Source organism: Rhinoraja longicauda, chromosome 1 (genome assembly GCF_053455715.1).
Source record: "Rhinoraja longicauda isolate Sanriku21f chromosome 1, sRhiLon1.1, whole genome shotgun sequence".
NCBI classification, from domain to species: Eukaryota; Metazoa; Chordata; class Chondrichthyes; order Rajiformes; family Arhynchobatidae; genus Rhinoraja; species Rhinoraja longicauda.
This window is the reverse complement of record NC_135953.1, coordinates 18,427,845-18,530,474: the sequence shown is the minus strand read 5'-3', so window position 1 is coordinate 18,530,474 and position 102,630 is coordinate 18,427,845. Positions and strand designations below refer to the sequence as shown.

General features: G+C 43.9%; 1 protein-coding gene and 1 pseudogene across 2 annotated transcripts; both read right to left on the bottom strand.

The window, feature by feature from the left end:
* Window positions 1-491: 491 nt before the first annotated feature.
* Window positions 492-82,472, bottom strand: maea (macrophage erythroblast attacher, E3 ubiquitin ligase). Of its 2 annotated transcripts, none has more exons than XM_078409117.1 (9): window positions 82,101-82,472; window positions 80,489-80,671; window positions 50,547-50,750; window positions 30,007-30,129; window positions 27,837-27,913; window positions 9,185-9,293; window positions 7,800-7,960; window positions 6,059-6,254; window positions 492-1,237 (listed from the first exon to the last, which is right to left on the bottom strand). In XM_078409117.1, the coding sequence occupies exons 1-9, from the start codon at window positions 82,167-82,169 to the stop codon at window positions 1,142-1,144; spliced, it is 1,218 nt and encodes a 405-aa protein (XP_078265243.1). In that variant the 5' UTR covers window positions 82,170-82,472; the 3' UTR covers window positions 492-1,141. The 2 variants fall into 2 exon arrangements, with proteins under 2 accessions (XP_078265243.1, XP_078265252.1); XM_078409126.1 differs by having other exon boundaries at window positions 7,800-7,933; window positions 82,101-82,470.
* On the bottom strand, window positions 62,613-71,962 carry LOC144598094 (ubiquitin carboxyl-terminal hydrolase 47-like; annotated as a pseudogene).
* Window positions 82,473-102,630: the final 20,158 nt, after the last annotated feature.

The window sequence follows — 102,630 nt, the reverse complement described above, 5'->3', positions numbered from 1 at the left end:
GGGGCCTGTAGTACTCTCCCAACAAGGTTTTAGTCTAAACCACATCCCTTTCTTATTTCTCAGCCCCACCCAGAAACTGGATGAACATCTCTGACGATTGCTGTGATATTCTCTATCAATAAAGCCACACTCCCTCCTCTTTTACCCCCAGCTCAATGTCTCCAGAAGCATCTGAACCCTGAAACATTAAGCTGCCTGGCCCTCTTAATCAAGAATTCTTAAAACAAACATCAAACAGACAAGGCATCGACATGGTCACAAATTCAAAGCTTCAGGGTTAAGGCAAAAGTGCTAAGGAGAAAGAAAGCCACCAGCTCAAATTCACTTAAGAATGCTCGTACATATATAGGAACAGAGAGGACACACTATTCAAATTTAAATCACAATTTCAGGAAGGAAAGTAATTGTGAAAAACACAAGTGTCATTCTAAATTTTTTTTTTTTTTAATTCAGATCAAATAAAACAAACTAAACCCAGTTTTATTTGATTCTTTTAATTTGCAGTTTCTTCCAACCTTATAATTTTAAGTCTACAATCTAGCAGTGTCTGCATGCATAAATAGAGCTAAAATTTAAGCTTTCTGGAATTTTCAACTTTGAATTGTGGAACGTAATCACAATTACTCAAAATACGTTAAGTTTTTGTTTTACAGCTGATCCGGTTAAACTCAAGTATACTACTCTAAAACACTATGGCCTGAAAACACTAACTGCAGTTGTGCAATTTATGCAAGTTCTGAAGGCCTGAAATAAGGCAGCCAAACAAGTTAATATTGTACCCTCACCCCCATCCCCCCCAAGCACAACACTAATGAGTTACCAAATTTAAATTTACGAATGAAGTACATTTTAAAACTGTCAAAATTCTTCAGATAACGTAAACCACTACAAAACCCATATAAGAGCCTCAATTGTTTTATTTCACCTTTTTAAGTACAAACTCTTCTTGCTTTCAAAGCCCTCCTGTCATCATACAACACTGTGTATTTCTTGTTCCATTTGGATTTCTGATCACAAGAGACAGACATCCACCAAAAAATAGGTGCATTGCCACAGGTAATCAAGCAGTATCCAGCAGTCAACAGGCCAAGCCAAATGATGGCCTGTGGTTCAGATTCTGGTCTTGCTCTTTCCCACACTTCTACATGATGTAAACTTTTTCAGCTTGAGAGAAGTTGTAGACTTCTTTGGTTCTTGGGCAGATAATTTTGTCATCTTGACGAATAGAAAGTAGTGACTGAAAGAAAAACAAACAGTAAATCTAAGCAGGACAATTTTCTATAGGTTAATTTATTAGTGTCGTTTAGAGAAATAGCATGGAAATAGTCCCTTTTGCCCAACAGGTCCATGCCGACCATCACCCATTCACACTAGTTCTATGTTATCCCACTTTCACATCCACTCCCTACACATACTGGGGCAAATTACAGAGGCAAATTATCTCATATACCTGCAAGACTTTGGGATTTGGGAAAAACAGTGCACCCGGAGGAAACCCACACGGTCATAGGAAGAACACGGAAACTCAACACACAGTAGCCGAGGTAAGGATCAAACCTGCGACAGACTCTGAGGCAGCAGCTCTATCAGCTGTGCCACCATTGTCTACAGTATTTGATACAATAGCAAAGCAGATATGTTTTTGGACCCATCATCAAGATGACAGGGCTATTGATCTACAACTGGAATTCAAATGGTCTTGTTGGTAAAGTGAAAGCAACCTAATGAACCCGGTATTACAACAATCACGTAAATAATAGTGACCATGAAATTATTTTGTCATTGTGGGACACAGGGAGGAAATTGTGGGAGTCCTGGTTTAAATTTATGAGTCATCTTTAAATACAAGAGAGGTGCCAGAAGACTGGAGGACGGCAAATGTTGTGCCTCTATTTAAGAAGGGCTTCAGGAAAAATGCTGGGAACTGTAGGCCAGTGAAGTTAACATCTGCAGTAGGAATGTTACTAGAGAGTATTCAGAGGGATAGGTTATACAGGCATCTGGATGGGCAAGGGCTGAGCAGTAGATGTTGTATATATGGACTTCAGCAAAGCATTTGACAAGGGTCCACATGGTAGGCTACTCTGGAAGGTTAGATTGCATGGGTTCCAAGAATAGTTGAATGGATAGAAAATTGGCTTAATGGAAGGAAGCACAGGGTGATGGTGGAAAGTTGCTTCTCGGACTGGAGGTCTATGACCAGTGGTGTGCTTCAGGGTTTGATGCTGGGCCCGTTACTGATTGTCATATATATCAATGATTTGGATGAGAACGTACACGGCGAGATTAGCAAGTTTGTAGATGATGAAAAAAGTGGGTACTTTTGCAGATAACGAAGATGGTTGTGAAAAATTGCAGCAGGATCTTGATCGATTGGCCAGGTGCACTGAGGAATGGTTGATGGAATTTAATACAGAGAAATGTGAGGTGTTGCATTTTGGGAAGTCTAAGATGGACAGGACCTACACAGTGAATGGTAGGGCTCTGGGGACTGTTGTAGAGCAGAGGGAGTTCTAGGAGTGTAGGTGCATGGTTTCTTGAAGTGATCGCAGGTCAAAAAGGCATTTGGCACATTGGCCTTCATCCATCAGACTATTGAGTGTAAAAGATGGGAGGTCATGTTGCAGTTGTATAAGATGTTGGTGAGGCTGCATTTAGAGTATTGCGTTCAGTTCTGGGCACCATGTTATTGAAAAGATGTTGTCAAGCTGGAAAGGGTACGGAGAAGATTTACAATGATGTTGCCAGGGTGAGAAGATCTGAGCTATAGGGAGAGGTTGAGTAGGCTATGACTCTATTCCTTGGAGCACAGGAGGATGAGGGGTGATCTTATTGAGGTGTATAATATCCTGAGAGGAATAGATTGGGTAGATGCACAGTCTCCTGCCCAGAGCAGATGAATCGAGGACCAGAGGACATAGGTTTACGGTGAAGGGGAAAAGATTTAATAGGAATCAGAGGGGTAACTTTTTCACAAAAAGGGTGGTGGGTATATGTAACAAGCTGCCAGAGGTGGAGATGAGGCAGGGACTATCCTAACATTTAAGAAACAGTTACAGCGCTGCCGTCGCAGCTGCGGCTTGCCTGCAGTCCGTCTGTCTTTTGTGTTTATTGTTGTTTTTGTCTGAATTGTAGTTTTAATATGGTGTAGGGTTTGTATGTTATGTTTGGGGGGGGGGGGGGGGGGGGGGAGGGAACGGGAACTGTAAAATTCTCTCTCCCGAACGGAGACGCGAACTTTGTTTCTGTGTCGTGTCTCCGTTCCCGTTGCGGCCTACCATCGGCCATGCACTTGGGACCACCTGGGGCTCTGGTTCGCAGAGCCCGCGGCCCGGACTCACCACCTGCGGCGCTGGCTGCCTGCGGATGCTGCGGGAGCGGCTGCGACTCGTCTCCGGAGGCTTCGGCGCGGGCCGCGTGGACGTCGGAAGCCCGCAGGCCCCTGGATGGGGGCCGACATCAGGACCTCCGGCAGCGGCAGCGACTTCGCCCGCCCCGAATCGCGGGGCTTGGGTCGGCCCGCCGCGGACCTTTCACCGTCCGGCGCGGCCTGGAATAGGCCGCGGGATTTTCACCGCCCAGCGGGGGCTTCAATGTCAGGAGTCCCGACCGCCCCGACGTGGCAACTCCAACAGCCTGACCGCGGGTCAAGACGGCAGGGGAAGAGAAAAGACATTGTGGCCTTCCATCACAGTGAGGAGGGACTGGAGGAGACTCACTGTGATGGATGTTTCTTTTTGTTTGGTGTTAGTTTGTGATTGTATGTGTTATTGCATTTGTATTGATTATTCTTATTGGTCTTATTGTTCAACTGCGGGTAATGTTTCATTTCACTACACATTTATGTGTATGTGACAAATAAACGACTATTGACTATTGACTGAGAAAGGTACATGGATAGGACAGGTTTGACAGAATATGGACCAAACACAGGTAGGTGGGACTAGTGTAGCTGGGACATGTTGGCCGATGTGGGTAAGTTCCACACTATATAACTCTATGACTCTATAAAAATCTACCTGCATCACAAATGTGCTTTCAAGAAAATGAGAGCACATTCGTGATGCAGATAGGTTTTTATCATAAAGTAGCATCCGTTTCATTCTGGCCGAATGCAACTCCAGGTTCAAGTAATGCTGTTCGGCAAACTATTCAGTTCACGTGCAATTAAAATACAGACTTGCCAGTAACTTCAACATCCTATGAATGAAGAAATAAAATAAAAAAATAGATTATACAAATTAACCAATGCATCAGCAGTCGGCCAATTCTGCACTCTAGTGAGGCGGCACGGTAGCGCAGCGGTAGAGTTGCTGCTTTACAGCGAATGCAGCGCCGGAGACTCAGGTTCGATCCTGACTACGGGTGCTGCACTGTAAGGAGTTTGTACGTTCTCCCCGTGACCTGCGTGGGTTTTCTCCGAGATCTTCGGTTTCCTCCCACACTCCAAAGACGTACAGGTATGTAGGTTAATTGGCTGGGTAAATGTAAAAATTGTCCCTAGTGGGTGTAGGATAGTGTTAATGTGCGGGGATCACTGGGCGGCACGGACTTGGAGGGCCGAAAAGGCCTGTTTCCGGCTGTATATATATGATGATATGATATGATATGATATGATATGAAAGTTTATAACAACTTTATCCGGAATTATTCTACTGTGTGCATAAGTTGTCTGAAGCATGAAAGACTGCATTTCACATGTTCTGATGAAGAGTCTCCAACTCAAAACATTAACTGGGTTTCTCTTTCCACTGATTGAACGACTGAGTTTTACAGCCATTCCTATTTTTAATTAATGGCTTCCAATGCTTTCATAAAAAGGGATGGAGTTGAAAACACAGTTTATTTATTTTTTAATCATTTGCATGTCAATTTTTATTTTGAGGGGAAAGTGGTAAATAGATTATTATAATGTTGTTTGTCAAGATTAGTTTTGGCATTTACTAAATAAGAGAAGCAAATCCTTTGCGATTTTCAGCAGTTCCAGCAAGATTCCACCAAATTCACTCCCTTCTTGATTCTTTGGTCTGCTCTTCCAACCCGCCTGCCCATCTTCATCTTTTATATAGAATTTTCCCATGCAACCATAGGTGGTGTTTCCAGCATTCACCTCTTCCCTTACCACCATCTAGGGACCGAAACAATCTCTCCACATGAAGCAGTGATTCATTTACAATCCTTCCAATCTAATTCTAGTGCCATCACTAATTTGGGGAAACCAACCACAAATCGAGGTCTGAAGGGTCTCAGCCTGAAACATCACCTATTCCTTTTCTCCAGAGATGCTGTCTGACCCACTGAGCTGCTCCAGCTTCTGGTGTCTATCTTCGGTTTAAACCGGCAACTGCAGTTCTTTCCCACACAAATCGAGTGATCACTCTTGCAGACCAGAGGAGGGATCCTGAGCTTCTGTCTGCCTTTCACTTTCATCAAACCAACTCAATCCCACTCTGACCTGTCTGTACTCTTTTGCTATGTTACAAAGGTGCTTGAGGAACAATACCCTAACTTTCATTTGGGCACGTGGTAACCTGCAGGACTCAATATCAAATTAGCCATCTTTACATTTTGGCATTATGTTTATTTCAGAACTGGCCATTTTTGCCTTGTCTTTTTTTCCCACCACCCTTTTTTGCAGTTAGGTCTGCTGAACAAATTCTAGTGAGCCAATGATACAACATTGCACAAGACAGACAAAAGAGGTTAATAGCCCCATTAATTTACCCTTGGAGAAATTCCCTGTGTTTCACCATTGTTCTCTCCCACCTTTCTGAAGATGGGTGTAATATTTGCCATTTTATTGTTCTCCAGGACCTCCCTTTGAAGGACCCTTTTCTACTGAAAAGAGAGTTTAGAGAATGTGACCAGAGTGAAACAACTAGCTCAGTGATGCCAGTTCAACTCCCTGCAGGAGCCACAGTGGTCGTTGACCCCAAGATGAAAAGAGTATGGCTCGAACTTCTGCAATTCCCATCTCACCTGTTCCTCTGCAATCCATGACACATTCTAACTTGAATAGTTGACTTCTCTACCATAAGGAAAAAAATGACAAACTTACGTTGTATCCATATACGTATCCATTAGGCAGCATCATGGGTGGATTGTTTTCATTCATAACTTCACCAGAGATCTTGCAGACCAGTCGGGAGTTAGCACAATGTGCCATAGGCAGAGGCTGTGCTAGCTTGTTCAGAGATTTGCTACAGACAGGGCAGTCTGGGTTTTTAGAGGTGCCGTCTTCTTTATAGCATTGTCTGTGGACCATGCAGTTCAGGCATATTTTGTGAGAAATCAAACTGCTACACCCAATTCCCATTTTACGGTGCCCTTAACATTGTAAAACAATTCTCTATCTAGTCTGCTTACTCTCTTCAAATCCCACGCAATAATAATACACTAATAATGATAAAACAAAAAAATAAAATAAACGATGCCATCCGACCTTCCAGAGCAGCCAACCAGGCCTTAAAGGTCTTAAAGTCCATTTAGACAATGTCTACAGCCTTGCGCTTGCTAACCTTTTTAGTTACTTCAAAAAAACTTCAACTGTTGTGCTTCCGAGAAGGGCTGCAAAATAAACCCTTAATCCACCTTCTATGCTAGGAAAGTTACCGGGAAAGGATTCTGAGGAATACATTTGAAAAGATAGGGGTTGAAAAGGGATTGTCAGCATAATTTTGTGCATGGAAGATGGTGTCTCACAAATGATTTTTTTTCAAGTAACCAAGGTTGACAATGTCATGGTCAAATCTAGTGCTTACTCAGAACATATCTTTTATTTTCTTTTACACGTAGTTCTGCTATAATGCAATAGTCGTGTTCCTAAAATACCTCATGTTATTGAACATCTTGTTATAAAAACCATCATCAATGGGGGAAAAGGGGATTAGCGACCAGAGATTTACAAAGTCACAATCACAAAGTTATTTTCTCACCTGATTTTCAAAAATAAAAATATTTTTATAGAAATAAGTTTATTTTTGTTACTGCAAGCTAAAAATACTGAAGGCTATATACTACATTGCTTAGGAGAGCACCATTGTACAATAGAAGTGATCACTTCTCCATTTTAATAGCCTCCCATGGTGAAAGTAATAGCTGTGTTCTAGAGGGACAATGTGTCTGATTACTGCAGAAGGCGACATGGAAATAAACTTGTTTTACCCCCTATTCTGTTTAAATCCACAGCAGCATTTTTTTACTGCTTTCAAATTTCCAATGTAACTCAAGTTTTCTCTTGTTTTTGATTGAAATCAAATTACAACAAATTAGGCCAGCATTATACAAATATTGTTCTCTAATTCACCAATTGCATTATATCTAATTTGTGTTGTGTAAACATTATAGCAGAACTATCTGTACCTCTAATACTATTTATATAGCATCATTTAACCGTTTAGTTATTTGAACACTACAAGAATCCTTTTTCCACTAATGTCGAAAATGAAATAGATTACTTCCAGGTCTATTCTCCTCACAGATGCTGCCCACTCTTCTGAGTGATCCCACTAATCTGTTCTGATCTAAAGAATGTTAAACAAATTCTCATGTTCACTAAATAACTGATAAAATTTCCAGCTTGCCTAAAATATCATACATCATTGGCTTTCATAGAATCCTCAAGTATTCTTGACATGGTCAGTATTCTTTGAATTCCAGGCAACACCCCAAGATGATGCCTGCAGTTTTGCATACTTCTAACAATCCAAAATCTGTGAAATCAAATGGTTTCTTCGCAACTAAACATTTTTAGGCATCGATAAAAAGATATAAAAGGATCCAAAACTCCAAAAGGATACGGTGTCTTTATGGCTGACAGTCCTGCTTGCAGCGTTATAGTGAAAACAGAGCTATTTCCAAGTTGATGAAGTCTGTAGTTATCATATCTGAACTGTTGAATGAGCATCTTCCATCGAGCTGGATCCAAAAGATCCTGCAATGATGACACATCTATTTGACACTGGTATTAAAATAAAACCTTAGATCAGAGAGCACTCAAGGTTTAAAAACTTCCTCCTTTTGTTCCATTCCTCTCCACAAAAAAATCTACAAGCTCCACAGAAGAGAAAAAGAGTCGACAGTTTGAGGCAGATAGAGTAAAAGAAGGAGGAAACAACAGGCACGTAAGAGCGAAGATTTATTTGTTGCTTTCAAAATTAAAGATAGAAGATGGAAGGGTAGAATTCACTTGGGAGCACAACAAAGCACAACTTTGTTAGAATTTCCTTCCACATGAATGCAAAACAGAATAGTAGCTGGATCAATTTAGATAGGGATCACAACATGTAATTTCTTAGGAACATCAGAGCTCTATAATGTACTCTGGTTGCCAGTGGACCTTTCCAAACTTCAATTTCTCACCACAGTAAGATGGTTGGTGCTGTTTCAAAGGGTCAAATGGCCTCCTCCTGCACCTATTTTCTATGTTTTCTATGATCGCAGGTTTTCCCTCCCTCTACTTCATATACATTCTGACAGCGGAGTTGTATCAATAAATACAACTCAAGGGACTTATGGCAGATATTGGTGTAGATTAATTCCAATTGACCCAGTTTTAATACATATACATCAGCTATAAGGAGAGGTTAGACAGACTTGGATTGTTTTCTCTGAAGCATAGGCTGAGGGGAGACCAAATATATATTTATAAAATCAGGCTGAAAATACTGGGAGGCAGAGCTTTATGGTGAAAGTGAGCAAGTTTAAAGGACATGTCCAGGGCAAGTATTTTACAGAGTTGTGGGTGCCTAGAATGCGTTGCCAAATGGAGTGCTGGAAGCAGATACAATAGTGACATTTAAGCAGCATTTGGATAAGAACATGAACCATTCAGGGAATGGAGGGATATGGTATAAGAAAATAACTGCAGATGCTGGTACAAATCGATTTATTCACAAAATGCTGGAGTAACTCAGCAGGTCAGGCAGCATCTCGGGAGAGAAGGAATGGGTGACGTTTCAGGTCAAGACCCTTCTTCAGACTGAAGAAAGGTCTCCAGCATTTTGTGAATAAATGGAGGGATATGGGTCATGTCCAGGAAGTTTAATTTGGCATTGTCATTGGCAATCATGGGCCAAAGAGCATGTTCCACAGTCTAGACATCTTGCATATTTCAGACAGAGAAATGTAAGATACTTTAATCTTCTTTTCTATATTTCTAAAATATAATTAAATGACTATTTACCTTATAAGGTGAGATGTGAGTATCTGAGGGAAAAGCCAGCATACCCATCACTTGTCGCACCTCATCCAGCTGTCCCCCTTCTGCTTGACTGAAGTGTCTCCGTGCATGTCTGGATGGAAAGAGTAAAGAAAAGTAGAAATTTAAAATCATTAATACAATCTATAAAAAATGTTCAGAAACCACTTCTGATGAATTATTGAATAGTTGATAACGTACAGAAAACATAGTTGTTCAAGTGAAAAAAAACTGGTTCAGCCTTGAGTAACTCTTTACTAATCTGAAAGCAGTGAGAGGCTTTGCCTGCATACAAGCTGGTTTCTCTTTCTACTGAAATAGGACTACACCAAAGTAATTTCACACGCAATTCAAATGTGTAAAGTGCAATCAGTGTAAATAGAAAAACTAAATCAAATTTCCTAACACCAGGGCGCAGCAGAAGAGTTGCTGCCTTACAGCACCAGACACCCGGGTTTGATCCCGATTACGGGTGCAGTCGGCACGGAATTTGTAAGTTCTCCCTGTGACCTGCATTGGGTTTTCTCCATATGCTTCGTTTTCCTGCCACACTCCAAAGACATGCAGGTTTGTTGGTTAATTGGCTTTGGTAAAATTGTAAATTGTCCCCAGTGTGTAGGATAGTGTTGGTGTGCAGGGATCACTGGTCAGCGGGGACTCAGTGGGCCGAAGGGCCCGTTTCAGAGCTCTATCACTAAACTAAACCTGGAATTGCTGAAGGTGGAATTTGTCACTGTCAAATAATTAGTGTTCCAGTTAGTATCTGAACCTGCCAGTCTGATGAATGGACATAAAACTGTAATGTTAATGAAGCTTTTCTCCCCACAGATGCTGCTCGACTTGCCAGGTATTTTTTTACTTCAGGTTTCTAGCAACTGCAGGGTTTCATGTTTCAAACCATTTCGCTTCTCCCCTCTCTTTCATGTTTGTCCTTATTTACCTCCTACTAATAATGTTCCATAATGTTGGGGCCAAAGGCCCATCAATTATTTATTAGCCTCTGTACTCCACAATTTGAGATTTGTAATAGAAAAACATCACATGTGGTTAAAGTGCACATTGTCAGATTTTAATAAAGGCCATTTTTATACATTTTGTTTTCACCATATAGAAATTACAGCAGTGTTTATACATAGTCCCCCCCATTTCAGGGCACCATAATGTTTGGGACACAGCAATGTCATGTAAATGAAAGTAGTCATGTTTAGTATTTTGTTGCATATCCTTCGCATGCAATGACTGCTTTAAGTCTGCGATTCATGGACATCACCAGTTGTTGGGTGTCTTCCCTGGTGATGCTCTGCCAGGCCTGTATTGCAGCCATCTTTAGCTTATGCTTGTTTTTGAGACTCGTCCCCTACAGTTTTCTCTTCAGCATATAAAAGGCATGCTCAATTGGGTTCAGATCAGGTGATTGACTTGACCACTCAGAATTTACCATTTTTTAGCTTTGAAAAACTCCTTTGATGCTTCAGCAGTATGTTTGGGATCATTGTTGAGTAATAGGAGCAAAGAGGTCCTTCTGCAGTTGTACAGGGCCCTAGTGAGACCGCACCGGGAGTACTGTGTGCAGTTTTGGTCTCCAAATTTGAGGAAGGATATTCTTGCTATTGAGGTTTACTAGGTTAATTCCAGGAATGGCAGAACTGTCCTATGTTGAAAGACTGGAGCGGCTCAGCTTGTATACACTGGAATTTAGAAGGATGAGAGGGGATCTTATCGAAACATAAAAGATTATTAAGGGGTTGGACATGTTAGAGGCAGGAAACATGTTCCCAATGTTGGGGGAGTCCAGAACCAGAGGCCACAGTTTATGAGCAAGGGGTAGGCCATTTAGAACAGAGATGAGGAAAAACCTTTTCAGTCAGAGAGTTGAAAATCTGTGGAATTTTCTGCTCAGAAGGCAGTAGAGGCCAATTCTCTGAATGCATTCAAGAGAGAGCTTGATAGAGCTCTTAAGGATAGCGGAGTCAGGGGGTATGGGGAGAAGGCAGGTACAGGGTACTGATTGAGAATGATCAGCCATGATCACATTGAATGGTGGTGCTGGCTCGAAGGGCCGAATGGCCTTCACCTGCACCTATTATCTATTGTCTTGCTGAAGAATGAACCGCCGGCCAATGAGTTTTGAGGCATTTGTTTGAACTTGAGCAGATAGGATGTGTCTATACACTTCAGAATTCATTATGCTACTACCATCAGCAGTTGTATCATCAATGAAGATAAGTGAGCCAGTACCTTCAGGAGTCATACAAGCCCAGGCCATAACACCCCCACCACCATGTTTGACAGATGAGGTGATATGCTTTGGATCTTGGGAAGTTCCTTCTCTTTTCCATTCTTTGCTCTTGCCATCACTCTGATATGTTAATCTTTGTCTCATCTGTCCACAAGACCTTTTTCCAGAACTATGGTTGCTCATTTAAGTATTTCTTGTCAAACTGTAACATGGCCATCCTATCTTGCAGTGTAGCCTTTGTATTTCTCGTCATTAAGTCTTCTGCGGACAGTGGTAATTGACAAATCCACACCTGGCTCCTGAAGTGTTTCTGACTTGTCGGACAGATGTTTGGGGATTTTTCTTTATTCTAGAGTGAAGTCTTCTGTCATCAGCTGTGGATGTCTTCCTTGGCCTGCCAGTCCCTTTGCGATTAGTAAGCTCACCAGTGTTCTCTTTCTTCTTAATGTTGTTCCAAACAGTTGATTTTGGTAAGCCTAAGGTTTGGCTGATATCTCTATCATATCATATCATATCATATATATACAGCCGGAAACAGGCCTTTTCGGCCCTCCAAGTCCGTGCCGCCCAGTGATCCCCGTACATTAACACTATCCTACACCCACTAGGGACAATTTTTACATTTACCCAGCCAATTAACCTACATACCTGTACTCTAATAGTTTTATTCTTGTTTCTCAGTTTCATAATAACTTCCTTGACTTTCATTGACACAACTTTGTCCTCACGTTGATAAACAGCAATAAAAGTTTTCAAAGGTGATGGAAAGGCTGGAGGAAAGACTAGGTGCTTAGAGCTCTTATATCTGCATGAAGGAGGCATTTAAACACACCTGATCAATTACAAACACCTGTGAAGCCATGTGTCCCAAACATTTTGGTGCCCTGAAATGGGGGGACTATGGGATTATGTATAAACACAGCTGTAATTTCTACATGGTGAAACCAAAATGGATAAAAAATACTCTTTAATAAAATCTGACAATATGCACTTTAACCACATGTAATTTTTTCTATTACAAATCTCAAATTGTGGTGTACAGAGGCAAATAAATAAATGATGGGTCTTTGTCCCAAACATTAAGGAGGGCACTGCATAATCTGCAAGTACATCGAACTGAGTCGGAACATTCACATCAGTCTTATTTTGCATCCTAACACAGACATTTCCATCATTCCCTCCACTATTCTCCCTTTTCTGCAATTTAGTTTAGTTTATTGTCATGTGAACCAAGGTACAGTGAAAAGCTTTTTGTTGCTTGCACTGATGAGAGGTCATCAACCCAAAACATTACACCCATTTCTCTCTGTAAGCATTGCCTGACATATAAAGCATCTCACCATTGTGCTTTTATTTAAACTTCCCCTGTGCCAAATCCAAAGGCCAGACATCCACAATATTCTATGCAAATGCAAATTCATATGCAAATTAAGATTGACCAGGCAACTTCCCCAGCGATATGCTGGGAAATATCAGAAAAATCTGGGCCTGCCACAGTGTTCCATACAGTTCAGCAATGATAAAACTGACAGTTGCCATTTTCCACGATGCATATTCTGGATTTGTGTTTCACTGTACACTAAAGCCTGGGTCTTTACTGGTTTAGTTCAGAGATTCAGCATGGAAACAAGCTCATTGGCCCACTGAGTCCACATATTAGTTCTCTGTTATCCAACTTTTGAATGTTTAATAATAATAATAATACTCATTTATTGTCATTGCAACGAGTACAACGAAATTAAAAAATAGCCAATCCTGACGGTGCGTACAAACATATATGCAATAAATGCAAAAACAAATAAATACAATTATATTAAGTACAAAGATTTTTTAACAGTGTTGCCTAGTGCAGAAGGTCGTGTTCAGTTCTCGTATGGCCCTGGGGTAAAAACTGTTCTTAAGTCTGTTTGTTCGGGATTTGATCGACCTGAAACGTCGACCAGAGGGCAGATGAACAAACAGACGGTGGCCAGGGTGGGATGGATCTTTTATTATTTTGCCTGCTCTACTGAGGCAGCGTAGGCTGAACAGGTGCTCCAGGGAGGGCAGTGAGCAGCCGATGATCTTCTGGGCCGTTGTGATGACACGGTATGCAACTTACAGAAGCCAATTAACCAGCAAACCTGCATGTCTTTGAAATGTGAGAAGAAACTGGAGCATCCGGAGAAAACCCAGTCACAAACTGCACACAGACGACACCCGGCGTCAAGATTGAACCTTGATCTCTGACACTGAAGTAGCAACTCTCTCGCTGCGCCTCTGTGTTGGTTAACCAGCTAACATTAACCAAAGACGGCAGCAAGTAAAGATTTGTCAAGCAGGGAAATCCGAGTGTGGCTCAATGTCAAAATGTGGATAAGATCAATTGACAAAGTGTTATTGTATGCACAGAAATGAAAGCCGCCTCCTCATACCATTGAGAGCAAGTCAAGCAGCTGTTGCCAAAAGCACTGGAAAATCAAAAGACTGCACACCTAAGAACGGCATTGTGAATGTGCAATTGGATTATCAAGTCACTGTAGCAGTCTCCAAAATTCCTCCAAATTCACTGGAAAAATATATTAACCAACTGCATCCTCTCACAGGAGAAATTCCAAGGACTGTGGCTCCATTTCCATTCAGTTAGCTATGCTGGGCAGTGTGGTGTTAGTGCAATGTGCCTTTAAGACTACACAGGTCTATTGGTAGATGGGGTCATCAGAGGGCGACAGGAGACAGAGGAGGGAGTGGGAGAAGCCCGGCGGGAGCAGATGTGCGGTTGAATAAACACTCACGTAAAAACACAGTCGGACTCACTGTATCTTTTTAAAGAACACAACATGGTGTCAGAAGTCCTGTAGGGTGCGTGAAGTGTACTTTGAGTCGAACAACTATCGTTTGCAGCTCGTTGACGGCAAAAGAGAAAGAAGAGTGCGACATGCAAGACGACAACGCACAGAGAGCCCCGGTAGGCCCAAATGCTACATTTAGCATCCAGCCTCCGGAGTCCTTCGACTTTTCAAAGACGCAAGAGTGGGCCAAATGGATACGGAGGTTCGAAAGGTTCCGTCTGGTAAGTAACATGAATGCCAGCTCCGAAGATAATCAAGTTAACACGCTGATTTATTGCATGGGAGACGAGGCGGACGATGTTCTGCGCGGGTTTAACCTGACAGTAGCACAAAGTAGAACGTACATAGGGGTGCGCGATGGCTTCCAACGATTTTTCATAGTAAAGAAAAATATAATCTATGAGCGTGCCAAGTTCAACATGCGCAGGCAGGGAGAACATGAAACAGTGGATGCCTTTGTCACTGCGTTATATGCGCTGGCAGAGCACTGTAACTACGGGGTGCTACACGACGAGCTGATACGCGACAGGCTTGTTGTCGGACTGATGGATAAGCGGCTGTCCGAACGTATGCAGCTTGACGCAGAATTGACGCTCGAAAAGGCCGTCAATATGGCGAGGCAGAGTGAGGAGGTGAAACGGCAACAATCTTCTCTGCGAGGTGACACCAGGACAGAGACAAGTGATGCTAAATCTGTGGACAGAGTGTATAAGAGCAGTAGTAAAGGTGCCAAAAACAAACCTCACCAGGCTTATGGCCACCAACTCAAAACATACAGCGCCCAACACAGCAGGCCGAAAAGTGTACAGTGCCATAAATGTGGCAGCTCTCCGTCCCATCCAAGGCAGGATTGCCCGGCAAAGGATGCAAAATGCCATTTATGTGGAAAAAAGGGACACTACAAGCATGTATGTAGATCACCCAAAACCGTGCAGGAAGTTGAAGAGGACGAGGATGTTATGTTCCTAGGCAGCGTCACAGCCGATGGAGAGCCATGGATGGTAAACATCGACATAAATAATAAAAACGTGTCATTCAAAATTGACACCGGCGCCGATGTTACAGTCCTACCCCACACCGTGTTTAAAGAGATCTATAGAGACAGCAATCCACCTACCCTACGTAAAGCAACCAAGCCACTGCTGGGACCCGGGAGGAGTCCACTAGAAGTTGTGGGCGTTGCTGGGCTGTTCCTGGTGAAAGGAGAGAAAAGGGTGATGGAGGATGTGTACGTCACACGACACCTGCACACTGCATTGCTGGGGAGGCCTGCTATCGGCAAGCTGGAGCTTGTGGTTCGGCTAGACAGCATCACCATAGACACTTAAGACTAGCTACCCGAAGCTATGCAGCGGTCTCGGGGAGGTACGACAGCAGTATGCCATCAAGCTGAAACCAGGGGCCCAACCGTTCTCATTGAAGACACCCAGAAGGATTCCGTTGCCGCTGATGGGTAAAGTCGAGCGAGAACTGTCCCGCATGGAAGGCCTGGGGGTGATCACCAGGGTTGAAGAGCCTACTGACTGGTGTTCAGGCATGGTGGTGGTGCCGAAAAAGACAGGAGCTGTACGTATATGCGTCGATCTCACTAACCTCAACGAGTCGGTGTGTCGAGAAAAGTACATCCTGCCATCGGTGGAGGAAACACTGGGGATGCTGGCTGGAGCCAGAATATTCAGCAAGTTGGATGCCAACATGGGGTTTTGGCAAATACCCCTGACCGAAGACTCAGCAAAATATACAACATTCATCACACCCTTCGGTCGTTACTACTTCAAGCGGCTGCCCTTCGGCATTGCCTCTGCCCCCGAACACTTTCAAAATAGGATGGTGTCAGAGGTCACGGAGGGACTCAAGGGAATCGTCTGCCACATGGATGATGTACTGGTCTGGGGCCAAACACGAGAGGAGCACGACGCTCGTCTGCATACTGTGCTGGCGAGGATCCAAAAGGCGGGCATTACACTTAACATTGACAAATGTGACCTGTCGAAGGAAGAGGTGACCTTTCTTGGTCATGTCCTCTCCTCCAGTGGCATTAGTCCTGACCCGAGCAAGACTGAGGCTGTAAGGAAGATGGAGGAGCCGATCAATGTGAGTGAGCTGAGGAGCTTTCTCGGAATGGTTAACCAGCTGGGGAAGTTCATCCCGCAACTAGCAGAGAGAGACAAGGCTCTGCGAAACCTCCTGTCAAAGAGGAACTGCTGGCTGTGGGGCGTCGACCAGGCAAGAGCGTTTCAAGATTTGAAAAATGCACTGGTATCCCCACCTGTACTAGCCATGTACGACACGAACCGTGAATGCAAAGTCTCAGCAGACGCGTCATCTTACGGTCTGGGAAGTGTACTTCTCCAAAAATGGGATGAGGAGTGGAGACCGGTAGCCTACGTGTCGCGATCTCTCACACAGACGGAGCAGAGATACGCGCAGGTGGAGAAAGAGGCCTTGGGCCTGACCTGGGCTTGTGAAAGGTTCCGCAACCTTCTCATCGGTAAACACTTCCAGATGGAGACGGATCATAAGCCTCTCCTGAGTCTGCTGGGGTCACAGGCACTGGATGCTCTCCCTCCACGGATTCAGCGTTTCCGGATGCGCCTCATGCGCTATTCTTACTCCATTTCTCATGTGCCAGGAAAGTGTCTGTGGACAGCTGATACGCTGTCGCGTGCTCCTGTGAAAATGGGGGAAACGCCTGACGAAAAGGAGTTGTTTGAGAATACAAACATCTATGTGGACATGATAATACAGAACCTGCCGGCAAGCACTGCCTACCTGGATGAGTTGAGAGCGGAGCTAAAAAGGGACAGTGTGTGCGCACGGGTAATGCAGCTGTGTCAGGAAGGATGGCCAACGAATAGCAACAGTGAACCAGCACTCAGGCTGTACTGGGCTGAACAAGCATTGCTCACGGTAAATGACGGACTGTTACTCAAAGGGGACAGATTAGTCGTACCCTCAACTATGAGGAACGACGTGCTGACCAGACTACATGAAGGTCACCAGGGAGTGGTGAAGTGTAGAGAGCGTGCACGACGGTCAGTGTGGTGGCCTGGACTAAGTCAGCAGCTGAACGAATTGGTCCTCAACTGCCGGACATGCAGCAAAGAGAGACAGAACCACACAGAGCCACTGATGCCATCACAATACCCAGGCCGACCATGGCAAAAGCTGGGAGCTGACTTGTTCATGCTGGGAAGCAAGAACTACCTGCTGGTAGTGGATTATGCATCGAGATACGTGGAAATCGCTCCACTCAGCCCCACCAAGTCGACAGATGTAATCCACCACCTCAAATCAATGTTTGCACGTCACGGCATTCCGGAGACATTGGTCACAGACAATGGGCCTCAGTTTACCGGAACCGCCTTTGCTGCGTTTGCAAAGTCGTATGATTTCCGCCATGTCACAAGCAGCCCGAGATATCCTCAGAGTAACGGGGAGGCCGAACGTGCAGTCAAGACAGTGAAGGGTCTCCTGAAGAAAGCGGCGGATCCCTACCTCGCTTTACTTGCATATAGAGCGACCCCACTGCAAAACGGGTACAGCCCAGCCCAACTCCTTATGGGGAGAAGGCGTTTGCACTACGGTACCAACACTTCCAGCCCTGCTGAATCCTGCTCTTCCCGACAATGAAGTGGTTGCGTGGAAGGAAAAGGAGAAGAGAATCAGAGATGCACAACAGTACAACCTGCGGCATCGTGCACGGAGTCTCGACAGTCTCTTTCCCGGACAAGAAGTGTGGGTCACGGATCAAGGCGAAGCTGGAGCTGTGATCGGCAGCCACACCGCCCCCCGCTCTTACATCGTGGAGGGACCTCACGGGACGGTCAGGCGAAACCGTCGCCATGTAATTCCCATGAAACCCTTGCCGGACCAGAGTGGGGGTGGTATGAAAGAGCAACTCCCGGGTTGCATTCCAGAGCAGAGCTCAGCAGAACCACCAAAGGAGAACATTCCAGAGCAGAGCTCAGCAGAGCCACCAAAGGAGAACATTCCAGAACTGCCATCCACTCCCAGAACCAGGTTTGGGAGAAGAGTGGTGAGACCAGATAGGTTGAACTATAAGTGAAACAAAAAGAGAGTTTCACTAAGACAATGTGTTTACATGTACTTATGTTGAATTAATTTAGTTCAGATAGGAACAGACCTTCCAGCTAAAGAGGCAGAATAATCCTCTAAGGTCTGGTGAATCAACCGCAGTCTACCGATTGATTCTAGAAAGGGGAGATGTGGTGTTAGTGCAATGTGCCTTTAAGACTACACAGGTCTATTGGTAGATGGGGTCATCAGAGGGCGACAGGAGACAGAGGAGAGAGTGGGAGAAGCCCGGCGGGAGCAGATGTGCGGTTGAATAAACACTCGCGTAAAAACACAGTCGGACTCACTGTATCTTTTTAAAGAACACAACAGGCAGGACATGTCATTCACTTGCCTGACTCCCGAACATTGAAACAAACAATTACTCCAAGCTCTAATGAGAGTACCAGGCAGACAAACAAAAAAGTAATTCAAGGGAAAAGGTTCCTACAAGAAATATAGCATTCAAGTGTTTTATTGTCATATGTCCCAGATAGAACAATGAAATTCTTACTTGCTGCAGCACAACAGAGTCCTGGGAATCTCTGGCCAGGGACCACTCAAAATGGAGCAGTAGCATTTGAGATGGCATAGAGACTATGAATATCATGCACTGACGGACACCGCAGATACCTCCAAGCTCACCTATAGAAGACCGCAGTATCCATGTGAGAGTAAGCTAGCTATGAAACAGACTGTCGAAGAATGTCCGTATTACTTTGTGAATGTTTCTTGGTCCTCATAAACAAATGGTGACATAACTTGTGAAAAGATCTTTAAAAACATTAAATTTGCAAAATTTTGAGTAAATGTTAGAGTAACATTTCTCAGCAGCTTGGAATATTAATTAAATAAATGGTGGTAGCACAAGGAGGCCATTTGGCTCATCAGGTTCTCGCCAGCTCTCTATGAGAGTAACTCACCAATTAACTGCCCAGCCATTCCTCTGTGGTCTTGCAATTTTTTCTGCACCATATATTTAATTTTCTTTCGATGGTTACATGCTCGGGCAGTGCATTCCTGATTTCAATCAGGAGCTGTGTTTTTTTTTTGCCTAACACTTAATTCTGATAACTCCTTTACACAACACTTGTGATCCTTTGGTCCTTGACCTTGCCACCCAAGGGCACAGTCTCTCACGATCCCTTAAGCAGGCCAGTTATTATTTTACATCCATCAGGTCTCCCCTCGGCCTTAAATTCTCCACCAAACAGTCCCAGACTTTCATTTTTTTTTTTTAAATGTAGTTGCCTCATCCTGGGAACGATCTTTGAAATCTTTTCTGGAACCTTTCCAATACCCTCAACATCTGATAATGAAGTAGCGCAGCGGTAGAGTTGCTGCTTTACAGCAAATGCAGCGCCGGAGACTCAGGTTCGAGCAGCGGTAGAGTTGCTGCTTTACAGCGAATGCAGCGCCGGAGACTCAGGTTCGATCCTGACTACGGGTGCTGCACTGTAAGGAGTTTGTACGTTCTCCCCATGACCTGCGTGGGTTTTCTCCGAGATCTTCGGTTTCCTCCCACACTCCAAAGACGTACAGGTATGTAGGTTAATTGGCTGGGTAAATGTTAAAAATAAATAAAAATTGTCCCTAGTGGGTGTAGGATAGTGTTAATGTACGGGGATCGCTGGGCGGCACGGACTTGGTGGGCCGAAAAGGCCTGTTTCCGGCTGTATATATATGATATGATATGATAAGTCATAAAAACAGAGCACAAAACTCTAAAGGAGGCCTAACTGGTGTATTGTAAAGCTTAGTATGACTTTCCAGCTTCCATACTTTGTGCCGCCATTGATCAAAGGCCAAATTTCGCATGGGTTTATTATCCGTTTCCTAAACCGACTGTGCAACTCTCAATAAAAAGACAGTGCTGGAGTAACTCAGCGGGTCAGGCAGCATCTCTGGAGAAGATAGACAGATGATATTTCGGGTTGGAAACCTTCTTCAGACAGATAATAGTGGGTGGTGGGGTGGGGGGCGAGGAGAAAGCGGGAAGAGGTGGGAGTCAGTTCCAAACCAGGCAAGGGGGATGTTAATTGGCAAATTGGTGGACAAAAGCCAGAGAAATGAAGATAACAAGAGGCTGTGAGATAAGGAGAAAAGAGGCACAAAATCTAAAGTCTTAAGAAGGAATATAGGTGGAAGGGACAATGGCAGGGGGAAAATGAGAGGGTGGGATAGCGTTGGTTAGTTATCTAAAATTGAAGAATTCAACATTCCTACGGACAGACGGTAAACAATCCAAGTGAAATATGAGGAATATGCAGAATACGACAACACAAACTGGAGGAACAGCATTTCATATTCTGCTTGGATTGCTCACAACCCAACAGAATTAATATTAAATTCTCCAAAGTTTAGTTAACTAACCTACTAACAACCTCTATCCCCCCCCCCCTCCCCGTGCCCCACCTGAATTCATGCCCAATTCTCCCCTTTCCCCTCCCATACTCCCTTCCCTCCATATTCCTTCCTCTGGCTTCATCCTATCATTATCCCACACTGTCTTCATCTTTGGCTTTGATTATCTCTTTATCCTTGGTCTTTGTCCAACCATCCACCTATCAACCCCCCCTCACCTGCATCCATCCATCACTTGCAAGGCTTTGACCTGCCCTCACCTTTCTTCCCCTCCCCCACCACAATCAGTCCGAAGGGTTCAGACCTGAAATGTCAAACAAAATTAAACACTCACCCAACCCCCCTTCCCTACATCCCACCTGGATATTGAACCCATTTTTATTTACCCCTTCCTCTGTCCCCTTCCATTTACATTCCTTACTGGCTTCTCATTTCATGCCTCATCGCTCACTACCTCCTTATCATCTGTCTTTTCATCTTTGGCCTTTGTCCATCCATTTGCCTGGCTTTGCCCAGCCCACCTCTCTTCCAGCTGTCTCCTCTCCACTAGTGTGAAGAGTCCCAACCTGAAACATCGTCTATCCATGTTCTTCAGAGATGCTGCATGACCTGATGAGTTACTCCAGCACTTTTTTGTAAACCAGCATCTGCAGTTTCTTGTGTCCACATTTCTGTACAACGTTCAATGATTTGCACCCAAATATCCCTTTTAGGATAGCTTGTTTCATTGCCTTTCATTTTTCCTACTAAAATGCATCACCTTAAATTTCTCTGCATTAGAATTTGTCAACAAGTGCCTGTTCATTTTAGCCTACTGATATCCTGCTGCAATTTACCACCATCTTCTTAACAGTGTAAACTTAAAGATTGCAACTTGTATCCCAATGGACAAGTCATTAATATCGATAATGGCCTCAATATCAATCATAGGGAAACAGCTGTTCACCTTCCTGCAGTTCAACAAACAATCATTCACCATGAAGATTTGTACTCTCTCACTTACATCTCTGCCTCTTTTATGCTGTGTGCTTCAGCTTTGCTGGTAAGCCTGTCATATGGCAAGTTATAAAATTGCTTCTGAAAGTCCATACACCACACTGACAGCATCATCAAGTCAAGCCGGCAACTCAAAAATTTCTATCAAATTGGTTAAACTTGATTTGCCCTGAATTCCCTGCTGACTAGTTTTAATCTATTTTCCTCCAGGTGATTAATCCTCTCCCAGAACACTACCTCTCCCAGAACACTACTCTAGATTTTAGCAGCTGCAATTTCTTGTCTCCATGACACCATAATTGCTTTTGTTGAAAAGCCAAGGAAACAATCGTGCCACTGATTGCAATTTGTTTTCATGGAAAAAGTCATAAATCCATCCTCCATTGTTAGCACTGGTGAGGAGGAGTAAGTAAGGTGTTTCAGCATTCTGTTCTCAACCTTTCTGCTGAAATAAACTATTTATTGTCATCTTGATCATCTTGCAATAAAAATTTAAGATAAGCTTTCAATATACAATTTGGTTCCATCTCAATGTCGCAGAAACAGTGGTATTAATAAACTGTGGGGGAAGAAAAGCAATACAAAAAGGGTAGGGGACAATATAACATTGAGACAAAAAGCTCTTCACTCAAAATGACAGCTGAAACTTTGAGCACCAATGTGCGGAAAACAAGCAGTCTGGACATCATGCCAAAGACTTACAAAACAATTACAGCGAAAAGGAAGAGCTGGGAGCCATGGGTGTCTACAATTTTAGCTCACTGGACAGCGAAGAAAACAAATCAATGAAATGACTCAATGAATGAATGAATAAGTTTCTTGGCCAAGTATGCATATACAAGGAATGTGTCTTGGTGTTCCGCTCACAAATGACAACACAAACATACAGTTAACAATTAAGAATAAAGCATAAACACATCACAACAATAAGGATACACCATTACGGTCTAAACATGTGGGTGAAAATAAAGCAGAGCAAAAAAGAGACTACAGACTTTGGTTATTGAGTAGAACTATCACTCGTGGAAAAAAAGCTGTTTTTATGTCTGGCTGTGGCTGCTTTGAATGTTTGTAGTGTAGTAGCTCTGGCACAATGGTGTTAAAAGCAGAGCTAAAGTCCACAAACAGAATCCTGGCATAGGTCCCCTTGTGGTCTCGGTGCTGGAGGATGAGGTGCAGGCCTAGATTCACTGCGTCGTCCATCGATCTATTGGCCCTATATGCAAACTGCAGGAGGTTTGTGATGTTTTTCAGCTGGGCCAGCACAAGTCTTTCAAAGGTCTTCATGACTACAGAGGTAAGTGCGACAGGCCTGTAGTCATTAGGCAGGCCTGTACACTATTGGGTACAGGGACAATAGTGGAGACCTTGAAGCAGGTAGGGACAGTGCAGGTTTGCAGGGACTGGTTGAAAATGTCTGCGTAGATTGGTGTCAGTTGTTCGGCACAGAGCTTGAGGGTAGAGGGGGAAATCCTGGAGATTTCCGGCTTTTCTGTTTTCTGAATAGCTTCTCCACCTCCGCAATATCTATTGTTAAACTGAAGTCATTCTGTGAGGATGTGCAAATTGGTGATTGCAGAGGGGTGAGGGGAGGGCCAGTCTTTGCAAACTCCAGCCAGTCTCTGAGTAGGTGTGAATTGAAGAGGAAAAAAATAGTCAAGGCAAATGTGGGTCCCTTGAAGACAGTAGCAGGGGCATTTATTAGAGGGAACAAGGAAATGGCAGACAAGTTGAACCGGTACTTTGGATCTATTTTCACTAAGGAGGATACAAACAATCTCCCAGATGTTCTAGTGGCCAGAGATCCTAGGGTGACAGAGGAACTGGAGGATATCCACATTAGGCAGAAAAAAGTTTTGGGTAAACTGATGGGACTCAAGGCTGATAAATCCCCAGGGCCTGATGGTCTGCATCCCAGGGTGCTTAAGGAGGTGGCTCTAGAAATTGTGGACGCATTAGTGATTATTTTCGAATGTTCTATAGATTCCGGGTCAGTTCCTGTGGATAGGAGGGTAGCTAATGTTATCCCACTTTTCAAGAAAAGAGGGAGAGAGAAAACGGGAAATTATAGACCAGTTAGTCTGACATCAGTGGTGGGGAAGATGCTGGAGTCAATTATAAAAGACGAAATTGCGGAGCATTTGGATCGCAGTAACAGGATCGTTCCGAGTCAGCATGGATTTACGAAGGGGAAATCGTGCTTGACTAATCTGGAATTTTTTGAGGATGTAACTAGGAAAATGGACAGGGGCGAGCCGGTGGATGTGGTGTACCTCGACTTTCAGAAAGCCTTCGACAAGGTCCCACATAGGAGATTGGTGGGCAAAATTAGAGCACATGGTATTGGAGGTAGGGTACTGACATGGATAGAAAGTTGGTTGACAGACAGAAAGCAAAGAGTGGGGATAAATGGGTCCCTTTCAGAATGGCAGGCAGCGACTAGTGGGGTACCACAAGGCTCGGTGTTGGAACCGCAGCTATTTACAATATACATCAATGACTTGGATGAAGGGATTAAAAGTACCATTAGCAAATTTGCCGATGATACAAAGCTAGGTGGCAGTGTGAACTGTGAGGAAGATGCTATGAGGTTGCAAGGTGACTTGGACAGGTTGTGTGAGTGGGCGGATGCATGGCAGATGCAGTTTAATGTAGATAAGTGTGAGGTTATCCACTTTGGTGGTAAGAATAGGAAGGCAGATTATTATCTGAATGGTGTCAAGTTAGGAAAAGGGGACGTACAGCGTGATCTGGGTGTCTTAGTGCATCAGTCACTGAAAGGAAGCATGCAGGTACAGCAGGCAGTGAAGAAAGCCAATGGAATGTTGGCCTTCATAACAAGAGGAGTTGAGTATAGGAGCAAAGAGGTCCTTCTGCAGTTGTACAGGGCCCTAGTGAGACCGCACCTGGAGTACTGTGTGCAGTTTTGGTCTCCAAATTTGAGGAAGGATATTCTTGCTATTGAGGGCGTGCAGCGTAGGTTTACTAGGTTAATTCCTGGAATGGCGGGACTGTCATATGTTGAAAGACTGGAGCGACTAGGTTTGTATACACTAGTATTTAGAAGGATGAGAGGGGATCTTATCGAAACGTATAAAATTATTAAGGGGTTGGACACGTTAGAGGCAGGAAACATGTTCCCAATGTTGGGGGAGTCCAGAACCAGGGGCCACAGTTTAAGAATAAGGGGTAGGCTATTTAGAACAGAGATGAGGAAAAACTTTTTTAGTCAGAGAGTTGTGAATCTGTGGAATTCTCTGCCTCAGAGGGCAGTGGGGGCCAATTCTCTGAATACATTCAAGAGAGAGCTAGATAGAGCTCTTAAGGATAGCGGAGTCAGGGGGTATGGGGAGAAGGCAGGAACGGGTACTGATTGAGAATGATCAGCCATGATCACATTGAATGGCGGTGCTGGCTCGAAGGGCCGAATGGCCTTCTCCTGCACCTATTGTCTATTGTCTAATTGCTGCTTGGGGAGGAGTGGGTGCGGACGGATCCAGTCCTTGCAAACTGGAATCAGTCTTTGAGTACGTGTGAAGTGGTGATTGGGGGTGGAGGGTCCCAGGGTTCTGTTTCTGTTTCTCAAACCTGCAGTAAAACTCGTTCAGGTCGTTGGTTAGCTGACAATTGTCCAAGGGGCGTGGGGTTTTCCTCTTGTACCTGGTAATTTCTTGCAAGCCCTTCCAAACTGAAGAGGGGTCATTAGCTGAGAACTTGCTCCTCAGCTTCTCAGAGTACCTCTCCTTGGCAGCTCTGATACCGCTTCTCAGCTTGTACTTGGCCTGCCTCTAGAGGTCTGTATCCCCACTTGTAAGTCAATTATAAAAGTCGAAATTGCGGAGCATGTGGATAGCAGTAACAGGATCGTTCCGAGTCGGCATGGATTTACGAAGGGGAAATCATGCTTAACTAATCTTCTGGAATTCTTTGAGGATGTAACTAGGAAAATTGACAGGGGAGAGCCGGTGGATGTGGTGTACTTCGACTTTCAGAAAGCCTTCGACAAGGTTCCACATAGGAGATTAGTGGGCAAAATTAGAGCACATGGTATTGGAGGTAGGGTACTGACATGGATAGAAAATTGGTTGACAGACGGAAAGCAAAGAGTGGGGATAAATGGGTCCCTTTCAGAATGGCAGGCAGTAACTAGTGGGGTACCGCAAGGCTCGGTGCTGGGACCGCAGCTATTTACAATATACATTAATGACTTGGATGAAGGGATTAAAAGTACCATTAGCAAATTTGCAGATGATACAAAGCTGGGTGGTAGTGTGAACTGTGAGGAAGATGCCTTGAGGTTGCAGGGTGACTTGGACAGGTTGCGTGAGTGGGCGGATGCATGGTAGATGCAGTTTAATGTGGATAAGTGTGAGGTTATCCAATTTGGTGGTAAGAATAGGAAGGCAGAGTATTATCTGAATAGTGCCATGTTCGGAAAAGGGGACATACAACGAGATTTGGTTGTCCTAGTGCATCCGTCACTGAAAGGAAGCATGCAGGTACAGCAGGCAGTGAAGAAAGCCAATGGAATGTTGGCCTTCACAACAAGAGGAGTTGAGTATAGGAGCAAAGAGGTCCTTCTGCAGTTGTACAGGGCCCTAGTGAGACCGCACCTGGTGTACTGTGTGCAGCTTTAGTCTCCAAATTTGAGGAAGGATATTCTTGCTATTGAGGGCGTGCAGCGTAGGTTTACTATGTTAATTCCCGGAATGGTGGGACTGTCACATGTTGAAAGACTGGAGCGACTAGGCTTGTATACACTGGAATTTAGAAGGATGAGAGGGGATCTTATCGAAACGTATAAGATTATTAAGGGGTTGGACACATTAGAGGCAGGAAACATGCTCCCAATGTTGTGGGAGTCCAGATCAAGGGGCCACAGTTTAAGAATAAGGGGTAGTCATTTAGAACGGAGATGAGGAAAAAAAATTCAGTCAGAGAGTTGTGAATCTGTGGAATTCTCTGCCTCAGAAGGCAGTGGAGGCCAATTCTCTGAATGCATTCAAGAGAGAGCTAGATAGAGCTCTTAAGGATAGCGGAGTCAGGGGGTATGGGGAGAAGGCGGGAACGGGGTACTGATTGAGAATGATCAGCCATGATCACATTGAATGGCGGTGCTGGCTCAAAGGGCCGAATGGCCTACTCCTGCAGCTATTGTCTATTGTCCTGTAGGCCGAATGGCCTACTCCTGCAGCTATTGTCTATTGTCCTGTAGGCCTCATCTTTTGACTGGCGGAGCTGCCCGAGTTCTGCTGTTAACCGGGGTTTGTTATTGTTGAACCAGATCCGGGTCTTAGTGGGACTGCAACTGTCCTCGCAAAAGCTGACATAGGATGTCACAGTGTCTGTGTACTCATCGAGGCTTGTGGTTGCTTCCCTGAACACATTCCAATCAGTGCAGTCAAAGCAGGACTGTAGTTTTTCAATGCCCTCGCTTGTCCACCTTTTCGTTGTTCTGACCACAGGTTTAGCAGATTTTAGTTTCTGCCTATAGGTCGGAATAAGGTGAACTAAACAATGATCGGAGAGACCCAGAGCCGCCCGAGGAACAGAGCGATATGCGTTCTTGATCAAAGTGTAGCAGTGATCAAGTGTCCTCTCCCCTCTGGTGGGGAATGTTACATGAAGTCTGTACTTTGGGAGCTCACGACTGAGGTTGGCCTTGTTAAGTACCAAGAATGAATTTAGAAACAATTAATAGCATCAAGTGGAAAGAACATTTTCAAGATTTCAAAACATTATCCGTTGTTCAGTCACACATAAGCTAATAATTGAGTAAGCAGCAGTATTAATCTGAAATCAAATCAGCACGTAGAAACAAAGAACTGCAGCCGCTGGTTTATACCAAAGATAGACACAAAGTGCTGGGGTAACTCGGTGGGTCAAGCAGCATCTTTGGAGGAAAAGGATAGGTGACGTTTCAAGTCGGGACCCTTTTCAGATATCCTTTTCCTTCAGAGATGCTGCCTGACCCGCTAAGTTACTCCAGCACTTTGTGCCCACCAATTCAGCACATATAGAAATGTTAAAGCTGAAATTTACCAATGGAATTAAAAGCAAGAGAAATTTAATTAAGAGATAATTCACTGAATTTTGCATTAAACAACTCAAGGGCAAGTGGTAACCTTACCTTACAGCTTCCAGCCTCTTATTTTGTCGGACGAGTTCAATGAACTCTTGAATTCGCAGACTGAACTCCAAGCAGCTCTGTTAAAACAAAAGAACTGGCTCAGCTCAAAAGAACATGATTGTTTCCTGCATAAAAATTATCCACTTGTACAGAAACAGTGACAGGAAATAGCAGGCCAACAGCACACAAAGCTGTTTATAAAAAAGACTGGAAAGCAAAACCTGCCAAAAGTTTGTGGTGAGTTAAATACTAAATGAAAGTTGCTATTTCCCACTGAAAAATAATTTTAGTTCATGGCCTGCCGTACCTGTTGAAATGAAAGGAACAGGGTGAAATTCACAAGATGGGTGTCAAGTACAGACTAAGCTCATCAAAGAAAGCAACTGTTCATTTTGATAAAAGTGCCTTTTTAATGCCACAGTGATCCATAAATTACTGAGAACAGCCTCTCTGGCAACAAGAAAGTAACCTGCAAATATGGAGTGTCATAAGCTCTGAAAGGTTTTTCTCAGTTCTCATTCTGCACTTAAATGGCACAATTCACTCTCAGAATCGCTTCCAATCAGATTGAGAAATCTTTGAATTAAGGCCATATCTAAAGGATGTTTGGACAGTTCACCAAAAGGCAGTTACCACACATAAAACATAATAATAATAATAATAATAAATTTTATTTGTCATATGTAGGTTGGCACAGGGTCAACGGTACAATGAAATGCATTTGACAAGACAACAGGTCACCTCAGCAGTAATATTCTAAGGATAAATAAGATTTAAAAATTACATTAGTCAGGTAAAAAGACAATATTAAAAATAATCAACATATATGATTTGAAATGTGTTTATGAGTTCAGAAGCCTGATGGCCTGATGGTAGAAACTGTTCTTGTCTGGTGGTACGCGCAGCCATACACCTGTATCGTCTGCCTGACGGTAACAAGGAGAACAGCCGGTGTGCTTGGTGGCTGTGGTCCTTGATGATGCTGCATTCCTTCCGCAGGCATGCCCTCTGTGTCCACTGCCCTCTGTGCCAGTAGAAAATGTCCTGAATGGCCGGGAGACAGTTGCCAGTGATGTGCTGTGCCGTCTTCACCACTCTCTGTAGTGATTTGTGGCTGTGGGCAGAACAGTCCCCGTACCAAACTGTAATGCAGCCCGTCAGCAGGCTCTCGATGGTGCATCTGTAGAAGTTTGTGAGGATGCTGGCGTTCTTGCCAAACCTCCTTAGTCTTCTCAGGAAAAAGAGCCGCTGGTGGGCCTTCTTTGTTATTGTGTCCGTGCAGTGTCCAGGAAAGGTCCTCAGTGATGTGCACACCGAGGAACTTAAAGCTGCTGACCCTTTCAACCTCAGCATCACCGATAGGTGTAACTTTGTGAGAGGACAGACACAAAAAGCTGGAGTAACTCAGGCAGCATTTCTGGAGAGAAGGAATGGGTGACGTTTCGGGTCAAGACCCTTCTTCAGACCAGTGACATTTTTTCCACCAGTCCTGCAATTTAAAACCTGAATATACTGTAACTCATTTCTGATAATATTAGTTGTTCATTTGAATCCATTACTTAGAAACATAGAAAATAGGTGCAGGAGGAGGCCATTTGGCCCATCGAGCCAGCACCGCCAATCATTGTGACCATGGCTGATCATCCACAATCAGTAACCTGTGCCCAACTTCTCCCCATATCCCTTGATTCCACTAGTCCCCAGAGCTCTAACCCTCTCTTAAATTCATCCAGTGATTTGGCCTCCACTGCCCTCTGTGCCATTTCTCCATACCCCACTGTTCTACTTACCAAGGATTTATTTGCCTCCACTTTAAATACTTCTAATGATCTAGCTTCAAGTGCCAAGAATAAATTCCAAAGATCCCCCACCTCTGCCAGAAGAACTTTCCAGGTACAGATAGTTCTTAACAGATTTACAACAAAAAGAGTACAAGCATGACAGAACAGTATTTTAAAGTAAAAAAAACTTGATTAATCTAATAGGCAAATTCCAAAGACATTTTATGCAACAGTTAGAGGTTTTTTAATATTTCCACTCAGGGAGGGAAACATTTGGACTGCATGTTTAGCTGATCTATAAATACACCAATCATAAATGGTGGATAGTCAGCGAAAGCCACTCAAAACTATTTGCCAAGTAAGATCCACAACTCAGTTTGAGAACTTACTTTCATCTTCCTCAGCCTTGATTTATTGTCATGGCACCAGGCCAGACAAGTGGCTGTTTCTTGCCTTTCAAGCGACTCTTCAACCTCTTTGGCTGTAAGAAACATGTCAATATTCACCAAGTCCTACAAGAAAAAATAACCAGAAACATTATGTCATAATAGGGAAAACAATGCAGCAACATACTACAAACTTATCAATTGTAGGTTAGAAATATTTCATCAATACGAAGTGTAATCACAGCCGAAATGCAAGAGTCGGCCTGTTGTTCAATGGCTACAGCTTGGGATTAACACATTCGTCCCCGTCAAACTTAAACTCAGAACTGGGTTGCTGCTCAGCCTATGTTAAGGGCCTGTCCCACTTAGGCGATTTTTTTAGGCGACTGCCAAAGTCGCAGCAGATCGCCAACATTTTCTTTTACCCGACGACAATGTCCACGACAATGCCGAGTCAGGTCGAGATTACACCGTCTTCGGAAACATCGCAAAATTCCCACGCTGTGAATACTTCTCCAGTATCCCAATTTTCACTGAAATCACTGACAACTCGGTAATTACTTGAGAGTTTTGAAATAAAACATCTTGCCCGGGTTACTTGAAAACCAAGCTTCACGGTAACAAGGCATAAACTGGATTGACTTCCAGTTTACCAATAGAAGTATTAAGAAATTTAATTTTAAATGTGGTTATGTGAATTTTTGTGAAAAGTGTGTGAAATGTGTGAAAAGGGCATTCTTTGAAAATGTGTGAGATGCATATCTGGTTTAATGCATATCTGGCCTAATTTAAATGTAATCGCTGATGGCCATAAACATTGCAAAAATTCCCACGCTTACCTGACCGTCAAACTGTCACCTCCAATCTACCTGTCAAATGTCCTGACGGTAAATAAATTGGTTAAACACATGTTTTTTATGGTATTTTCAAATGACTTTACTTAATTTAATATTATGTGCTTCTAAATGCATCTAAGACAACCTAGCAAACCTGGGGACAGCATGCGACAGCGCCCGCAATAAGCAACGATCCCTGGCGACAAGCCAGCTGTCGCCGAGAAATTTTACTCCGGTTGATTTCTCAGCGACGCGCTGAGATCCACTACGATTCTTGGAAGACTCCTCATGATCATGCCCGCGACACCCCGGCAAACTGTCGGTGACAGCCTAGTCGCCTTAAAATCGCGTAAGTGGGACAGGCCCTTAATTTTATCCACTGTCCTCATGAGCAGATCACAATCAGTACGAACTGGCAACACTTCATCTTCGATAACCAACACAGGAGCACCTCAAAGCTGCACGCCCAGTCCCGTGCTCTATTCTCTACGTCCATGACTGTGCAGCCAAAACCATCTTTAAATTCGCTGATGCCACAGTTGTTGGACAAATAACAAATATTGAGGAGTCTCATTTCACCACAACCATCCGGAAGGTACAGGAGCCTGAAAACCATGACCTCTTCTTAGTAACAATCAGGCTCTTGAAGGTTGCTAACACGAACCAATACCTAAGCAACTATTACTGTGGCTCATTGTGGTTACTAAGTATTTGCGGTTTCGGCTCATTGTGGTTACCAAGTATTAGTATATTAATTTATTGTATTAATTATTATACTTGTATTGTTATTGCATTTGTGTTATTGTATTTACGGGCCAGTAAAACTGCAGTTGAGAAAGAATTTCATTATTCCATTGCCAGTACGTTTGACAATTAAATACTCTAAGTTTAGGAATTCAAGAGATTGTCACTTTGTCTCGATGTTTTGGTCACAGTTTATACTCTGAAAACTTCACTTTATCCTCAACTTAATAAAAGATTGAATTTTCAAGTCAGGACGTGACCTTATCCAATTTCATCAATTTATATTGTTTATTCACCCAAAAACACAAAACTTCAGCAATCAAGGCAAAAATTGCGACGAGTTGCAACCTGACACATAGTCTGTCACTGAGTATTCCTCCAGCAGTTGAGTTTTACTCAAGTTTTCAGCATCTGCAGATTCTTGTATAATTCTCCAAATATACAAGCTGACCAATTTATCTGCAGGATAACCACGGAACTTGTTAAACTACGAAATATAATATTGGTAAATAATAGATTTTGTGTCATGGGCAGAGGGAGAATTACCCATTTAAAATACTGAAAAGGCGATGAAATATTAATACTATTTACTTATAATTTTAATTGAAAATATTTTCGCAGGCACTAAGTAGTCTACAGCCTGCATCTTGAATCCAGCACGAAATAAATCATGATACTTGCAGAAGGAAAAATGTCAACCGAAAAAGAGCAAAGTGACGAAACATAAATAGATAACAAACATTTGCAAAACAAGAACGTGCACCTTTCACATCTTTCATGTCAGTGTACAAAAGCATACTACAGCTCTTTCAAGTGCAGTCTCCGTTACAATGTAGGAAATAAAGAGCTCCCAGCTGAAGTTACAGATCGGAGTATTCAATTTCATTTGAAGTGTTAGAGAAATCATTTCAACACAAAATTATGACAAATGGAGAAAAGACCCAAGACAGAAATGGCATGGACTCTGATGTTCAATTGTATAGCTGAAACGTTGGTAGAGGAAGACCAAGCTGACCAAGCTAACATGCTTGCCAAACAGCTGGCAGATGACTGTGTTTCTAACATGTTGCAATACAAGTCAGAATGTCACGTTGCAACTTTATAGGACATTGTTTCGGCTGTATTTGGAGTATTTGTGTGCAGTCCCATTCACCCCATTGCAGGAAGGAAGTGGAGTATTTGGAGAGGGTGCAGAAGAGGTTTACTATAATGAAGCATGGATTAGAGGGTATCAGCTATAAGGAGAGGTTGGACAGACATGGTCCTGTTCTTGTGCTATGTTTTATATTCATTATTATAGCATTGCCATGTATAGCTTATGTAAGTAAATGAGCAAACAAGGCAGGAGGTTATGAAACTGTGTTGAGGGAGGGCTGAAGCAGTGAATAGTGGTAAGATAAACGACTTGTATTATGGTTTTCCAATAATGCTCCTGTCCCATTCAGCCAAAGATGAATGAGGCCCAATCCTTCGGAAGAAAATTTCTTGGCAAACAATGTAGAATCCCAATGTAATAAAATAAAATATTGAAGAATCCTACATGGCCAGCCCAACCCTTACTCTGCTCATTGTCACTTTTCTGATCCAAGTCCCAATGCAAGGCTCAGGATCCTCATTTACATGCCAAGGACCCAACATCTGTTTAAGGTAGCTGGCATTAACATTCCAAAATTAACTAGACTTAACTGTCTATGTTTTGAGTATTTTTTTTTAGTGTACTCCAGGGCCCCAAATAGTCAATGGGTATTGGAAGAACAAATGTGCCAGGAAATTGCAGGCAGCTACAGGAATAATAAAGTTGTTCTGGTAGGGGATTTTAACTTTCCAAATGTAGACTGGAACGGTCATAGTGCGAAGTGCTATGATGGGATGGAATTTGTGAAATGTGTTCAGGAATGTTTTCTCAGGCAATATGTAGAGGGCCTTACACGGGATAGAGCAAAACCTGATCTACTCTTCAGAAATTGGGAAGAGCAAGGTGTTTGTGGGTAAGCCTTTGGGACAAGTGAGCGTTCTGAGGTACCCACCTGCTTCAGGAAGACCACCATCATCCTGCTGCTAAAGAAAAGCAAGATCTCATGCCTTAACGATTACCGTCCAGTGGACTTGACATCCACCATCATGAAGTGCTTTGAGAGGTTCGTTATGAAACGCATTAAGTCTAGTCTACCAAGCCACCTGGACCCACTGCAGCTCATCTTCTGCCCCAACAGGTTCATGACTGATGCCACCTCCCTGACCCTACTCATCCCCGAAACACCTGAATAAGAGAGACACCTACGTCAGACTTCTTCTCATACACTAGAGCTCTGTTTTTAATACCATTATCCCATCCAAGTCATCAACATTTATCTCTATAACTGAATCCTCGACTTCCTGACCAACAGATCACAATTTATGCGGATAGAGGACAAATCATCCTCTGCGATAACCCTCAACACTGGTGCTCTGCAAGGATGAGTTCTCAGCCCCCTTCTTTACTCCTTATACACCCACGACTGCGCCGCCGAGTACAAATCCAACTCAATTTGCAAACTGGCGGACAATACCACGGTAGTGGGCCGAATATCAAATAATGACAAAACGGAGTACAGGTAGGAGATTGAATAACTTGTAACTTGGTCTCAAGGCAGCAACCTTTCCCTCAATGTCAGCAAAACGAAGGAGATAGCAATTTCTGGAAGTGAAGCTGTACACATACCCCAGTATACATTGACATGGCCGAAGTAGAGATGATTGAAAGTTTTGTTCCTAGAAATAAAATCGCCAGCAACTTGTCCTGGACCAGCCATATCGAAGCAATGGCCATGAAAGCACGAGTCCATGCCAACCAACCATTGATTACCTGTTCACACGATATCTTTGTTATTCCACTTTCCATCCACTCCAAACACAATATCAACAATTTTAAAGAGGACAATTAACCTACAAACCCACACGTTTTTGGGACATGGGACAAAGTCAGTACAACCATGCAGTCACAAGAAGAATGTGCAAACTGCACAGACAGCACCCAAAGTCAGGATCGGACATGGGTCTCTAGTGCTGTGAGGCAGCAGCTCTACCAGCTGCACCAATGTGTTGTCCCTTTGAAGAGGGGAGTTAATGTTTTGGACTGATGATAATTTACGCCAAATGTTATCCAAAACTAAATATTTCCAGCATATTATTTAATTTTATCAATGCACATATAAATTTCAACAAAACGCCTTGTCCCCTTGGCACCAAGTCCTTCCTTCTCCCTGCTCGAGGTTGAACCAAAAGTTTCACGACTTCAGCACTATATCTAACTTACTAACTTACACTGGTACAGAACTAGAATACAACAATTTTAACATTTTCATGCTTATGCTCAACCTCTGATATTCCAAATCTCAACCTTGCTGAAAAGTCTCTGGTACTCCAATTCAGATCTTTAGCATGTTACCGATTTTCAAAGTTATCAGATTCAACTGAGCATTCATGGTCACTAAGTTTTGCATTCTCTCCCTCTATCCATCTTGCCCACACCGATCTCTTTAAGGCACATTAAAATGGATTGCTTTGTCTAAGCTTTTGGTCACTCCTCTCCACATCTTGTGACTTAGCCACGTCAATTTATTCTTGATATTGCTTTTGTGGAGCATCTTGAAGTTGCTTACCACACTTGGTTCCATATTAATGTAAAATTAAACAAAAAAGCTGTTACATTCTTCCAATTTATCATACTACATTCATTGCCTCTACATTGGACAGATCTAACAGTAGTGAAATCTTCATGGAAGAACTTTGTTCACTCTGCAATGTGATCTCCAAGGTTCTAGTTGCCTGCCTCTTGAATTCTCCATCCTCTGATCTCCTATGCTGCTCCAAAGTCTAATGCAAACTTGGAAACGTTGTACTGTTTGTACAATGGCAATCAAGGCATATTGTTATTATTATTATTATTATTAAAAAAGTTTGACAAGTCCAACCCAAACCATTATTTGTCCATTGCCACCACAGATGCTGCCTGACACCAAATTCCTCCAGCCAATTGTTTTTTTGTTTAAGAAATCATCCTATTATTCACCTAGCAATTACAGCTTTAGAACGGAATAGATAGTTCACCAATTTCAGACAACCAACTCTGTTCGCATCAGAGCTGATTTTTTTCTGATCCGTGACCACAAATATTTATTCAAATTGGTCTCTTGTTGCCACCTAATCTGCTGAGAATTTCGAGTATTATTTTTAATTTAGAGATACAATGAGGAAACGGGCCCTTTGGCCCAAATAGTCCGCGCCGACCAATGATCAGACACTAGTTCTATCTTAAACACGAGGGACAATTTACAGAAGCCAATGGCAAACTTGCACATCTTTGGAATTTGGGAGGAAACAGACCACAATCAGTGATGATAGGGGACAAATTATCCTCTACGATAATTCTCGACACTGGTACTCCGCAAGGAGACCCTCAAGCCCCTTCTTTACTCCTTGTACACCCACGACTGTGCAGCCATGTATAAATTTAATCCAATTTACAAATTCGCAGACGACACCACCATTGTGGGCCAGATACCGGGTCTCCAGCACTGCAAGGCAGCACCTCTACCATTGTGCTTGCGTACTGCCCCAAATGTACAGAGATCCAGAAATCGGCATTTCATTTTCAGCATTGTTTTTTTTTGGTCTCCTGCCCTCAATCATTTCTATCTGCATCGCTTCCAGACAAGTCAGCCATTTTTAAACAAGCATTCACCACCCTCTTACAATCAAAACAGCATGCGTCATGTGTCCTTAGTCTCCAACCAATAACTTATGTCCTCTTTCGTCACTGGTTGTCCACTGCTCAGCACCAGCCTCAACCTTCAACTGTAGGTTTAACTGGCAATTAGTACACATCATCAGAATCCGGACCAAGAATAGGTGAACCTGTGTCACCCCATCCCCCATGAACATGTTCCACTATTCAGTAATATCATGGCTGAGCCAATCTTGGCCTCAGTAAAACTTTCCTGATCTCTCCTCATATACTTCAGCTCACTTGTAGTTCCCATGCCTTTCAGTCATCATGAAGATGCTCAATGGCTGTGGGGTAGAGAGTTCTAATCAGTCACCTCTCAGAATAACTTTATCATCTCATCAAATAGGCAACCCCTTAATCTAAAAGTTATGCCCCCTAATTCCAGATATCCACACCAGGGCAAAATATCCTGAGCATCTATGCTGTCAAATGCAGTAATATTTTTCGGTCATTAGAAAAAAGGTGGTGAGCTACTATTTTCTTGACGGTAATGGCAGAATAATAAGAATCATCCAGTAACTTGTGATGACTGTGATTTGCATGTGATGAAGCAGCTCTCCCACACTGCAATTGCTGGATGTATTCCAACAAAAGCATGCAAGTGAAAACCCACTCTTTTGAAAAGAGTGCCTAAGGCTTCAATGACATTCAATTAAGCTCATAAATGCACACAGAAAAGCAAAGATCAATATTTTAGCAATTCTAAAATAAGAAGTGATACCAGAGTTTCAATTAAACTCAAATGCATGTTAACTCCCGCAACAAGTAAAGTAATATTTGTGTAAGTGTAATATGGAATATAATTTGCCTCAAGCTGTTTACATTTGATGTGCAGCACTACACTTCAAGGAGAGCTGTGCATTTAGAGACAACTCATTTCAATACACATGTGTAATTCAGCAATGTCAAACAGAATATGATATACTGTTAGACAAATAATGATGCAGGCTGAAAGTTGAAAATACCATTTAATAAAAAAAACATGAAGTGGATTTGCATCAAGAAACCTGTACGTGGCATTGAACAATGTACAATCTGTCTCACTGTGATGGTTTAGTACTACAAAGAGCTCAGCAGGGAAATCTATTGTTCATACTGCCCTAAACAGATAATTACTTTTGATTTCAAAATAGCCAAATTAACATAAAATGGCTTTGTGAATATTGCTTAGTGAAGTCCCATTACAAAACTAACAAATAAAATGAATATTAAAGCATAAACATTTACCCTCGGTCAAATCATAGTCAAAACACTACATAATCTCTTAATGTCATTCCAAGATTTTACTTTGGGGTGGGGGGAGAAAACTGAACAATGTTTTCTTCCAAACGAGTTTCTGGTTAACAGTTTAGTGCAGCAATGTCATCATCTTCCACAGTTTTGATTTGACATCTGCATTCCTTTATTCCACAATATAATAATTCACACTCAATCCAACAAGATCAAGTCAAACAATCAACCAGGCAATCCATACATTCAATTTAATCCAGCATCTGCAGTTCTTTCCTGCACAAGGATCTGCCTATGCTGGTTTAAAAGACACAAAAAGCTGGAGTAACTCAGCGGGTCAGAGAGCATCTCTGGAGAAAGGGAATAAGTGAAGTTTTGGGTCAAGATCCTTCTTCAGACTGAGAGTCGGTGGAAAGGGAAACGAGAGATAGACGATTATATAGAGAGATATAGATCAAATGAATCACCGTCTATATCTCTTGTTTCCCTTCCTCCTGACTCTGTTACTCTAGTTTTTCGTGTTTATCCTGGCAGTGGAAGGTGAATACAGGTGAAGGGGATTTTTGATAGGTAGATCGTTGGCCAAAGGCCAAAGATGAAGAGACATAAGGTGTGAGATAGGATAGAAGAAGTGTGAATTGTGAAGCCAGAAAAAGGAATGTAGGTGGAAGGGTGAAGAGGAAAAATGGGTGTGCATCCTGATGGAACACCGGGGGGGGGGGAATATTAGTTTAGTTTATTGTCACGTGTACCGATATACAATAAAAAGCTTTATTTGTTATGTGCTCTCCAGTCAGCGAAAGACTATACATGATTACAATTGAGCCGTCTATAGTGCACAGATATCGGATATGTAGGTTATTATATATGTAGGTTAATTGGCTATGTAGGTTAATTGGCTGGGTAAATGTAAAAATTGTCCCTAGTGTGTGTAGGATAGTGTTAATAGTGTTAGTGTGCGGGGATCGCTGGGCGGCGCGGACTTGGTGGGCCGAAAAGGCCTGTTTCCGCGCTGTATATATATGATATGATATGATATGATATGATATGAGTGTGCAAGCTGGATAGCCAGACAATGTTCAGCTGCAATGAATAATTTCAAGCTCTCAAAAATGAGAAAATCCAAAATACAGGTTTGGTCCCTTTCATCTCACTGATACAGAGGAAAGAATGATAGAACACCAGAACCCAAGTAGATACAGAAGAGACGGTGAGCCAGATTGCACATTGTTGAATGCCACATACAGGTTCTGTTGATGTAAATCCACCATGTATTTTAATATTAAAATGTATTTTCAACTTTCGGCCTACATTATTATTTGTATGACAGTTTTTTTGGGAGGCACAGATAGGGTAGATGGTCAGATCATTTTCCCCAGGGTGGAAATGCCCAACACTAGAGGCCATAGCTGTAAAGTGAGAGGGGGAAAAGTTTAATGGAGATGTGCAGGCCAAGGTTTTTTTTTTAAAAGTCTGGTGGGTGCCTGGAACGCTTTGCCTGGGATGGTGGTGGAGGCAGATACGTGGCATTTAAGAGGATTTTAGATGGACACATGAATGTGCAATGAATGGAGGGATATGGATCATGTTCAGCAGATGACATCAATTTAGCTTAACATCTTGTTTGGCACAAACATTATGGACAGAATGGCCCATTCCAGTGCTGTACAAATTATTTAGGATCTTGAAAATATTATGCAGTTGGGTATAGGTGAAAAGCAACATCTAGTAATAATTACTTTAAAGAAATAAGGCACAAGATAAGAGATTCAAGCCTATCAGGAAGTTCTAGTCTGGAAGGCAAATTAATACACAAATGCAAAGTCAGTTTTAGAATCTCTTCGGGAACCTGAAAGGGAGACCTGATAGATATTAATAAAATGGTGACAGGTGTAGATAGAAACCTTTTCCCAGGGTGGAAATGTCACAAAGACTAGAGGGTATCGTTTTAAGGTGAGGGGGCAAAGTTTAAAGAGGATGTGCAATCCAAGTTTTGTTTGTTTTTACAGAGTAGCAAGTGCTTGGAACGCTCTGTCAAGGGTGGTGGCTGAAGCAGGCAAGATAGCGTTTAAGAGGTCCAATTCCTCCCTATCTATGTCCAAGACACCTCACGCTCTCTTCGTCTCTTCAATGACTTCCGTATTCCAGGCCCCCACTCCCTCATCCATTCAGCAGGGAGACAATACATGATTACAGTCGAGACATTTACAATGTGTAGACAATAGAAATTTAAGAGTGTGGAGCGATTGTAATACGAGTTTCAGACTTTCATTTGAAAGTAATATATAATGCAAAGAACTTTGCGGCAAGGTGGCATAGCAGTAGAGTTGCTGCTTTACAGCACCAGAGACCCGGGTTTGAACCTGACAATTGTGGCTTGTCAGGACGGAGTTTGTACATTCTCCCCGTGACCTGTGTGGGTTTTCTCAGAGATCTTCAATTTCTTCCCACACTCCAAAGGCATACAGGTTTGTAGGCTAATTGGCTTGGTATAAATGTAAATGATCCCTCGTGTGTCTAGGATAGTGTTAATGTGCAGGGATTGTTCAGTCAGAGAGTTATAAATCTGTGGAATTCACTGCCTCAGAAGGCAGTGGAGGCCAAGTCTCTGAATGCATTCAAGAGAGAACTAGATAGAGCTCTGAAGGATAGCGGAGTCAGGGGGGTATGGGGAGAAGGCAGGAACGGGGTACTGATTGAGAATGAGCAGCCATGATCACATTGAATGATGGTGCTGGCTCGAAGGGCCGAATGGCCTACTCCTGTACCTATTGTCTATCGCTGGTCGGTGCAGACTCGGTGGTCCGAAGGGTCTGTTTCCGCGCTATATCTCTAAACTAAACTGGATTTTCTACGGGGGGCTGCTGCCTGCACTCACTGCTTGTAATTTCCAATGCTCCAAAATGTTTACCCCAACTTGCATTTGAGTACACCTCATTTGCAACACAGTGCCCTGGAGCCAAGTGGCGAGGCCCAAGTGACAACAAAGCCAGCAATATAATCAAGGACAGATAGCCCATAACAAGCCCCGTCTCTGCTTTGCCATTGAGACAAAGCACCAAATTAAAATGTTGTTAATTCTTGTCTTTCTTCCCTGTCGTGCTTAAATTCCCACTTCAATCAATTGTCTCGCAGATCCCACCCCAGTTGCTATCACAACAAGATGATGCAGTGTAATGATCCTCTGTCACTGGGTTTCACAACCAGGCTTGTGGTACACAGCAACCATTAAATAGGAACTTGGCAAGCAAGATCATGACTTCAACATGCTAAAAGAAGTCCAAAATTTGCCAAGACCTGCAGAGATAAAGTCCCACAATTCCATGTTGTATTTAACAGCAAAATATAGCAACAAACGAGAAACAAAATCATCAAAAATGCTGGAAACAAGTTTTATAACCTTGCTGTCAATTATTTCTCCAGGGTTTCCTTCAATAAAAATGGATTGGTGTTGTTTTGAATCAAAAATTAAATATTCACAAAAGAAGATTTTTTTCTATTCTCCGAAATCCTTACGTTATATGAGTATGGCAATCTTATCAGTTAGCACTGTTCCCACATATAAACATCAGACTGGAATCTTTGCTGTTCTTTTCAGACATCGCAAATATCACAAGATACTCGCATGATTTAGCGTGTGTGCGTATATTTACACCCCTCATATTCACCCCCACAAATATATTTGGGGGAGCGGGGAGGGGGAAGAGTAGAGACAGGCAGCATCTCTGTAGAAGGGTCTTGATCCGAAACTGTGATGTATACATGCAACAATATGGTAAAGTTGCTATGTGATGTATACATGCAATATGGTAAAGCTGCCCTGTGCATTGCAAAAATACGCAGAAAGTTCAAATGGTGATCTTGTGTCCAGACGTGTCTTGTTTGGTCTCCCACTCAATACGTGCTTTTGAGAATGATACTGAGAAGAACGTATCATTAATTGGCGACAAGGATAAACTTGTTTTGAAGTTTCGCCTGGTGACTTGCTGTTGTGGCTACCATGGCTACTTTTGGCTCAATAGGGGAATTTGATGTTGCACATGGCGACTGGCTGCAGTACGCCGAGCGCATTCAACATTACTTCCTAGTCAACGACATTACAGATCCGATACCTCGGATTGATGAGTTGTTTATGAAGCTGGTGAAGGGGAAGCAGTTCACCAAACTTGACCTGTTGCACGCTTACCAGCAGTTGGTTTTGTCGTCCAGATCCCGTGAACTGGTGACGATAAATACCCATCGCGGTTTGTTCCAATACACCAGAATGCCGTTTGGCATTTCAACAGCACCGGCTGTATTTCACCGTACGATGGACAATCTTCTGGCGGGGATTTCTGAAGTTGCTGTGTATCTGGACGATCTGCTCGTCACAGGTAGTACCGAGGAAGAACACCTCGATAACGTCAAACAAGTCCTCCGCAGGCTCCAAGATGCAGGCCTAAGATTGAAACGGGAAAAATGCGCCTTTCTTGTCAATGAAGTCCAATACCCGGGCCATAAGGTGAGCGCTGAAGGGCTGCAGCCAGTGGATGAATGAGTCAAAGCCATCAATAAGCTGGCTGAACCGAAGAACGTCAGAGAACTGAAGGCGTTCCTTGGGATGCTGAACTATTACGGCAAATTTCTGCCTAATCTCTCAACCATGCTCGAACCGCTTCATCAATTGCTGCGCAAAACGGTTCGATGGCACTGGGGACCAGCTCAGCGGAATGCGTTCGCACAAGCTAAGCAAAGCCTGAAATCGTCCAAAGTTCTGACGCACTACGACAGCAACAAGCCGCTCGTTTTCTCCTGCGACGCCAGCCCTTACGGAGTAGGGGCAGTGCTGTTACACGTCATGGAAGATGGCACAGAAAAGCCAATAGGCTACGCTTCACACAGTATGAATAACGACGAACGCAACTACTCGCAGCTGGATAAGGAGGGTCTAGCCATAGTCTTCGGCGTCAAGAAGTTCCACACATACTTGTATGGACGACGATTCGTAATCAACACCGACCACAAGTCGCTTCTTGGGTTGTTCAGTGACAACAAGGCCATTCCGCTAATGGCTTCGCCGCGAGTGATTCACTGGTCGCTAACACTGGCAGCGTACGATTACGACATCGCGTACAAACCGGGCTCAGCCAACGCCAACGCAGACACGCTTAGCCGACTCCCACGACGAGCGACGGTATCGCAAGCCCCAATACCAGGAGAAAACGTCTTTCTGATGAGCGAGTTGGAGACATCGCCCATCACTCCGTCGCGGGTTCGCACCATGACGCAGAGGGATCCGATTCTGTCTCATGTTCGCGAATACATCATGAGCGGGTGGCCAGACAAACCACCAAATGATGATTTCAAGCCCTACTTCAGTTGCAAAGTGGAGCTGAGCGTTTACGAGGGTTGTCTGCTTTGGGGTAGTCGTGTTGTACTACCACCCCAATGTCGCTCGCAAATGATCGAGGAAGTGCATAATACCCATCCGGGTATTGTGAAGATGAAAGCGATCGCTAAAAGTTGTGTGTGGTGGCCTGGAATCGATAAGGACTTAGAGCACAAAGTCCGAGTGTGTTCAGAATGCCAAATGCATCAGCGGGATCCGCCCAAAGCACCATTGCATTCATGGGAGCATCCTAGTCAACCTTGGTCGCGAGTTCATGTCGATTATGCCGGCCCAGTACAGGGAAAGATGTTGCTTGTTCGCATCGACGCATTTTCAGTGGATTGAAGTGCATATCACTAGTGAATCACCCAGTGACGTCACTATCGACAAGCTTCGCTTCATGTTCGCGACATATGGCCTTCCGCATATACTGGTTTCTGACATTGGCCCATGTTTCCCTCGCAAAAGGTTCGCAAAGTTCATGAAAGCGAATGGCATTCGTCATGTCAAAAGTGCACCATACCATCCAGCAACCAATGGTCTCGCAGAGCGCACCGCGCAGACGGTGAAGGCAGCACGCCGCAAGATGTCGGGACCGTTGCAAATGCGTGTCGCTCGATTCCTCATCTCGTATCGTTCAACGCCACAAACCTCTACAACGCAAACGCTGGCTGAAATGTTGATGACAAGGAAAATTCGCACACGTTTCAACATCACAGTGCCAGTTGAAAGAGCAACCATTGGTGACAAACAATTCTCGCAAAAGTTGCACCACAATTCGCGCCCAACTCGAGAATTTGAGGAGGGAGAGAACGTGCTAGTGCGCAACTACGCGAGAGGGGAGAAATGGGTACCAGGACGCATCACAAAGAAGTTAGGTCCTGTCTCGTACCAGGTCGAGGTTCACGTCGACGGTGTAGAAATCTGGAAACGTCACGAAGACCAGATTCTGAAACGAGAAATCGACTCTCCCACAACCAACAAAACGAGAGATTCGATAGATTTCGACATGGGTACGCCCACAGTGCGCGATGAAGACGTCAACGAAAGAAGCGTTGCACATGAAAACTTCGACGAAAGCACCCATGATGACACCGTCGAGGACACGACATCAGAGCGCAACGAAGAAAGCAATTCAGGGCGTAAGCAGTACACAAAGCAAAATAGAAAGCCACCGGATTACTACGGATTCTGAAAACGGACGATTTTGACAACGGACGACTGTAGGGACTCGGTTATATGGACAATGTAAACGCCACGAAAATTTGGTTATCATTAATGGAAACGATTGTAGCATGAATACTCTTTCGGCATTACATTGAAGACGATACTCACATTCAAAATAGGAATTGGGTATGTAAACTTTGATTTGGATTTAATTGGATACAAAATGATGCATATTTTTGGATTTACTTAAATTGGGTTTTGTTACAGAAAAATACTTTGGAAACATAATGGATATAAAGATCATTATGATATTGGATTGTTTTATACGTATTAGTATGCTTTAGATGGAAAAAAAGTATCACAATTCTAAGGGGGGGGCGATATGTGAAGCACGGACTTGGAGGGCCGAAAAGGCCTGTTTCCGGCTGTAGATATAATATGAATAATAATAATAAAATATACATGCAACAATATGGTAAAGCTGCCCTGTGCATTGCAAAAATACACAGAGAGTTAAAATGGCGATCTTGTGTCCAGACGTGTCCTGTTTTGGTCTCCCACTCAATGCGTGCTTTTGAGAATGATACTGAGAAGAACGTATCAGAAACGTCACCCATTTCTTCTCTCCAGAGATGCTGCCTGTCCCGCTGAGTTACTTCAGCTTTTTGTGTATATCTTCGATTTAAACTAGAATCTGCAGTTTCTTCCTATACATAATCAAAGATTTGTCCCACCATCGTCATTCCTTCACCCTGCTCCCGTCCAGCAGAAAATACAGAAACTTGAAAGCGCATAGCACCAGATTCAGAATCTTCCCCTCTTATTGGGCTTCTGAACAGTCCTTCCCATAAGTTTGGGTACTATCTGATTCACCTCCACCCTATTGCGGACTTTGTCTATGGAGTTGATATGCTACAATGCTGAAAATTATATTCTGCCATCTATTTTTTTCTTTTGTTCTAACTATTATACACTAATTTGGTTTTATTATAATTATGCAGTGTTACGGGAGATGATTGGATAGCATGCAAAAACAAAGCTTTTGACTTTATCTCAGTACACGTGACAATAATAAACCCAAACCTAAAAGCAATTTATCTCGTACCTCAGTGTTTCACCGATTGTTTGTATTTCCACCATTCTCACAAGCAAACTCTAGTTCCAAACTACGCACCTCCCAAAAAAGTAGCATAACATAGAATTTTAAATTTGTTCCTTTGTCTTTGAAATTTTGAAACCAGCAGGAATAATCTTTACCATATGTACACCAGGCATGCACCTTTTGCATTTCTCTTCTCAACCTTCTTTCCTCCAAGGGAAATGAAATCATGCTGCCTGCCCTGCTGAGTTACTCCTAGTTTTTATGTCTATCTTTCATTTAAACCAGCATCAACAGTTCTTTCCTAAACCAATTTTGTGCGTTCCAATCTTACAGTTGAAATACCACATCCATGGAAACATTTGATTAAATATTTTCTGTTACCGCCAGGACCTTCACATCTTTCCTGAAACATAGTAACGATTATATTGACATCCAAAAAATCTGAAAAATATTTATGAGCTCCAACCCTTACATTCAGTGACACATTTAATGAACAATCTGTGAACAAATACAGCTCTTATAGCAAGGAAACAATAGACAATAGACAATAGGTGCAGGAGTAGGCCATTCAGCCCTTCGAGCCAGCACCGCCATTCAATGCGATCATGGCTGATCACTCTCAATCAGTACCCCGTTCCTGCCTTCTCCCCATACCCCCTCACTCCGCTATCCTTAAGAGCTCTATCCAGCTCTCTCTTGAAAGCATCCAACGAACTGGCCTCCACTGCCTTCTGAGGCAGAGAATTCCACACCTTCACCACTCTCTGACTGAAAAAGTTCTTCCTCATCTCCGTTCTAAATGGCCTACCCCTTATTCTTAGACTGTGGCCCCTTGTTCTGGACTCTCCCAACATTGGGAACATGTTATCTGCCTCTAATGTGTCCAATCCCCTAATTATCTTATATGTTTCAATAAGATCCCCCCTCATCCTTCTAAATTCCAGTGTATACGAGGGTTAGATGACAACTGTACTGTGAACAGTGAAATGTTATAAAACATCCATCTAGTTTTCACTGTACCTCAATACACGTGACAAAAAACAAACAATAGTTCTGGACATACACAGTCAATACAAATCTCACATCTTGCTAGCCAATTTGTACAAGTACAAGAGTTATTTTTAGGGGGAGATTTAGTCAAATAACTGTTCATATAGTTCAGAAATGGTGTCAAACCTTGAGAGTGCAAAAGCTCATCACAAGACTGGCAATAGGGCTGTAGATTAGCAGATGGCAAAGTGCTTATCCAATGGCAAAGCGACTGATAAACAAAGGATAAATTAAAATAAATTGCCAAAGGCAAGACTTTTTTTTAATATGCACTAGGTATTATGAGTTTCTCAGGTGCACAACTTGAATATATGCTCCACGCAGATATAATATTAACTTTCAAAATTCATTTCAATACTTGGGGAAAAAAATCAAACTGATAGAGAAAGGCAAGGTGACTAAATTTATTTTGCGAGTACAGGCAATCACAATTCTTTAAGCCCACTGCTGAATTTCCGAATTGTGCGCTAGAGCCATTAGGTGATGACCCAGCAGGTTTAGAGGTGGGACGGATGGGTTTTGCAATGATTAGGGGGTTTACTAAATGTGAGAAACAAGTTTAGTAACAGGAAGATTGCGAGGGCTTCCCGTCTGCTTCATAGATATGAAAGTGACACCTAAGCTTGCTGCTCTTCCATTTTCAGTGCGACATTGGGAAGGCAAGTGAGAAGGAGGGAGGCAGTGACAAACGACTCCAAGTCAACTCTGTGCGGCTGAAAAGCACAAGGTGGAAAATGTTGCAGATTCAGAGGAAAGAGGCGGCGGAGGGGGGAGCGACAGAGTGGACAAGGCACCAGTCGACAGAAAGTAGCAACAGGTTTTCCAGCACTGCAAGAGTGGTACACATACCCCCGGTATACATTTACGGCACTGAAGTAGAGTTGGTTGAAAGCTTCAAGTTCCTAGAAATAAATATCACTAGCAACTTGTCCTGGACTCGCCACTTCGAAGCAATGGCCAAGAAAGCACACCAATGCCTCTACTTCCTTCGAAGGCTCAGGAGGTTCAGCATGTCCCCAACAACTCTCATCAACTTCCAAAGATGCACCGTAGAAAGCCTTTTATCGGGATGCATCACAGCATTGTTTGGGACCAACTTCATCCAACAATGTAAGAAATTGCAGAGAAATGTGGACGCAGTCCAGAGCAACCTCCCTTCCATTGACACTTAATGTAGCCTTGGCAAGGCCATCAGCACAATCATGGATGAGTCTCACCCCGATCTTTCAAGTGAATCAGTGGTTAATGATTTGCACCAACATCAGAACAATTAATTTCTTATTTGTGGCAGCATAACAGGCCTTTAAACATATCATGCATTGAAAGTGTATAAACAAAATTCAATGAATTAACGACAATACTGGTGCAAAAAACAACCACGAAGTCCTGTGCAAACAAAGACAGACAAAAGTCCAGGTCAGTATTGTGTTCTTTTCTAGAGCCTGGTGGTTGTTGGGAAGAAGCTATTCTTGAACCTGGTGGTCTTGGTTTTCAGTCTCCAATTCCTTCTTCCCAATGGTAGGAGTAAAATGATAGGGGGCTGTCAGGTTGGTGTGCATATTTGATGATATTCCTGCTTTTATGAGGCAACACCTCCTCGAGATCACTTTGATGGTGGATAGGTCAGTACCCGTGATGGACCAGACAGCGTCGACCACTCTCTGCAATCTCCTTTGTTCCGGAGCATTCTGAGTTGGTAAACCAAGCAGTGATGCAAACCAGTCAGTATGCTCTCTACCATACACTTGCAAAAGTTTAGGGAAGTATTAATTAACATACTGAATCTCCTCAATCTTGCATTGAAGGGTTTTGTGTTCCGTCACTGTGCTGGGCCCAGGACACATCTTCAAAGATGTGCACACCCGATCTTGACTCTCTCCACTGCCAACCGATCGATGAAGACAGGTTCATTGATCCTCGGCTTTCCCCTTCTAAAGTCAACAATCAGTTCCTTAATCTTACTGATGTTGAGAGCGAGATTATTCTGGCACCGTTCAAATTCTCAAACTCCCTCCTTCACTCTGACTAATCGTTACTTGTAATTCATCCATGGTTAGCTGCACAGTCATTGGTAAAAAGAGAGTAGAGAGAGAACTGAGCACACAGCCTTGAGGTGCTCCTGTGTTGGGTATTACAGGAAGTGTTGCTGCTAATTCGTATTGATTGTGGCCTTCTGATGAGGAAGTACAGTGCATTCAGAAAATATTCGGACCCCTTCACTTTTTGCACATTTTGTTACGTTACAGCCTTATTTTAAATTGGAGTAAATTATTATTTTTTATCATCATCTACATAATAAAAATGCGAAGACAGGTGTTTAGACATTTTTGCAAAGTAATTAAAAAGAAATAATTGAAATATCACATTTACATAAGTATTCAGACCCTTTTTTCAGTATTTTGTTGAGGCACCTTTGGCAGCGATTACAGCCTCAAGTCTTCTTGGGTATGACGCTACAAGCTTGGCACACCTGTATTTGGGTAATTTCTCCCATTCTTCTCTGCAGATCCTCTCAAGCTCTGCCACGTTGGATGGGGAGCGCCAATGCACAGCTATTTTCAGGTCCCTCCAGAGATGTTTGATTGGGTTCAAGTTCCTGCCGTTGAAAAACATCTCCACAGCATGATGCTGCCACCACCATGCTTCACCGTAGGTATGGTATTGACCAGGTGATGAGCAGTGCCTGGTTTCCTCCAGACGTGACGCTTGGCATTCAGGCCGAAGAGTTTAATCTTGGTTTCATCAGACCAGAGAATCTTGTTTCTCATGGTCAGAGTCCTTTAGGTGCCTTTTGAAAAATCCAAGCGGGCTGTCATGTGCCTTTTACTGAGTGGCTTGCGTCTGGCCGCTCTACCATAAAGGCACGATTGGTGGAGTGCTGCAGATATAGTTGTCCTTCTGAAAGGTTCTCCCGTCTTCACAGAGGAACTCTGGAGCTCAGTCAGAGTGACCATCGGGTTCTTGGTCAGCTCCCTGACCAAGGCCCTTCTCCCCCGATTGCTCAGTTTGGCCGGGCGGCCAGCTGTACGAAGAGTCCTAGTGGTTCAAAATTTTTCCTTTTAAGAATGACGGACCTGCAATGCTACAGAAATTGTATTATACCCTTCCCCAGATCTGTGTCTCGACACAATCCAGTCTCGGAGGCCTTCGTCTTCATGGCTTGGTGTTTGCTCTGACATGCACTGTCAACTGTGGGACCTTATATAGATAGGTGTGTGCCTTTCCAAATCATCTCCAATCAATTTAATTTACCACTGGAGGACTCCAATCAAGTTGTAGAAACATCTCAAGAATAATCAATGGAAACAGGATGAACCTAAGCTCAATTTTGAGTGTCATAGCAAAGGGTCTGAATACTTATTTAAATGTGATATTTCACTTATTTCTTTTTAATTACTTTGCAAACATTTCTAAACTCCTGTTTTCACTTCTTCATTCTGGGTTTGTGTGTGGATTGATGATAAAAAATGAATGTAATCAATTTTTAAATAAGGCTGTAATGTAAAAAAATGTGGAAAAAATGAAGGGGTCTGAATACTTTCTGAATGCACTGTAGATGATCCAGCTGCACAAGGATGAGCTGACATCCAGTTCTGCAATTTTAATAGCGTTTGGAGGGGATTATAGTGTTGACGCAGAGCTGTAATGAACAACAGCTGGATGTACTTATTGTCCAAGCAGTCCAGTGTGGAGTCGAAAGACAGTGCGATTGCATCTCCGGTTGATCTATTGTGGCGGTAGGCATATTGTATTGGGTCAGGCCTTGCCAAGCTAAGAATTAATATTCATCATGACCAACCCCTCAAAGCACTTCGTCATAATGGATATTGGCGCCACCAATCAATCGTCATTTAGACATGTTACCGTATACTTTTTTGGTGGACTTTCAGAACAGGTGTAAAGGGAGGTTCATAATATCTGCAAAAACTCCAGATAGTTGGTCCATGCGGGTTTTAAGAACATGGCCAGGTACACCATCCGTTTGAAGATTAAACTGGAGAAATGTCTTTATCGATTAAGTGGTCAAACTGAAATATATACGATGATCTGACTCTTTTCAGTACGTTAAAATTTTTAAATTTCTCAAGAGACCCAATACCACAAAAATATGCAGGCCAAAATTAATTAACCCAAATGAAACCAACAATACATATATAACAATAAATATTCCATTATATGGCAGGTTAATAGGGTGATTTCTTTTTTACTGAGCTCTCCCCATTATGCAATTTTACAGTGCTGGAAAAGCTGCAACAATTCATTTCAAGCACCACTCACCTCAATTCCACTCTGTTTGGTTAGTTTAACAGCAGTGTTGTAATAGCCACACCGCAGCAAGTGCTCCACCATCATTCGGTCCATGCGTTTTTTCTTCCACATATTAACTGCTGCTGCCTGGTCACTGCTGTGTTCTTTTAAGTGTTCGATTCTACGTTTGCACAGCTTTGCACTCTCATCTTCAGCTTGGATCGACTCAACAGCCTGCAAGAACAAACGACACTTCAATGAAAGCCCAAACATGGACACTGATTTCCCACATAATACAATCACGAGTTAATTAAAATTGCATATTAACCAGCTTCACCTGCCCTTGATTGGCATCAGTCTCCTATTTAATAAAAGTTGGTATTTCTTTCAAGTATCAAATCTATACCCTCTTGACACACAAATCAATTTAGTGCAGTTTTACTCCCAGCAATTTCAGATTTAATTTTTCACATCTTATTCACACCTCCCCCAGACGCACCTTTTGCTATTCATCAGCCTTTGCTATTCTCTTTCAAGCAGCACCAAAGTCATTAAATTTCTCCTGATCAAAATCCGATCTCAAAGCCTTTTGGTTCTTTTTGTCTCTTCCCTTATCCCCTCCACCTTCAGTAGAGAAGGGTAGGATTGCTCAGAAAATAAAAATCTGCTTGATAGAACTACATAATGTTGATGGGAGATGGCCATTGCACCCTAAACAGCAGTGGCAATGCAGGAATTGGAATAAATTAAGAAAGAGGACCTGGATTTGGACAAAAATGTAAGAGGATGCAACACTGATCCTGTGGAACACCACTGGTTGCAGACCTCCAGCCAAAATAACACACCACCACCATGACCCTGTCTTCTGTTGCCAAGCTAATTTTGAATCCAATCTATAAAATCCTGGAACCTGTGTACTCAATCTTCTGGATCAACTAACCATGAGGGATCTTGTGAAATGGCCTTACTAAAATCCATGAAGACAACATCCATGGCCCAATCCTCAATCGTATTCACTGCAAAGGCATGCTGATTATTTGTTAAAAGTTTATGCTTCTCCAGATGTTAATTGTTCCTATCCTCAAGAATGTTACCAAAGAAAGGCATGCCAACCACCTGTAAAAAGTTGTTCAAACTCTGCAGTAAGGCATGCCGACTATCTGTAGAAAGTCTATGCTTCTCCAGATGCAAATATATCCTATCCCCAAGAATTTTACGGAAAATTTTCCATACAAATAGTGTAAGACTCACTGACATTTCATCATGTGAATAATTTTACATCGAGATTGGAAGTGATACAGTTCAATCTCAAATCTAAAGGCATGTTGCAAAGAAACAGAATTGTGGAGTTGAATTTGGCAAATTGGGTTCTGAGAAATGACAATAAGCACGAGTTCATATCTGTAAGGCATGAAAGATTACAATAAAATGGGTTTACCCATGGCTCATAAGTTAAAGGAAGAAAGCTTTAATGTTGCTGAAAGAACAGCAAGCTAGATAATTTAGTAAAATAGATAAAAGGAATTCAGAACTTAGATCAAGTAATGTGTGCATGCCTGCGCAGGGTGGTGGGGAGAGATAAGAAGTTTGAGAGAAGGTAGGAGGTGATCAGTGATCAGAAGAGCAATACAAGATAATGAGCAGGAGCTAGGTGGTGAAGGAAGGGTTGATGAAGTTAGCAGATAGTGGCAGCAAGGTAATAGGTGGAGGCAGACACAGAAGAGATAGACAAAATGCTGGAGTAAAAGGCAGCATCTCTGGAGAGAAGGAAGTAGATAGATGGAGCCAAGTGGGGGAAGGGTAAAGGTGGAGACAATGACTAAAGGGCAATGTGTGGGGACACACAAGCCAAAATCTGAGAATCTGTGGATAGGAAAGGGAACAAAAATGAGAGGACCAAGAGGAGAGAGGGGAACAAGAGGTGATGTGTTGTGATATTGCTGGGACTACTTTGTGTATCCAAGGACTACTTTGTATGCCTGTGTATATAAGTGATTGGGGTGATTAGGCGGTCACTCTGGATCCAGGCGGCCTTGGAAGAAACAGCCTGGAGTACAAGCTGCACCATGATAACATTTTAAACATGTGCACTCGTGGTCCGTCCAGAGTCACAAGAAAGGTACAACAGGTACCGGACCACGAAGAACAACATGGTGGCAGCGGTTTGGTGTTTCGCCTAGGGGGAGAATGAAGCATGCCCGAGCAGAAAAGGTTAAAAAGAAGAAAAAAAAGAAGAAAAAAAAAGCCCTGAAGGGAAACAAAACAAAACAAAAGTTTCCAGCTCGGTACGGGACGTTTGGAGTGCATCCCGACAGAGCCAGTGTGAGTTGGTATACTTACCTGCTCAGTAGTCGGCGCCGAGTTGCAGACGTGACGCTGCAAGCTGCTGGGGGCGGTGCGTGTAGGCCCACGTCTCGCCCCAGCACCTGTGTAGGCCCGAGATTAGAAGCCTGCGACAGCTTCGCGGGGGAGAGACCGGGAGAGCCGACACACACGGAGGTGTGCGGTGACCGGGGAAGGCTGACACCCATGGAGGTGTGCGACAACTATAGGAGACCGGGAGACCCGACACACACGTAGATGTGCGGTGACCGGGGAAGACCGGGAGACCCGACACACACGGAGATGTGCGGTGACCGGGGAAGACCGACACCCATGGAGGTGTGCGGCAACTATAGGAGACCGGGAGACCCGACACCCACGGAGGTGTGCGGTGACCGGGGAAGACCGACACCCATGGAGGTGTGCGGCGACCGGGAGACCCGACACCCATGGAGGTGTGCGGTGACCGGGGAAGACCGACACCCATGGAGGTGTGCGGCGACCGGGAGACCCGACACCCATGGAGGTGTGCGGCGACCGGGAGACCCGACACCCACGGAGGTGTGCGGCGACCGGGAGACCCGACACCCACGGAGGTGTGCGGTGACCGGAAAGACCGGGAGACCCGACACCCACGGAGGTGTGCGGCGACCGGGAGACCCGACACCCATGGAGGTGTGCGGCGACCGGGGGAGGCTGACACCCATGGAGGTGTGCGGCGACCGGGAGACCCGATACCCATGGAGGTGTGCGGTGACCGGGGGAGGCTGACACCCACGGAGGTGTGCGGCGACCGGGGGAGGCTGACACCCACGGAGGTGTGCGGCAACCGGGAGAGCCCCGGAAGAGACCGACACCCACGGAGGTGTGCGGCGACCGGGAGAGCCCCGGAGGAGACCGACACCCACGGAGGTGTGCGGTGACCGGAGGGGGTCGGCGACCGGAGGGACCGACCACCCGCGGAGGTGCGGCGGCCGGTAAGGCCGAGGCACTGCGTACATACCCAGGCGCATCGACCGGAGAGTCGGGACGGCCCTGGGCCCGAGGCAGCGGCAGCGCGTTCGAATTTGAGCGGCAGCTGCCGGGGAGCACTTGTGGGCGGGGCCAGCGCACCGCGATTACAGCAGTGCCAACCCAGCAGTGGGAGCCCAGCAGTGAGAGCCCAGCAGTGAGAGCCCAGCAGTGCCAACCCAGCAGTGGGAGCCCAGCAGTGCCAGCCCAGCAGTGGGAGCCCAGCAGTGCCAACCCAGCAGTGGGAGCCCAGCAGTGCCAACCCAGCAGTGGGAGCCCAGCAGTGCCAGCCCAGCAGTGAGAGCCCAGCAGTGCCAACCCAGCAGTGGGAGCCCAGCAGTGCCAACCCAGCAGTGAGAGCCCAGCAGTGCCAACCCAGCAGTGGGAGCCCAGCAGTGGAAGCCCAGCAGTGGGAGCCCAGCAGTGCCAACCCAGCAGTGGGAGCCCAGCAGTGGCAGGCAAATCATGGTGGTGGAGCATCTAGAGCCTACACTACGTTTGATCTACACAGCACGTCTTCTTGAGGGGAAGATATGGAACAAAATGAATATTTTGTGTTTAATGACCTGTGTAGTGATCTGTGTAATGAAAGCTTAATGTATTATATTTGATGCTTTTGTATAAATGTATATATCTGTGGAGTGACCACACTGAGTGAGTGACCACCCGGAGTGAGTGACCACCCGGAGATGAGTGACCACCCGGAGATGAGTGACCACCCGGCGATGAGTGAAATTCCGCAGAGGAGTGACCACCATGATGGCGGAGAAAAGCAATTGTGTTTAGTTGTGTTATTGGTTTTGTTTGCAAAAAGCAATGGTGTTTTGGTTTTGTTTGTTAAATATATTTTAGCCCTCGAATGGTAAAGAAAACAATTTTATATAAGACAAGGGGGATGTTGTAATATATAAGACAAGGGGGATGTTGTGATATTGCTGGGACTACTTTGTGTATCCAAGGACTACTTTGTATGCCTGTGTATATAAGTGATTGGGGTGATTAGGCGGTCACTCTGGATCCAGGCGGCCTTGGAATAAACAGCCTGGAGTTAAGCTCCAGCAATGTAACCTTTTATACACGTGTACTTGTGGTCCTTCCAGAGTCACAACAAAGGTACAACAAGTACCGGACCACGAAGTACAACATGATGTTCACCTGAAATTTCAGACTCAATGTTTGTACTATTGGGTTGTGGATGACCTAATCTACTATGTTAGTCAGAGCCATGCAGCACAGGAACAGGCTCTTCAGTCCAACTCATCCACACTGACCAAGATGTTCCATATCCCCCCCCAAACCTTTCCTATCCATGTATCTCTTGAAATGTCCCTTAAATGTTGTTATTGGGCTTTCCTCATTTACCTCAACAAGCTAAAAGGTTCCCCCCTCACCTTAAACCTATGCCCTCTCCATCTCAATGTCCTCCACCGGGTGTTGTTCTTTCAGTTTGTGTTGAGCTTTACTCTGGTAGTGAAAAAGGCTGAAGATGGACAAGTCAGTGCGGAAATGAGAAGGGAAGTTGAAATAGCATGTAGCCAGGATCTCAGGATTGCTATTGTGGAGGGAGCTAAGATGCTCTGCAAACCAGTCGCCTCTCCTGCATTTGGAATTGTTGAGGAGGCTACATCAACAGCATTAGATGTAATACTTAAGGGTGAAGTAGATGCATGTGAATCTGCCTAACCTGGAAGAGCAGCTTAGGTCCCTGAAAGGTGATGAGGGAAGATGTTTAGGAACAGGTGTTACTGTCCAGCAGAGAAAGTGCCAACGGGATGATGAGCAGATCAAGCAGTTATGGAGAGAGTAGTTACTGCAGAAGGGAGAAGGGTGGGGAGATCAAGATGTGGCTGCTTGTGGGATCCTGTTTTAGTTGGCAGAAGAGATAAAGGATATGCTGAATGTGTGGAAGCTAGTGGGGTGAAAGGCAAGGACTAGGGAAACTATGATTATATTTTTGACAAAGGACACATGGTCACAGCAGTGAGTCTAAGAAAGAAAGTGGAAGTGAGTCTAAGAAAGAGCAGTAGAAAACATAGGTGGAGGGAGCAGTGAAAGTTTCAAGGAGTGAAAAAGTTTGAGAATAAATGTGCAATTCTCTGCCTCAGAAGGCAGTGGAGGCCAATTCTCTGAATGCATTCAAGAGAGAGCTAGGATAGCGGAGTCAGGGGGTATGGGGAGGAGGCAGGAACGGGGTACTGATTGAGAATAATCAGCCATGATCACATTGAATGGCGGTGCTGCCTCGAAGGGCCGAATGGCCTCCTCCTGCACCTATTGCCTATTGTCTAAATGAGTAGGAGACAATAAAATGTTCTGAAAATAAACAAAAAAGAATTAAAGTGGTTACTTGCAAAATGAGTAATGAGGACAAAGCAGTGAAACTTAATATCTGGTGTTTGATTTCACAAAAAGAACCTCAGAATCGTCATTCTTTCTCCTCCCTGCTTCCAACCAGCAGAAGGTATAGAAGTTTGAAAGTACACGCCACCAGACTTCGGAACAGCTTCTTCTACTCTTATCAGACCTCTGAACGTCCATCCATATACTAGGATTTTGGCCAATTATCATCTACCCAATTACAATGTTCTGCATTCTGTATCTTCCCTTAGCTCTACTGTATTTGAGTTTGACTTGATTGTATTTGTGTATGGTAGATATATGATAAATTGTGTCATTGCGTTTAATGCACCTGTAAAACTGCAGCATGCAAGAATTTCATTGTTTCGGTCCCGCTGTATATATAACAATTAATCATTTAATTTGACCCTCTTGACATTAGGAGTCTTAAATCTGGTTTACTTGGATGTAAAGGCCTTCCATAAAATATATTAAACAAAATTGGAGTACAGGAACGGTGTGAGTAGAGGATTAATTAATGGGATGAATGTGCCATGTTGGAAAAAAAAGAGATATTCATGATAAAGGACTGCAAGAGATTCCATGGACTTATTCCCTAAACATTGGGTTTGGAAGGAGTGGTTAGTCCAATAGCAAAAGATTATCTGGATTGGACCAAGATCCTTTACTTGAAAAAGAAATAAGGGCAATTTCCCAGAATTCTTAAATAATGTTTAAATTATTTATACAGATATGTTTTTTCTTGGCCAGGGCTTCCAAAACAAGGGGTCATTCAAGAGCATGATAAGAAAAAATCATTTATCCAGAGGGTTGTCATCTTTCCAATTCTTCACCCAATATGGGTGTGGAGTCTCAGTTGCTTGGTAATGATTGCAACTAAATGTTTTTTTTAAATAGAAAGCTATTACGGGAATCAAGAGGCATAGAGCTAGTTCAGAAAAGATGCACTGAGCTAAATGATCACACATAACTAACTGAATGGCTGAGTAGGCACGTGGGTTTGAATGGCCTATTCCTGCAGCAACTGAAAGGCCTGCTCCTACATAGGCTAAAAGGCCTATTTCTATGCTTGCATGTCAATGACGACCTCAATTTCTTATGATTTTAGGTATTTGCAACATTTTCCTTTCCCCTTCATCACACAATTTGTCAGCAGCACTTTAAATTGGCAAATTCCCCTGAAAATCACGAGTTACTTAAGCATAGCTACCCAATGATAAAAAACAAATAAAAATGCCGAGGTCAAGCAACAATGTTCATGACACGAGCTGCCTGCGTCTCCTGATGCAGATTATTTACAGCATTGCTCTTTTTTATTTATCACGTCTTCAGTTTTTGTTTTAGTGTTTAGAAAAATCTTACATTTATATGGTAGCTTTCAGATGCATGGTCTCTGAAAAAAGTTGTAATTCTATTTATTGCTAATTAAATTGCTTATATACTCCAGAATACTGTATGTTCATGCAAAACTAATGCAATCAAATATGGCTGCAGGCAATAAAGACACAAACTTTGTTCACTATTATTTTTGATCATGAAGTATTTCTAATTGGTAATTTCTTACTTTTAAACAACTTTGAAAGCAAATGTCCTCAAATGAAAGTGTTTAACTCCAACTAAAATAATCCTCATCACATTACATAACTAAAAAGGTACTTGAACTGGAGACTTGTTACTTTACTCCTTTTAGCAGAATGCATATTGCTTGTGTTAGGGGCCAGAGAACCTAGGGTGATGGAGGAACTGAAGGAAATCCACATTAGGCAGGAAATGGTTTTGGGTAGACTGATGGGACTGAAGGCTGATAAATCCCCAGGGCCTGATGGTCTGCATCCCAGGGTACTTAAGGAGGTGGCTCTAGAAATAGTGGAGGCATTGGAGATCATTTTTCAATGTTCTATAGATTCAGGATCAGTTCCTGTGGATTGGAGGATAGCAAATGTTATCCCACTTTATAAGAAAGGAGGGAGAGAGAAAACGGGTAATTATAGACCAGTTAGTCTGACATCAGTGGTGGGGAAGATGCTGGAGTCAATTATAAAAGACGAAATTGCTAAGCATTTGGATAGCCGTAACAGGATCATTCCGAGTCAGCATGGATTTACGAAGGGGAAATCATGCTTGACAAATCTACTGGAATTTTTTGAGGATGTAACTAGGAAAATTGACAGGGGAGAGTCAGTGGATGCGGTGTACCTCGACTTTCAGAAAGCCTTCGACAAGGTCCCACATAGGAGATTAGTGGGCAAAATTAGAGCACATGGTATTGGGGGTAGGGTACTATCATATCATATCATATCATATCATATATATACAGCCGGAAACAGGCCTTTTCGGCCCACCAAGTCCGTGCCGCCCAGCGATCCCCGTACATTAACACTATCCTACACCCACTAGGGACAATTTTTACATTTACCTAGCCAATTTACCTACATACCTGTACGTCTTTGGAGTACAGACCATGGATAGAAAATTGGTTGACAGACAGAAAGCAAAGAGTGGGGATAAATGGGTCCCTTTCGGAATGGCAGGCAGTGACCAGTGGGGTACCGCAAGGTTCGGTGCTGGGACCCCAGCTATTTACGATATACATTAATGACTTAGATGAAGGGATTAAAAGTACCATTAGCAAATTTGCAGATGATACTAAGCTGGGGTGTAGTGTGAATTGTGAGGAAGATGCAATAAGGCTGCCTTGGACAGGTTGTGTGAATGGGCGGATACATGGCAGATGCAGTTTAATGTAGATAAGTGTGAGGTTATTCACTTTGGAAGTAAGAATAGAAAGGCAGATTATTATCTGAATGGTGTCAAGTTAGGAAGAGGGGATGTTCAACGAGATCTGGGTGTCCTAGTGCATCAGTCACTGAAAGGCAGCATGCAGGTACAGCAGGCAGTGAAGAAAGCCAATGGAATGTTGGCCTTCGTAACAAGAGGAGTTGAGTATAGGAGCAAAGAGGTCCTTCTACAGTTGTACCGGGCCCTGGTGAGACCGCACCTGGAGTACTGTGTGCAGTTTTGGTCTCCAAATTTGAGGAAGGATATTCTTGCTATTGAGGGCGTGCAGCCTAGGTTCACTAGGTTAATTCCCGGAATGGCGGGACTGTCGTATGTGGAAAGGCTGGAGCAATTAGGCTTGTATACACTGGAATTTAGAAGGATGAGGGGGGATCTTATTGAAACATATAAGATAATTAGGGGATTGGACACATTAGAGGCAGGAAACATGTTCCCAATGTTGGGGGAGTCCAGAACAAGGGGCCACAGTTTAAGAATAAGGGGTAGGCCATTTAGAACGGAGATGAGGAAGAACTTTTTCTAACAGAGAGTGGTGAAGGTGTGGAATTCTCTGCCTCAGAAGGCAGTGGAGGCTAGTTCGTTGGATGCTTTCAAGAGAGAGCTGGATAGAGCTCTTAAAGATAGCGGAGTGAGGGGGTATGGGGAGAAGGCAGGAACGGGGTACTGATTGAGAGTGATCAGCCATGATCGCATTGAATGGCGGTGCTGGCTCGAAGGGCTGAATGGCCTACTCCTGCACCTATTGTCTATTGTTGCTCAGTCATTTACAGAAAACTGTTACTTATTTCCTTGCAACAGATGTTGAAGGCGTTTTGAAATAACAAACATCGTCAGACACTGATAGTAAAGACACATATTACACTAGTGGGAGTGGGAGAGTCACTGCAAGTATGGTCATATACGTGCCAGCTCCTCGCCGTCCCACTCAATTATTTTGTGCACCGGCAGTATATTTATACACGAGTAGTCACAGGTCCAGCTAATCACACAAACAGCACATTGCTGCAGCGGTTCTAGAGACTTGTTGTTCTCTGCAGTATTGGGCCTTTCCTCTTCGGTATCACAAAATGCTGGAGTAACTCAGCAGGTCAGGCAGCATCTTGGAGAGAAAAAATGGGTGACGTTTCGGTTCGAGACCCTTCTTCAGACTGATGTCAGGGGGGGGTGGGACAAAGAAAGAACATAGGTGGAGACAGGAAGACGGTGGGAGAACTGGGAAGGGGGAGGGGAAGAGAGGGACAGAGGAACCATTTAAAGTTAGAGAAGTCAATGTTCATACCTCTGGGCTGTAAGCTGCCCAAATGAAATATGAGGTGCTGTTCCTCCAATTTCCGGTGGGCCTCACTATGACACTGGAGGAGGCCCATGACAGAAAGGTCAGACTTGGAGTGGGAGGGGGAGTTGAAGTGCTCAGCCACCGGGAGATCAGGTTGGTTAAGGCGGACTGAGCAAAGGTGTTGAGCGAAACGATCGCCGAGCCTGCGTTTGGTCTCGCCGATGTAGAGAAGTTGACATCTGGAACAGCGGATACAATAGATGAAGTTGGAGGTGGTGTAGGTGAACCTCTGTTTCACTTGGAAAGACTGTTTTGGGTCCTTGGATGGAGTCGAGGGGGGAGGTAAAGGGACAGGTGTTGCATCTCCTGCGGTTGCCTGGGGGGAAAGTGCCTGGGGAGGGGGTGGTTTGGGTAGGAAGGGACAAGTGGACCAGGGAGTTACGGAGGGAACGGTCTCTGCGGAACACAGAAAGGGGAGGAGATGGGAAGATGTGGCCAGTAGTGGGATCCCGTTGGAGGTGACGAAAATGTTGGAGGATAATTTGTTGGATACGCTGGCTGTTGGGGTGGAAGGTGAGGACAAGGAGGATTCTGTCCTTGGTACGAATGGGGGGAGGGGGAGCAAGAGCGGAGCTGCGGGATATAGAGCAGGCCCTAGTTAGAGCCTCACCAATAATGGAAGAGGAGAAACCCCGTTTCCTTTTCCACAGCCGACGCGTTTCTTCTTTAGTCACCACACCCACTTGCAGTTATGCAAAACAACCTGCCACACTTTAGCTAGCAATTCTAAGTAAAGCAGGCTCACCACATGCAACATGCAATCTGTGCACATTAACTCTTCAACCCCCATCCTCCTCTACATTCCCTCCTTTTATCATAACATGATAACCTCATTCAGAGTCCCCTGCGGTACAAAGTGGTCAGAGACATTGTATAATAAGGATTACAGTGACTATCAGCATGAAGATAGATCCATAATGATCCCCAAAGTCACTGAACCAACTAAAAGGCCACCAGCTACTTCCTTCATTATATCCATGCACCTGACTCCCAATTCTCCTGATCTATGTCGTACAAATCTTAATACGGTCAGTGTTTGCTGATTTCAAAACAAGACAGACTACTGTGACTGTGCTTTTAAAGGCTCCAATAAACTGTCAGTTCTATCCTGGGAGAGCTGCTGCTGACTGAATGTGTTCTGTTGCAGAGGGTAAGCAGTTGACAGAGTAATATGGGTTGATTGATCATCGTGAAGCAATGTAGGTGCCTGCATCCACTGGTGAGAGTGAGTGAGTGTCCTAGGCTGTGACTGGCTCTGGGATAACTGCTTCTGGTGTTGCCCCTACAGGGCCCTTGTTAATGTCTGAGGTTGTTGAGTTGCAAAGATGGGGTAAGCTGTCACTACCTGACCCATTATCATAGTTGTTGGAACCGTAAAGGGCACTGCATCCCATTGGAGCAGTTACCAGCTTTGTCACAAGCTGTTAGCCTTGAGAAAATCTGGAATCCTTGACCTTGGACAAGATGAAGTTGCTCTTGGATTTTGTGTAGCTCTCCTTGCTGCCGCTGAATATTTCATGGAGGTGTGCTTATGTCAGTTTGCTGTTTTGAGGGTGTTGAGGTTGCATCAGATATTACAGGAGTTGATTAAGATTTCCTCAAACTCCCAGAAGAGGCGGATGATTGCGATCAAATCGCTCCAATGCCTCCTTGAGACTGTTTGTATTCAGCTTGGTGTCATAGTCAGAATCCTTATCGGTCACAATTTCTGATGGGATTTCTTCTATGCCAAGTTCCCTTCTTCTCTCTGCTCGTACTTCTGCATAGCTCTTGGGATATGTGGGCCGCCAAATTGGTTATGTTGGAGGATTCATCAGGGATGTAGGTGCAGCATTCTCGCCCTATTATGGCACAGGTTCCCCCTTTTTCAGCCGAAATAAAGTCCAATGCCATGCGATTCTGCAAGGCCATGGTATGGAGTGCAACCAGCTCGGACATCACAGAGGAGAGGGTCTTCTGAGTATCCATAAGGGCATCCGCAGTTTCATTAGCCAGTTTCTCCATAGCTGATGCCATGTTGATCAGTTCTCGTGAGCCGCGGGCCGGCCCATAGTTTGGACCATATGGGTAAGGATAACTCAGTTAGTTGTGGCACCGTATGCATGTGGGGGACCACGTAGGCCTGACAACAACACCCACGCCATGGTTTGGGCCTTCCCCACAATCCCATGTCACCAGGTGGCATGCCTGGTAACCAAGGATAACCCGACGAATCCCACACCAAATAAGTTCCATTAAGGGGTCTAGGAAGGTCTGCATCTGTCATGGTGTCACAGAAGCTGTTTCCCAGAAACACCCCGCTTCCCTTCGTTAGTCTTCGAGTGGAGGCTGTACGTGATGCTGTGAGAGTTCAGGCCGTTGCTCAGGGAAATGGGGGCCGTGTCTGCGTTGCACAAAGTGTCGGTGCTGTGGCTGGAACTGAGGATATCGCTATCCACGGAGCTGGTGCTCCTGTCGTTGTTTACGTCAGAGTCGGACCTCTCCTCCGACTGCAGTGGGGCCTCGGCATCAGAGGAGGGAATCCGGTTTTCCAATTCCCTGTTGTCCACAGAGGCCGACAATTCGGTCTCTTGTGACAGGGACTCGATGGTCTCAAAGTCACTACCTTCTGTGCTTTTCATCCAATCACCATTCCCACCCAAAGTGCAGGACGACTGTTGCCGGTGCTGCAACAGTGAAAGGTTCTTCAGTCTCTCTGTGCTCTCCTCCAAAATGGCTTCCACGGGCTTCCTGCAGGCAGAAGACGCTCCTGCAGACTCACAGCTGCCTTCTTGATTGACTGGGTCTCCGGCAGCTTTTCGATGCAGGCACCTTAGTCCTTGGACCCTGGCGATTGTTTTGGCAACGACACGTAAAGCCGAATGGTGTTGGCATGCTAGTCCAGTAAATGCCCAAGCTGTGATTTGTTGAAAGGTGCCTGATTATCCTGCGTGTCCAAGCTTTCAACAAATATCTTGTTACTCCTGAAGAATCCTTCAGCCTTCAAGCTTTCAAGAGGGAGCTAGAGCTCTTAAAGATAGTGGAGACCGGGGTATAGGGAGAAGGCAGGAACGGGGTACTGATTGTGAATGATCAGCCATGATCACATTGAATGGAGGTGCTGGCTCGAAGGACCGAATGGCCTACTCCTGCACCTATTGTCTATTGAGCGTTTTGCTGGGTATATGGAGCAGCCGCAGATCATTGCAACAGCGCTCCAGTACAATGCGCATGTGTTCAGCAGAGTCCCGTTGCCTGGGAAATGATCTGTTTGAACTCGGCCACAGTTTGGTCGAGGTAGGCCCGAACGTTGACGGGTGGAGCCAGGGTTTGTGTCTTCAGGTCAACCATGTGCACCTTCACCATCACTTCCCCCAACTTGTACGGTTGAAAGTTCTGCTCCGGTCGCCTCGTCTCCAGCAGCAGGTCAAACATGCAAGATGACTTGACTCCACCCAGCAGCATCCCCACAGAGGTCTCCTCTTCTCCCTCGTACAAACGCTCCAGGTAATTGTGAAACTCGTCGTACTTGACCAGCCGGAAACAATCGAGCACACATTCTAGTTCCATCAGCTTGTACGCTATCTCCACAACTTCCCGTAACATTTTGGCCTTGTGGACCTCCAGTTTGTTCTCCATCATTGTCTGTCTCATGGGGTGAATGCAGAATGCGAATGATTTTATACAGGGGTAGTAATGTCCACAAGCAGCGCTCCCTGAATGAACCATTACCGAATAGAGTTTGTAGATCCAACCATTCTTTTCGTTCCCTGCTTTTGATGTCTTTTCACTGGTACTGTTGTTGTCCAGGCAAATCCCTTCATCCACAGCAACATCGTTCGTTCTTCAGGGGTGTCAGTTGTCGCCCTTTGTGTTTCACGAACCTGGGACTGATAGTGGATTTGTTAATTTCTGCGCCTAAGTTATTAGTTCATCACTGAGAGCATGTAGGTCGAAGCTAACCTCTACACTATGGTCTGCTCCCCAAGGAGTCCACAACGGGAGTACCTTTATGCAATTCAGTCCAGTCTCCTCCATCAGCTTTGTTAGTTTAGTCTTCAGGGTCCCATTTATCCTTTCAACCATGTCGGCAGCTTGTGGATGGTGGACACAATGGAATTGTTGTCTAATGCGAAAATGTTGGCAGACCTCTATTTAGTTTTGCTAAAAAATGGGGACCATTGTTAGAGCTGATAGTTGTAGGCAATCCAAACCGGGGAATAATTTCCCTTAGAATGATTCTCACAGTGGCTTCGGCTGCAACATTTACAGTTGGCAGAGCTTCTATCCTTCGGCTAAATAAATCCACAATTACCAAACAATACTTATAGCACTGTACCCGCGGTAGCTCTATAAAATCTATTTGTATACACTCAAAGGGACTGCCGGACATTGGCATCAATCCCTTTGGGCATTTTAACACTTTCCCTGGGCTGTTTCGTTTATAAATTCCACATTCAGAAGCTTGTTTCAACGATTCCTGGCAGATATTCGGATGCCACCAGGTTTCTTTCGCCATTCTCACCATTACCACCTTTCCAGCGTGCGTTAGCGAGTGGATGTAATTAAGGACGACAGGCAGGGGGGCGTCAGGTACACAAACTTGTCCCAGAGGGGCGAGCCAAAGATCGGTGTGGGAATCTATGGCACATTCCTCTCATTTCATAAATCGTGTTGCGCGGCAGAGGCGTCCCTCTGCACAGCCCTAATTTCTCCCATATCTGGCAAGGCCGTTCTATTCACAAGGATTTGTGGGCCTACGGGGATCGTAAGGGGGGGGTGGGAGGGAGTCTGTGCGGCTGTCTTTGACGTGGTGTCGGCAAAGGCAATGCCCTTGGAGACCGGATCGGAGGTGCCAGTATGGGCGCTGCATTTAATTATTGTGGGCAGGAAGGGCGAGGGCCTGCAGCATTGTGGATGCTAGCTGTGCCTCCTGCTGCTTGGCTGCCCTGGGCTTGGGGTATGGGGGCATAAGGGCAAGGAGAAACGCTCCATTCTAGGTCGTGTTCTTCCTCTTCTTCGTCTATGAACAGGGTCGCGATGCCAGATAAGGTGTCCCCAGGGTTTTCTCGTTTTGGCACCTGTTTTTTGTTACCAATTGTCACTTAATTTTGCGAGCCAATCAGGCCTTTTTCTTTTGTTATCAAGCCAATTACATTCTGCTTATAACTTTTTCTTACTTTACATAGACCCCACTCTCTGCAGTTTCTTCCTAGAGACTGGTTTCAACTTGTCTGAATGTTCAATTAACCTATCTAATCTATTATTTTTCTTACTTTACACAGGCCCCACTCTCCGCGGCTTCTTTCCAGAGACTGGTTTCAAGTAGTCTGAATGTCCAATTAACCTACCCTTTGTCTATATAACGATCTTTATCTTACCTCGGTCTTCCTCTGGCTCTTGTGGTTCTCGGCAGGGAACCAGATCAACCTCAGGCGAGGGACCACGGTGATCCCGGGAGCTCGTCAGGAGTTCAGACTCAATGGATCCGATAGTGCACTTTTTACTCCGCTCGAGCTCACGGTCTCCCCTTGGCCACTTACTCAGACGTCGGAGATGGTCCCAGCGAGATCCTGCCGACTACGCCAATGTTAAAGTCCATCCGTGCTTTCAAATAACAAACACCATCAGACACTGATAGTAAAGATGCATATTTATTACGCTAGCTGGAGTGCGAGAGTCACTGCAAGTATGGTCATATACTTGCCAGCTCCTCATGGTCCCACTCAATTATTTTGTACAGTATATTTATATGAGGTCCAGCTAATCACACAATTAACACATTGCTACACTGGTTCTAGAGACTTGTTCTCTGCAGTGCTACTTGGTATCAGGCCTTTCTTCTTTAGTCACAGCACCCACTTGCAGTTATGCAAAACAACCTGTTATACTTTAGCTCGCAATTCTAAGTCAAGCAGGCTCACTATGCGCAACATGCAATCTGCACACATTAACTCTTAAACCCCCATCCTCCTCTACACAGAGACCATCCAGCCCAGCTAATCTACATCACTTCTCAGAGTAGGTTCATAAATTCGTAACTCATAGGAGCAGAATTAGGCCATTCGGCCAAAAGCCATTCAATCAGGGCTGATCTATCTTTCCCCCTCAACTGCCTTCTTCTCGTAACCTTTGGTACCCTACTAATCAAGAACCTGCCAATCTCCACTTCGAAAATATCCAAACGCTTGACCTCTACAGCCATCTGTGACAGTGAATTTCACAGATTTACCACCCTCTGGCTGAAGAAATTCCTTCTTATCTCCTTTCTAAAGGCAAGTCCTTTTACTCTGAGGCTGTGTCCTCCAGTGTAGACTCTCAGATCAGTGGAAACATCCTCTCCACATCCACTCTATCCAAGCCTTTCATAATTCGGTACATTTCAATGAGATCTCCCCTCAACCTTCTAATCTCCAGCAAGTATAAGGCCCAAAGCCGTTACCGATACTCCGGAGAAAATAATTCAATTTGTCTCATCTCTATTTCTAGCTAGTGCCCTTTGATCCAGGCAGCATTCTGGTAAACGAGATAGAAGGAACTGCAGATGCTGTGTCACAAAAAAAGACAAAGTGCGGGAGTAACTCAGTGGGTCAGGCAACATTCTTGGCAAACATGGATGGATGATGTTTCGGGTCAAAATGCTTCTTTATACAATTTGTGGTGGGGGGGATGGCAGGGTGGGGAAAAAGCTAGAAGAGAGATGGGAGCAGAAAAAAAGCCTGGCAACGAGGATACAGGTGAAACGTTTTGTTTTTTCATTTCTGACCTTGGTCCAAACATCTGCCTATCCCCCCCTCACCCCCCCCCCCCCCCCCCAACCAGAAATCACAATCAGTCTGTAGAAGGGCTCCGACTGGAAATGTCACTTATCCATCTTTTCCAAAGATGCTGTCTGATCTGCCTAGTTACTCTAGCAATGCATGTCTTTTTTTTCAAAAACATTCTGGTAAACCCCTTATGCACCTTCTCTGAAATCTCTACATCTTGCCTATATTGTGGCAACAATTGGACAGAATACTCCAAATGTAACAGAACCAAAAATGTTTGTACAGCTGCAACACAATATGCCAACTTTTACACTCAATGCCCATGCCGTATTCCTTTACCTCATTATCTAATTGCGTTGCCATTTTCAGTGAGCTCTGGACATGCACCCAAAGATCCCTTTGTACATCAACGTCCCAAGAGCCCAGCCATTTATTATATTCCTTGTATTTGATCTCCCAAAATGCAATATCCCACACTCTGATTAAACACCCTCTGCCATTTCTCCACCCATATCTGTAACTGATCTATATTCTGCTTTGTCCTTTGACCGCCCCTCAATCCAAAATCCACCAATTTCATTTCATGTCAGTATTGCAGCTGAGCAAAGCGGACTACATTGGCATGTGAGAGGAGCTGGCCAAATTTGACTGGAAAGGGAGCCAAGCAGAGATGACGGTGGAACAGCAATGGCAGGAATTTCTGGGAATAATTCAGAAGATGCAAGATCTTTTCATTCCAAAGAGGAAAAAAGATTTCAGGGGGAGAAAGATGCGACCATGGCTGACAAGAAATTTCAAGGACAGTATAAAACTAAAGAGAAGGCATATAACATTGCAAATATTAGTGGGAAGGCAGAGGATTGGGAAGCTTCAGAGGTGCAAAGGGACTTGGGAGTGCTGGTGCAGGATTCCCAAAATGTTAATCAATCTGCAAGTCGAATTGATAGTAAAGAAAGCAAACACAATACTGGCATTTATTTCGAAAGGGCTTGTATCAAAACAGGGATGTAATGCTGATGCTCTATGAAGCAATGATCAGGCTGCATTTGGAATATAGTGAGCAGTTTTGGGCACCATATCTGAGGAAAGATGTGCTGGCTCTGGAGAGGGTCCAGAGGAGGTTTAAAGAATGATCCCAGGAATGAGTAGGTTAACATATGATGAGTGTTTGATGGCTCTGGCCCTATACTCACTGGAGTTTAGAAGAATGGGAGTGGGGACCTCATTGAAACATACAGAATAGTAAAAGGCTTGGATAGAGTGGATGTGGAGAGGATATTTCCACTGGTGGGAAGCCTTGGACGAGAGGTCATAGCCTCAGAATTAAAGCACATTCTTTTAGGAAGGAGATGAGGAGGATTTTCTTGAGTCAGTGGGTGGTGAATGTGTGGAATTCTTTGCCACAGAAGGCTGTGGATGTAAAGTCAGTGGATATATTTAAGGTAGAGATAGATTCTTGATTAATACGGGTGTCAGAGGTTATGGGGAGAAGGCAGGAGAATGGGGTTAGGAGGGAGAGATAGATCAGCCATGATTGAATGACGGAGTAGACTTGATGGACTGAATCATACACTTGCAAACAGTTTGTACCTACTGTAATAAAAATACCTTTACCGTTGCATCCTCTCCATGACTAAGTCAGTATCGGATCCAATTTACCATGTCACAATGGATCCCATTTGAATTAATCTTCTGGACCAGCCGAAACAGGTCTTATCTCCATTTTTATTCCTGGGGTTTGTCCTTTTCTGTCACCATGTTAACTCTAAGTTATATTCTGCCAAGCCACCTTCCTTCAGACCAAACTACAAATGTTCAGTATGATTCTTCTCCGTTTAAACCATTATTTATTTATACTGCCACTCTGTATTTCACTTGGTATGCTTAAAGCTTGCTTACAATGCTCTTATTTGGCACCTTAAACATCAACACGTCACATCAAGTGCACTCTTTAATCATCCATGACCTTGACTCTATTTTAAAGTGGTGCAGTGCCAGAGACACAGGTTCAATCCTAACGTCAGCTGTGGTGTGGAATTTGCACGTTCTACCTGTAGGTTTCCTCAGGCTGCACGCGTTTTCTCTCTCATCCAAAAGATGTGTGGGTTTATAGAATAATTGGCTTCTAAATTGCCTCTAGCATGTAGGATGGACACGTGGGATAACAGAACAGTGTGATTGAGTAATCAATGATTGGCATGGACTCAGTGGCACGATGGGCCCATTTTCACGTTGTATCTCTAAACTAATCCAAAGTTATCCAAGATAAAATTAACAGTCATTTGGACGATTACTAATAGTTGTCACAAAAAAGTTTTAAAATGACTGGCCTGTTGCACAATGCACAAAATTCTGTACAAAGCTCCAAGAAACAACTATCACCAGAGCGGTCAAGCACGGTAGCAATTGCTCCACTCCTCGAGATGGAACAAAAGCAGGCGAACAGGATAGAGGTCCAGAACAAAAGTGAAGAAACTGGAGCAGCCCCAGAGGCTGCACAGTGCTCGGCAAAGCTTAGTCAAAGACCTCCTTTCACAGAACATAAAATAGTACAGCAAAGGAAAAAGCTCTTCCGCCCACAATGTCTGACAAACATGATGTCAAGTCAAACAAATTTCTGTCTGTATGTGATCCATATCCCTCCATTCCCTGCCCATCCATGTGTGTATCTAAGTCTCAAATACCACCAAACGCCTCTCAATGTTATATACTTTGAGATCTCCCTTCAACTTCTGACATGCCAGAGAAAACAATCCAAGTTTGCCCAACCTCTCCTGATAGCTCTAAAACATAGAAACATAGAAAATAGGTGCAGGAGGAGGCCATTTGGCCCTTCGAGCCAGCAATGCCATTGTGATCATGGCTGATCATCCACAATCAGTAACCTGTGCCTGCCCCATATCCCTTGATTCCGCTAGCCCCAAGAGCTTATCTAACTCTCTTTTAAATTCATCCAGTGAATTGGCCTCCACTGCCTTCTGTGGCAGAGAATTCCACAAATTCACAACTCTCTGGGTGAAAAAGTTTCTTCTCACCCCAGTTTTAAATGGCCTCCCCTTTATTCTTAGACTGTGGCCCCTGGTTATGGACTCCCCAACATTGGGAACACTTTTCCTGCATCTAGCTTGTCCAGTCCTTTTATAAATTTTATACGTCTCTATAAGATCCCCTCTCATCCTTCTAAACCCCAGTGAATACAAGCCCAGTCTTTCCAATCTTTCCGCATATGACAGTCCCGCCATCCCAGGGGTTAACCTTGTGAACCTACTCTGCACTGCCTCAATAGCAAGGATGTCCTTCCGCAAATTAGGAGACCAAAACTGCACATAATACTCCAGATGTGGTCTCACCAGGGTCCTATACAACTGCAGAAGGACCTCTTTGCTCCGAAACTCAAAACCTCTCGTTATGAAGGCCAACATGCCATTAGCTTTCTTCACTGCCTGCTGTACCTGCACGCCTACTTTCAGTGACTGGTGTACAAGGACATCCAGGTCTCGTTGCACTTCCCCTTTTCCTAATATGACACCACTGAGATAATAATCTGCCTGCTTGTTTTTGCCGCCAAAGTGGATAACCTCACATTTATCTACATTATACTGCATCTGCCATGCATCTGCCCACTCACTCAACCTGTCCAAGTCACCCTGCAACCTCCTAACATCCTCTTCGCAGTTCACACTGCTTTGTGTCATCTGCAAACTTGCTAGTGTTACCTCTAATTCCATCATCCAAATCATTAATATATATTGTAAATAGTTGCAGCCCCAGCACTGAGCCTTGCAGCACTCCATGCGGCACTGCCTGCCATTCTGAAAAGGACCCGTTTATTCCTACTCTTTGCTTCCTGTCTGCCAACCAATTCTCTATCCATGTCAATTCCCTACCCCCAATACCATGTGCTCTAATTTTGCTCACCAACCTCCTGTGTGGAACCTCAAAGGCTTTCTGAAAGTCTAGATACACAACATCCACTGGCTTTCCTTCATCCATTTTACTTGTCACATCCTCAAACAATTCCAGAAGATTAGTCAAGCAGGATTCCCCTTCATAAATCCATGCTGACTTGGACCAATCTTATTACTGCTATCCAAATGCGCCATTATTACCTCTTTAATAATTGACTCCAGCATTTTCGCCACCTTTATGTCAGGCTAACTGGTCTATAATTCCCCGTTTTCTCTCTCGTTCCTTTCTTGAAAAGTGGGATTACACACCAATCCACAGGAACTGATCTTGAATCTATTGAACATTGGAAAATAATCACCAATGCATCCACGATTTATAGAGCCACCTCCTTGAGTACCCTGGGATGCAGACTATCAGGCCCTGGGGATTTCTCAGCCTTCAATCCCATCATTCTACCCAATACTATTTCTCGCCTACTAAGACAGTAAACAAAATGGCACATAGTTACCTTCTGTTCCAAGCAACAATCTGGTAAACCTCTTCTGCACCCTCTCCAAAGCCACACCCTTACTGTAATGGGTGATCAGAACTGCAGACAACACTTCAAATGTGGAGTAATTGAAGACCTATAAATCTGAAACATGACTTCCCCACACTTAAACTCAATGCCCTGACCAATGAAGGCAATATGCCTTCTTTACTAATCTACCTGCATTGCCACTTTCAAGAACTCTGTCATTTCTCTGTCAATTTCTGTAGCCGATCTATGTCCCACTGTATACTTTGATGGCCTTCCCCACTTGACCAATTCGTCAATTTTGGTGCCGTCTGCAAACTTACTTACATTAATTACATCTACATTAATGTCCAAGTCCTTTGTATATTACAGAACTCCACTGGTCTCAGAACTCCAGCCTGAATATTGTTCTTCAACCACTACCTTTGTAGACAACATCCACTACCATCCTCGCATTGATCAACTTCATCACCTAGTTTAGTTTATTGTCATGTGCACCAAGGTACAGTGAAAAGTTTTTGTGTGCTAACCAGTGAGCAGAAAGACAATACATGATTACAAACAATCCATTTACAGTGTATATAGAGATACATGATAAGGGAATAACGTTTAGTGCAAGGTAAAGCTAGCTCAGTCCGACCAAGGTTAGTCCGAGGGTCATCAAAGAGGTAGATAGTAGTTCAGCACTGTTCTCTGGTCGTGGTAGGATGATGCAGTTCCCGATAACTCGTTAGTAAGATGTAACCTGGAACGTACAAAACCATTCTGACTGTCCCTGATTAACCCAGTCATTCAAATGAGAGTAAATCCTCTCCCAAAGAATCCTCACCAATTGCTTCAGTCACTGATGTGTGGCTCACCAGCCTACACTTTCTGGGATTATCTCCACTTCCCAAATGACACATTGCTGGCAGAAATGGCAGCTTTACAACAAAAGTGTCCCTTTGAAAATGATGACACATTAAATAAAAAAAACAATGGTGCTTTATTGTCACATGTGCACTTCACAGTGACATTCTTTTTGTATAGATCACACATGCACGAGTTGACATTTTTGGCACCATTTACAAAAAGTCTAAATATACAGTCCACGCACTCGATGCACTGAAGCAGCTCCCAATCCGGGTAAGCCCCAGAAAGGAAGCAATACTAAATCTAGATCAGATGCTCCCAAATCTTTATATGATGCTCGGCATCAATTCCTTTGTTTGATAACATACTTGTTAAGGCCTTGGTTGTTTTTCCTATTTTATAAGTTCTGCATAAGTGAAAGCTATTGTAGGTATATTTTATCTTGTGTGCAGCACAGAAAATTAACATGAGGAGAATTGGGTATATAATATTTACTAAATGGTATTCAGAAAAAACAGCAAACATCTTGCTGGAACTAATGATCAAAGAAACCATTATTACAGAGAAGAATGATGGTGTAATTGAGCAATCATAGCCAGAATTTCTTGTTGAAGATTAATGCAAATGAGTTATATACCAAGTATGCACTACAAGCCGACATGGTGATGGATTGGTAAATTTCAGAACAGAGTAAGGGTACACTGCAATGAACAAAGAGCTCTATTATCCTACTCCTAACTTGGCCAGCCAGCAGTCTAAAAGGGCAAGGGCAAAAAAAACCTTTCTTGATCCATGTCCAGCCCAATAAGGAAGCAACACAATATGGTTCCGAGTGCATGTAGGGCGTCTCCAGTTTGGATTCTTTTAACTATTACCATTCATTATCATCCATATTTTCTCCAAGAACGCAATTCATAATTTAAATAATTATCAGAACAGGATATTATTTCTTATCCCACAGCAAAATGCTTCACATAAAATGACTGGATAGCAAGACACTACGCAGAACAATAAACATCTCAATTTAAACAGGCAAGACCAACATTCTTGGAGCTGCAGATTTCTTATGGGGACAAACAGATCATGGTAGTAGGTTTGTCAAAATTGGCATTGAGGGTCACAGAGCACAAGGCAAAATCCAGGTATGTGGGATTTCCATTTTCAAACAATGCAAATTTGATCCAAAGTTCTGGGGATAACATCATTTGAGGATGACAAATTTGGCATTTTGCTCAATGAACTTCAAGAGGCTGGCTGGAGGTAAAATCCCAGATAATGTGTTCAGTACAAAGATTTAGTATTATACATGCTGTGTTCTACTAACCTCAGATTAAACATTATGTCAATTCTTGCTTCCTCTGATAAAATTCAATTGTCAATGTCAGAAATGTATTTTGTGAGTGAAAGAGTTAATTGGCTAAAAGCCAATCCTACGTTGAATGAAGTAGGCAAGTACAGCACTGGTTTTGGGATTAGTAACCATCGTTCTATTGGTTTTAAAATCTCTTGCCAGAGGAAGGATTTGAGGTGGTTCCAACAGCATTTAAAAGCCACTTGGACATGTACATGGATAGGAAAGGTTTAGAGGGACACAGGCAAATGGGACTAGCTTAAATGACAATTCTTGGTCAGCATGGACAAGTTGAGTCAGAGGGTCTGTTTCCATAATGTATGACATGAGATGTTGCCTGACCTGCTGAGCTGTCATTTACACACGACTTGAAGGTAGGCATTGAGCTAAAATGCCAGCATAGGCTGGTGGGCTGACTGGTTGCCAATTTCATGCAATTATTCAAGTTCTACACTGTGCACTCCATGCAACTTGGAGTTGGCAAGGTACTGAGTGGTAGGATAATTTTCTATATAGAATGAGACAAGGGAAACTAGTTTTCAGCTATAATCTAACAATCTGCCTATTATATGGGTCTATACATTGGGAGGCAACTGAAAGTATCAAAAAAGATTAGAGATTCCAAAATGGTGGAATTAAAACAGGCCAGTTACCCTGGTCAGTTAACTCATTATAAAAATGTAGGATCTTTTTCTTTAAAGAGTCACAGAATTATACAGCACTGAAAAAGGCCCTTTGGCCCATTGACCTATGATTCATGAAGGATGAGGATTTGTTCAAGCTGTTCATGTGACAAACTTGACCTGGTTGGTATCTGTTCATCTGCGAGATGTCCTGCTTGGAGAGGGGAATGCTACTGTATCTGCTGTTCCACGTGTCAACTCATGTACATCGGTGAGAACAAACGCAGGCTCAGTGATCGTTTCTCTGAACACCTCCGCTCAGTTTGCTTTAACCTAACTGATCGCCCGGTTGCTCAGCACTTTAACTCCCCCTCCCATTCCAAAAATCTCATCTTTCTGTCCTGGGCCTCCTCCATTGTCAGAGTGAGGGCCAACGCAAATTGGAGGAACAGCATCTCATATTTCGCTTGGGTAGCTTACACCCCAGCTGTACAAACATTGACTTCTCTAACTTCAAATAGCCCTTGCTTTCCCACTCTCCCCATCCCTTCCCCCTTCTCCCACCAGTCTTACTGTCGCCGACTACATTCTAACTCTGTCCAGTCCACTCCGCTGCCATCAGTCTGAAGAAGGGTCTCCACCCGAAATATCACCCATTCCTTCTCTCCAGAGATGCAGCCTGTTCCGCTGAGTTACTCCAGCATTTTGTCTCTACTTTCAATTTAAACCAGCATCTGCAGTTCTTTCCTACATATCTGTGTTCTATTTCCTGCTGTGGATGACTAGGCCCAACTTTCACAGGCAGACCCTCCCACAGGAGATGTTGTCTCTGACCATTGGATCGGGGAGTGGGTTGCTGTTGCCGCTGACTATTTGTGGTGTTTGCCCCTGGCCTCAAGTCTTGATCCACCTCCCCCCCCCCCCCATCACCACCACTCCTCAGCAGCTGCTTCCCAGTTGTTACTACCACTGCTAAAATTTGTCATCTCATTTAATCGTATCCTTATAGCAAAGCTTTAGTCTTCCTCTTGGGCTCCATGCGTTGACGACTTCACCATATAGCCCATCTTTGGGAAGGTGCCGATTTCCCATCCTGTTTACATGTCCAGGCCAGTGGAGACACGTCTGCTTGAGGATCGCAGGGATGCTGGGCATGTTGGTCAGGTAGAGGACAGATTCATTAGTGATTTTGTCTTGTCAAGAAATTCTCAGGATGCAAGGACGGAGGAAATCAATTATTCAATTTCTGTTCTTGATATCATTGTCATCAAAGCTTAATAGCTGTACAGCAACATCCTCAAGACGCATGCTTTATCAACAGTCATCTTGGTCTTGACTGAGATTTTCCTGTTCTTCCATGCCCGTTTGGTTAGCCTCCTAAAGGTGGTTGCTGCCTTTTTTAAACATGTGCAGTTTTGAGGACGGATTTGAGGAAAGACCTTACTATTGAGGTCGTGCAGCGTAGGTTCACGAGGTTAATCCCTGGGATGGTGGGACAGTCATATGAGGAAAGACTGGGCCTGTATTCACTGGAGTTTAGAAGGATGAGAGGGGATCTTATGGAGACATATAAAATTATAAAAGGATTGGACAAACTAGATCAGGAAAAATGTTCCCAATGTTGGGGGAGTCCAGAACCAGGGGCCACAGTCTAAGAATAAAGGGGAGGCCATTTAAAACTGAGGTGAGAAGAAACTTTTTCACCCAGAGAGTTGCGAATTTGTGGAATTCTCCGCCACAGAAGGCAGTAGAGGCCAATTCACCAGATGAATTTAAAAGAGTTAGATGGAGCTCGAGGGGCTAGTGGAATAAAGGAATTGGGGAGAAGGCAGGCACAGGTTGCTGATTGTGGATGATCAGCCATGATCACAATGAATGGCGGTGCTGGCTCGAAGGGCCAAATGGCCTCCTCCTGCACCTGTTCTATGTTTCTATGAATTGATTTCCTCATCCAGAGAGGGTATCAGTCACCGTAGATCCTAGGTAGGTGAATTTGTTGACAGTTTCCAGTGGAGTGGCATTTCGGGCGATTTCAGGAGGGAGTGGAGTGTCCTGACCCATGACAACAGACTTCTTAATGCTGATTGTCAGTCAGTATTCGCTGCATGAGACTGTCTGTCCATTAGCCCCTGAAGTCCTTCTATTGGGGCAAGGAGCACAGCATCGTCAGCTTACAGGAGATCACTTACAAGCACAGTTTACACCTTTGTCTTGGCTTTCAACCTTGCCAGATTGAAGAAAGCTTCTGGTGTCTTTCGTGTTTTTCTGAAGGCAAAAGGCAGAAGGGCAGATGGGAAGATGAGTGAGAGCTGGACACAGCCTTGCTTCACTTCACTTCTCATGGCGAAACTGTTCAATGTAGCTCCAAATTGCACCGTACCATTCATATTCTCATGGAAGGTCCAAATGAGGTTTATGAGAAATGGTGGACATCCAATCTTCTCCAGTACCTGGTTAAGGCCGTGCCTGCTGACAGAATTGAAAGCTTTCGCAAGATCCACAAAAGTGATGTATAATGGGGTTTGCTGCTCTCTGCATTTATCTTGGATTTGACATAGGGAGATCCATTGTCGATCTACCTCCATTGTGCCTCTGAGTATATGCTGTCAGTGAGTCTGTCAAGTTTTTGCAGGATCACTCAGGCAACGGCCTGTCCTGTAACGCTCAGAAGTAAAATACCCCTGTAGTTGTTTGCATTCGCTGCAATCTCCCTTTATCATAGACAGTGTAATAATGTTGGTATTACGCAAGCCTTGAGGGAAGAATATATTTTGTTTTTCCAGATACCTAGTTGACATCTGCTTGCCAGGAAGGAAACTTCCCTAATCCCCACGCACCCAAAGAGGAAATCAAACTAATGTACGGGTCAGTACCTTATTGACCGGGGGCCGTCCAGCTTGATGTGGGTGATAACTAACCAGTAGGACGACATGATCCTTCCCTCCGTCAGAAATAGCCCATGAGGCCTATGTTCTAAGCCAATTGAGCTAGACTTATAAGCTGCAACCGTGATTTTTCCTTTTGCTGTGATCTGCAATGAAGCGTCCTCTCCATTTGTTTTGGCTGCAAGCCTGGGCAGATTACATCAGTTTAGTTTATGGTCAAGTGTACCGAGGTACAGTGAAAAGCTTTTGTTGTGTGCTAACCAGTCAGCAGAAAGACAATACATGAATATCATTCATTATAATCAATCCATTTAGTGTATACATGAAAAGCGAATAACGTTTAGTGCAAGGTAAAGCCAGCAAAGTCCGATCAAGGATAATCCAAGGGTCAGCAAAGAGGTCGATAGTAGTTCAGCACTGCTCTCTGGTTGAGGTAGGATGATTCAGTTCCTGATAATAGCTGGGAAGAAACTGTCCCAGAATTCGGCGGTGTGCGTATTTACACTTCTATGCCTTTTGCCTTATTTTAAATTTAATGTTTATCTTTTGTTTATTATCCAACTAGACCAAGTGGACCCGTTGGGGCCAAACCTCTCCCGCATTGGTGCAGCACCCTCTTCTCCCCCTTACCCCACACCCCATTCCCCCTCCTCCCAACCCCCTCCTCCCTCGCCTTAGATTTAACACATCTAGGGAGCAACTTTTTCCCCACACAGTGGGTGGTCAGTATATGGAAATGGTTGGGCCAGATAGAATAGAGACATTTAAAAGACATTTGGACAGGCATATGGATTGGAAAAGTTTAAAGGGGTACGGATCAAACATGGGCCAATGGGATGGGCATATTGGTTGGCATGGAAGAATAAAGGTGAAGGTTCCATTTCCATATTTTATGACCAAATGCTACAAGTAGTTTACCAAAATGCTGCCTGAACCTAACAATAAGTGGAGCTTGACTAAACTTGGATTGTTTTCTCTAGAACAGAAGGTGAGGGGAGACCTGAAAGAAACAGATAAGGTAGACAGAACCTTCCCCACCCCATAGGTGGAAATGACAAATAGCATAGGTTTAAGGTGAAATGGGCAAAATGTAAAGGAGATGTGCACAGTAAGTTTCTTTTTAAAAACACACAGAAGGTGGCGGGTGCCTGGAACTCACTGGGTAATAGTGATTATAACATTTAAGAGCCTTTTAAATAGGCACATGGATATGCAGGGAATGGATCATGTGCAGACAGATGAGATTATTTTACCTCGGCATCATGTTCAGCACAGATATTGTGGACCGAAGGGCTTGTTCCTTGCTGTACATTTTTATGCAAGCTGCTTATTTTGCCACATTCCCAAGTGCAAGATAAAAGTGACTTACTGTAATTTAGCAGGCCCTGATGAGTCCATGTCTGGAATATAGCGTATAGGTCTGGTCTCTTTAGTAAGGAACCATAGACTTGCAAATAAGGTTGCATGGCAAAAGACTCATCAGCTGCATTCTGGAATTCTGGGCGTGTCTCAGAGAGATTAAGCAGACAGTGCCAAGGCAGAGTTCAGAAAAATGAGGGGAGATTTTGTTCAAACAAAATTCTTTCAGGGTTTATGTTCTTATCATAGCTCTGCAGCTATGGAATATAGTGTACAAGGACTGAAGAACTGCAAATGTTACATTGGCACGTGAACCCGTTTTCATTTCCAGGTTAGCAATGGAAAGAACCAACAGCTTCAAGCTCCTGGACAGGCACATCACTAAGGAGATTCGGCCTGTTGCCAAATACAATGTCAAACTGCTACAGGTGCATGGCGGAGAGCCTACTGACTAGTAATATCACAGCCTGGTTTATTTACTCAAACGGAGGTTGCAGAAATGGGTGTATATTGGGGTATTGACCTTCTCATCGTCGATGGGATCTACTGTAAGCGCTGCCTCAAGATGGGAGAAGGCAGGAACGGGGTACTGATTGAGAGTGATCAGCCATGATCGCATTGAATGGCGGTGCTGGCTCGAAGGGCTGAATGGCCTACTCCTGCACCTATTGTCTATTGTCTATTGTCTAAGATGGCAGCTAACACTAAAGATCCACACTACCTCAGCCATTCTTTCATCATCTTGCTTCTACTGTCAATGCAGGAGTTTGAGAACTTCTAAGGCAGAGGCAGATATAGATTCTTGATTAGTACGGGTGTCAAAAGTTACGGGGAGAAGGCAGGGGAATGGGGTTAGGAGGGAGAGATAGATCAGCCTTGATTGAATGGCGGAGAATGGCTTAATTCTGGGCCTATCACTTATGACCTTATGATATCATGGTTCAGCAACAGCTACTTCCCATCAATCTTCAGGTTCTTGGACCATCCTGCCCAACCTTACCTTAGCATTAAACCACTGTGCACTATGGTTGCATTAAATACTTTAACTAGGTCTGATTTGTCGAGAATAACTGATAGTTTATTGTACATTTATATTGATGCATTAATGTGCATGTGAAGATACAGCAGGAATTTAATTGCTCTGGTCCATGTGACAGTTATACTCTTGATCCTTGACTAAAGTGGTGGTACAGCATTCAGAATGATCTTAAGAGCCTTCGGGCCATGCATCAAGAACAGAGAAACCATGAAAGGGTACCTCACCATCACTTATTCCATCTGTGGACAAGTCTCCAATTCTCTTGGCATCATTAACCAATTCAAAGTCCACAACACCAGAATAGAACCTTCTTCAATTGCAAAGTAGTGTATATGGAGAGGCTGTTTCCAGTATTGAGAGAGCCTAGGACCAGAGAGCACATCCTCAGAATAAAAGGACGTATCTTTAGAATGGATACAAGGAGGAATTTATTTAGATTGTGGTGAATCTGTGGAACTCATTACCATAGACGGTTTGATGGGCCAAGACATTGGTTATTTTTCAGGCGGTTCTTGATTTCTAAGAGTGTCAAGGGTTACGGGGAGAAGTAGGAGAACGGGGTTGAGAAAGAAATATAGATTAGCCATGATCGAATGGTGGAGCTGACTTAATGGGCCGAATCTGCACCTATGTCTTATGGTAGTACCCGAGTAGGATCCTGATATTCATCAGAACGATGGGTTAAAGCACTGAGCAATTTAGTGACTCAATACACAGAATCACTCTTCCTTACCATAAATAGTCAGGATAACATATCATATCTATGGCAAATACTGGCATCAGTACAAAAGCACTAAAAGAATAAATTCATCTGCCAAAGAGCACATGACACTGTGTCGTTGTTACCAATAAAATGTTTTTGTACCTTTCTCTTTAAAGCGCTGAGTTTCTCTACTACCCCATCTAACAAGGTCACGACAGAATCGACCGCTGGGCAGTTGCTCAATGTTTTCTCCAGTTCTGCAACTACCATGGTCACATGACTAGTTTCTCGGTCAATATTCTTCTGGGCAGCTCGAAAACGCTTATTCAAGGTTTCATAAGGTACCTGCAAGTAACGAAAGCAACTATTCACAGTTCTGCAAAGCTGAAATTCTTAAAACATCACTATTAACAACCACCCAACCACCCTCCCAACCACCCCTCCCCCTGCCAACATGTATTACTGAAACTAAATAAATGATTTTTTTTTTAATCCTCTGGGGTTCTCATAGATCATTTATCTTATAATCAGCACTATGTTGTTTAGCCATTTTCCCATTTGAATGTGGTTCCTATGTTCTTGATTGGAATAGGCAAGATTTATAATCCACAATCTAATACAAGAAAACAAAATAAAATCTTGTGCAACTGTAATATCTTCTGTAAGATTAAACAATGAAAAAGAGAGCTTGCATTACATTAAGGGCGGCACGGTAGCGCAGCGGTAGAGTTGCTGCTTTACAGCGAATGCAGCGCCGGAGACTCAGGTTCGATCCTGACTACGGTTGCTGCACTGTAAGGAGTTTGTACGTTCTCCCCGTGACCTGCGTGGGTTTTCTCCGAGATCTTCGGTTTCCTCCCACACTCCAAAGACGTACAGGTATGTAGGTTAATTGGCTGGGTAAATGTAAAAATTGTCCCTAGTGGGTGTAGGATAGTGTTAATGTACGGGGATCACTGGGCGGCACGGACTTGGAGGGCCGAAAAGGCCTGTTTCCGGCTGTATATATATATGATATGATATGATATGATAATGAAAGGCATTTTGGAAGATAAGTTAAATCTCTGGAGGGAAAAAATATTGTTTCCATTTTCTTTTATGCCATCTAATCAGTAGTACATTTCAGACATTTTATTTTTGAATTTGAGATTTTCAATATTAACAGATCTTAATGTTTCAATCGGTTTAATGAAGCCATTTCCAAGCTATACAATATTTTGTCGTTCACATTATAATCAGTCCATGAACTACAATTCCATACAATTAAGTCAATTGTTTCTTGCTATTTTGTTATATAAATGGGTCTAAACATTAACATTTTCATGTATAATCATAGGTCTTCGATTAAACAGTGTCATTAACTTTCAGCACGTTAACATTACTTAACTGGGAAATCAAATGTTGAGAAACAATGACATGTTTGAAATAACAACAAATTCCGATCTATTCAATTCAGCGAAACCATTTATTTTAAATACTGCGACTACACCTTACAAAAAGAGGCAAGTGATAATTCATTGGTCTTCAATGTATCTGACAGGCAGACAAATAACACTTTGTTGCTTTTCCCTATTGTACACATGAAAGTGCAATCAAAATACTGAACACCTCACCTTTAAGCCATACCAAGATGCTCTAACAAATATTTTAATGTCTTTTAACAACCTCAAAACTGGCATCGGTATGTGGTTACTTATCTTCCCTGTGAAGATGATACTAGTGTAACAAGCTGGTTAATGAGGACGTGGTAGTGCTTCGGAGACACAAAGCTTACCTTCAGAGTGGGATACTCCTGGACCTTTAATGCCATGGATAGTTGAGCAGCAGATTCCTGCACCGCCATCTTAGCTCAATCATCAATACTGCGGTGCAACACGGGTAGGGAGGCCAGCCCGAGGGGAGGCGGAGGGGCCGGTGCGCGAAACTGCCGGTCTAACAAACACGCCTTGTCATCAGACCCATTATTTGCCACAACTTCGCACCACTGCCATTGAACGGGGAAACCGGCGCCGATGACGGTGTCTAAATCTTCACGGTGACAAACTGAACGATGACCAAAAAAAACGGAAGACAAGCCCCGCCCACTCCAGCGGCAGACGGAATCAAACACTGCCCATCAAACGCTGCCTGTGGAAACAGGGCCCCGCCCTTGACCACGTGGTGTGTCCAGACCCCGCCCCTGAGCACGTGATGTACACAGACCCCGCCCACTCCAGCGGCAGACGATGCACCCAGCCCCGCCCCTGACCACGTGATGTACCCAGACCCCGCCCACTCCAGCGGCAGACGGAATCAAACGCTGCCTGTGGAAACAGAGACCCGCCCTTGGTGTGACCAGACCCCTGAGCACCCGCCTGTGTAAATAGGGCCCCGCCCTTGACCACGTGCTGTGCCCAGACTAAGCCACTCCAGCGGCAGTATGTCCAGACCCCACACACTCCAGCGGCAGACGGAATCAAACGCCGACTGTGGAAACAGGGCCCCGCCCATGACCATGTGATGTCTCCAGACTCCTCCCACTTCAGCGGCAGACGATGTACCCAGGCCCCGCCCACTCCACCGGCAGACGGAATCAAATGTAGATCATCCCCCCACCCCGCCGATGAAAACAGAGCCCCTAGACCCCGCCCTCTCTCCGCGCGTGACGATCCCAGACCCCGCCCTCTCCGCGGGTGACGGGACCAAGCCCCTCCCTCTGCCCACTTGACAGAACCAGCCCCCCTCTCCACACACATCCCCTCCTCCTCCTCGCTCAGCGCGTAACAGAGTCAAGTCAAGTCAATTTATTTGTATAGCACATTTAAAAACAACCCACGTTGACCAAAGTGCTGCACATCTGACTAGGAAAAAAAGAAACATACAGAGCTCCTCCTCCTCCTCGCTCAGCGCGTAACAGAGCTCCTCCTCGCTCAGCCTTCGTTCCGCGTGATAGAACGGCCCCCCACCTTCTCTCTCTACTGCCCATGTGACAAATTGGAGCCCGTGCCCCCTCCTCCTTCTGTCTGCGTGACGGAACCAGGCTCCGCCTTCATTCGGCGTGAGGGATCCAGGCCCCGCCCTCTCCCTGCGCGTGGCCGTGCCTGGCCCCGCCCTCTCCGCAGTTGACGGAACCAGGCCGCGCCCTCTCCGCACGTGACGGAACCAGGCCGCGCTCCCTCCGCGCGCGTGTGGGACCTAAGCCCCTCCCTTTACCCGCGTGACGGCAGCCCGGCCCTGGAGAACCGTTGCGTTCAAAAGCCCGGCGCAAGTGAATAGCGCCCCGTCTTGCCTCCTGTCAACTCACCCACTTCAGGCGCATGGAGATTATCCGGTCAAGATGCGTGGACGTATATGAGGGACCTCCATTGACTCAAGGCACGGTGTATGAATACTTTAAAGACTCATTTCATACTTTTAAAGAATACAATAGAATTATGCAGCACAAAAACGGTTCCATAATTCCATGCCCACACTAATCCTACTTGCCTAAAGGGACCTGTGCGTGTCTGCCTAACTAAACGCCTCTCAAACTAGTTATTGCATCTGATTCCACCACCTCCGCTGGCAGTGAGTTCTAGATATCAACCGAAGATCAAAGCTTTTCACTGTACCTCACACGTGACAAACTAAACTAACTGAAGATAGACACAAAATGTTGGAGTAACTCAGTGGGACATGCAGCATCTCTGGACAGAAGGAATGGATGATGTTTCGGGTCGAGACCCTTCTGCCACTTTCAGGGAATTATGGACTTGGACCCCAAGATCCTACTGTTCATCAATATTCTTTACTGTTCTGTTCACTGTATCTCCCTACTCCAATTTGACTTCCCAAAGTGCAGCACTTTGCATTTTGGGGGATTACATTCCATCTGCAATGCTCCACCCAATTTCCCATATGACCTATATCCTGTTCTAAGCTAAGATAAATCTCATCACGATCCAAAACACCACTTATTTTTGTGTCATTTGCAATCATATGCAAATTGTTAAAATATCACAAACAGCAAAGGTCCCAACAATGATCCCAGCATTAGACCGCGTCACAGACTTACAATCAGCAAAAAAAATCCTTTCACCAATACTCTGCAACCTATCACCAAGCCAACTCTTCTCTCTGTGGAGAACATGGAAAGGTGACGTTTCGGTCAGGAGAAGGGCCCGACTCAAAAGGTCACTTATACATGTTCTCCCGATTAAAGTTCTAACTGCCTACCCTATCTATGCATCATAATTTTATATATTTCTATCGAGTCTCCCCTACCTCCGACTTTGCAAAGAAAGTTTATCCAATCTCTCCAGATGTACCTAGATGTATGTGACAATAAAGTACCATTAAGCTATTGAACCTCTTATACTCAAGGATGGATTCTCTTGATCCTGACTGCTCAAAGTTGACATATGCCATCTTTTTCGTGACCAGAGCCTCAACATCTCTTCTCAAAAAGAGTTTCCTAAATTTGCCAGCCTTGCCCTTCACCCTGACGGGAACACTATTGCTCATTTACTTTTGAAAGCCTCCCATTGCCAGTTATCCTGAACCGCAAAGAGACTCTCCCAATTGACTGCTGCAAGTTCCCACCTAATGCCTCCAAAATTGGCCTTGCCCAAATTTAGGACTTTACCTTGTGAACCTGTCCTATCCTCCTTCATAACTACTTTAAAAACAATAGAATTATGGTGCTGGGTCCCATATTTCCTCCACAGACACTTCAGTCACTTGCTTTACTTTGTTTCCCAGGAGGTGGTCCAGTGTTGCATATGGTGGAGTTCTTCATTAGGATGGAGAGTGACAAAGTCAATTCAGAAACAAGTGTTCTGAACTTAAAGAAAGGTAACTTTGAGGGTATGGGACGTGAATTGTCCAAGATAGACTGGCAATTTATACTTAAAGGGTTGACGGTGGACATGCAATGGAAGGCATTTAAAGATTGCATGGATGAACTACAACAATTGTTCATCCCAGTTTGGCAAAAGAACAAACCAGGAAAGGTAGTGCATCCTTGGCTAACAAGGGAAATCAAGGATAGTATTAAAACAAAAGGTGATGCATATAAATTAGCCAGAAAAAGTATCATACCAGAGGACTGGGAGAAATTCAGAGTCCAGCAGAGGAGGACAAAGGGCTTAATTAGGAATGGGAAAATAGATTATGAGAGAAAACTGGCAGGGGACATAAAAACTGACTGCAAAAGCTTTTATAGATATGTGAAGAGAAAAAGATTAGTTAAGACAAATGTAGGTCCCTTGCAGTCGGAAACAGGTGAATTGATCATAGGGAACAAGGAGATGGCAGACCAATTGAACAACTACTTTGGTTCTGTCTTCACTAGGGAAGACATAAACAATCTGCCGGAAATAGCAGGGGACCGGGGGGTCTAACGAGATGGAGGAACTGAGGGTAATCCAGATTAGTTGGGAAGTGGTGTTAGGTAAATTTAATGGATTAAAGGCCGATAAATCCCCAGGGCCAGATAGGCTGCATCCCAGAGTGCTTAAGGAAGTAGCCTCAGAAATAGTGGATGCATTAGTGATAATTTTAAAAAACTCTTTAGATTCTGGAGTAGTTCCTGAGGATTGGAGGGTAGCTAATGTAACCCCACTTTTTAAAAAGGGAGGGAGAGAGAAAACGGGGAATTATAGACCAGTTAGCCTAACATGCTAGAGTCAGTTATTAAAGATGTGATAGCATCACATTTGGAAAGTGGTGAAATCATCGGACAAAGTCAGCATGGATTTATGAAAGGCAAATCATGCCTGACGAATGTTATAGAATTTTTCTATAGGATGTAACTAGTAGAGTGGATAAGGGAGAACCAGTCGATGTGTTATATCTGGACTTTCAGAAGGCCTTCGACAAGATCCCACATAGGAGATTGGGGTACAAACTTAAAGCACACGGTATTGGGGGTTCAGTGTTGAGGTGGATAGAGAATTGGTTGGCGGACAGGAAGCAAAGAGTAGGAATAAACGGGTCCTTTTTGGAATGGCAGGCAGTGACTAGTGGGGTACCGCAAGGCTCAGTGCTGGGACCCCAGTTATTTACAATATATATTAATAATTTGGACGAGGGAATTGAATGCAATATCTCTAAGTTTGCGGATGACACGAAGCTGGGTGGCAGTGTTAGCTGCGAGGAGGATGCTAGGAGGCTGCAGAGTGACTTGGATAGATTTGGAGAGTGGGCAAATGCATGGCAGATGCAATATAATGTGGATAAATGTGAGGTTATCCACTTTGGCGGCAAGAACAGGAAAGCAGAGTATTACCTGAATGGTGGCCAATTAGGAAAAGGGGAGATGCAACGTGACCTGGGTGTCATGGTGCACCAGTCATTGAAAGCAAGCGTGCAGGTGCAGCAGGCAGTGAAGAAAGCGAATGGTATGTTAGCATTCATAGCAAGAGGATTTGAGTATAGGAGCAGGGAGGTTCTGCTGCAGTTGTACGGGGCCTTGGTGAGACCGCACCTGGAGTATTGTGTACAGTTTTGGTCTCCTAATCTAAGGAAAGACATTCTAGCCTTAGAGGGAGTACAGAGAAGGTTCACCAGATTGATCCCTGGGATGGCAGGACTTTCATATGAAGAAAGACTGGATAGACTAGGCTTATACTCGCTGGAATTTAGAAGGCTGAGGGGGGATCTTATTGAAACATATAAAATTCTTAAGGGGTTGGAGAGGCTAGATGCGGGAAGATTGTTCCTGATGTTGGGGAAGTCCAGAACCAGGGGTCACAGCTTAAGGAATAAGGGGGAAGTCTTTTAGGACCGTATTGAGAAAACATTTCTTCACACAGAGAGTGGTGAGCCTGTGGAATTCTCTGCCACAGAAGGTAGTTGAGGCCAGTTCATTGGCTATATTTAAGAGGGAGTTAGATGTGGCCCTTGTAGCTAAAGGGATCAGGGGGTGTGGAGAGAAGGCAGGTACAGGTTACTGAGCTGGATGATCAGCCATGATCATATTGAATGGCGGTGCAGGCTCGAAGGGCCGAATGGCCTACTCCTGCACCTATTTTCTATGTTTCTATGCACCCACTCTTATACAGCAGAATATTAATCAACAGAATTTTCACGGACACATTTACCAAATTCCAGCATGTCCAAGCTCTTTACACTGTGGGAGACCCAGTCAATATATGGTAGGTTAAAATCTCCCATACATACAAACTATTATGTTTATTGCTGTCTTCAAACTTCCTATACATCCTCTCCTCTAATTTACACTGATTTCTTTGGGGGGGGGGGGGGGGGTGGCTACAATACAGTCCAATCAAAGTGAACATTGCTTCCTATCTTCCTATTTCTATTGTTCTACCCATATAGCCTCACTGGACAATCCACTAAGAATAACTTCTCTGAGCACTGTAGTTATTTCCTTCCTAAAAAAAAAAGCAACTCCCCCTGTCTCTTACGTGCATTTCTATCTCGCCCGTAGTTCATGTCTCCCTTGTTGGTTCCAACATGGACGACAATAACAGGAGCCTGACACTTTCTTTCCAATATCCTTACAAGCCAGTCCGCCATAGTGGCGCGATGCAAGCAACCCACCTTCTGGGGCACCATACGAAGGAAACCATCTGCTTCTCCTCCCCAGTCTGAACTATGGAATCCACTTAATTACCACATTTAGCCATTCCTGTTATCATTGCACCACAATTCCATGATCATCTTTCAGGCAGTCTTCCTGATAGTCTGTGCCAATCATAAGATCATAAGTGATAGGAGTAGAATTAGGCCATCTGGCCCATCAAGTCTGCTCCGCCATTCACTCATGGCTGATCTATCTCTCTCGCCTAACACCATTCTCCTGCTTTCTCCCCATAACTCCTGACACCCGTAAGTTGCTATCCTCACAAAGTTGCAAGTTGTTTGCTCTTCACTAAGTTGCTTTTAATTCATTCTGAGCTCTCATTTCTCTGTGAGAAAGTGGGAGGAATATAGATGGATTGGTTAGTAAGTTTACAATGCCGGAGACCCAGTTTCAATCCTGACTACAGGTTGTGTCTGTGCAGTTTGTACACGCTCCCTGTGATGGCATAGGTTTTCTTGGAGTGCCCTGGATTCCTCCCAGATTCCAAATATGTGCAGGTTTGTAGGTTAACTGACTTCTGTAAATTGCCCCGAGTATGTAGGATGGGATAACATAGAACTAGTGCACTGGTGATTGATGGTTGGTGTGGATTTAGTAGGCCTAAGGGCCTGTTTTCACCCTGTATCTCCAAAGTGGTTTCCCAGAATGCTGCCTGAATTAGGTATTAGCTCCAAGGAGGGGTTGGACAAATTTGGATTGTTTTCTCTGGAACGCTGGAGGTTGAGTGGACACCTGATATAAGTATAACAAAATTATGAGAGGCATACAGAGGCTGGACAGAAGCTTTTTCGCAAGGTGGAATTGTCACCGATTTAAGGTGAGTGGGGCAAATGTTTTACCCAGAAGGTGGGTGCCTGGAATGTATTGCCATGGGTGGTCGTGGATGCAGATATGACAGTGATATTTATTTAGATTAGCACATTGATGTGCAGAGAATGGAGGTAATGGATCGTGTGTAAGCAAATGAGGTTAGTTTATCTTGGCATTATGTTCACAATGGTGATTTTGGCCAAAAATTAAAAAACTCTACAATTCACACTCAAGCTCAATGGCTATGCTCAAGTCGTCAAGTCAAGTTTATTTGTCATATACACATACACGATGTGCAGTGAAATGAAAGTGGCAATGCCTGCGGATTGTGCACAAAAAAGAATTACAGTTATGTGGCGGCTCCCAAGGGTCGGGCCATACTACTACCGACCCCTCGGCACGGGAATGGACCAGTCCCGGGAGGCGGTCCTGGACTCAGGTATAAAAGGACAAGGTTTGGGCGCCAAGCCATTCCGGCAGACTAGACCCGTCCGAGACCCACGAACCAATAAATATACCTTCCCAAAATACCTGGCTCCTTGCCTTTATCAACACGCTACATTGGTGACCCCGACGTGATAGGTTCCACCGGCAGCTGAAGGCAGCGCTGAAGGCGCGACTCGCCGGCCCCGACTGGATGGACGAGCTACCATGGGTTTTGCTGGGCATCCGGACTGCCCCCAAGGAAGACCTGGCTTCATCCTCAGCGGAGCTCGTCTACGGGTCTCCGCTCACGGTGCCCGGGGAGTTCGTGCCCTCGTTGCCGGGGCGAGAGGAACCGCCCTCATCCACCCTACATCGCCTCCGAGAGCGAGTTGGCAAGCTCGCACCCGTGCCGACGTCCCGCCATGGGACATTCCGCCCTTACGTGCCATCGGCCCTCCAGGACTGCGCCTTTGTGTTCCTGCGCCGTGACGCCCACCAGGCGCCACTCCAGAGGCCGTATGAAGGCCCGTACCGGGTGCTGGAGCACGGGCAGACAACCTTTGTTTTGGACATGGGGGGCCGGCCGGAGGCCGTGTCAATTGACCGCCTGAAGCCGGCCCACTTAGACATCGACCAACCGGTACGGGTGGCCCAGCCTCGGCCACGAGGTCGCCCCCCTTTGCGGGTCCCACCGCCTGTCTCTCCAACTGTGCCTCCGCCGGCCCCTCTGTCAACCGATTACCGTACGCGGTCCGGTCGGGTTGTGCGACCACCAGTGCGTTTCGTGCCTCCGGATCTGGGGGGGGGTACTGTGGCGGCTCCCAAGGGTCGGGCCATACTACTACCGACCCCTCGGCACGGGAATGGACCAGTCCCGGGAGGCGGTCCTGGACTCAGGTATAAAAGGACAAGGTTTGGGCGCCAAGCCATTCCGGCAGACTAGACCCGTCCGAGACCCACGAACCAATAAATATACCTTCCCAAAATACCTGGCTCCTTGCCTTTATCAACACGCTACAGTTACAGCATATAAATAAAGTGAATAAGTTACTATAGTGTAGACAAAAATTTCGTCTCTGGAGTTATAAAAGTTGACAGTCCTGATGGCCTGTGGGAAGAAACTCCGTCTCATCCTCTCCGTTTTCACAGCGTGACAGCGGAGGCATTTGCCTGACCGTAGCATCTGGAACAGTCCGTTACTGGGGTGGTAGGGGTCCCTCATAATCTTGCTTGCTCTGGATCTGCACCTCCTGATGTATAGGTCCTGCAGGGGGACGAGTGTAGTTCCCATGGTAGTTCCATCTCAGATGGAAAATCTTCATGCAGATTCCCTTTCATCCCAACATTATTTCTTATTGGTATTATTATTATTTCTTATATTCTAATATGTTTCTTTGCATATTTTGCACAAAATACTGATACAATTGGCATAATTTTAAATATTTCTCCCTCAATCTAACTTAAAGAATAAATATTGGGAGCAGGTGGTAGCACCTCTTCTTCCCTAAGCACTGAGTTTCTTTCTGAACAAATTCCAAACTTTACATGTTCTGAAGAAGGGTTCTAACCCAAAACGTGGTACAGTGAAATTCTTTGGTTTTTGCAGACAAACTGGTCAAGCTTACAGCAGACCTTACCTGGGCAGTACACAAAGAGTCGCCACGTTTCTGGCGCCAACAAAGTTTCAAAAGTTCTGAGCACAGTCTTATCTTTTCGGCCTGCCGCTGCAAGTGGCCGTAGGTGGCCCTCTGGTACCCTTTTCGTTAATGGCAGTCTTCCGCCGGCTGGGTACCTCTTCCTTTTCGGCATCCCCCCCCCCGCCCGCCAGGTCCCTCTTAGTTCTCAACGGCTTCCCATTACGTCCATGTTCTCCAGAGATACTGCCTGAACCACTGAGTTACTCCAGCATTCTTTTCTGTAAACCAGCACCTGCAGTTCCTTGTTTCTATTACCAAACTTTACACACTGTTTAGAAAGTGATTGGTGCTGCCACTGCCCGAGTTATCCAGGAAAATAATGGCAGAATTTGACATTGGTGGATTGGTTAAAACTATGGTTTTAATAATATTCTCCAATTGGGATTGCAACGCAAAAGCATTTCTTGTGCTAACAATAGAAATTTTGAGAGATTGGAGATAACTGCTGCATGTAGTGGAATATGTATTTTGTTACTATTTTGTTAATTAGTAAGAAAACATTGACATTTTTTTAATGTCCTGTCTCCTCATACACTTCTCTCCAAAATATCTCTGAATGGGCAATCATCTTATTCTGTCCTTCATTTAAATATTATAAAACAGGTGTTGAATAAATAATGATGTTAATAGTACCATAGACCTAACATGTTTTGTAACAGAATTTCGAAAATTAATGATGTTTATAATGAGTACAGAATCCTCCTGTAATATAACTTTTTGAAAATCAGTGTACAAAATTGTTCTAGTGCTTAGAAAAGATGCTAATATCCACATTTCTTTCATTAAAATAAAATATACTCAAGTACGAGAGTGCTTATACATTTCATTTTAGTATTAAACGAGAGGGCTTATGCATTTCATATTGGTAGTAGACACTTAGGAAGTCTGACTATTTTGTTAAATCATTATTGCAATTATTACAGCAGCCAAATGCACATTATCTAAATATGTTGTGTATTAATCTCAAATTGCAAGTTGGGTTTTACTGCATGTGTTGTGGTGGCTGTTGCTATGAGTTTGGAGTGAATGCCCGTGTTAAACAAATGTGCTGTTTATTCACAGTTTGCAGGAGGGTAGAAATGATGTGCATTGCAGATGAGTAAGTAAATCAGACGATGTTGTTCAGATTGGTGCTGAAACGGCCGAAACACCTTTATGTGGTCGTGTGTTTGTGGAAGGATTGCGTGCTTTTGTATCAAAGTACAATTTGACGTGTAAAGCAGCGGTGTGGAGCAATAATTTGTTTTGGGGTGGGGGTTGTTTATAGATACGCGTCGACTCGTGCAAAAAGGCATGAACTTACCAATTTGTCGACAGTCGCATGTCTGAATAACAGTGAAGGGACTTTCGACCGCCTAAAAAATGTAAGTTTTGTACGTGATATTAATGATAATCGAGTTGGAATCCTTTGTAATATTATTGTAAATTGAATTATCTCAAGCGCTGTGCTGTGCACATTTCCTTGGTTGCTTATGGTGAGACCTCTTTCCCCCGCCACTAACCCCTGAGTTTCTATTAAGATGTGAGTATTAGTGTTCTGAAAATGCCTGTAACAATAGTCTCTGCGTTGGAAAGCGATGCTATTCACAGCTCAGGCCACTTTCGCCATGTTTTTGTTTATCCAGATAGAATAAGGTGAGGGGAGTGACCTAACTGGAACCCGCTTTTCCCTATCTCTTTCTCCCGCTGTTTATCTTTTGTCCTTTGGGATTAATGCTTGACTTTTCGCAACACATGCCGGAGTGTTTTATTCGTTAGTCCTCAATAAATGCACGATGAAACTTGTTGATTTTAAGGTTGGCCGTGGTTTGGAATGACGGAAACATTGGAGCGGCAGCACATGAAGTCCTCGGGAATAATTAAGCATTTGCATCTTTGCAGGTTCTGGAATGAGATATTTAAAGTCGATCATTAAGTATGGTTTAAAATAGTAATGCAGTAGAATTTAGAGAAAAATCACCTTGACATGATGGCAAAAATCTAGAGGCTAATTTGAAGCCCTAGGTTAACCCAATATCAAATCAATTGTCATCATTGAACACAACATAGTCAATGTAATTAATCGCAAATACTTTTTTTAAAGTACTTTTTTCAGATTGGCGCAAATAACAAATATGATGTTTTGGTTTCACCATCCCTAATACTTATGTTTTAGTTCAAGACATTATTTACAGAGTAGTTGCAGCATGGAAGAGACCATTCCATCCGCCAGTTCTCCTTTGGCTTACTGTAAAAGCTAAACGGCTGGTCCAAGGACACTGAATGAATACAAACAGTTTTATTCTGCCATTCCTCACATCCCGGCAATGTGTTGCATGATGGCATCACATCTGATGGTCTGGCAGGTCCCATTCCCAGGGGGGGAGGGGGGGGGGGGGGGGAGAGAGGGAGGGAGAGGGAGGGGGGGGGGGGGGGGGAGAGGGAGGGAGAGGGAGGGGGGGAGAGGGAGGGAGGGAGGGAGGGAGGGTTGGGAGGGGATGGGCAGGTCTTCGTTGTCACCTTTGGTTCTTGCATCAGTGAACTCTCATCTCCCCTTGTTCTTGACCCATCCACTAATGGGAACATTTCTCTTTTCCTACTCTGTTTATCCTACACGATTAAAATCGTTAAATGATAACCTCCTTTTTCCAAAGATAACAAGTTCAGCTTTACTGCTCTGTTGACATAACCAAATCCCTCACATCTGTTCATTCCTTCTGCTTCTCCTTTCAGACATAAAGCCTAAAATGTGGTATCAACAATGGGGTAGTCTTTTCCAAAAGATCATCAATAGACAGTTATGAGGTTGCAGGGTGACTTGGACAGATTGTGTGAGTGGGAGGATGCATGGCAGATGCAGTTTAATGTGGATAAGTGTGAGGTTATCCACTTTGATGGTAAGAATAGGAAAGCAGATTATTATCTGAATGGTGTCAAGTTAGGAAAAGAGGACATACAACGAGATCTGGGTGTCCTAGTGCATCAGTCACTGAAAGGAAGCATGCAGGTACAGCAGGCAGTGAAGAAAGCCAATGGAATGTTGGCCTTCATAACAAGAGGAGTTGAGTATAGGAGCAAAGAGGTCCTTCTGCAGTTGTACAGGGTCCCAGTGAGACCGCACCTGGAGTACTGTGTTCAGTTTTGGTCTCCAAATTTGAGGAAGGATATTCTTGCTGTTGAGGGCATGCAGTGTCACGGTGCTTTGTCGAAACATATAAGATTATTAAGGGGTTGGACACGTTAGAGGCAGGAAACATGTTCCCAATGTTGGGGGAGTCCAGAACCAGGGGCCACAGTTTAAGAATAAGGGGTAGGCCATTTAGAACGGAGATGAGGAAAAACGTTTTCAGTCAGAGAGTTGTAAATCTGTGGAATTCTCTGCCTCAGAAGGCAGTAGAAGCCAATTCTCTGAATGCATTCAAGAGAGAGCTAGATAGAGCTCTTAGGGATAGCGGAGTCAGGGGGTATAGGGAGAAGGCAGGAACGGGGTACTGATTGAGAATGATCAGCCATGATCACATTGAATGGTGGTGCTGGCTCGAAGGGCCGAATGGCCTACTCCTGCACCTATTGTCTATTATCTATTGTCTATTACTGTTCAGTTCATTGTGCCTCCAAATTTTGTGTCCCTTCCAAATTTGGAAAATGTGGCCTTTACGTTCAAGTTCAATGAAGAGTAGTGTTCAATGTAGCAGCCCTTGGGAATGTTCATGGTACACTTCCCTCCAATTTGAAAAACAACATTTCACTGTCACTGTCTTTTTCTTTGTCACCTGGCCAATTTTCTATCCAGTGCCATTCTGTGACTTTTCAGTGACTTTTCAGTCATCATGATAAATCAATTATGGGGCAATTCATCAAATGCCTTGTAAAGATTCATGTATATCAGGTCAACTCTCTTTGTTACTTCAAAAAACTCTCCCAAGTTAAACATAATTTGCCTTTACAAAATCTATTCTGTTTTTTTTATCAATCCATACTTGCCCAAGTGATTGATCCTGTCTCTGATTATTGTTTCTCCCAATTGCTTCCCCAATGTTTTCTTTTGCAGGCATTGTCCCTCTACCCTTTCTTGATCAAAGGTACAGTTGCATTACCTGTGTTTATTTGCCTACAGAGACCATTATATAGAAAATCAAGATTAATATTTTGCCTGGCACAAGTTTAATTACAGCATTTACTTTTTAATATCTCTTGGCTACATTACGACTGACCATTTCAAATGCACACTAACTACTTTTCCCCAGGCTGCAGATCAAATGTCACTGTCAGAAATGTGACGTTGCAGGCATTATCTATATACTAAAACTCTCGTTTGTTTGTTCCTGAACTACAGCCAAAACGGTACACGATAGCGTGACAATTTTAGGCCCACCTTACTCACCGTCGTCCCTTTGGTGTTAATGGAAGAAGTTTCATTCAAATCGGTGTTATATTTTTAAAGTTATTCACATTTTAAAGTTTAAATCTATCTCCTAGGGAAGGAGGGAGGGAGGGGGGAGGATGAGGGGGGTTGAGGGGGATGGAGTGGGGGGAATTTGCTTTGACAGTGGGATTTTGTTATGTGACCTCACCTATATATTTTGTGAAATGGGTAAAAGGTTTCAGCTGAAGATAGACACAAAAAGCTGGAGTAACTCAGCGGGACAGGCACCATCTCTGGAGAGAAGGGATGGGTAATGTTTTGGGTCGAGACCCTTCTTCAGACTCTAAAGATATCTGAAGAAGGGAAGAAAAATGCCAATGTAATTTAATCCAGAGAAGCTTTAAGTATTTCATCTGCGCAGGTGCCACAGAGCAAGGGAGTGCACAATAAATGATGAAGATAATGAATAGTGTAGAGGAAGGAAGGGATCTTGGGAGTGTTTGCCCACTGATCTTTAAAAGGTAGCAGATTTAATGAGGTGGTTAAAAAGACATGCAGGACAATTTCGTGATTAGCAAGGTATAAAATATAAGGTATGGTGTCAGGAATGACATTGGGTCCCACAATGACCACACTGACACTCACAGTAAGGTTATCTCATGTGGTATGGTTCATTTAGAGTGACAAGAAAGTCCAGGACTGCATGGGGCACTGTTCCTCATCATCAGGGCACATGTGAGGAGGAGCTGGTGATCCTGGGCTTGTCCCGGCAACTCAGTCCTGGTCTCGAAGAAGGAGGCACAGCAAACTCATTGCTGGTGGTCTCACGATTGTCCTTGGAGCTCAGCTTTGGACTTGAAGAGGAGGCACTGGTGGTTTTTCAGGCTTATCCTGACAGCTCAATCTTAGCCTGTGTGTGGGCACAGCCCCTCATTGTCTGTGGAAAGGTAAGAGACACTGGCTGTCTCAGGCTTGCCCTACTCACTCTCTCAGTCAGTCTTGGCCTCAGAGGAGGTACTAGCTGTCTAGACCTGGCAGCTCAGTCTTGATCACACAATAACACTGGTTGTGTCCCGTTTGTCCCAGTGGCTCGGTCTTTCTCAAACTGCAGTAGGGGAACCCTCCCTGGGTTCAGAAAAGAGTAGGCTGACAAGGTCAGGTACGCCAATCCAATATCAACTAATTGGACCCAGCTGTTACTTAATTAACTGTAGCTTCAGCTCAATTGTGCTAAGGTTTGTCTTCTCCTGGCCTGTCTGCCAGTGATAGAGTGTGGGCTGTGTCACAAAGAGTATAGAGGTTATACCAGAACAGTATACAACATGTTACCATGTCAGCAGAAAAATGCGATTGCATTAAAGGGAGTGCAGAGGCAATTTAACAGATGTGACCAGACAGTAAAATTGTGGCTATGAAGAAAAACAAGATGACCTAAGATTGGAGCAGAGGAGGCTGAGGGAAAGCTTGGAATTTCCCTGAGAGAAAGTTTTTAAATCACTGTGTTAAAGTATCAGTCGAAAGATTAGGGAAGATGAGGAAAAACAAATTCTGCCTGAAAGAATATTAGAGACAGAAATCCTCATTGGTTTTAAAAAGTAATAGAAAATATATCTGAAGAGTGGACAACTGCAGGTCTATGGACCTAATGCTAGAGGGTGTGATTGAATTGGATTGGGATGCACACAATGGGCCAAATTACCTCTTCTGACCTACATTTTCAAGGATTATTCACAAAATGCTGGAGTAACTCAGCAGGTCAGGCAGCATCTCAGGAGAGAAGGAATGGGTGACGTTTTGGGTCGAGACCCTTCTTCATCTGAAGAAGGGTCTCGACCCAAAACGTCACCCATTCCTTCTCTCCTGAGATGCTGCCTGACCTGCTGAGTTACTCCAGCATTTTGTGAATAAATACCTTTGATTTGTACCAGCATCTGCAGTTATTGTCTTATACATTTTCAAGGATTTCTGTGTTTTTCTAGTTAGCACAGGTTTCCAACTCTGTATCATCTCAAATGCACCCGAACCTACCAGATAGCAAACCCACCATCCGACTCCACGACAGATTGGTCCAAAGTCCACCTGACTGACTTCCCATTGTCCAGCCTCCATGAATTTCCTTTCTTACTGAACTTTACTGTCTTTATTAAATCCTGCCAACATATCATGATTGTGTCAAGTGATTACCCAACATTTATTGTTTAAAATTCTCTATTACTGTTTTTATGGGTTTGGCCTTCCTTTACCTATGCTAACTCTCGAAGCCTCGGAGAATTCTCTGGTCTGCTGCATCTGATCTTTTGCGCATCTCTCGATTATTTTATATTTATGCTCATGTTGAGCCTTATGCCCAGGTACATGCTTTCCTTTCTCTGATTACAAACCATTTATTTGGCCATATATTTAGGTGGCACTTTTTTCTGAGTTCACTATCTGGAAAATACCTCATTTGTTTTTACAATGTTGGATGAATTATATAAATGCAAATTATATTGGTAAATATTGACAGCATCTTCTTTGGAAATGCTGGTCTTACTTGCGCCCATAGGATTGAGTGGACAAAGGCTTGTTGGCATGCCTGGTCTGTGATACGAACAAGGAAAATAAAATAAAAATCTGAAATCTAACGCAAAATTCAACCAAAGGGAGGACTGGTAGACCAGAAATGTTAGAGTTTCTTGATCCAAAGTGAGACAATTTGCTTTTCAGGGATTATTATTCCAAATTATTATGTATTATTTCCCAGGAATTTACTGTGCTTCAGTGCAAATTGTGTAACAGATGTATTGTACGTGAAGCAGTTGTCCGTTTATATCTCTAATTTGTTGATAAACGAGAGATGTGTTTGGAAGTACAACAGATTAAGTTACATTTATGAACCATTAAATGTGTTGTTTTAAAAGCAATTTAATGCAGGAGATAATTTTTCCCTGTTCAGCATTAGACTATCCATATTGAATTGAATCATCATGCCAAGATACCAATAGTTTGTTTTTAACTTTTGTGAAAAGTGAGAGTAATGAAATGAAAGTATATCATCATGAATACTGAATTAAATGTATTAAGATTTACATTTTCAAATGTATTTGTAAATTTAATCTTACTTTTTTTTCCAAGATGATGCATTTGCAGATGTTAATCCTGCTCCAACAGCTAGGAGGTGCATTGAGACTGTATTTTCTTCCTTTTAGTCTTTTAGTCTAACACCAACAGCTTGCTGTTGAATTATTGCAATGTTGCCACTCTGGCAAATGAAACAAATCTATACAGGAATAAATGATTTGCAGAGATTTAGAATTGGATACCTACTTCATCAATAACAAGTTGTACTTTTGCACACCTTGAACATCATAAAATATTTGAAGATGCTTTGCAGAAAGGTTACTGAAGAAAGTTTGACGTCGCTGCATTATGAGATTTTAGGCCAGGTGATCTTTTTAAACAATGAGGAAACGGAAAGAGGTGATGAGATTTTGAGAGGGTTTGGGTCTCGAAGTGCTGTCACAGCCCCCAGTGATGAAGCTATTAAATGGAGACACATGAGACTGCAGATGCTGGAATTTTGAGCAAAAAACAATCTGCTGGAGGAACTCAGCGGGTCAGGCAGCATCTGTGGAAGGGAATGGACTCTCAATGTTTCGGCTTTTCCTAAGTTCAAACCCACCTGAGTTCCTCCAGCAGACTGATTTTTGCTCATGGTGCAATTAAAATTGTGTTGAATGAAAGATCAGCATTGAAGAATTTATACCTCGGAGTTATAAGACAGGCAGAAGTTGCGAAGAGATCTATAATAGGATTAGAAAACAAAGATGAAAACATTAAAAATAAAGCATTGCGAGACTGGCAGCATAAAACAGGGTGATGAATGAATAGAACAATACGAATTAGTATTCGACAAGAAGAATTTGAATTGTTTTTGTTCATATGGAGTGAAAGGTAGGTGGTTTGTTAGGAGTCTGTTGCATTTGTCAAATCTAGGTTTAATTACTAACTGTGTCAAGTGGAGTAAGTTTGGGTTGCTAACGCTACAGTTGGCATTTTATTTTTTCTATCCTTCCAGCAATCAAGAACATTGATTCTATGGGATCCATATACTTCCACTTGTTTGGAGATAGAACAATTGTTTCAGTCAGAGGGTCGTACCATTTGAAATAATTTGTTATTTTGGTTGATTCTAGCAGAGGATTCACAAATTTTGCTTGATTTCAAAAGATTTTAATAATAATAATAATAAGTACTTTATTCGTCCCACAACGTGGAAATTTGCAGGGTTACAGCAGTAAAGTGGATAGCAAAAATAAATAAGCATTCATTAAAAAAAAAAAATAACGGTAATTATCTTTATTTACTGGTTTGCTGGGAGCAGTGTTGGTTGTGCAGTCTGACAGCAGCAGGAAGGAAGGACCTTCGATATCTCTCCTTCACACACTTGGGGTGAAGAAGTCTGTCACTGAAGGAGCTGCTCAGAGCAGTGACAGTGTCCTGCATGGGATGGGAGGAGTCGTCCAGCAGTGATGATAGCTTTGCCATCACCCTCTTCTCTCCCGTTGCCTGCACTGAGTCGAGGGGGCATGCCAGGACAGAGCTGGTCTTCTTGATCAGTTTATCCAGTCTCTTCCTGTCAGCAGTTGAGATGCTGCTGTTCCAGCAGACCACTCAAAAGAAAATGGCTGATGCCACCACAGTGTCGAAGAAGGTCCTCAGGAATGCCCCCTGCACTCCAAAGGTCCCGAGTCTCCTCAGCAAGTACAGTCTGCTCTGGCCTTTCTTATACAGTGCATTACTATTATCAGTCCAGTCCAGTTTATTGTTCAGGTAAACAGCCAGGTACTTATAAGAGTCTACTCTCTCAATGTCCATTCCCTGGATGTTCACCGGATTTTGCTTCATTGGTTTACAGTTTGCAATCTACAGTGAAGGGACAGTCCTCACTGCTGTCCTCAACAAAAAAAGTTAAGCACAAAGATTTATTGAACTCTAGAGCATAGATTTCTTCATTGCCCATGTTATTTTTAATGACAATATCTACAGAGGATCTGTGACCTTCAGAAGTAGGACAAGTAGCAGAATGAATCATAGAAAGTTCAGAGACAGACGTTGCAAAGAATTAGGAAGGCAAGCGATACAATTTGCCTTTAGCGTAAGGTGTTTGGAGTACAGGGAAATCTTACCACAATCACAGGGTAATGGAGTCTCAGGGTTTTAGAAGACAGCATCTGGAGTAGCGTGTTCAAATTTGGTTTTATCTCAAGAAGAGTGTACCTGTCCTGGAGCTAACACAATAAAAATTTACAAGTTTGATTCCTCAGATGGCGAAAGACTTAGTACATTTATTTTCTCATGAAGAATGAAACATAAGATTTTGAAGGGACTTGAAAGATTGGATGACGTGTCTAAATCTAGGAGACATAATATCAGTTTAAGAAAATAACTGCAGATGCTGGTGCAAATCGAAGGTATTTATTCACAAAATGCTGGAGTAACTCAGCAGGTCAGGCAGCATCTCAGGAGAGAAGGAATGGGCGACGTTTCGGGTCGAGACCCTTCTTCAGACTGATAGAGACATAATATCAGGAAAGGATATTTAAGATAAAGAATTTTGTCAGTTCAGAAGATGAGAATCCATGATATCAGAGGGCAGATACTTGCATGGATAACAGGTTGGCTGGATGGCAGAAGGCAGAGTGGCAATAAAGAGCTTTTTTCTGGTTGGCTGCCAGTGATGAGCGGTGTTCTGCAGGGGTTGGTGCTGGAGCCGCTACTCTTCACAATGTATATCCGTGATTTGGATCAGGAAACAAAAGGCTTTGAGGCCAAGTTTGCAGATGATATGTAGGTGGAGGGGCAGGTGGTGTAGAGAAAGCAGGGACTCTGGAGAAGGACTTGGATAGGTTGGGAGTGTTGATTGGGAGTGTAGGCTGAGAAGTGGGTAGATGGAATACAGTGTAGCAAAGTGTGGAGTCATGGATTTTGGTAGTAAGAATATAGGCGTAGACTATTTTCTAAATGTGGAGAGAATTTGGAAATCGGAGGTGCAAAGGGAAGTGGGAGTGGGAGTGCAGGATTCCCAAAAAGTTAATTTGCAAGTTGAGTCGGTGGCAAGAAACGCAACTGTAATACTAGCATTCATTTTGAGAGGACTAGAATACAAAAATAAGGATATAATGCTGAGGCTTTATTAGGCACTGGTCAGACTGCATTTGGAGTATTGTGAATAGTTCTGAGCCCCATATCTGAGGAAGGATGTGCCGACGTTAGAGAGGGTCCAGAGGAGGTTTATGAGAATGATCCCAGGAATGATTGGGTTAACATATGATGAGAATTTGAAGGCACTGGACCTGTACCTTTGAGTTTAAAAGGATGAGGGGGGACTTCTTTGAAACTTACCGAACAATGAAAGGCCTGGATAGAGTGAATGTGGAGAGGATGTTTCCACTAGTTGGAGAGTCCAAGGATAAGAGGCCAGAGCCTCAGAATAAAAGGACGTACCTTTAGACAGGAGACGAGTAAGAATTTCTTTAGTCAGAGGATGGAATTCTCTGAGGAATTCAATGCCACAGACAGACGTGGAGGCCGTCAATGGATATTTTTAAGGCGGAAATTGACAGATTCTTAATTAGTAAGCATGTGCTAAGTTGTGGAGAGAAGGCAAGAGAATGGGGTTGAGAAGGAAAGATAGATCAGCCACGATTGAATGGAAGGGTAGACTTGATGGGTCGAATGGCCTAATTCTGCTCCTAAAACGTATGAACATTTGAGGTAAAGAGTATTGAATGTTTGGAATTCCCTTCCCAGGGGGCTGTTGCAGCTCTAATTGTGTGCATACACCAAGGTAGGTTTTTGGAATCCTGGGGCACTTTATAGGAATCTGGCATAAATGCATTGAGGCAGAACAACAGCAATGCCCCCACTGAATGGTCGAGCCAGCTTCAGGAGACATGTGGCCCAGAGCTCCTCTTTCTCATGTTCATATGTTTAGTGCGCTGATGAGCCTGAAACAAAATTAAGAGAATAGTAATGACTTTGCAGGCTGTTCTACAATAATGAGATATAAACAAAAAATGAAATAAGAGGCTTAAATATCACAAAACAATCTTTCCTAAATGGTTATAGAGTCATACAAGCATGGAAAGAGGCCCTTCAGTTCAACTTGCCCACTCCGACTGACATATCCCATTTACACTAGTCCTGCATTTGACCCACATCCCTCTAAATCTGTCCTATCCAAATCTACAATTTTTATTTCTTTTCTGAAGGAGAGACTTAACGGTTGTAAGTAAAATCAAGTTTTGAGAGACTACAAAGGTGTTTAGCAATAATGAACAAAGGTTCAGCAAAGGTGTTCAGCGGCACGGTGGCGCAGCGGTAGAGTTGCTGCCTTACAGCGAATGCAGCGCCGGAGACTCAGGTTCGATCCTGACTACGGCGCCGTCTGTACGGAGTTTGCACGGAGTTCTCCCCG

Excerpts from the sequence above, each read along its gene's own strand:
- maea (XM_078409117.1), bottom strand. The coding sequence starts at position 82,169 with ATGGCGGTGCAGGAATCTGCTGCTCAACTATCCATGGCATTAAAGGTC. Across the intron at positions 30,130-50,546 it reads CCAAACAGAGTGGAATTGAG|GACTTGGTGAATATTGACAT; the intron begins GTGAGTGGTGCT and ends TTTTTCTTGTAG. Across the intron at positions 6,255-7,799 it reads CTGTCAGCCATAAAGACACC|ACAATGCTATAAAGAAGACG; the intron begins GTATCCTTTTGG and ends CATGGTCCACAG.